Here is a 127,421-nt window from a genome sequence, read left to right as displayed (position 1 = left end):
TGAAAAACTTTTAAGAGTTAGTTGTTTCCTCTCTTTCCTTAGAGAAGATGAGCTCTTTTAGTTCCCAAATGACTCCTTAATTTAAGATGAATTATTCCACTAGAATAAAATATTCTATTCTTGCAAAAAGCAGCTACTGCTTTCAGAAGCTAACTGTCTTTTTTCTCTTCAATGGTCTGTGATTAATCCTGATGTGTCACTCCTGCCAGTTTCCTCTCTCTGAAACCTCAGCAGCAGCATAACTAGTGATTCCTCCTTCCGGAAATGAATGCTGTGGTTGCTGTTAGACTCAGAGGACTACTGAATGCCCAGCCACAGCCTGCACTTCTGGCCGTGAGTGATAGATAAGAACAGGAACTGGGAGAGATGGTATCACACTGTGATTAAGAGCTGAAAGCTTAGGGCAGTGCCTGGCACTAAAAAAGGCATCAGTAGGTGTTTGCCGCTGCTGTTGGTATGTATCGGGCTCTACCACTGCTGGGCACTGTGTTAATCACCTTACATGCGTGGCCTAATTTAATTTTCTCATATTCCCATGAAGTAGGTGATGTTTTTGTTTTTATCCCCATTTCTGATGTAGAAATTAAAGCTTGGAGAGGTTAAGCAATTTGCCAATACATCTAGAAGAGGTTAAAGATATGGCACAAACCCAGTTTTTTTTTTTTTTTACTTTTGTTTTTTTACTTAGTAAAGTGCAGAAATCGTAAGTGTATAGAATCTTCCAGAAATATTTTCATGCTTCCTCCCAGTCATTATTCCTCAACCAAGGTAAAACCACCATTCTGTTTCTGTCAGCATAGATAAGTTTTGACTGTTTTTAAGCTTCATAAAAATGGAATCATATTCATACAGTATATATTCTTTTGTCTTTTTTTTCATTCTACATTATGTCTGTGAAATTCATGCATGGATTTATATAGCAAATAATTTGTTCTTTCTCATTGCTAAATATATCTCTACATTTCTTGTTGTGTATTTTATTATATAAATGTACCTCAGTAATTGATTTACCTGTTTTATTGTTGATGGACGTTTGGGTTTGTAGTTGCTGGCCGTTATTAATAGTGTTACCTTCTTGTACAAGCACTGCATGTAGATCTTAGTGTATATATCTAGGATCAAAATTGCTGAGTCTTAATATGTGTCGAGCTATAGTTGATAATGTAAAACAGTTTTCCAAAGTGGTTTTACCAGATACACTCCCACCTAGTAGTGTGTGAGTCCCAGTGTCTCCAGGGTCAACACGTGGTGGTATTTGTCATCAGCAATAAAGCCATTCTGGAAAATGTGTAGTAGAATTGCATTGTATCAAACTTGGTTTTGACTCCATAACCTATACGAGGGTACTTCAGAAAGTTCATGGAAAGATTTGTATTATCTTTCAGTTCTATTTTTCCACAAACTTTCTGAAATACCCTCATACGCTCAACCCTGATGAAATCCACTTAAACCACTATAGTGCACTTGCTATGTAGGAGGCACTGTGCCAGATATATAAGAATGAATACAGCTTGATTTCTGCCTCCAAGGAGTTTACAATCCAGTGGGGAAGAAGGACCCAGAAATCACATAGTTTTAGTCTAATGTAGGATCCATGCATAGGGCACTGTTGGATGAACAGGAGGGATTTCTACTTCAGTCTGTGGGTTCAGGGGAGGGTTACATAAAGTCTTATAGGAAGTCAGGCTTCTGGGACATGGACCTAAACCCTGGTTACACTAACCCTTATTCTTCTTGGCCAGAGATGGGCATAATCTTCCAGAAACACAAGGAAGAAGCTGAGAAAATATGGCTGGAACTCTTCTCTGCAACAGGGCCAATGTCCCCATTGTCCTTTGCCTAGAGAGGAGGGAGGAAAGTAAGAGTCCACACAGCTAGGAATGGGAGAGGAGCCTGTGCTCTTTTTCCTACAATATTATTTCTTCATCCGGATTTACATTTCTTGCATTCAGGTATGTCGTTTGAACACATCTTCACTGGAATAGCAAGAAAATGAGAGAATGCATTTCTGGCTGTGACCTACTTAATAAACTTTTCTTAAAATTTCAAGTATTACTGCTATGCTATAAATTAATAATTTATTTCAGCTATGACTTAAAAGTATTTATGTTTATATGTGCATTCTTTTGAGAGAATATTTTATCATGATATTTTTCAGTCAGGAAGTGTGGAAATGTTAGAGCTGGGATGGGCTTTCAAGATCAACTAGTCCAATCCCCTGTTTTATGGGTGAGGAAGCAGGCACCAGACATGCTGAGAAACAGGTGACAAGGTCAGGTGGCTCATGCCTGGAGAAGCTGAGTGTAGAACCCTGAGCTGTTCACCGACTCATACTTTTTTAAAAGAAAATGATTGTGGCTTGGTATGAGCAATGCCCAGAGCAAAGAGAAGAGAAGGGGGATTTGGGGAGAGGATTTGGGGACCGATGAGAAGATGAAAGGTCAGCATTGTGATCGTGTCTCCTCAGAGTCTGTGGGAGGGGCACCAAGGGGTTGAGAAGAGGTAGTGCAAGAGAAGGGAGCCTTTTTAGGGAAGGTCTCTCTGGGAAGGTGACATTTAACCTGAGACTAAAGGGAGGAAAAGATAGGCATGTGACGAGGAACTGACACAAAGCCAGGGTAGCTGCAGCGAGGTGGGCGAGTGGGTGATGGTGGGCTGAGGTCACAGAGCCTTGGAGTCCATGGCATTTGTAACCCATCGGTGGCTCTGAAGCAGAGAGCCGATGCTGCTGTAAACCAGTCAAGCTGTTTCTCCTCCGCTATCAACCTCTGACACATAGGGGACCCCTACGCCTGTGGCAGCTCCCCCTATTAAGCAAGGTGGCTGTGTTGGAGAAAATGGTACTACTAACTCGTGAACCAGGAGGCTTCTGAGCACAACTCCCTCAGTATCTTTTCTTACATCTTATTAAGAAAGGGTCCTTAAGATGTCTTATTTATTTTTTGATGTAAATTTTACAAATTCATTTTTGTAATACTTTATAAGCTGATTTCTAAATTAGGAATATAATAGAACCACTTTACAGAAAGAAAATGAAGGACAAAACCCAATGATCATTTTATTCTTTAATTTTTTCCCACACAGTTTTAATCTTGGGGTGTAGATTATTTAGGCTTATCTCTGTGTTACTTAACGTATCATAGGCCTTTTTTACTTGCTACATAGTCTCCATAACATTTTTATTATTTGTAGAATATAAAGCAGAATACTTTTTACCATTTAAATTTTGATCTGTTTTCGTTTTTAATTGTTTGTAATGGTAAAAAAACAACAATAGATGCTTCTTGTTAAACATTTGGAAAATATAGAACAGTATCAGATAAAAATTAAAAAAACTGTTTTTAGTTCTACCATCAAGATAAGCAGCTGTTAATATTTGGATATATTTCCTCTTTTTTCCCCTCTGCATTTATGTGTGTATCTGTATGCTTTTCCTTCCTTTTTCATTTTTAAAATACAAAATTGGGGTGGTTTTCTGCAAACAAGATACTGTTAAAACGTATTTTGGGGGCTCATATAGTGAAATAGGAAAGCAATGAATGGAATGCCCCAGAATAAAGACTTGGTAATATTACAGGTTCACAGCACATCACCATTTTCCTGCTCTATTTGGAGGAAGAGGAAAAGGGGAAAAGGAAGCCAGCACCTATTGTGTGCCTGTCGTGCACCTGCCACCATGGTGCTGTGCGCTCATGCTCCCAGGGTAGATCAGAGTGCATGGGAAAGTGTGACCTGTGGCAGCTGTGTAACATGCAGTGTGTCTGAAAAATCAGTCTTGTTTCAGACCTACCAACTGACCATGCTGGGGGAGCTGCATCACAGTGTAAATTGAGTTTACTCAAACTGGCAGGTTGTTTGCCCAGTGGCGAAGGTACACACCCCTCTATTGTTTGAAACTGCTTGAACATTAACATGTAGGGAACAGCACTTTGAATGGAGAATACTTTATTATTTGGTGCACTGGCCTCAAATTTTTAACAGTTGCCCATGTTTTCTTCAAATGGATTAGATCCAAGCTTTCATTGTTCAACGCTGAATTTAATCTCAAAATCTTAATTCTAGTCTACATCTGAATAGTTTGCATTATTGGTCAAAATTTCGTTTGTGATTTTTTTTTTTTTGGCAGCTGGCCAGTATGGGGATCTGAACCCTTGACCTTGGTGTTATACCACCGCGCTCTATCCAAATGAGCTAACCAGCTAGCTCCTGGTTGGTTATTTTCTGAAAAGTGGAATCATGTTTTTTGAAGCCATGCTTTATCTCCTGAAGACCCAGGATTTATTGTTGTTGCCAATAAAAATCCTGTGTGTGGTGGTGGGGGTGGGGGGGAATAAAAAAATATACAAGAAATAGACAATGTACAATCCTAACTGCTCTACCTCTTCATGAAAATCAGTGGAGATCTCTTGATTTTGTCTCAAGAGCAGAGAGTGTGGAATCTTTCTACTGAGGATTGTTGATGTAGGGCAAAGTTCTGTCAGGTAAATAAAAGTTAATTTGGGGTGTGTGAAGGAATTTCTTTTGAGAGTTGCAAATATTTAATCCAATGGCTTTAAAAACTCAAAACCAGAATTTATAAAACCTCATTCAAGGGCTGGCTGGGCAGTTCAGCTGGTTAGAGTGTGGTGTTATAACACCAAGGTCAAGGGTTCAGATCCCCACACTGGTCAGCTGCAAAAAAATCCAACCAACCAACCAAACAAAACCTCATCTGTTAAATACAACCTAAAAAAAGGAAAAAAAAAAAAGCTTAATTATAGAGCATGTTGGGCAATTAGGTGTTTCCTGTTAGTTCATTTTCCTGATTTCTGAAGCTTATTTCTTCAAGTAGTAAGATTAAACCTTTAGCTTTTTAATTGAAATTTTAATAGGGACATATTTTCTTGAATTACTAAAATGTAGACACTAAATAAAACTTACCATTTTCATTCTTATTCATCTTATTTATCACTTCGAGATATCCTTAGAGGCTTTAGGTGTGTGAGTCTCCTTGTCCCTATACCAAGTAGTTGTGGAAATTTCCATTCTTCTAATTCTTATGACTGCTTTTTGTGGTTCTTCTGGTATCTTCTGTCACTGATACTGTGTCTGCTCCTACAGTGGCTCACCCTTTTACGCTATTGTTTCTACTTGGTTTGGGACTGGGGATTGTGATGTCCACCCGTGTAGAGCTGTGCATTAGAAGAAAAGGAAGGAGGAAGCGGACGTGCAGTTGTGTTAGGTGCTGGGCGCTAGGCTCCGAGGCAGCCTGTTGGGAGGAGATGAAAACCGGGGCCTTCATAGCACCCAAAGTTTTGAATGTTCAAAGGCCATTTTGGCTTCCATTAATTTTTTTCTTTCTTATAAAAATAATACGTGTTTGTAACCCAAATTGAAGCATGACAGAAATGTGTGATGTCAACTGAAAGTACCCTGTTTTATTACCTCTAGTTGTAACTACGCTTTAAGAATTTGGTAAGTTTCCTTTTGAGATTTTTTCTGTAACACTATATATATATATAATATATATATATTTATGTGTATATATATATATATATATTTATGTATATATGTTATTTTCCATAATTGGGGTTACTCTATAACTATATCCATTATTCCGGTACTCAGTTTTTAAAAAAAATAATATATTTTGATACATTCAATGCGTGTGTTTATAAATTTTTGTTTTTATTTTTGAAATTAGCTTCCAGGTATTCCGTGGTGTGGATAATCATAATTTAGCCAAACCCCTATTAATGGGTATTTGGACTGTTATAAATACCTCATATGTAAGTATTTGCACCCTTGGAAGCGTGTTTGTATCATTCTTCTGATTAGGGTTAATTACCAGAAGTCGAATTAGGGTTGAATGGTGTACACATTTAAAATTTAATATTGTCTGTCATAAATGTACCAAACTGCACTTTTGTTTCCCCTGTCCTTATCTAAGGCCATTTCTGCATGTTTCCTGGTGCTTTTGAACCACAAATTGAGAGTCAAAAGTGTCAGATGAGGCATTTTTGATTTTCAGTTTTTAGTCAAAAGAGAGACCTTTATTTCTTAGGTGTAAGAGGCAAGAAAGAGGATTCATTTCTGTCAAGAAGAGAGGCAGACAGGGTCAGAAGTCACCAAGGGAAATGCTAGTCTTCCACCAGAAGCAAAGTTTTTCATGTGCCCTCTGGTCTCAGCATGAGGTAAATTCTAGCCTGGCCCAAGGGTCTTCCTTCAATCCTTTTCTCCCTTCTCACCTGGTGATCTGCAGTGGATCACCCCTGGAAAGCTGGAGCCCTCCCTATTTCTATGAGCACATCAAACATGGCCCTTAATTTTTAGTAATGGAAACTAACCCTGGTAGATATAGGCAGAGAGAAAATGCTGTGAGGATGTTGTAAGCCTCAGAATTGCTGGGAAGGTTGGGATCAGGCTCTGGAAATGGGTAGGGACAAAGGGAAGCTGGTAGGTACGACCACAGCCTGGTCCCACTACTGGCATTCTCTGATGAGGACACGTTGCCAGGGGCCATGCTGCGTTCACGCAGGGTACAGGCTCACACCCTGGCTGCAGGGGGCAGAGATGAGAATTTGGCCTTTTTGTTCCTTCCAGCTATGTCACCCTGCCTCACTTCGATTCCTCACCCTATGCATGGAGTGGGGGATTCCTTGACACAGGAAGGGATTTCATTCGGATGCTTACTAAAATGTGGGTCATCTCTAGCCTCTTTCATTTATCCCCAGATAATCCCTCTTGCCTCCCTCCCCAGGGTCTTTGCAATCTCAGAAAAGGGGTACGTAGATATAGATGGATCTCATGTCTATTTCTAAGCCACCACTAAGTCCACTGCAGATGGCGTTGTAGCACCGAGACACACTTTTTTAAAGGTGTTGGGTCTAACTGCAGGGGTTGGGATTCTAGCAGACAGTTGATTGTACCAAATTTACTGGTGGCTAGGGAAGTATGTTAGTTGGAGACTGGATCTAGCCTGGAAACTAAGACCCTTCAGCTAGAGGACCTGGGTGGGGTGATTGGATGGCCTGACTCACTGTGTTTGGCAGCCTGGAGGCCCAAATTCAAATTTCTCAGAGAGGTGATTTCAGAGAAAAGAGGACTAGGTTGTGAGTGAAGAGATTATATTGCAGTACTGGTTCTAGCAACTAATAGGGACCCTAGACAAGTCACATGATTTTAAAATTGTCTCTTCATGTTTGAAGTGATGAGAGGTTGGGTGAAGTCACTGTTTTTAAGCCAGATCATCTATCAGAAGAATTACCTGGATTGCTTTTTTTTTTCTCCTAATGCAGAATTTTTGGTCTCAACCCCAAACCATCTATCACAATTTCCAAGGGTGGGTCTCAGGAATTTGTATTTTTAAAAAGCTTCCAAGTGATTCTCATGGATCCCCACATCTAGAACACCTAAGAGATTTTTTTTTTTTTTTACCACCTTAATGTTTCATGAAAAATGTTCAATTCAAAAGTGGATTGTTCTAGAAAACTGATTTTGTTACTTGTTCAAACACGTTCACAACTTAATAAAGTTTCTAGCTGTCCCTGAAGAATAATGTCACTTGAGCCTTTATCCATTAATATCTATTTCTTTTCCTACCACCAACCCGTCTGAACTTAGTAGAGCTCCAAATTGGCTTACACTCAAATTCTTTTATGCATTCTGCAGCAAAGACTGCTAATTTTATATTTAGTATCTACTCTACCCTTCTCAGTAACCAAAAGACTGATTGTTTGAGGGTGTACAACATGCCAAGCTAAAAGACCATCTTTCCAGCCTCCCTTCACCTGCATATGGACTAGTGGCTTAAGCTCTAGTAAGCAAAAGGTGAAGTATTACGTGAAGGGCTGATGGGAGGATTCTGGGACTGCCCTGATGCATGGTGCGTGCATTTTGTTTTTCTCTGTACTGCTACTTACTGCTTGGAACATGGACGTGATGGCTGAAGTCCAGCAGCTACCTTGGATCATGAGATAACTGTGAAGGCAGAAGCCATGCTTAAGCAAGTGGAACAAAAAGGAAGGAGGAGCCTGGATCTCTCATGTACACTGAGCCATGATACCTGGCGTGGACTACTTACCCCACACTCTTTCTTATTGGTTAAGCCACAGTTATTTTGGGTTTTCCATTATGTGCATCTGAATCTAACCTAACTGATAGTCCTGCTGTGTGTTGAATTCATAGTGTGTCTTCCACAACATCTTGAAGATGCAGTGAGTTGCACATAGTAGGTGCTTGTTAAGTGTTTAACAAGTGAAATGCCCAATGGCTTTGAGGTAAAGAAGTCAAAGGCTTCAGCTGCTTGGACATCTGTAGTTCCCAGTCCTCCTTGCAGGGCTTTAGGGCTACAGGCTCAAATATTTTTACCAGGTAGTGGGCAGTAAGCATTTGAGATTTCTACTGCATGCACACATTATTTCAAATGAAAATCTAAGAGGTGGTTCTTTTCTGAATCCCCTTAAAAAATTGGAGGTAATGGTACAAATGATGTCATAAAATGCCATCATTGAATCCCTTGCTATCATTTGGAGGCTGTACTTTCCACAGTGACTGCCAGGAAGCTGATGTCAGGGGAGTCTTTTGAAAGTGACTCTCAAGGAGCCTTGATTGCCAGCTATTGACAAAAAGGGTCTGCCTTCCCAGTGGCAACCTCCGAGGTGGTCTTGGCCAGACCAGCCTGCCCCTGACTCATGCTGAGCTTTGTCGGCCAGGCTAGAATGCCCCTCTTTGGGGCCCAGGACAACATGCTGGTTTCCTGGAATCATCAGGGCCAAGACTCTGCTGCTAAGAAAATGATATTGTTTTTGTGAATATGGGAGTGTGTTTAAAACTTTCTCCCTCAACAGTAATGCTTCTTTTAAAGAAATACGTGCTTAAGAAAAAAACCCAAACCCAAACAGCAGAAAGTAAAACCTGAGGTGAATTAGCTCTTTGCTGATGCCAAGGAGTTTATTTTGAAACAATTTTCATTGACTGCAGGGATTTGGACAGCCACCACATTGTGTGCCCACTGGGAGCAACGGGCAGAGGCCGACCCGCAGCTCTGTGTGGGAAAAAGTGAATTCCACAGCAAACCTCAGTGGTCCAAGAGTGTTTGCTTTTCCTGCAAGTAATTAGAGGCATACGCAGTCCTTGAAAGGCAACATTTGACTGGCTGGAGGCAGGCTGGCGAATACTCAATCCAAGTAGAGGGAGGTGCCATTGTGCAGAAGGAAAGAAACATCCTGAGACACTCGCCAGTGAGTTTTAGCACCCACATCCAGAGAGGCACCTCTGTCCTGTCCTGGGGTTGGCTTCTTTTCTGGAGCTGGGGGTCCAGTCTTTCTAGAAGACAGATGCACAACCCCAGAGCCCATTGCCCTCACCCCCTCCAAGGCTTCCATGGAGAAAAGGGGGCCTCTTGCAGCACCAGCTGGTGCCTACAGCCCAGATGTGTTTGCTGCCCAGGGAGTGCCCTGGCCCAATACTCTGCGGTCAGCTTTGAGTTCCCACCTACTTCCAAGGCAATTAGAGGTGTTGATTTAGGCTGTTAGAAATGCTTCTTCTCCCTGAGCCCTTTCTCAAGGCTGCCTGTGTGCTTGTTCCTACTAACTGTGATCAAAAGCCCAGAGACCTGGAAGCTTACAGCGTTTCCAGGAATGTGGCTAATTGCTCACACCCACTTCTCCCTTCTGACTGTCGAAGGATCCAGCTTTGGACCTCTTGAAACACAAGAACAAATCACTTTCTCCCCCTCTTCAATTTTGCATCTACCCACTGGTGACAAAAGCAGAACAAGCGTCTTCATGAATATTGAAGTTTTTTTCTTTTTTATAGCGTGTAAGATATTTTCAAGTGAAGAATGCAGTTCTAATAAATCCAATGAACCTGTCATGGATTTTCTGAAACCAAGTTTCTATGAAAAGTTATGGTAATGACATTTTGAAGGGGCTTATTGAAAAATGTGGGCCCATACAGTGAACATTTTTGCAAAGGGTGCATTTTCACATAAAACTGCTTTCAGTAGCAGTTTTGTTTAGTTATTCTGTAGCCACTTGGCTGTGGTTTTACAGAGCCCTGAGACAACTTATGTTAAAGGCCTGGATTTGACTTCTCTTTAGTCACTCCAGTTTACAAGCACCCTAGGAAGGCTTAGACAGAGAACACCAAATTTCTTCCAAGTAAAGAGCTTGTAGAATAAGTAAATCCCTGGAGGAACCCAGGAGAGGCAGCTTGCTTTCGCAGTCATTAGCATAACATGGATAAAGTCCTGTTAATCACATTGAAAGGGGACTCAGGAATCAAGTTCATTTGGAATTAAGTGGTGCACTTGGAGCCATCAACCCAGTCAAGTTCCAACTGTGCTACTTGCTTGCTGTGTGATCTTGAACAAGACATCACTTGACCTTTCTGAGCCTTAGTTTCCTTACATGTAAAATGGAGACGTGAATCATTGTACTGCTTACCTCAGTGTCTTTTTATGTGAATCAATAAAGTCACATTTGTATTGGTGCTTTTTAAACAGTAAAGTGCAGTGAACACTTTAGGCATCAAGATGATGGCTCCTTTTTTCTCTTCACCCACCCCATGTTCCCCATTGTCAAAAGTGACATCGACATCACTGCTCACCCTCTCTGGGCTGAGCCTGCTTTCTCTCTCACGCTCTGGCTGGTGTGTCTGATCTCTCCCATGTCACTAACTTTGACTCTGGGCTGCTCCTGATTTCCTCAGAAGCTGTGACCTTTGCTTTTCGTGTCCTGAGGTAAGATTTTCTCTTCCAATTCTTGCTCTGACTCGTGTAGGTTCCCTGATTTCTGTAGCATTCTTTGCTTTGTCATTTGCAATCTTCAGCTCTTTCCTGCCTCTCAAGGGTGTGGGTGAGCTCAGGGAGAGGGAAGCAGGGTGGGCTGGGGACTCCTGTCTGTGCTCCCTGGATTCCAAACCCCCACCCCCCGCCCCTGCCGCATCGCCTTTCCCAGGGCTCAAAGAAGACAAGAGAGTTCTTAGAAGGTCCTGACCTTTTTTTTAACCCTTTAGGGCTACCACTTACATTTAATACAAATGTGTTTTATTCATTCAATCATTTAATGAAGATATGATATTTACCAGGAGCCCACTGTGTGCCATGCTCTACTTTAACCGGAAGGATATGGCAGTAGCAAAGCAAAAGTCCCACTCATGCAGCTTATATTCTAGTGGTGGAGACCTAGCAGACGAGACGCCAGTAAACACAAACAAGTAAAGGCATATCTGTGGCTGGTGGATGATAGGAGCTAAGAAGAACAGTATGGCCAGATAAGGTGGATTGTGAGCTTGGTGGGGGGTGGGTTGGGAGCGGGGTGGAGGAGAATCCTACCTTATCAGAATGGCCTTTTCTGTGAGATGGTCAGGGAGAGTATCTCTGATGAGCAACAAGAGGTTGAGACCTGAAGGTCTGGAGCATGTCTAGCTGGGGGGAAGGGCATTGGGACCAGGGGACAGGACACTAAGGGCCCTAAGGCATTAGGGATAAGGGCAGGAGGGTGCTTGGTGTGTGCTGGGAACAGCAGGGAGGCCAGAGTAGCCAGAAGGAGGAAATGAGGGGGAATGTTCTAAGAGGAGGTGATGGCGATGGGGGTGGGCAGAGCATGCTGGGCTTTGCAGGTCATATTCTGATGGAAACTAGAAGTCAGTTAAGGGTCTGAGAAGGGTGGAGGCAAGCAGCCCAGCTGGGAGCCCAGTGAAGTAGCCTGGACGTTCTGTGGAGTTTGTTCTGCAGTCATTGCAAGGTGGTCGTGGCATGGTAATGTGGGAGAGAGCAGGGTTGGAGGTAGAGGCCGGGCCCTGGAGGTGGGAATTGAAAGCTTGGAGTGAGTGTCTCAGGAAACCAGATGCCTGCCTTGTCCAGACTGTCCTCACTTCAAAACCATGTTTAAAAACATCAAACATGTGAGAACATGGTAATTGAACTCACATGAAAATGCTGTGCAAATCCAATAAATTATTAGTGTGTATAATGCATTAACGGCCAGAGTGATCGATAGTGCTGGGCTCTGAATGCATTCTGAAACAAATACCTTTTTCTCACATTCATTTATCAAAATACTGAGTGCTTACTAGTAGTAACCTAGTGCTCACTGGACTAGTGGACACTAACAAATTTAGGATTATCGTCTTATTCTTCGTCTGTTCACAGCCCACTTGGAAGGTTGGGCCATCTGTCACTTAGACGTGAGTTTTCTTTCCATCTTATCTGATGGGGGTAGAATTGGTAACTGTTGGACCATCTGGTTAGTGCCACTTGCCCCTGCTCTTGGGAGATGGCTTCCTGCGTGGCTTTCCGTGTACATGAGGCGTTTCAAGACATTCTGTTAAGGTGGTGAGAACCAAGCTTTAGCATTTACAGGAAGTCTTGTCTCGCTCTCTATAAATTACAGCAATATGATGTTTGGGTCTTCAAAAAATTCATTTGTTTTTAGCAAATAATGATAAGAAAAAAGACTCCTTATCTGCTTTGTTTACTGAATTGCTTTTCTTCCTACTGCCCAAAGAATGTTTAAAGAAATAATTGTGAAAAATAGGCCTAGACTGAATGTGATTTTTTTCTTTTTTTTCTGTTTAGCTGTATTTTATTTATTTTTTATGTTTTTAAATTTCAGTTTATCAATATACAATGTAGTTGATTTTCGTGTCCCTTCTGAATGTGATTTCTAATCAGAAAGCTCATCAGAATAACATTTAGCTTTCATTGCTGCCCAAAACAAAAAAATGATCCCTCTTGATGATATTTAAAATTTTTAAATTTATAAAAGGGGTTCTGACACTCTGTTCATGTCTGAAAGTATTAAAAACAATTATTCTGTTTGGTATCTTCAAAGGATGTGGAAATGAGGGGTGGGGTGGAAATTAAGGGATTAAGTGACCTGACTAAATATATCCGTGTCCTGCTGAAATCTTACAGCAAGTGAGATGCTCAGGAAGAAAATAGTCTATCCCGAGAAGTTGTTTCTTATAAGCAACTGAGGGCAGAACATACACCCTGCTATGTTAATTTTGGTAAAGAGGGAATGGAGTTCAGTTTCCCTGGGGCCCTGAACATCAGGGACGATGAACACACATTCATATTACCGAAATCTGTTTCCTTTGATAGAGACCCTTGCCCCAAATGCCTCGCTCAAAGTGGTCTCTTTTCTCAAATGCACGCTGCCCAGTTGTTCCTTTTGGAATCACAGAATCGTTTATTCAAGAATGTGACTTCCACGTCCTGAAGCAAGGTTTGGGCAGTCTTCCCAGAGCTAAGCTTCTGGGTCTTAGTGCACGTTCCTCTGATCAGCACAGGAATTGCCAGAGGCCTTCTTAGACTCCCTCTTTATGAGGGGGCGTGCTCTGAAAATTGCCTTTTGACTTCCTGGGTCTTGTGTGCATTCACTGAGGACCATTAGGAACCAAACTTAGTGGAGATCAGGGCAAGGGCTCTGCCTCCTGGGGTTTGCAATCTGTAATGGGGAGGGAGATAAGCAGAAGGACAATCTCTGTGTGGCTGGGCTGAGGCGAGCAGTAGGGGTGTGTAGGGGGTGGAGGGTAACAGAAGGTACAAAATGTGGTTGAGGGGACTGAGGAGAGTGGGGGCTGGCCAGGTAAGCTCAGAGGAGCAAAGGAGCATGGTGCTCTTGGAGACCGGCAAGTGGGTGCAGAGCCTGTGTGGGGGAGTCCCGGGTGGAGATCGTCAGGGTAGGGTGCTGGCATGGGGATGAAGAAATTTGAGGCAGCAGAGTCAGCAAGAAGCAATCACTACCTGGTGGGGCACGTAAGGGAGAGGAAAAACCTAGGATGCTTCCAGGTTGCTCAGGGGGGTGGCACTATGTGCCATGGTAAGTCAGGAGTTTTTAGAAAGACTCAAGTAGGCCCTGGACTGTTAGGGCTTTTAGACAATTGGAAGCTGCTAAAACAAGAGTCAATCTGGTTCTTAGCTGAGTCTAACCAGGGAGTTGGGTTTTGTTTTTGTTTTTGTTTTGAGAAAAATTTAGAGGAATAAGTCTGGTAAAAACCCTGTTTGGCTTGAAGAACTGAACTAGTAAGGGAATTATGAACAGAAAGTTTCCCACAGGGCATCTTTACTGTATGATGCCTTGCATTAGGACCTTGCCCTTTCTGAGACTGACAGATGGCAGTGATTACTTCCTTTCTGGAAAATTAAATGCACAAGCCATCAGCCCAGAAGGTATTTTAGCCAAGATAGTTCCGAGTGCTGACTACTTGAGAACTCACCACTTCAATCAAGTAGGTGGAATCATGTCTTAGCTGGGAATCCTCTGTTTGCAGTGAGGACCATGTTTAGGAGGTGGCCTGGACTAGGTAACATGGGCAATGAGGACAGTGGGTGGGACAGACTCCATCAGGATCCCAGCTCTGTCATCTGTTAGTTTTCTAACCTTGTCCAGATTACTTAGACTCCTGTCCTTCAGTTTCCTCATTTTATTGAGTTGTCAGGAAGATTAAATGTGAACCTGGCAAAGTGCACAAAACAGCACCTCACCCATGGTAGTTACCCAGTAAATTGTAGTTCCTTTCCTTTAGTTGATGTGGAGGATGGTTTATATCACCATTAGATGGGAATCTTGGCTTTATTCCCTATCCCTGGCTTTCGGTTTATGACTTAAATGAGGCTGAGTCCTTGGGCAGATTGTCATGTTTCCTCATTTCTACTCCATGCACTGGCGAGGTCGGTAGATGGACGAGGGCCCCAGAGCCTTCCCATCACTTCCTCTCTTCTGAGGCAGGCATTTCTGATGTGCGTGTGTGTGTGAGTGTGTGTATGTTGTGTGCCTGTGTGTGTGTTTGTGGGGGGAGTAAGTATAAAGAGGCTCAATGACAACAACTGAAAGAGAGAAAAAATAAATCCAACCTACAAATACCTGAGGCTATATTATTTGCTAAAAACCTGTAAGAAGTATTATGTTAAATACCAGTGAAGCTGTAAATAGAACATAGCAAACTGCTTTTTCACAGTGCTAAACCTCTGCCCCTAATTTTTTCACAGGTTATGAGGGTGCTCTTCAAAACTTATAGTGTATTAAACATGATGTACTTGTTTTAGTTGCTTTAGCTTTTTTCCTCTTTCGCCGAGAAGATAAAATGCAGTACTTTTCTTAATAAGAAATTGAAGTCTATCAGGTTTGTGTTTTGTCAGATTCAGTGGAGAAAATCAGATTTACTTGAAAATGACAAGATCATAAATATGTGGTATTTTAATACAGGGGTCTGAAAATAAACAGTAACAGCTTAGAGAACACAATTATTACTGTGCCACAAAGACCGAGTTTTTTAAAAACCCAAATTTTGAAGATCTTACTAAAATTGATCAAATTGGTAGCATGTTGGATGGTGATATTGGCAGTGTTTTCTCAGTATCAAAATATTACCAAAGAGTGTCACAGGAGAAACTCCATCTGTAGATACAGAGACTCTTCTGACGTTAGCCAGTTTCTGAGTCTTGTGTGTTTGTAGAATACGAGCTTATCATCTCCAGAACTAAGAGCCCCGATCATCAAAGCTCGTCAAAGCCGTCTGACGCTGTCTGTCCTGCGTTTCTGACGCTGTCTGTCCTGCGTTTCTGACGCTGTCTGTCCTGCGTTTCTGACGCTGTCTGTCCTGCGTTTCTGACGCTGTCTATCCTGCGTTTCGCAGGCTCCCTGCTGGCTCGGTGTTCATTCAGTCACACCTTCTCTCCTTTCACCAGCAGTGCTCTCTGGGGAGCCAAAGCCAGATAGAGCTGGTTGTCCTTGTCCTCTGGGAACTTACTGTTTAGCCCTTCTGTCATTTCTGCCATGTGCTCTTTGGGTCCCACTAGTTTTCTTCATTCTCTTTTTTGATGTGGATGATTTCCTTGGCCTTGGGCCCTGCTTCCATGTGGAGTTTCTTCCTATCTTGCAACACCTGACTGAGGGCCTTCGTGCTGTTTTCCTCTCCTTTCCTAGCACTGAAAGGTTAGATCTTTTAAACCGAGCACGTCAAATTCTTCTTGGAAAATTCCATCAAGGCTCAGTCTTGCGTGTTCTCTGTCAATCACCCGACTCATGTTTAAAGCCCCACTAGTGTTCACAGCCTTTTATGTGACATTACCAGGTTCGCTTTGGGACAGGCTTGGGTTGACTGCCAAGAGGGCAACCAGTGGTCGGTGCTTTTGAGTTTGTGCTGGGATAAGACAGATGTCGGTGATGTACCCGAAGTGTTCTTTTGATTCTCCTTTAGTTCTGGTCCAGCCTGGAGTTCCTGGAGTTCATGGATGTTAGTGGGTGGGGAAAACCACCCTCATCCTGGCAGCAGGCAGGAGTGGCTTTACTCAGTCAAGGGACTTTTGTTCTCAAGTCAGTGTTCTGTAAAGAGAAAACACTCAGGATAAGGTCTGGAGAAAACCTTTTCTTCTTTGGTTGTTCTGTATCCTCTTTCCTCCTAAATACTGTTTCTCACTGTGCTCACCTCTGTGCTTCTTATCTTTGCTGTGATAATCTTGATGCTCTCTGTACATGTAAGTGGATGTTTGTTACTAAGTAAGAGATGGAATTTGGATTTGGAAAGAACCTGTGGTCCCTGAGGGGCTGATGCTAGGTCCCCTTCTCAGACCTGCCTGTGGGTGGGTGTCCAAGCCCTGTGTGCATTCCTCCACTGATGGGAGCTCCTTGTCTCCTGGAATAGCCTGTTTCATCTTTAGCCATCTTTCTTAGAAAGCTTTTTCCCCTTAGGTTGAACTGGAATTTGTGTCACTGGCAATTCTGGCCATTGTGCTCTGTTCTAATAGTTGGGGACACACAGAGCTGGTTTAATCTCCTTTTCACGTGACAGTCCTTCTGGCATTTATATTGGGTGAAGTTTGTCCTATTTTTAGCCCTATTCCCCTCCTCCTGTACCCAGTGCCTTCTCTTAGGGCCTCAGTCCTGAAACCGTCCTGGCCACTCCTTCCTTAAACCAGGTTCTTGCTGAGCAGCCTCAAGCAGAGGGACTCCCTAAGTCAGCTGGGAGGGGGGTCCAACAGCACCCATCAGCAGGGTTCATGTGGCCAGTGGAACTGCTGGGCTGGTGGCCTCTTTGTCGTTAGGACTCCCTGCATGTTCCTGTGAGGCTCTGTGATGGGGTGAAAAGGCACTTCTGAAGTAGTTGGGGGAGTTGTTCCTGATTCAGGGGGAGTCTGCAGTTCAGTTAACTGTCCTGCCTTGTTGAGTCTGGTTGTATCACTTCCAGAGATCACAGTGGTCTTTGACAATTGTCTCACAGTGAACTTGTCAACTATGATTCCCCGTGCCTTTTTAAAACCAAAAAAAACCAAAAAAGCAAGGTTTGCTTCCATGCCCCATTCATCCTGCAGTCAAATACAGCAGTTGGTGTCTTAGGCTCAGGTTCAGGGCCTTAGATTCTCCCTATTACACTTGCTTTTGTTAGACTTGACCCATCATTTCAGCCTGTTGGTCTGTTTGGGTCCTAAACACGCACATAATGCCTTGTCTGTGTTTCCTGGGTTCCCTGGGTTAAGGCTACAGGCTTTGGGGTGAGGTAGACATGGGTGTAAATCCCAGGTGTAAGTTGCCTTGGGTGTAAGTTCCATCACTTACTGGTTGTGTATTTTTGGGCAAAGGCACCGTGAAGACTCTTCTGGCCGAGTTAATGGAGTGGATGAATGGTGTCTCGCTGAGCCCACGGGCAGGAGGCAGCAGCCTCAGGAAGTCAGACCTGGGAAAGCTGGACACACAACAGTCTCCTCATCTTATCCCTGCTTCTCTTTGAACATTTAAATCCTCGTTTGTTTGTCTTCCTGGAGGCTGACTGTCCGTGTTCACCTATGTGGTGGGCAGAATAATGGCTCAGGAAAGATGTCCACATCCTAATCCTGGAGCCTGTGACTATGTCACTTTGCATGGCAGAAGGGATGTGAGTAAATCTCCTTGAGCTGGGAAGAACGTCCTGGATTATCCAGGTGCATCCAGTGTAATTACAAGAGTCTTTCTAAGGGAAAGGGGGAGGCGGGAGAGTTGGAGACAGAGAAATCAGTGTGATGAGGGCAGCAAAGTCAGAGAAGAAGTTACCCTGCTGGCTTTGAAGACGGAGAAAGGCACCAATCTCTAAGAAATGCGGGTGGCCTCTAGAAGCTGGAAAAGGCAGGGAACTGCTTTCCCCCAAACCTCCATAAGGAATGCAGCCCTGTTGCCCCCTTGATTATTAGTGTCACTTTAAGCCATGAAGTTGCAAGTGCCTCCTTCCCTTGATGTCTTCCCCAGTTCAGCCCTCCACCTTGTATAATGACTTCCCACCTGTCTCTGTGCCCTGCCTGGAGGCAGTTTGTTTCTGCCTTCCCCCCCTCTCCTCCTCCGTGGAGTGGGTTCTTGGTAACTGTCCATGGAGCCAAAGATCCCAAGAGAAACCAGGTGATGCCTGTCAGAGAACCCACTGTGCGATTATCAGTCTTTGGCCTCCCCATGTAGTCGCCCTGACAGAAAAGGAAACGAAGCCAGCCCCTGGTGGTTTTCTCCCAGCGATCTTGAGTGGCATCAGAGATGGCTGCTGCTCTCCTGAGTGTTTTTCACTGGCTTGGAGTCCCTCTCTAGAGCCTCTGTGCTGTGAATCCAGCTGCTCTCCGAGACTGGACTGTGGCTGTGTTTTCATACTCTTTACTTACTTAAGAGATGTTGGATTAAAAACCCCACAGAAATACAATTTAGATACATTCTATTTATTTAATGCACTACAGTTGGGAAAGTGCTTCCGCATTCATGGTCTGATTCAATCCCCATGGTGGCCCATGAAGTGGCCATCTGCGTCTCAGTTTGCTTAGCTTTTGCTGATGAGGCTGGGAGTGATGACTTCCAAGCTCTTTACTCATTGGGCTGGAAACCCACCATTCCGATTGTATGGGTCAGATTTGCTTGGTGGTAACTTGCCCAAAGTTTCACTGCTCATGTAGGCAGAAGATGTTTCTGCTCCCAGTGCTGTTGGAACCACAGCTCACTACCTCTTCAAAGTTATCCAGAACATTCTCATTTTTCCCATGGAATTCTGGCTAGCCCTTTGCATCCTGCTCTTCCTTCTAATTAAGCTAGCATCCTCTGTGACCCCTGTGTCCCTGCTGTTAAGATGGCCTCCTTACCGCCTGGGTCTGCAGCTGCCTGTCAGCCATGTTCATTCTGTTCTGAATTTGAGATACTCTGGGAAGGTCTGCAGATCAGCACACTGCTCTCAGAGGGCACCAGGTATCAGCATGTTCTGGGAACTCATCTCGTCTATACTGCTGGGGTGCACATACATGTGCTCAGTTGATGCTGGGTGGCTGGTTTCCTGGCAGCCATATCCTCAGCCTCCTTTCTCTTCCTAATCCCTGCAGATGGTCCCAAGCCTACAAACCAGATGAGCTCCAAAAGCTTATTTTGCAAGTAGTTGATTGTTTGGAGTTAAAATGCATCTTTCTGGAGATGCAGTGTCATAAATGGTGGTTAGTTTCCAGGCCCCAACCAACATCTGTTGGACTTACTGTGCAGCTGAACTCGGGAGTCATGAAGAGAATGGACTTTGGAGTTGGACAGGCCTGATGACTTCTGGTTCTGCCACAGCTGACCTTGGGCAAGTGATTTAATCCCTCCAAACCTCAGTTGCCTCATCTGCAAAATGGTGATGAGTAATATCTACCTGGCACGGTAACTAATAATGTATATAAAGTGTGCAGCAAGCACTTGGCACTTGGTAAATTCCCAATGAATGGTTGATTTTATTTATTACTGCACTATTAATTATGTATCTAGTTTGTTTAATAGCATCAGACACCTAATCACTATTTATACTGCCATTTCTATGGGTAAACTGATTCTGAGGTCAAACTCTATACCAGTCACTCAGAATTGAAATGTCCTTTTTTCCTTCTGGGGGTCTCAGATTGCTAGGAGGAAGGAGTCTCTCATTCATTCATTCAATTCATAAATAATTGCCTTATGCCAGACATTCTGTGGGGTACTGGGAACCAGATGATGAGTAAAAACCATGGATCTTACAGTCTGATGGGGAAGAAAGACATTAATTAAAACAAAAAAATCATAGAAATGTGAAAACACAGCTGCTGTGAAGGAGTGGTGATGCGGGAGGACCCACGGAGGTGCTGCCTGGAATGTGGTGGGCCTCCGGGTTGGGTCTGTGTCACTGGGTGGCAGACTCTATCTTCAGCTCATGGCCTGGGGCTCTGACAGCACTGGGTTCACATCCATCCAAATGGGGGGAGGTGGCCTGAGCCTTTGGGGGTTGGTGGTGGTAGCTTGCTTTCCAGCAGGTGACAGTCCAAGCTGCCCGAGACATCAGGGATGTCATCAGAGACACCTAGGTGACTGGGTGAGGAGGAAGTGTTTACAGGAGATGGTAGCTGGGAAGGGCACTGCTGGGGAAGAAAGGGGGCTTGCTGCATTCAGGTCAGGGACGCCGAGTACTCAGTGCTTATTAAGGAGTGTTTTAACTTGGCCACTCCTGTATTCAGCCAAAATAACACCCCACTCTGCATTTCCTGTCATGGTGGCTTCCTCCAGCTTCCTCCAGCAATTATAATTAATATCTGTGTCCATATGATTGCCTCCATCTCATCTCTCATTTTCTGCTACTCCCTTCTTGCTCTCGATCTCTTTCTGTTTCTATTTTTTCCCTCCCATTTGGTTTCTCCTGTTCTGCCCTGTGACTGAGTCAGCTCTTCTGTTTTTCATCCAATCATCATGTCTCTCTTGGAGAAGCATGTTCTTTGACTCCAAGATGGAGACACGGTCTTGTAGAAGCAACATTGATGTATGGGTTTTGTTTAATGCTCCCAGTTAAACTGTGCTCTGGTTTTATGTTCTCTGGGGAAGACATAACTTCTGTGTTTGCCCAGCTCCCTACTTGCTCCTTCTCCCAGCCACAAGATGCAGTTTGCAGGTTTTTCAGTCATTTAGTTCTACTCCTGGCTTGTGGGAAACTGTCCACAGCTCATAAATTATCACCATGTAGATCATATTCACACCCCACCTTGTGCAGTTCTCTGAGCCAGGGAACTTGCTGGATTTCTCTTTAGGTACCTGTGATGTTTTCTTAGTTTTAAACTATCTTTTTTCTGTTCCAGGATCCCATCCAGGATACCACATTACATTTGGTTGTCATGTCTCCTCAGGCTCCTCTTGGCTGTGAGATTTTTTGAGATGTTCCTTGTTTTTGATGACCTTGACAGTTTTGAGGAGTACTGGTTAGACATTTTATAGAATGCTCCTCTGTTGGAATTTGTCGTATAATTTTCTCTCAATTATAATGGGGCTAGGAGTTTTGGGGGGAAGACGACAGAAGTGAAGTCCCATTTGCATCACAGCACACAGTGTCGGCATGACTTATCACTGTCAGTGCTGACCTTGATGCACCTGGCTGAGGTTGTGTTTGTCTGGTTTCTCCACTGCGTGGACATTTGTTTTTCCCTCTTTCCAGACTGTTCTCTGGAAGGAAGTCACTATGTGTGGTCCACACTTAAGGCGTGAGGAGTTATTCTCCCTCTCCTTTAGGGCAGAGTATCTAAATGAATTATTTAGTATTCTGCATGGGAGATTTGTCTACTCTTCCCCATTTATGTATTAATTCAGTCATTTGTTTATGAAAGTATGGACTCACTGGTATTTATTTTATACTTTTGGTTCTAATCCAATGCTACTTTATTTTGTTCCAGCTTTGGGTATTGGGAGCTCTTGCAGTTAGCTCCTGTGTCCCTTTGACATACTGCCATCATCATGGGTATCTTTTGTTTGTTTTTTGAGCACTTTAATTTCTGACACTAAGATGCTCCAAGCTCATCTTGTGTATTTCCTGCCCCAGTCTTAGAATCAGTCATTTCTTCAAGGACCCCTAGTTCCTTTTACTAGAGAACTTAATGGTATTAGAAATCATGATCTGAGCCCCAGGTTGCTCATTGCTACTGGTGTATTGCTGCTTTTCGGATCTTTTAGCTGAAAGAGCAAGGAAATACATGTGTGTATACTACCCTGTGTGTTCAGACGTATTTATAAATATTTCTATATAACCATCTGCATATTGGGTGAAACATGAGTTCATACTGATATCTCCAGCTCTAATCCATTACCACATGGATCGTTCTAGTCTCCCCCCTATATATCTATAACTTCCCACTCCAACAATGAGAAACAAGGCTACCCTCATCCGACATCCATTTACTCAATTGTTCAAGTCCAGTATAAATGTATAGTGGCTTCAGAATTGTTAATGCGTCCCTCTATGGGATCAACTTTATCAATTGCAGTAAAATACTTATGTACATTTCCTTTGTCTTTGGTCTTACAGATTCTACTCATTTCCAGAGTTAGTTAGGTCAGCATCCTTTTCCCTCACCCCCTTCTGTGAGCTTGTTTCATATATTTATAATTCAGTTAGATTCTTTTGGTCTGATGTCTCTTGGAAAGAGAGAAATAAATGGGAAGATGAAGACTTGGCCATTGGAGAACTAAGACAGAAATCTATCTTCCAGATGTTTGGTGGCTCCATGCCACTGGATGACATGATTCTTGTAATGTTTCCTCCTCTGCTTGTTTTTGTTCCCACCCATTTTCTATAGACTGAGTGTTTATGTTCCCCCCAAAATTCATATTGGGGGTTAAAAGTCCTAACCTGTGATGGTATTTAGAGATGGGGTCTTTGGGAGGTGATTAGTGCTAGATTAGGTCATGAATGTGGGGCCTTTATGAAGGGAGTATGAGCTTTATAAGAGGAGGGGGAGAAAGATTCTGTGAGAGAGAGAGAGAGAGAGAGAGAGAGAGAGAGAGACAGAATATGCCTCTGTGTGCTCTTACTGAGGAAAGGCCATGTAAGATGGCCACAGCAAGCAGGTAGCCATCTGCAAGCCAGGAAGAGAGCCCTCACCAGGAACCAAACTGGCTGGCACCTTGTTCTTGGCCTTTTAGCTTCCAGAATGGTGAGAAATAAATTTCTATTGTTTAAGCCACCCAGTCTATGGTATTTTGTTATGGTAGCCTGAGCAGATTAAGACACCATTATATAAAGAAAAAGGACAGGCACCCCCAGGCTGTTGAGGGGCCCTTTCTTAAACCAAATTCCATAATTCTCTTTATACGTTTAAATAACAAAGGGACCCATCTTGCTTTCAATGCACTGGAAATAGGAGATAGGTCCAGGTAACGTCCCTGGTGGTGTGTTTAGATGTGAGAGCCTCAGGTTAAGGCCTCTTGGTTGGAATTATCTGAGGATATCTGTCAGGACATTTTGGCTAAAGTAAGCATTAAGATCAGGGAAATGCTTCTCAATGGAAAGATTACAATTACCTACTTGGAGGAAAAAACAACCCCTTTCCCAAGTATCCTGAGCCTCCTCTAGAGCAAGAGTTGGTTTTACAGCAGGAAGCCTGCTGAGAAGAGCAGTAATGAGCTGTGACATAGATGGCCTCGGGCCTGGGCGGGGTCTTGGCTCTTCAGTGTGCATGGCCCCCATGGTGTCGTGTGCCCCTGTGAGCACTGGGGACAGCAGTAGGGCCCTGCGAGATCACAGATGTGGATGGGAGAGACTGTTCAAAGGTCTAAGGTAAAGTCTTCCATGAGGCAGGTTTTCTTTTTTTTTCTGAGATGCTGATTGTGGGTTTTTAACATTTCTCCTTTTATTGTTTGGTGTTTTTATCTTCTTTAGGCTTACTATGCTGTCTTCTGCCTATAACTGTCTGCTCATATTTACAAGTAGAGAAGTCACAGGAGCTGCATAGGTAACACAAGGAAACCCATAGCTCCAGGGAAATGTGGGACTGTTGGCTGTACAGATGCATGATTTATTTTTTTAAAAAAGCCTTTAAGTGCCAGGCAGGGACTTCCTTTCTTTGTCTCATTTTTGTGTTTCTTCCTTTTCCTCTGCAGTTTTTTTCTTCTTTCTTTGTAGTGATTTTTTTTGTGTCCAGGATTTTTTTAAAAAACGTTTATTGCCTGTTTTATTTCACAATTTGGCACCTGTTTTGATAGGAATGTCTGCTTCCTGCTGCCCTCAGGATAGTTCGAGAACAGGGTAAATTTGTCTAGGCCTTTGCACCATGATTTCCGCTGTTATGACTCAGAAAATGCTCCCATCGGAGAGATCGACCCAGGAAAAAAAGGGACACTTTGGTTTTTAATACAAAAACCTTGATAAATTGAGCCCCTAGGAGAAAACTAAGGCATTTAAACACTTTCTCTGCTTTTGCAATTTTCTAAGGGGTCATCAGTTAACTACTCAAGCTGAAGTGTATGTTAATGTTCAACGTTGGGCTAATGTCCAGAGGATTGTTTTGGACGGTATAGCTCAGAGTAGGTTAATGTTCAACGTGAAAGTACTTAGGTGAGTACTTGGTGCATAGTAAGTGTGTTTAAGAGTTAATTACACTACTAATATTTTTTCAAACTAAAGAATTGCTCCCATGTGGCATGTTGTGGGATGGTAAGGCTCAGATGAAGGACCTAGTGTCAGTACTGGGTTTAGGTAGAGGAAGATAAACGGGGATTGCTATTGTTGTGTTACTGGTACAAGAGAAGGGATGGAAATGGATCCCAGAGCAATGGTTTGGGTCTAAAAACTTGAAACTGGGGAACCTGAAAGTGGCTCCTCTAAGGGAAGTCAGGGGTGTGGTAGATGATCTCTGAAAGCCTTTCTACATTTCAAATGTGATTCTCTGTGGGTTCCCCTCCACCTGGAGTAGGATGGGGTTGGGGGTGGGACTGACGGGTTCTGTAGAGGAGAGGGAAAAGGATGGACTGGTTTGTATTCTCTTATCAATGTCTTTTCTGGCATTCCCAGGGTGAAAAGGTATTTCCACATGCTTCTCCAATTGGTCTTCATTACGCACAGAGCATACCTCTTCAGCTGATCATGTCATGCCCTTAGAGATTCAGCTGCAACTCAGGACAACAGGCAGCTGCCAGAGGGAGTAACATTCCATAAAATTAGGTAGCGATCCTAGTCAGAACTCTTTGAGCATGAACAAGCTACGCCTTTTTATTTGCACCCCTCGGGCTGCAAACACATTCCTGGAGAGAAGAAACAAATACAGCAGAGATTTCATACTGGGGTGGAGGGGAGAGTGGGGGGTGGGCAGGGGATGCATCCAAGTTTTCCGTGACAGCCTGTTATTTTTGTGGTTTAATTCCTGTGATAATTAACATTCCTTGAAAGAGTTGCCTTCATTCCATTCTTTTGTTGGCCCACGCTGGTCAAGCTTCCATGCCTTCCACTCCAGGGTCAAAGTTCTTGTCGGGGTCACCTTCGATCTCCCTCCTGCCTCCTGCAATCACCGCTCCCTCGTCTTCCTCCATTTATCAGCAGCATGTGGCTTGTCTGACCCCTCCTTCCTTCTTAAAACACCAGCTGCTCTTGGCCTCTGGGGCCGCACTCTGCTGGTTCCCCCCATCCCAGTGGCTGCTCTTTCTCAGTTGTATTTGCCTGCTGCTCCTCTTTTCTTGACTTCTCAGCGTTGGAGTGTTAGATCATAGAACCTCATTCGGATTGTATTACATGCAGGTGATGATTCAGTGGTCTGGGGTGGGGCCTGGGATTCTGCATTTCTAACCTGCCCCCAGGCTGCTGTTGCTGCTGGTCTGAGGAACACACTCTGTGGCAAGATGCTGGAGCTCTGTCCTCAGTTTCTCCATCCATGTTACTTCCTGACTGATCTCATCCCGCCCCTGGCTTTACGCGACACCTCAACTCTTACTGGTGACTGCTCGCGCAGGCCCAGAGTCTTCCTGAGGCCACCCCTCTGGCCTTGGCTGTGCCTCCCTGTCTGCTGCTGTGCGGCCCAGTTGGCTTCCTTGCTGACCCCCTGACTTGCCCAGCACGTTCCTCCCTAAGGAGCTCTAAACTCACTGTCCCGTCTACCTGGTGCTCGCATGGTTTGCAAAGTTCTCACCATCTCTGTCAGATCAAATGTTCCCTTCTCAGAGAGGCCTTCCTTAACCACTGTGTCGCAAGTGGACCTTCGCTGCCACCACCACCACCTCCTCGCTACCTCCTTGCCCCGCTTCAACTTCCTCATGGCCCTTATCACTCCACGTGAGTTCCTTGTTCATTCTCTCTCTCCCTACTAGAGTGAAGTTCTAGGGGGCAAGGGCTTTGTCCATTTAACCGCTGTAGATGAGTGCCTGGCACAGTAATGGGCTCTCAGTCAGCACTTGTTAGTAACTAGGATCAGCATATCCTGAATGAGCTGCCGACTGCTGACAGATACTGCCACTCAATTCCAATGTCCATGTTTATGGTCACTTGGGTGTCAGGTTATGTTATAATATTTTAATTATCCTGAACTATTGGGAAGAACTGAGGTGGACTGAACACATAAATGAAGACTTCACACCACATGAAGATCCTATGTTATTATGGCAGACTGTGCAAATGAAGGTTTTGTTGTCATTTGAATAAAAAAAGGCTGCAGAACATTGAGGCGTCCCATTACAAGGTGACATGTCTGTGGTGAAATCAGGAGGACCTGTGCTATAGTGCTTCCTATTCACACCACATATGGTGATGCAGTTACAGCAAAATTATCATTGCCCTGCATATTACATTAATGCTGGGAATTTGGATTATATTGGTTTTGTAATTGTATTTAATGTGCACATATGTTTTGGTTTTATGGTAACATAAAAACTATAATAGTTTTATCTTTGTACATACTATGAGAAACATTAAGTAAACGCTAAAGGTCTTGGAGAATTTTTTTTTTTAAAGGCAACAATACATTATACGAGCTTGTGAAAGACTGAAATAGGAATTAAACAATATTGAAGGTGTGGCTGAGAACAGGGACACCCAGGGAAAGGTCTGAAGTTCTAAAAGCACTTATGAAAAGCTATTTTTAACAAAATTAGATAATATAGGCTCGGAGCAAGCTGTTAAGTTTTAGCATGCTTTCACAAGAGTGAAATTTAAAAATATCCATCTTCGTATGAATATAAAAAAATATACTGATAAACCCTAAAAGGCTAAAATATATAATACTTTTTTTTGTTTGTTTTTTTTACATAATTGAAACTTAAATTTTGTATCACTGATTTAATTTCCAATGATTGAAAACATCGCTAAGTGAGAAACTTCCTTGCTGCAGACATCTATATAAAATAAAGATATTTAGATATAAAATAAAGATAGTGGGATAGGCAGCCTCTACTCGGCAATCTCAGGGTCTGGGTTAGGAAGGCATGCAGTCTAGAACTCCCTGTCCTAATGTGTTCAGGCCTTTCTGCTTTCCCCTGGCTCCTGGAGTCCAGAGAGCAAGGGCTTCTGCTCTCGGGACATGGGGCCCGAAAGGGAGATGCATTCTTGCTTTGGGAGCAGACTTGAATGGTCCTTCTTCCTCACACATTTCATTTGAAGATATGAGGGGACTTCAAAAAGTTTGTGGAAAAATAGAATTAAAAGATAATACAAATCTTTCCATGAACTTTTTGAAGACCTCTTGAATGTGTTTATGCCCTGTTCACTTCCATACATAATTTGATGCTAACAGGCCCAGCTGTGTAGAACTGGGATCCCAGGGAGCTGGGGGCAATAGATAAGAGCAGAATGTGAAGGCTGGCATGGGGCGGGGTGCTTTAGGAAGGAGGAAGGGAACTAAGGACACAGAAATGCTTGGAATAGCTCAGAGAATGGCCAGTTCTCCAATTACTTGAGTAACTGGTGAGAGCAACATGCAGTGTGTGTGGGGTGACTTTGGGGTCTGGGTTTGGGTATTCCCCCTTCCCCTGCCACCCAACCGAGAGAATTCTGGGGAGGAAGATCTTACTGGGGAACGAGGTCCCTGGTGTCATCAACTTTGAGGGTAATAACTGACTTGAACAATAAGGACCTATTTTTCATATGTAGGAATCTGTGATGTTTCTACTTTAGAAGGTTTATTTTAATTTTATTTTTTAATATTTTGGGTGACTACATAGTGTTATCTTCTATTTGTTTTAACAGTCACACTATGATATTCAGTAGGTTTCTGTGGACAAATCCAGGTGCCTATCATTTATAGCCTAGTCTCTCTGGGACCTGTGCAAACGACTGACCCGGGATGACCCATGCATTTATGAGACTTGGTTGGTTTGTGGATTGATGACCGCAGGAGATGGGAAGGCTACATGACATGGCTGCTTTCCAGGTGGCTGTGGAGTTTGCAGTAATTTGGCCAAGTTTGCCCACAATGCAAATTCCCTCACTGTTCCCCACCCCCCGCCAAAGGGGACAAGACAGACAGGTTTCCCTGGTTCAATCTCTTGCTTTGAGTGACCAAGTAGAGAGGTGCTTTGCAGAAAGAATTACACATTGAGGTGAAGATATTCAGCTGTGGAATTCACTTTGCTGAAAACTTTGAGGATGTTTCAGTTGTCATTGTTGGAATTCCAGCACATACCTTCTCCTCCCTTAACAGATGCTTGATAACCTCAGGGCCTATTTTCTACTTTTGGAACATATACACCTTGTGACGTGGAGGCTGGAGGTGGGAGGAAAAGCCACAGTGAGGCTGTGGATCTGGTTCTAGTGTTTAAAACAATTATAGGTATTCCTTAGGAGGAATATAAATACTCAACAGTGATCAGTATTCCTTCAGGACGAGCCTGAAGGATGGACATTTGTTGTGGAAAACCTTGGCTTTTTTTTTTACTTACATTGTTCAAATTTTAAAAGGGAATTCAGAAAGCTGTGTCCATTGAACACGGTTTATTAGTTCATTTATTTATTTATTCATTCCGTGGCTGCTATGTGTGGGACACCATTCTGGGTGCTGGAAGTGAGGCAAGGAGGAAGGCCTTGCTGAAGAGTGACACTTCCACTGAGATCTGACAGGCAAGAGGCTGCCCCACCGGCACACCAGTGCAGCGGGCATAGTGACATGTGTTGGTCCACAACTCTCCAGTGACCAAGTCAGAATAATTGTGCCAGATACTGTGGGAGGCATAAAAATGAAAATGAGGTCCCTGCTCAAGAAAGAGCTCAGATCTTAGATACAGGTCTGGGTCTAAATACTGGTGCTGCAGCCGACCCAGGTGTGAAACCTTGGAGGAAATTACTGACCCATCAGAGCTGACGCACCTCCAATGCAGAGAAAATAATATCTCTCATTGCGTTAGGGGCGCTGCAAGGATCCAATCAGATCAGACAAGAAGAAATAAAAAAGCACCCAGCACTGTGACTGGCACTGTGAAGGGATGACATGTATGTCTGACTCAGAATCGGTTGAAAAGACTTAAAGTGTAATTGTTGGGACAAAGCTCATTCACACAGGCTGGTGTGCCTGTGCTGAGCTGTGTAGAGCTGACTCCACGCTGGAATGCCAGAGAAGGGCCAGAAACGGCTTTTCTTTTTTCTTTTGCATCATCCTTTTTGTACAAGGTGGATTTAGGGGGGGAGCTACAGCACTCAATATTAAACGTTTAATTTGTTCCCTCAAATAGAAAAGTTATGATTGTCAGTCTTGTTTAAAGAGATTCAAACCGTTCTAAACTATGTAAAGTAGATAGCAACTCTGCCTTCGTTTTCAAACCTCAAGTTTATTTTTGAAATTGTGTTCCCATGGCATTCTGAAGGCTCAACTGAGTGCAGAGACATTTCCTTTGAAATCTTAAAAGTTTGTTTAGTTTCCTACATTTGTGTCGGTATGTAGGTAGGTAGGTAGAAAGAACGTAAAGCTTAGCTCAGGCAAGGCTGCCTCTTTCTGTCATGTTTGGGAATATATTGAAACCAGTGTGCATTTTGCTAATTTTAGGTTTTCCACACCGTGATCATTCACTTTTATCTAGTTGAGATGCTCATATGGATATTCCCATGAAAATCATGTCTTCCCACCAGCCCTGTAGACAAGTCCTTTAGGAGGAAACATTTTGTCCACTGTTTAGAAGTTCTAACTGTGTTTATCATCTGTCTGGCAGTGGCGTCCCTCTGAATGGGACAGCCACAGGATCCCACTCAGGGGAAATTACTTTTTGATTTGTGGCTCACTTCTTAATTCTTGTTATTAAGCTTGAGACTGCACTGAGGCTCATTAGCTCCCCACCCCCGATTCAGATGCTCTTTTAAATTACTCGCATGATAAATTAGAATTATTCATTCAAAGCAAACATACCCAGGGTCTTTTCCCCAGGCCAGGGACTATGCTCGGTGCTTGGGCCAGCCTGACCTGGCTGGTGGGGACTCTCATCCCCGGGAAGGAAGGGCAAACCATGGGTAAAGGTGAAGACTGCCTGGCTGAATTTCCTCAGTAGCCCTGAGGGCCTTTGGAATGGCTGGTGAATATGCATTCAGGTTTTGGAGGTGCTGCTGGGAACTATGTGTGGACCAGCATTACGTGACTAATCTCCATGCTCAGTTGATAACATGTGATGGCCCAGAGAGGGGAAATGTTTCTATCTGGCATATGTTCATGGTTCTTCCAAGAGCTAAGCTCTTTGTTCTAACAATCATACTCATTGATCTCGCTAACTAAAGCAATTATCTTCATTTAGCAGTCTTTTCATAAGGCATTATTTCCACTCCAAAACACCACTTTTATTTGCCAAGTGCCACAATGTTGCATCCTGGCAATTGATCAACATTTACTGCCAAATTATGTAAGCCCTTGGTTGGGTTTAGTCCCCGCCAGAGCTAGTGTAACTGTGGTGTGCATTCGGATCATAAATGTGGCCCAGTGCCTGAAAGCAGAGAACAGCTGTCCTTAAACTCATTAATTAATTCAGTGTATACACTTTGATTGGGAAGGAAATCCACATTTGCTTAAGATGCCAGTGCCCAGCTGAGAAATGTTGTTTCATGAAAATATTAGATTGGCGTTTGTTGTCAAGGAAATGTAAATTGTGGACATTTCATGAAATTCAAATATGCGGATTAATTTACCAAGAAGGAGCTAAGATTGTAATAAACCAAGGTGGCCTTATTCAAAGATTGAAATGTAATTAGTGTTGACTGTAATAGCAGCAGCTATTGAAAAGGATTATAAAACTCTAGACAGGAATTTTATTAATAAATATTAGAAGAAATATTTTCATTGAAAAGTCAGTGTCAGCATAAGAAGAGATTGTGGGTGAGTAAAATAACCCCATTTAGTAAATATCACACACACAAAAAGCATCCTAGTGAGTAAATTTGTACAGAACTCCTTCTGTTAAAAAAATTGTAGAAGATTTTAATAAATATGAGCACTTCTAGGGATCCAGAATAAAACATGCCCATACTGCTTGGAAGAAAGGGGTCAAGATACACCTGGTCGTTTTGGTCCTAGCCATTGTGTGTTGCTTCACCAGCCTAAGCCATGCTTGCTGTCCTTGTCCTTGGTATTGAGCTGTTTTACAATACTATTGGCCCGTCAAGCTAGATAAATTTAAAAGTTCTTCTCCTTTTCAAAATCCCACTTAAATGATAGTAAAGGAATAAAAAATGTTTAAACCTACAAAAGGCATAGAGTGGCAGGGGAGGCCAGCTCTGAAGCAGATGTAGGAGGGATCACTGAATTGGCAGAGAGCTAAAGTTCCTGCAGTATAAAATGAGGTGATTTGCCTGCGTATCCACTGAAGGGCTCAGAGATGGAACGCAGCGGTTGCTGTTAGAAGGCAGGGGAGGCGGGCCCAAATCTAGGGATCTTTTTAAAGAGCTCTGAGAACTGGGGTAGTTAGACGTCCAGATTCTTCTCTACACCCTGTAGTTAGACGTCCAGATTCTTCTCTACACCCTGGATATGGGGCATCTACCTGTCCCTGTCCTTCTACCCCCCACCCCAGCCGCAGCCTGGAAGCCTGTTTTCTGGAGAAATAGAGCTAGAATAATGTTGGAGGTGGGTGCGGGTGACTGAAAAGAGGCAGATTAATAAGAGCTGGGACTTCCAGTCATTTTTCTCCTCTCCTGTCCTATAATGCCAGCAGCCAGGCACGTGCAGCCCCAGCAATGGGCTGGAGGAGTCTTCTCTTGTGAAATTGAACAGCTCCAGAAAAAAGAGCCTCCAGATACTGAAATTTGTGGGTTTCAGTGGAAAGCTTTTTTCCCACATTAGTTGAAGCTCACTAGCCAATATGTCCTCTCTACGCATGCAGAGAGCTCCAATCTGCTTTAGAACTTCACTCCTACACAGGACCGGGCAGCTAGAGAGCACCAGTCGTATTAAAAAAAGCCATCAGTATGAAAGGTAGGGCTCAAAACAAAGAGGAAAAGAGAAATCTTGCAGAAGATGGAGGTGTTGGCAGAAAGCAGAGAAAAAAATTTTCTTGAGAAAAATTATGGTTATCCTCAGAGAGAGAGAGGCTATTTCATATCTAAAATAGGAATAGCATTTATGAAAGAGAAACAATTACAGAACAAGAAAGAGCTATTGGAAATTACAAAATAAATACTTAAATTTAAAAAAAGTTGAGGATGTGCCTCTCAAAAAAGAGAACAAAAAAGATGGAGTTAAAAAGTAGAAGAGAAAATAAATAAGAAAACTTGAAATCTGATCTAGAAGATTCAGCATTACTCTTACAGTAGATGTGAAACCAAGAACAAAATAAAACGGTTTTCTGAACATTATCAGAAGGAGTACAAGAACATTTCATAGAACTAAAGATATGGATTTCTGAATTCAAAGAATATATTAAGCGCCCATGTTTTATGAAAGTGCCCCATTTTGTAAGACTCACACCTGGGTATGTCATTGTGACATACACCAGGGGTAAAGAAAAGGTCCTAAAAGCTTCCACAGGAAAATAAACAGGCCACATGCACAAAGGAAAGGATATCACAATGGCATCAGAATTCACAGTAGCATCCCTAGAAGCTAGAAAATAATGGAGCAAAACTTAAAAAAGCCTGATAGAATTGATTTCTAGCCTAGATTCTAAATTCAGCTAGTCTGTCAATCAGAAGCATAGAATAAAGACATTTTTTCAAAATACAAGGACTGAAAAAATTGACTCCCTTGCACCTTTACTCAGAAAGCTACTGGGAGTGTGTTTCATCAGACCAATTGGGTAAACCGTGAAAGAGGAAGACGTGGATCTCAGGAAACAACATAGCACAAAAGGAAGAGAGCAGTGAGACTCTGTACAGGGCAGGAGGGTGGAGGGCCCAGGAGGAGGTCCCCAGGGGGACAGATGATCGAGTTATCAGGAGGCTGGCCGACTGAGAAATCCGAGTGTATGGTGTGTCATCTATCATACGTAAAACTGATTTGTTGAGAAATTGCAGCTAGGAGTATTACACAGCAGCAGGGAGGAAAGAACTAGAAGAAACAGCTAAGATTTGCAGTTGGTTTCACCTGCGGAATGTGTTCAGGATTGAGGAAGGGAAGCTGGAGAGTACAGGTTTTCATTATATTTTGTTTTACTTTGATTAACAATTAGATTATTTAAAAAATTAGTATAAATCTGATGAAAATGAAAGTAAACATAGTGAAGTAATTGGAATTGGTTAGATGATGATAAATAGTGCAGATAAACATAACTTTCTGCGTTGTTTCTATCTATAAAATGGGAGGTGATGAAGTCTAATATGTTTTATATTTAAAGTGATAATTGTCAAGCCAAACTGACAGCATCATGCTAGTGGTAGAAGACTGCATGTATCCAAAAAACCCCAAGACAAATTGAGAGGCAAAATAAGTGAATATGTGCTATAGCTGAACTACATAATTATTAAGGTTGTACTAATGGATGGATTTTGAATATCTTAAAATGGAGACTACACCTAGCACCCACGAAGCTTTGACAAAAAATTATCCATCTATTTGCCCACAAAGGAAACCTCAGTAAATTTAAAAAGGAAGAAGTAGTAGAGGCTTTATTTTCTGACAACAATACAAGTAGAAATTAACAACTTAGAAATAAAGACCCTCCAAGCCAAAACAACACAACAAAATACTGGATATGAAAAAAACTTTCTCAAAAACAACTCCTGGGTCAAAGAAGAAATCAGAACCATAAATGGAAACTATCTAGAAAGTAGTAATAGAAACGTTCCTGTGCTGGCTGTCTTCCCCGTGTCCATTCTCTTCTCCTTTTTACTAACACAACATTGATTTGGGAGTGTCAACAACAAGCTAAAAAACTCTGTTTCTCATTCTCCTTTGCAGCTAGGGGTGGCCATACAATTAAGTTCTCACCAGTAAGATGTAAGGAATTATTGGTGGGTAGGGCTTCCAGGAAAGTTTCATAAAATTAAGTTGACTTATTTGGCCTAAGCCTTTGGCATATGTGATGCTAGATCAGCCATCTTGTAATCATAAGGTGTCTAAAGCATGTTAAAGATAAATGAGTAGAAGGATAAAAGAGGTGCTCTTTGTAAATATCCTGGGGTCCATTTTGGCCCTGGATGACCCCTGGGAGGAAAAAAATCCTAACTTAAGTCTTAAACTGCTATTTTGGGTCTCTGTTAGTAGGAGCCAACATGATTCCTAAGTGACACAGTTTCATATCACAATTTATGCAATTAAACTAAAAAAAAAAATAAATAAACGAAGCATTCAAGTCAAGAAGTTAGAAACAAAACAACAAAATAAAATGAAGGAAAGCAGAAGGAAATAATAAAAATCAAACTAGAACTCAGTAAATTAGAAAATTTTAAAGAAATGATCAATAAATCTAAGAGCTACTTCTTTAGGGAAACAACAATTAAAAAATATATATCACATATTCTACTGGTATAATCAAGAAATAGAAGAAGAAAGCACAAATAAAATTAGATAGTGAGAACTAGATATAGAGGAAATGGAATTATTCAGATTTTGCAAAACTCTGTGCAAATAAATTTGAAAATGTGGATCAAATAGGTGATTTTCTTGGAAAATATGCTACTAGACTGACTCCAGAATAGGAAGAAAACTCAAAAAGGCCCCTAAAACTGAGAGACTTGAGACAGCTGTGATCTGTGACCTGTCGGTACTACCCTTCTGGGTCTTCTTTGCCATTGCAGTTTTTCCAAGTTATAGAAATGGAAAGCATTTCTGGTGGGGGCATCTGAGAGTGTGGGCCAGGGTGGGCATCCTGTCCTGCCAGGTCAGCTGTCTGCAGTCATCTGACAAGGGTGGTCAGGAAGGTGAAGGCAGTGGTTCTCAGCATCAGGACCTATCACAAAAATAAAGAGCCTGAGTCTTCTTTTTTGTCATACCATTTTTCAGATCAATATGCTACTTGAACTTCTTTGGTAAGAAAAAAGGATTGAAAATTAGTTTTAATGATTTATTCTCACTGTTTGTCTCACAAACAACTGATTCCTTAGAGCAAGAATGTTTTAAACATTATATCCAAATAAATAATATTAAAGATTTATAGTAGGGTTGTGCATAAAAAAGGCTGAAAGTATTTTGAGAGGAAAATTAACAGTAGAGGAAAAAAGAAAAATCGTGAGCTCCAGAGCTCCTTAGCTCCTCATTATTTTCATGGAAAAGTACCTTGTTCTCAGGTGGTGGTAACTGGAACATTCTATTGGTTAAAAATAAATAGCATAAAGTGTGAGAAAAACAACCAAGGAAAGAAAAGCAACCAGAACAGCCCCTAAGCCAGAAACAGAAAAATGAAGTTATGCCAAAGGTGTCAGGTCATTACCATAATTGTCTACCTCGGGCCAGGGTTCAAACCCAGTGTTGACAAACACAGTGGTCACATGAGCTCAAAGGCATCCGAGCAGGGCTGTTTGGGTGGGTCGGGGAGGGCTGCCAGGGGCGAGGTGCTGTTCAGCGTTTGCTCTTTGCTGTTTAAAGTATCTTGTTTTCTTTGAACTTTGAAGATTCTCGCTCATAATTATTCCAGTCTTCATTCAAGCAGATGTAATTCTAACCTAGTGTCCTCTTTTTACCCCATGTCTCCCTGGAACAGTGAACCATGGAGTTGTATTTTGGAGAATATCAACATGTTCAGCAGGAATATGGCGTTCATCTGAGACTCGCAAGTGATGAGACCAAAAAACCAAGGAATTCCCAGCACTCTAAGACAGGCTCCTATGGGGTTAGTATTAGGGTCCAGGGAATCGATGGCCATCCCTACATAGTCCTGAATAATACAGAGCGCTGTCTAGCCGGCACATCTTTTTCTGAAAATGGGCCATCGTTTCCATCTCCAGTGATAAATAAAATGCCTGTACATTCCAGCAATGGGTCTGTGCTAGAGGAGAACAGTGCAGAAGAATTACAGCTCCCAGAAAACCCATATGCTCAGCCCAGCCCAGTAAGAAAACTGAAACAGCCTTCTCTCAGTGAGTGCAGGAATGGAATTCTAGATCGCAAAGATGGGCCAGTGAAGCCTTCCCATGTGCTGAACTTTCAGAGGCATCCAGAGCTTTTGCAGCCCTATGACCCTGAAAAGAATGAGTTGAACTTACAAAATCATCAACCTTCTGAGGGTAATTGGTTAAAAACTTTAACAGAGAAAGGTACCAACAATAAGAAGCCTTGGACTTGCTTTCCCAGACCTAGCAATCCCCAGACTCCCAGCCCTCCCTTGGAAGACCAGGCCCAATCCAATGTGACAGCCATTCGCTTATGCAGCTCTGTGGTCATAGATGACCCCCCAAAGCAGACCTCAGTGTGTGTAAATGTTCAGAGCTGCACCAAGGAGGCGGTGGTGGAGGAAGCCCTTTCCCCCAGCAGGAGGCCCCTAACTGCCCATAGCCTGCATGCTCACGCCGAAACCAAGAAAACCAGGCCAGATGTTCTTCCCTTCCGGCGACAAGACTCAGCGGGACCTGTCCTGGACGGAGCTCGGTCACGGAGGTCCTCCTCGTCATCAACAACTCCCACTTCAGCCAACTCTTTGTACAGATTTTTACTTGATGATCAGGAATGTGCCATCCATGCTGACAATGTCAATCGTCATGAAAATAGAAGGTATATCCCGTTCTTGCCAGGAACCGGGCGGGATATTGATACAGGATCCATTCCTGGTGTGGATCAGTTAATTGAAAAATTTGATCAAAAATCTGGGCTTCAGAGAAGAGGAAGGTCTGGGAAGCGAAACAGAATCAATCCAGATGACAGGAAAAGATCCAGAAGCGTGGATAGTGCCTTTCCTTTTGGTCTCCAAGGGAACTCGGAATACCTAACAGAATTTAGCAGGAACTTGGGCAAGTCGAGCGAACACCTCCTCCGCCCATCCCAGGTGTGCCCGCAGAGGCCGCCGGTGCAGGAGCACCGTGGGAAACAAAGTGTGGCCCGCACCTTTGCAAAGCTGCAGGGGACAGCTCATGGTGTTCAGTGTGTGCCCCCCAGGGCTCCCCAGCAGAACATAGATGGCAGAGTTCCGGAAAGCAAAGATGGTCAGGAAAGTGTGATGATTTGTGCATCCTCTCTCCCAGCACAGAGTAAAAAGGAGGAGGAAATAAAAACTGCCACTGCTACGTTGATGTTACAGAATCGAGCTGTAGCAACTTTGCCTGATTCTGGTGCCAAGAAAATTTCTGTGAAGACATTTCCTTCCACCTCTAATACTCAGGTAACACTAGTGTGATTCCTGTTTTATTTGTTGTTGTTTGTTTTGTTTTCTTTCTAAGTGATCCGAATGATACACTCATGTTGCTGGAGGCTGTAGGAATACATGTCCTCAATCTTAAATCAGTAATTGCAGATCTGACTTTTTAAGGATCAGATTATATCCTATAGATTATGTCCTATTGCCAACTATATAGTTTTCTAGGTTATTTCAAATACAACTAGATTCCCATGTGGTCTTTCTGTAAAGTAACTGGTCAAACACTACAGAGAGGCTCAATTTTTCTGTTTGTATATGTGTGAAACCTGAAAGTATGCAGAATTTGTTTCCACATAGAGGTTCAATGGTTAGATTTATGTAGATGTGTGTTAATTGCCCTCGTGAACTTGAGTGACTGGGTTAATTTCTAGCCTGAGAAATTAGGTTAGTCCTAATTTGGGTTTACTGTAGAGTGATGGAATCTAAGTGGTACATTTAATGTTTTGGTAGTAACAATTAAAAATAATGATATTTATAAAAATGATAATAAGGTTGGTAAATGTGAGGCACTATTTGTTGTATATTATAGGATCGCGCCAAACCTATGAAGATAGGTACTATTAATCTCAATTTATAGGTGAAAAAATTGAGGTTACAGAGCTCGTAAGCTCTGTTGTTGGAACTGGCTGTAATGAGGATGATTACTGGAGGAATTGTTTTTGGAAAGTAGGAATGTGTTTGGAAGCTGCTGCTTCAGGGTCTTGCCTACTTCCTGGGAACGTCCTCCTTGCAACCTAATAACAGACATTATGTTCCAGGCCACACCAGATCTCTTAAAGGGCCAGCAGGAGCTCACCCAACAAACCAATGAGGAGACGGCCAAGCAGATACTTTATAATTACCTCAAAGAAGGGTGAGTGATTTTGTTAAAGAGCGAAGTATTCATTTCTGGTGGGACTCTTAATTTTCTTTTCTAGGCCTTGTGTTTTACCTTCCCTTCCTGCCCTGTGTGAGCTATTTGAGGGTTAAGACCCCATGGCTGGAGTTTTCATAATAGCGTTGAGGTCCTGGGTGGTAGGGGGTGGGAATTGGGGAGGGGAGTGCAGGGAAGGACATCATACTTTAGAAATTAAAAATGAATATATTTTTTAAATGGCCCTTCACTATTTCAAAAACAAATGTAAAGATAGAAGAATGTCTACTATTCAGTTTTGAATTGAGTCTGTCATCACCTTGAATTCTTTCATGCACACAGTAGTCCTCAATGGTCCCTTATGAGAAGTTACAAATAAAAGTGCCCCCTTGTCCCTTACCCAGAGTTGACACTGGCCAGGAGCCCCCACTTCCATTATTTGTCAAGCACGTATGAATCATTTAAAAGCAGCACTTTCCATACATACATATCTTAGAGGTTGAGTTCGAGTAATCTGGTTTTCCTTCCTTACTTTGATACTGTGCTGGAATTCCAGGCAAGGAATTTGGTTTCTGTTTCAGTTCTCTCAGCAGATATGATTAAGAAGAAGAAAAAAAAGCTTTACAGTCTGACATGACTGAAAGCCAGCCGCTTGGCAAATACTCACTGGTATCAAAACACTTCATGTTTTTGTATTGTGCTGTACAATTATTTGTCAGTATTATAGGGCTGGCAGAATAGTCAGTTTCAAAATATAAGATAAGGACTCTTTTGGAAAAAAAAAAATGTAACCAGAGAGATTCTTTTAGCTAAGAACCAGTTGTTAGTATCTCCCCGTGAAGGGATTTACCATGTTAAGATTAAGGTAGAAGAACTTTTGATTTTTACAGTTCTTTAAATTTTGTTTTTGTTTTTGGCTCATGATTTATTGAGAGACTGGTGAGACAGACTTTTTAGTGGGAGGTGCCTATTTTTAATTTATTTTAAATCTTTTTCTTGTAATTGCCAGGTGTGTAGTAGAAGGTGTGGTAGAAGTTAATAAAATTTTATCTGATCATTATCTGTGAAAGTCTAGACAGGGGACAATCTTGGCTTGTGTGCTTTATTTTTTTAAATGTAGGCTAAATGAGTTACAGTCATTGTAGATTGTTCTTGGTGTAAGATTTACACACACACACAGACACACACACAGCACAAAGAAAAGAATTCCTTTTAGAGTGAATATGAGTCATTTGATTCAAACAACAAATTACTCAGTTTTCACTGGATGTTTTCTCAAAGCTTATTTAGAATATGGTTATGTCTCGGTCTCATGTATGAAAATGGAACCCCCTGTCCCAGATTGAGTGGTAACATGTAACAATTTACTTGAAGAAAAATACACCATGCATCCTGCTTTTCTCACACTGGTTTTGTTTGCAGCCTTGATTTGTGCTTTTTGCAATTTATCTTTTTAAAGGGCTTGTCGTATGTGTGTTGTGACACATAAAATGTTCTGAGACCAATGGCTGTGCCCTCATTGTTTGCTCCGCTGTGTCTTTTTCAGAAGTACTGATAATGATGATGCCACTAAAAGGAAAGTCAACTTGGTCTTTGAGAAAATCCAGACTTTAAAGTCTCGAGCTGCAGGGAATGCACAAGGAAATAATCAAGTAAATTGAAGTTTTGTATTTTGAGGAGTGCATTTAACCAGGAATGTGGTAAACAACTTGCTGTTTCTTCAGTCTATGCGTTTGTTTACAGAAGTAAGTGGGAAGTTTCCTAAGTAGGAAGCAGTACCTGAGGTGGAGGTCCATGTTTTAGATATTATTAATTTGTACCCTGCTTTTTTTCAGAAAGGTAAGATATTTTATCAAAAAATGCATTAACTATAACAGGATGACATAAATAGGTGAAATTTAGAAGGGGAAAGTCAGAGCAGGAAGAATGGAATGACATAACAGATGGAGAGCTCTAGCACTGTCGTAGGAAGGTTTGGAGGGTAAGTGTGGGCAGGCTTGGACCCGTGGACCTTCAGGTGTGAGGTAGAACAAGGACTAGTGACAGGTGAGGCCATCTGACATGGTATAGAGGGAGGGAAGGAGTGGAGTGCTGCCAGATTCTTTTCTGAAAAAAACTGCCTGTTTAATTGATTGTGCTGAATTTGGGTTGAGACCCAGAGATTTTTTAGTTTAAGGAAGGAGTCATCTCATATTTGATAAACATCTGCTCTATGCCAGATGCAATGTGTGCCCTGAAAGGAAGAAGCCCTTAAGGGAGGACAGATAAAAGCTTGGGCCTCAGTCCTACACCACCTCATGTCAGGACTCATTTCTCTTGCCTGTGCATCTTCCCTTCCCCCCCAGGGGAATTCTGCATGGGAAGGGAAGAGAAGGTACCCAGAGGTGGGTAACACAGAGTCTATAACTTCTTTTTAACTTTGGACACGTGTGTAGAGGATAGTTTTAGGCATTAACTACCCTCTTTTCTGTCCTACTCAGTCTTTCCCTAGCACTCAGCTAACCCATAACTGCTGCTCTGCCCTCAAACAGAGCTGTGCCATATATGTGTAGACACACACACACACACACACACACACACACACACACACACACACACACACACACACACACACTCACACGGAGTCTTTAAATCATACCTCTTGCTCATGGGCAGCCTCCAGGAGCTCTACATAGTTCTTAAAATTAGTTCAATATTTTTTGCTAAAACTTTCAATTCCAAATTACCGTTGTGGTTCTTCCTTTTTGTTTACCTGCATATTCTTAGGGAGAACACAGTCTTTGACCTTGATGTTAAGGTTGTCACTGTGAGTCACAGACCAGGGGTACCCCACTTGAACTGGGGGGGTCAGAGCAGCCCTTCTGGAGACAATGACACTAATGGTGTCTCAGATGATCATAGAGTTCTCTTTGCGAAGGAGGAAAGGCAGGGTGTTCTAGGTCGAGGGAATAGCATGAACAAATATAGAGAGGCATGGGATTGCCATGTTTAAGGAACTGGAGGTAATTTAGCGTAGCTGGAACACAGAGCCAGGATGTGGGGAGGAAGAGCTGGATAGGAAGGACCTCGGAAATCACACATGAAGTTTCCATTTCAGGCTGCAGGGGATGGGCTACCGTTGATGGATTTTAAACAGGCATGAGTATCGTCATATTTGTAAGTGTTCATTCCTTCTGTCGCTTTTGGAGAGAGGTAAGATTAGAGGAAGGCAGGTCAGTTAAGAAGCTGCTGTCAAACCAAGCAAGAGATGATGAGGCCATGAACGAGGCTCTTACATTCCGGCTCCGACCGCAGTGCTGTGACTCTTCAGTTGCCCACATTTTTCTACTCCCTTTTTCTCTCTCCTGTTTTCTGAATCTGATTATTTTCTGGCAAACATTTTGGAGTTTTACATTTTCGGTGTCAGTTAAATGATGACCTAGGAGAGAATGTAAGAACCCTCTCCCTTGTGGATTGAGACCAGAAAACAGCAAAGCGGGGAGAGTTCTTGTTCGGGAAAGAACAGTGTACATTTCCCTCACTGGGATGGATTTAGATTTCCAAAATGGATTGTTCTCATTTTGCCTGAGGAAATTGGAAGTCCTGTGTTTTTGTTGACTCAGGTTCTCTCCCCTTCACAGGAGGTGGGGAAGTGGCTCATTTCAAGTTTATCACATGAAACTCACACCTGGATGCAGGGACATGAGAGCCAAGATGCTGCCTTCTCTAGCTTTCATTCCTACTTTTATCCCTTCCCCTCACCTGTTTGTAGTTTTCTAGCCACTTTGCTGTAGGATGTTAGCCAAATCCTTTTGAGAGCATCTTCCTGTTATTATTTCCGTGGAAGAAAAAAGAATGAGACCCATTAGTATTCATACTCAGATCAGAGGTGATGTTTTAGAATAGACTCTCTTTTATCTGGTGCCTCTCCATTATGTCTCTCTCCGCTATGGAAATGTAACATCTAAAAGAAGAAAGCCAATTTAGTCAACATACATTTATTTAATTGCACGCAGGCATATGCAGAGAGTGAGGGATAAAAATCTCATGGCCAGTTACGGAGCTGTAATCCTTGGTGTATGTACAAAGGACCCTGGGGATAGACGAATCTTCAACAAATATTTATTTCTTATATTGTTTTATTGGAGTATATGTTACATACAGGAAGTTGCCCAAATCTTAACTATTCATTGAATTTTTAATAGGCTTGCATCCATGCAAATACCACTCAGATCAAGATATGGAACACTCCCATCACCCAGAATCTAGAATTTATTGTGGAAAAGCTTTTAATGTTTTGCTTATCCTAAATTCAATACACTAATATTTCATAAAATTCTACAGAATAGGTACTTCCAACAAATACACCACCTATGCAAAATTTAGTCATATTGGACTAGTGAGATATCTGATGAAATGATTCCTGTGACTGTGGTAAATGCTGTAAAATCAAGTTCACTGGAGTCCCGAGGGGTCCAGCTCTGGCTGTGATTAACTCTGCCTGTGAAGTCAGGGAAGGTTCTGCCTAGGGGTTGTCATTCGAATTGGGTCTTAAGATGTTTAGTGTGTACTTCATCTGTTAGTGCCCTGGTTATATTTTGGCGGGAAGAGAATTAAAATAAAGCATCCTGAACGTTTAAATTAGGATATCTTTGCAATTAATTATAGGCTTCTAATTCCTCATCTGAGGTCAAAGATCTATTGGAACAGAAAAACAAGTTGACCGTAGAAGTGGCTGAACTTCAGAGACAACTTCAACTGGAAATCAAGGTATCTGGTTTTCCTTCTGTGTTATTTTTTTCCATTTCTGTCTTGCTTGATAAAGAATATTTTAAATGCATTAGGATGCCCAGGTGAAGTGAAAGCCATTTTTTTTTCCTCCAAATAAACATTCCTCTCATCACTGAGGAAATTCCTGTGTATTTGGCTGCTGTTATCCAAAGAAAAATTTTTTTAACTAAGCAAAGTATGTAGAGGCTGTTTGCTTTGACAGAGTGAAAGAAACTGTTAGATTCAGGCAGGCCAACAGGAAACTAAATGTATATAAAACATTTGAACTAAGAAATAGTAATAGCAGAATGAGGTTTAGCTGTGTTTGTGTTTTTTCTTTTGAGAGTATTACAATTCATTAAATATAAATATTTAATATTCTTTCTAGTTATGAGCTCCTTTCCTTAATTATGTAGTTTAATCAAGTTGTTTAACAACGTAGGTTCATAATTTTGTGTCAATGCTGGTAATTGAAGCCATTTTAATATATTTGGTTATCCTCACTTTGTATGTCTTTCCAAAAACGTTGTGTACAAACCATGCTTTCAATGTTGGCCTCCAAGTTTTTTAATAAGAAACTTTCTTTTTGTAAAAAAAGATTAAATAGAAGTAATAATGTAAGTGCAAAGACATGGAGTTCATCAGAACTTAGATGTAGGCTTTGGTGGGATTCGTGTACAGTGGAGGTACTTTAAAATACCACCGATTCGTATTAGAATCAACAGAACATCAAAGGAGAGAGAGAGAAAATGAGAGCAAACTTGGGAGAGCTCCGAAGCCAACTCGACAGTCAGGTGGAGGAGAACTCCGCATTGCAACGACGACTGGAAAAAAGCGAAGGGGAGCTCCGGAAAAACCTGGAGGAGTAAGTTCGGGACCAAGAGCCTGTCACCCTTCCTGGGTTCTTGCATCGTCTGTAGCCAGCCTTCCAAATATTTGCAGAGGCTGCTGACCCTTCCTTTCCTCCCTCTTATCCTTGTAAAACTGTGAGGCTGGTGACATGGGTAGCCTGGCAAACAGGAAGGTTAATAATTATTAAAATTCTCTGTGCATCTTGAAGTACTCTGATGTCTCATAAAGTTTCAGCCCTTAACATGGATCTCATAGCAGGCAAGTGGGAAGCAGGGAACACCGAGTGATGATATCTAAAGACTGAGATTTCAAGGAGCCTGGACCTCGCCTCCAAAAGGCAGGTGTAGTGGGGCCTCCACAATCTCCCTGCTTGTGGGTTTTATCCTGGATGGTGCTGGTCTCTGTGACCAGTGCATCTACCCCTTGTGAGTCTGCAGGTAAGAAAAAGTACGTCCAAGGCAGCCCTGCCATTGTGTTTTATTAAAATCTGTGGCCAAAGGACTTAAAATGAAGGTATGAAAATGCACAGTGCTAGGAAACCCTGTGGACACAACAGAAGCCTTAAGTGAAAGGTTAAGCAGGAGTGAAACCTAGAGGGGAATTTAAGAAAAACAGGACATTACGTGATAAAAGCATTTGGTTTGATGGTGGAGTTCTTCCTTTTAAAACATTTGTTGAGGTTAATTTCAGAAAAGAAGTTAGTAAGAAAAAAAATCAGAACATTTAGGGTACAGTTAAGACTTTACAAAAATAAAAAGATACCAGAGTTGTGAGTTTGGTTTACAGCAGAGGTTGGCAAATGATTTCTGTCAGATAGTGATTATTTTAGGGTTTGGAGGCAATATAGTCTTTGTTGCAACCGCTTAACTCTGCCATTATATTGTGGAAATGGCCACAGGCAATATGTAAATGAACGAGCATGACTGTGTTCTAGTAAAACTACTTACAAAAACAGGCAGTGGGCCAGATTTGCCCATAGGCCATAATTTGCTGGCTCCCTGGTCTAGAGTACTCGGGTGACAGAGGTTAGGGGGGTGGCAGAGTGTGTGGTGGCTTTAGTGAAAAAACATCAACAAATTTGGTTTTTGTCATTTCCCCATCTTCTGAGTCCACATTTTATTATCCTAAAGTGTCTCTGCATAAACTTCCCCATTTCATTGGCTTGAGTTCTCATTTGCTGTCTTGTTGGGCAAATTAGACTGCAGCCATGAGTTCTTACCAGGTGCCTTTTCAGGTTGGTGATTCCTGAGCAGTGCAAAACGGGAATGGGAGGCTCCTTGGGCTTTAGAGGACTCTGTGTGACCATCTGAAGGTCTGAATCAGACTGTACGGACACTGGCAGAGCCCAGGAGGGTCTCTCTGATGGGCTTCCTTCCCTACTAGGCTGTTCCAGGTGAAGATGGAACGGGAACAGCACCAGACTGAGATCAGGGATCTCCAGGACCAGCTCTCAGAAATGCATGATGAACTGGACAGTGCTAAACAATCCGAGGACAGGGAGAAGGGGGCTCTGATTGAGGTAAGGGGGCCTGTGGGGTCAGGTGACAGGGGAGGCACCCCCTGTCTGGAGACCATGGGATGGGTTGGGGACTGGGTGCTATGAGCCATTTTCTGTGTTCATCTGCTCCACTTGGGCCTGTGGTTAGATTCTGCGAGAGCATCGTATGTAATGGTTTTTAAACATTGCCTTAGGAAAATTTTCAACCATACCGACAAGTAAAAAATAATATAGTACATTAACACCCATAGACTCCCAGCCCAGATCCAACAGTTGTCAATATTTTGCCATATTTACTTCATTTATTCATCCGTCCCTCCATTTATCCTTCTGTTTTTTTGTTTGTTTGCTGCACCATTTCAAAGTAAATTACGGATAACTCCATGCATGCCTCCCCCCCAGATTCTTCAGCATGCATCTTTGAAAAATTTGGGAATTTTTTTAACATAACTATAATACCATTATCATACCTAAAAAGTTAATATTTCCTATAATATGTGATATAAAAATAATTCTAATACCCAGTCCTTATTCAAAATTTCCCAGTTATCCCCCAAGTATATTTTATAGTTGTTTTTCCCCCCAAGCCAGCATTCAATCAGGAATCGCACATTGCTTTCATTGTTATGTCTCCAATTTTATTTACCTTTGAATAGCTCCCCGGTCCCCTATCCTGTACTGTCTGCTCGCTCTCTCTCATCCCACTGACCTTCTGAAGAGACGAGGGCAGTGCCCCACATTTTGGATTTGTCTCATTGTTTCCTTATGGTGTTCATTAACTTGTTCTGCTGTCCTCTGCATTTCTAGCAAATTGGAAATTAGATCTAAACACTAATATATTCAGATTAAAATTCGGATGAAAATACTTTGTAAGTGTGCTGTTTATGGAAAAACATTTCAAAGACATTAAGATTATATTAATGCTCATACAGCACTTATCACGGATTAAGTTTTTATTTGTTTAAGGCCCCCACGAAACTGTAACCTCCCTCAGGGCAGGGTTGGCTCAGCACTGTATTGGCAGCAGCTATCACAGTGCCTAGGATAAATGGCAGTTGGTAAATATTTAGTAGGTGATTGGGTGGATCCGTGATGAGTGAATGAATGAATGAATAAATCTATTTGCTGTGTGCTCAGGCTGTCCATCTGGCTTCTGTCCATAAGAATTATTGAATATTTTGCTCTGATTAATAATCTATGAGTCAGTGGATAAATTGGACTCTTTCCTCTCTGCTTAGTATTTGTTAATTATTATGGGCTTTGCAAAGACCATTATTACCTCCTCCTTGAATTAGATGACCACTTTGAGATGTTAGATACACATGTAGGAAATGATTAGAAAACAAGAATGTTTGTTGGTTTTGAACATCTACATTTTTCGCTGAGAATAAGTATAGCTGATGCTCAGAAAAAGAACTTTTTCCTCTGTACCTGTTTAGATGTTTGATATTTGCTGTAGCATTATCATTGCCTGTATTTTTTGCATATTTTGAAATTTATTTCTTTATAAGCTTTGGTTTGTAGGAACAGCCCAACAAATGATACACAATTTAGAACAAAGCCAAAAAAACAGGATCAAAAAATAAAGGTACTTTCTTAGTATTTAATTTTCTATTACTTTTCCCTGGAAGGCTTAGAAGTTTTCTTTGTCTGTTTTTTGGGGTTAGAAGCTTCTGGCTGTTAAGTTCCTGGAGCTCCCTTTAAGCCTCAGTTGTCAGCTGTTTTGTCACCTTCTTCCTTGTTTAGTTTTGAAATAATTCCCCAGGAGGGATTTTAGTTCCTGATTTTTAGGACTTAGACTTTCTCTCTGCCATGACTTGGCAGGAGCTGAGAGGAGTATGGTTGTGGCCACGCCGCACAGTCCTCATGAATTTGTTATGCACCTGGGCAGAGGAGAATAATTTTCTCTTCTTCCCATGTGACAGTCTCTCTGCCCCTATTTAGACCTTTCCTCCTGGACAGGACTCATGCTTATTCCTTACAACCTGATATGTCTCTTTTTATCAAATGATTCCTTAAAACCCGCACATTTGTGGTATTATACTGTTTCTCATGACTCCGCCTTCTTTTTAGGGCTCAGAGTTACAAACCAAGCACCTTAGAATGGAGCTTTGAAAATATGTGCACTGATCACTGAAGTATTATTAAAACAACATAAAATGAAATTTTAAAATGGGGGACACACACATTTTTTTAGTACCTAAATAACTGTTTTTATTTCTGCATTTTCTGTTTGCCTCCCTATCCATTGATAGGTTTCATCCACCTATCTGTATAATATAGGGACAATCATAGTGTCCTGACAGTTTTGATATCTGCTTTGAAAAGTTAGTACATCAGAAATCTTTTCTGTTATTATACTTTACAGTCTTCATATTTCATTTTTAAGGAGATAAACCACAATATATTCAACCACTATTCTATATGTAAGTTTTTTCTCTTTTTGAACAATTGTGAACAAGTGTGTTGAACATATTTTTATATGTATTCTCTTACTACTTTACAAAAATTTCCTAAGGATGAATTCCCAGAAATGATGTCAAAGAACAGTTTATGGCTTTCTCTAAAATAGCTATAAACCTCTTTTGTAGTGATATTACTGAATATTCTACAGATTTTAATGAAAAAGCACTAAAAATATCAGGGGTCTCACCAGCAGGGTTATGTTTTCTAGGGAAAAAAATTACATAACTCTCTGTCAGGCATATTTTTGATATAACACCTTTTACTTACTCTTTCCATGAGCGTGGGCCAGAGATAGGGACCGTATAAAATTTCTGGGAAGTATTTATGCAGAAAGGGTTCTAGATCAGTGTTTTCCTCATTTTGTCATGGAATACTGTAGATAGGTGGTATGTGAAATAAAGCTTTCTGTGGGCAAGTAAGTTGCTCCCTGGACATTCGGGTGCCCCCTCTCAGTGCACCTGCTGTCCGGACAGCCACTTGCTGCTGCTGCTGCTGCTGCTGCTAATAGCTGGTTGTAGAATGAACTTTCTTTTTCTCTCAAAGTCATCCTATAGTGAACAACAACAACAAAAAAGGCGAACTTTCTTTTTTTTTCTCAAAGTCATCAATTATACAGCTTATCCTAAGAAAAGAAAGCATTTTCTACTATTACTTTCTTCCTTTTTTAAAAAAACCATTTTATTCTTCCTTAATGTTCCTTACTGATTCCATATCTTTCCTTCTTTCTTGTCTTTTCAGGTTCTGGTCATATCTTTTCTTTAGTTTAAAAAGGTGGACCTCCTGAAAGGTACTCCCAGCCAAACACAACACTCTGTTTTGTTTGCATCTATCAGATCACAGTGTAATTGTCTATTCTTCAGCCTTCTTGACTGTGTGGTTTTGTGGTCAGGTCTGTAGTGGCCATATGGTGAAGAGAAAGGGCATTAGACCTGATCTGGGTCCCAGTCTTGGCTCTACTGCTTATAAGCTGTGCATCTAAGTCATGTTAATGTCTCAGATCTCCAGTTTTTTTCATTTGTGAATAAGAATAGTAATATTCATCTTGAATATTTATCTCTTTGGATTTTTGCAAATGCTTAGCACAGTTCTTATTACACAGTAAGTACCAAACATAGTCAACTTTTCTAGCTTCCCGCTACACACACACACACACACACACACACACACACACACACACACACACACACACACACACACAGAGTTTTTATTTCCTGGCTGCTTGTCACATATGGAACTACTCTAAATGCATAAAGATTTTGAAAACACTGATTCTGAATAGCCCAAGTTTTCCCTTGTTTTCTTTGATTGAAGTTTCCAGGGAGGCATGTACATCTCTAATGGATGTTTACTTATATTTTGAAGTTTATATGTTTTTCTCTCCCTTCTTTGACTTGATATAATTAAGGCCTGAGGTTTAATTTTTGAAGTTTGTTTTTGATGGAGTGATGTTTTTGAAACCTCATGTGCCTTTTGGTCTGTACTCTGGAAAACTTCAAGTGCTACTAAGTGATATGGCAAGGTGTAATCTGATTGGATTTGTGCAGCACAGTCCACTTAAGCAATAGCCCCAGCCACAGATAACAGCATGTTGGTGTGGAATGGACTATAAAAACCTCAGTTCTTGACATGCATTGGCGGCAGTACACAAATGGCAACATAAAACACAGATATAAGCTGGAAAAGTTAAGTGTGGGAAGAGGAACTGCATTATTGTTCAAACAATCGAGAAATGTGTGAGAGTAACAGCAGGAAACGGGTCAGAATCACCAGGGCTGCTGTGAAGACGCTGGCAGGAGGCTCCATGAAGCCTTAATGGAGTAGCCAACAGCAACAGCGATTGCGGGGAGGCTTTGATCCTCCTGAAGGAGGGGCTGGGCAGCAACAGCAGGCATCACCTTTGATAAATATCAGGACAGAGTATTTATAAGATTTCTATTTGCTGCTTTGGAAGAGCCAGAGCTGCCCTCATTACCTGGATGGGTCTCTTGATGTTTCATCTCAGCTTCTCAATTCCTGATAGTTAGATTCTTGAAGGGTAAAGTCTTCATCTATGCAGTGCAGCTTCACCATGGGCTGCAGAGTTTCCCTGGTTCAATGGATATGCATGCCTAAGAGAGAAGGAGAAAGATTTCATCGTTGGTTACACTTAAGTCAATACAAATCTTTTTATCCTCTTACCAGTGAGACACTTCTTGAATGGAAAGAAGTTTATTATCTTTGAGGCCTCAGGTGCCCAGGTGGTCCGTTTCTGTGATTCTCCAGGAGCTCCAAGAGAATGGCTTGTGTTCTTTGTCAGAAGCCACAAATGAAAGAATAGCCTAGTTTAGAATTCTGATGTCTCCAGATTCCCGCTGTGCTGCACATGTTAATTTATTGATATCCAGAACAGATAGGCACTCCCATTATCATTGATCCATGCTTCAAAACTATAATTAATCAGATCTATATCCTTTCAAGAAGTTGACAGTCTAGAAGGGGAGGTAAGAAAAATGATCAAAGTACATAGAATGCAAGGTAAAAGTATTAAGTGCTTTGAGAAGACTAGCTAACGTGAGATGGGTGTGCAGGAGGGGTATTCAAGGAAGACTTCTTGGAGGAGGTCATATTGTATCTGAGTGTTCAAAGATTTTCTCAAAGGCAAGAAGAGGCAGGACTGAGAGGGAAGAAGGGCAATTCAGGCAGAGGAGTCTGCATGGATGATGTCCTGGAAGCTGCAGATGAGGGACTGGATGTGGAGAGTAGTTGGGTGGCTACTGCAAACCACCTGGGCAGGAGGTGATGAGAGCCTAACCCAGGAAGGTGAGGGAAAGGATCTAAGATGTTACAGAACTCTCTTTTTGGCTGTGCAGGACAAGGACGAGAGAGAAGTCAAAGTTGCTGCCAAGCTCCTGAGCTTAGGTGCTTAGGAAACAGGTGGTGCTGTTCTCAAGAATAATGAACAAAAAAAGAAGAAAGGAAGGAACATGATGAATTCACTTAAAACTGTAATCCTACTGAATCTGAGGTGCCCATGGGACATCCAGATGGATGCATCTAGAAGGTCATTGGATGTATTAGTGTACCTCTGGGTTGGAGGTAAAGGTTTGGGAGTCATTTACATAGAAGTGATAGTTGGAAACAAAATAGATGAGCTTGCCGAAAGAGAATAAAGAATGCAAAGTGCATTCTTGGAGATCATCTTAGCTTTTGGGAGGAGGGAGAGAAAAGCCAGAGAAGATTATCACAGAAAAAGTGGCCAGAGGAAAGAAAACAGGAGGGTGTGTTGTCTTTGCACTACAAGGAAGAAGAGACTCTTAAGGAGACAGGCAGGGAGGATCGAAGGGGTCAAGAAAGTTGAGAAAAGGCCATTGGATGTGGTGATTAAGAGGTCATGGTGACCTTGGAGAGGGCTGCCGTAGTAGATCGGGGTCAAAAGCTATATAGCAAGAGGTTAAGGAGGGAGTGGGTGGTCATGAAGTAGAGGCAGCAAACAGAAATTATGCTTTCAGATGGTGGTAAATCTCGCGGGGTGGCCGAGATTCACGGAAATGGAAAAGAACAAAATGGTAGAAAGAAAAGATAACCAGTGGAGCAAAGACTTGGAGCGGGATGGCTGGGAACAGTTCATTCTCTGTGAAGTGGCTTTGGGTGGAGAAGAACTGAGGTGGAGTGAGGGCATGGCAGGCGGGGGCAGGTCCTGAGCTGGAGGGGAACCCACAAGGTCTAGGACAGAGATGACGAAGTAAAAGGAGTACTGAGCCTTTGGCAGGACATGCTTGGGTTTAGGTAACGTGATTTGTAGTGGAACTTGTTGCCCCAGTTTTGTGGCTCTCCTTGTGAACTCTTGGCAGTTAAGGAGGAGAAAATATGAAAACTGTGCTCTGCTCAGATGGGCAGATGAGATGGAAGGAAAGTGGGAAAAGTCATCTTGACTGCTAGGAATGTGGATGAAGGATCTGACCACACACAGGGTTCTGGGGTATGAGGCAAGCGAGGCTGGCAAGTCAGCACGTCCCCCATGAAGCAGCAGCATACACAGGCCAGTAGCAAGGACAACAGACCGTTGCACAGAAATGAGATGAGATGGAAGAAACAGACATGTTCCTCAAGGCAGTGAAAATTAAATGTTTCCCTTTTCTCCTTCAAATGAAATCAAATCTCAAAGAAGCTGAGACAGATGAATCTTAGGGAATGATAGCCTCTGAGAAGTGCAGGGGGAGAGGAGGAGGGGGTTCAAACAGGTTGTGGCATGAGGAAGGAGAGTGGGAAGGACAGGTGAGGTGGCCATACATCTGGTGGCCAGATGGTGGGGAGATGCAGGGCCGCTCAGAGTGATGGCCAATCTTGACCTCCCCTTGTCCCGTTTCCCCCCACAGGAGCTCTTACAGGCAAAACAGGATCTTAAAGATCTGCTGATAGCCAAAGAGGAGCTAGAAGACCTCTTGAGAAAGCGGGAGCGTGAACTCACGGCCCTGAAGGGGGCCCTGAAAGAAGAGGTTTCCAGCCACGATCAGGAGATGGACAAGCTGAAGGAGCAGTACGATGCGGAGCTGCAGGCCCTGCGGGAGAGTGTGGAGGAAGCAACCAAGGTGAGTCCAGTGAACCAGCTGTCGGACCCTACGGATGTCAGGACGGGGTAAGAGAATCTGGCTCAGGAGCAGGTGAAAGGGTAAGACCACTTCTCCCACACCCATGCAGATTGTTTTTCTTCCTTTTAGTTACAGAGTGAAACTCAGTTTCATCAGATCATGGAAATAAGATTTTTAAAGAATAAGCTCAGTCATTCTGCTGTTGACCCTTCAATACTGCTAAGGACATTGGTTAAAAGCTATTTGCAGGAGGTGAGACTTAGAGGCCCTGAGTGAACTCTTGAAGTTCTGCAGCCCTTTGCAGAGTGTGAGTCTCTTGGTGGTCCTACGGGTCAGAGGCGTAGGTCATTGCGTGACTTTACTAATGCGGCAGAATTTCAGACAGTACCCAGATTTCTGGAATCCCTCACCCCTGCCACAGCCCGTTCCTTTGATTTTGTGCAGGCTTTTGTTAGACAATTCAGGTTCTTTTCCCAGGAAAGTTACAAGAGGGTTAATTGGCTGAATTGCCCAAACCCTTACAAGATAATTATTCTCTTAATTGAATTCTTGGCTCCTACAAATAGATTCTAAATTATGTTGAAGTCTTTTGGTGCAGGCCTCATGTTGGCTGTTGAAGAAGAGAAACAGTTTTGAACAGGAAAATGGTTTGAAATATCATGCCATCTTTAGGGAAAGAGAGGAATTACAGAGTATAAAAATTTCAGATTGTCTGCAATAGAGAGGTTAAAACAGTGAAGAAAGAACTCTTGATATTGTTTGTTTATTCTGTGATGATTACAGTGACAGCTCAGCGCTAGTAGGCCCTCTCTTCCCTGAGCCCCATGGTGATTCACCGATTTTCAATTATGGCATGGTAATTGCAAATGACAAGAAGTGTAAGATGGGTTTGTTTGTTATAACAATAAAAAGTCTGGGAAATAGTCTGCTTGGGGTTATTATAACTTTGAGACAGTTTTTAAAAGCCTCTTGTTGATTCACCAATCTTAGCTTTTTTTGAGAGTTGATTTAATTTGAGGGAGGAAAGTGAAACTGATTTAATTTTCTTTGCTTTTAGGGGACATGTCTGTTTTTTGCCTCTCATTTTATTTCCGTGCAGCAGCCCGGTGTCCTTGTAATTGACCTTTATGTGCTGTTGCTTCATGGAGGACGTGCCAATAGGCTACCGAGCAAAGTGACTTTCCATTGACCCATCATTTCTTTGTCACCTTTAGACCTTGTATCAAAGCTTAAGTTAACCTGGTATATTCTGGGTAGCTCATTTAAGTTGAAGATGGTGTTTGGGCATATGTTTGTGGTGATTTGACTATAAGCAAAATCAAACTTGTGCCACCTATGGGCTGGAATGTGTTTATTGGAAGCTTCGAGATCCTCTCCTGTCACAGATATGTAAGTGGGGAGAGGAAATGTGATAGGTGAAAGAGGATATCCTTGTGGAATTGAGATCATCAGTAGAAACTTAGGCTACTGCCTTTTGACATTTTCAAAAGTCTGCATTGTGTGTTAGCTCACGGTATTTTCGTCATACCAATTCAAGAAAGGTAGCTGCATAGACTCACATCAGTCTCTGAAAGAAATAAGGAGATATCATTGGCAGAGAACACAAGGTTTCCAAGCACTAGGAAGCTAACACAGGGGTTTGCCTTAGTACCTAATGGGGAGTGTGCCAGCGAGGGCTCTTTGCTCCAGGTCATATTCTACACTGCTGCCAGCATCTTTTCTAAAAAATTCAAATCTGATCATGTCAGCCTCTGCTGCTTGGCTCCCCATCACCTCTGCCTTAAGTTCAAAATTGTCAGCATGGTAGGCAATACCCATTCTCTGCCCAACCCCATCTCCAGAAAATTCCGTATTCTTTTAACCATCTTGCCTCTTTACCTATGTAGAATGACTTGCACCTACTTCTCCACCTGACCAACCTCTTCTCTTCCTTCAAGACCCTCCCAAAATGTCCTCTCCCCTGTGAACCTGCCCTATGTACTGCTACTCCCTTTGGTGGAGTTGCGCCTTCCTTAGGGTTTCTGTTGAACCCCGGCCATTCCTCTCCTGTAGTTTGTATCATACCCTGTTGTAATTCATCATTGTGTCAGCCTCCTCCATTAGACTCTGAGCTTCTTAACCACAGGGGCATTTTTATCTCTTTTCTTTTCCTAGAGTGGAAATGACAAACTCAAGCACCTCTGGGGCCAGACAGAGAGTGTGAATGAGTGAAGCTCTGAATGTGTTGTTGAGGTGACAGTCGGGTATGGTGGGGACTGTAGCAAGCTGGAGAGTGTGTCCTTTGCTATAGGGGTCAGAGGCTTTTCTGCTCCAGCTGAATGTTGCCAATGAAGGAATGCCAAGTCCATGTTGCTAGATCTTTCCATTTTTCAAGAGAGGCCAGATATCTGGATGTGGATGTGTGATCTCTTGACTTTTAAGCATTGCTTCAAATTAAAAATAAAATCACATAGACCAAACATAACCCAACTGCAGGCCAGCAGTCTGTGATCTTAGCCCTTGAGCTTAGAAGAGTGCCTGGCTCAGAGTCCCATTTGTGCAGTGTCTGATGAGTGAAAGTTAGTTGAGGACAAATCCCCTTCCTAACTGGGTTTTGAGTCCCTATCATGAGGTTCCTGTTGGATTTTTCTCCAGTGGTTATGTGGGAAGTCTTTTAGGGAATTCTGCTATTACTCTGAATTTCTGTGCCTTGCTTTCGAATTTCCCTGCAGTTTCTTAAAGATCATGATTGTGTTTTTACGTCTTGTTAGCTTTTGCTTCTGAAGGTGGCTGCTGAACAAATGTGATAGAATCATATTTTATGAAAAAAGTGTCAATTTAGTAGACAGATGTTGTCTTTTTGTTACATTATTTACCTGTTGGTATTATAAAATAAAATTTTAAGACCAGTATATTAAGTATTTGGAGGAGAGAAAATTATATGTAATTTTTAAATCTGATAAGAAGAGTGTTTCTGAAATTTGTGCACTAGCATTTAGGTTTTCGCTGCCCCAGAGAAAGGGATCTACCCACCAGTGTGACTAAAAGCTGATATTTCTTTAAGGAATTGCATTCAGAAGTTCATTTCCTCAGTAGGTCTCAGGAGTTTGCTCAACCTTCTCTCATCAGTTTTTCTAACTTTTGCCACTGCTCCAGGGCCCAAAACTCCTAAAGTGCGATTTTATCACTGTCAGATAACACGTGCTTCATCCTGGCCTGAGCTTGAGCACTAAAAGTTTTAAGTGACTAGAATATTTGGTGAAAACTATCAAATTGTATTAAGAACATTTTACAGGTGTTCCAAATAGGTACTCTGTAATAGTGTTTTGTAGAACCAAACAGCCACCCCTTTTAATGAACAGGTTGCTCAATGGACAGGAATTCATGAATGCCTCGGTGGTGGGTGGGGGAGTCCTCCTGCTGCAGAATGAATTGTACCTCATTGGCAGAGCAGTGGTGCTTTGGGTTATTTTGTGAACTATTTAAGTTTGGTTCTTATAGAGATATGGAATTTCTTAGTCTGCTAGGAAGGGGATTCTATCTATCAAACATTCTTTTAAAGGATTGTTAAGTATATTGGCCCCTTATTTCATAACATACTTTTTTCTCTCTTATGTGTCCTTTTACACTTTTTTGAGTTTTGAGAAGGAAGTGTCCTCTTTCTCCTTGGGTTTTGGCAGTGGCTGGAACCCATGTGAGGAAATGGATAATCAATGGAGATGTTGGTGATTGCCATCTGGGAATGAAATAAAGACTGTCCCCAGCTGATAGCATCTCTTTTTCATCCCTCACCCTTCCTATCTCCAACTCGTGTGCAAAAGAGAAGTATGGATGGTATAGTTTCTTAAGATTTCCCAGAGAGTGGGCTCAGCTCAAGTGCCTGCTCCTCCAAGAACTTGCCTGGTTGCTTCTTGGACCTTACAGCTTCTAGAGACCTGGTGTGGCTGGACATTTTGTTCTGGATTTTGTCTTCCCTGCCATAGTGGGGACTGTCATCATTTTCCACTTGGCATCTCCACTGTGCTTGGCACTTAATAGATGTTTAGTAAATATTTGTGGTTCAAGGAATGAGTAGACAAAAGGAGAGATGCCCTTAGAGTTCCCAACTGTTTTGTCTTCTCATTCATGAATTAAAATGATCTCTCATGAAAATTGAGCAAATCTTGTCTGTTAGGAGCAATACCGTAATGTTGATCTTGGAAGGACCAATTTTACAACTAAAAACTGCAGGTATTTTGAAGATGATACAAGAACCACTTTTATTTCTGTGCCAGGTAATATGATTTTTGGGCTACCAGGTACTTTCGAGTGGCTGGGATAAGCAGTTTCGCAACAAATGTCTCCTAAGTGAGGGAGAAGAGGGGGAAAGCTGAGGGCATGGGAGCTGCTCTTGCTTGCCCTCCTTCGTCCTTTACTTCTCTGTTTGTATTATTTTTAAAAACAGCCTTTGTGCACTGATTTACTGAGGAGCTGCCAAGGGCAGTGTATTGTGCTAAGTTCTGTGATGGCTATGAAGACAAATCAGAATCTACCCTTCCGGGAGACTAAAGGGAGATAAGTAACTCCCGAGCTGATTGTAGGAAATAGTAGATGTCCTGAGCATGGTGGAGGTAAAGAGCTAGAGGGGACCCTGTAGGAGACCCTGCGGCTAGTGCTCAAGAGGATGGCTCGTGGCAGTCAGGAAAGATTTCATGGGGGACAGTGTTCGAGTTGGACTTTGAGTAGTTTTGGGGCATGGGGGACAGGGGCTGAGGACAGTTTGGGTACTGAGTACAGCATAAGCAACGCCTTGTAGGTGGGAAAGTGAGACGTCTGTCTGGGCTGAGCCTGGTGGGGAAAGCGAAGTTAAAAGCGACTAAAGAGTCAGGGATCCAGATCTAGTGCATGGACTGTGTTTGGATCCCGATTCAAACAAACCAACTGAAAAAACAAAAAATATCTGACATCATTGGGAACATTTAAACACCGTCTCTGTAGTCATGATATTAAAAAATTATTTAAACAATTTTTTTAGGGGTGATAATAGTGTTATTGTTTTTAAGAGTCTTTGTCTTTTAAAGAAACTTACTGGAATTTGCTTTAAAATAATCCATTTTGGGGGAGAATGTGAGTGGGGGAAAGTGAGTGGGAATGAGATGAGCCATGTGTTGGTAAGTGTTGAAGCTGGGTGATGGATATGTGAGGGTTAACTACACTAGTCTCTCTACTTTTGCAAATGTCTAAAGTTTTATGTAGTAAAAAGTTGTGCGTGTGTTTTTAAAGAACAACCCAAAAAGAGTTAAGACAGAAAAGGTGGGGTGGGGCGAGATTGTGGAGACTCTTTGGTTGTTAGGAAGGAGCGAGCAATAGATGCTTTCTCATTAGGGACCTAGTAGGGACATTACTTTATAGTGGTGCGGCTGGAGGTAGGACAGGCTGGAAGCTGGAGAGTGGTTGGAGGTCAGGAGTAAGGAGGAAGCAGTGCAGGTGGGTGCTGAGGAGAGGCTGGGCCAGCTGGAGAAGACCTCTGGGGAGCGTTGGTTGGGGCGACAGAGAAAGAAGAGACAGCTAAGGCGAGGAGGGGTCACCTCTGGGTGCCAGGAAGGACGCCCTGCTGGGACCGGGACAGGTCTCAGTGGGGCCTCTACCGAACACAGTTAGTGGGAGGCCGGGCTGCCCGTCCACCCGGGAGTCGCTGGGGCAGTCGTGAGCGAGACCTCAAGGGTGAGGGACTCTCTGGGGGAGGGGCCGGGACAGACAGAACAGAAAAGCGGCTAAGGACAGGAGGAGGAAGGGAGGACATGGACACAGAAACCTAAAGAGAGGCAGCCAAGTCCAGGGACAAGAAAGCAAGGGGAGAGCACTTAGTGTGGCTTAATTAATGATAGATTTGAGAACTTTCCAAAAGTAGCCCATTTTCACATTATGTATTTATATACCGAGTCTCTGTACTTTTATTGTGTCTGCTCCTTTTATTATAAATTCTTTCTAACATTATGCCCATGTCTTATATTCTACAACGCTTATAGGAACTTTATTTAAATTCAACGATGTTGAAACTTTTTGCCCTTCAACACTGCCCTCCAATCTTGGCTGTGTGTGTGTTTTTCTTTGGAAATATCACTCAATTGTATAGAAATGAATGTGTGTATGTGCTCTGGTGCCCCTTTCCCACACTTCTAGATTTTTCCTTCCCTCTTTCCTACCAATCTCTGCACAGGGTTTTTCAAGGCGAAAGGTCAGCAGAGGGTGAGATGGTAAAACCAGTGCTAATCTCAGGATCAGTGGAACTGATCCTTCAGGAGGCAACTCCCTGAAGACATGGCTAATTCAGTGTAAAATCTCATTTCTGTTTTCTCCAAGGGTTAGCTGGGAGCTAAAAATCCCTCCTTTCCTCTGCATTTTCACTTCGAGAAATCAATTTACCCTGACTGAAGGCTAATGGGAGCTACAGGAGCAGTGGGGCTGTAGCCAGGTGCCCAGGAAAAGGAACATGTCTCTTTTCTACAGACTCAAGTGTGCCTAGTGACATAGAACTTTCCCTTGGCAAAAGTAAAATAGGTCAGATCCAAGGTTAAAAAAGATCTCCCTCCTTTTATTTTCTTTTGTCTCTTCTTTCCCCCCAGAAGTGACTCTTTTAATAACTGCACCACTCCTCTGCATTCTGTATTGATTAAAAGTACACAGAGAAGAGGACTGGTGTGTTGTCCAGGATACTTGCTGCGAACTTTCCGTCACAGCCCTTGCACCGTTCTGTGGCTCTGATGCCAGGCTCCTCATGCGTCCTGAGTGATAATGCCTGTCATGAGAAAATTCTAAAGGGCTGGGTCACTGAGATGTTTCTCAGGGGCCTCTGTGAACAGAAAACAGAGCATCCCTGTGAGTCCCTTCTGGTGTTTTAGCCGAGCTGCCTGGAGTCACCTGCTGTGAGTTGTAGAAGACAGAGTGGGAGAGCCCCGGATGTGCAGGTTCATCTTTTGATAAGCTGATTCATTTGCCACCAAAAGTTCGAGTGTGTTTTATGTGCCAGCACAGTGCTAGTTGCTGAGAATAGGAAGGCAGGCAAGCCATGCTGAGGCTCTGTTATGGTGGTGTGGGCAGAAAGATGTGCACATAAAATGACAGCAAATTTATAGGTGCTATGGTCAGTCTGTGCACAGTAGGGGATCGGGACAGGCTATAGTGTTAGAAGGCAAGATTCAGGAGAGAAATAGCCCATCATTTCTGTAATCTGATACCCGAAGTGCCTTTTCCATACCAAATACTGAAGAATTAGAAATGGAAAAAAGAGCCTTCCTTTTCCAAGAATCTCTCCAAGAGTTTCTGGACTTTAGCACACCTTGGACCTGCTGACTTTGTACCCAACTCCTTTTAATAAACCTCAGCATTAAAATTAAGATTGCTAGAAAGTTTAAATTGTCTAAATGCAAGACAAAGAAAGAATATTGACTGGAGGAATGAGTTAAAATATATTTCATTTATTTAAAAAATCTATTAGATTCCAGTTACAGTTAAGATTTCCATAGAGTAGGACCTCGTAAAATAAAATATTTATGAGGAGGGCCTCTGCTTTCCCTGGCTAGGTGACAGAATAAAGGACCACTCTTTCCAGGTCTACTGTTATGACTTTTGATGAGTAAATTTAAGTGCTGGTGCTTTGTGCAGAGAATCCTGGCTTTAGCATCACAGTGCAGGAAGAATTGATAAAGAATTACATTAGAAAGATTCCTCACACAGGGAGAGGTGCGACATTTGATAATTTTTAATGACCATGCCTTGAAACGTCATGAACGTGTTTAAGCAGGCTGGCCTTTTCCAGCAGTTCCAATGGGGTGAGGGGAGGGGCAGCTAAAGGCAGGGCTTTCAGGACATCCAGAGCACTCAGATGACCCAGAAAATCACAGCAATTCACATGCAGCGTGAAGACAACATGTCCGTATCTAATTGGGTGGGAAAAAAGGTAAAAAAGCTTGTCCTGGCCTCAGGAAGAGCGGCAGAATAGGGTGGTCTTGGAGTCGCGCTGTCTAAGCTTCACCTGACACGGGCCTTACCTCGCTGGGTGGAAGGAGGAGAGCTCTTACCTGTTTCCCACCTGTGGGGAAGAATGACCAGGGGAATAGGCTTGAACAGCTCAGGTGGTTCGATGTTAAAGGGTCAGCATCCATTTCTAACCACTGGGAATGGTTTGTTGATTCAGATTTTGGAATCTCCATTCAGTCAACAGTTCATTCACAGTCATCCATTCATTCAGCAAATATCTGTGGAGCATTTCATTTATGTCAGGCCCTGTGCTGGGTGGTGGGGATAAAATGAAGGTGGTGAGGCAGCTATTACTCAGATGATCACATGTATAACATGTAGTTCAGTTGTGATAAGCGTTTTGAGGTGGAGAGAGGAAGGGAGAGAAAGCTGCCTTGAGGAAAATGAAGATGGAGATCTGAAGGATAAATAGGAATTAACTAAATAAAAGAATCCAGAATGGTCTAAGCAGAGGAAATAGCATGTGCAAAGGGCTTGTGGTAGGAGGGAGAGTGGTCTGTTTGAGACGTGGAATGAAAGCCCGTGAGGCTGGGCTGGGAAGGATGATGGAAGGTCATGTGAGATGAAGTAGGACAGGTGCCAGCTCATGCAGGCCTGTGTGGTGCAAATGAAGGGATTCTTTCATTCTTTTCCTAAGAACAGTGGAAATCGTCAAAGAGTTTTAAACTGTGTGTGTGTGAGTGTGAGCGACACGGGAAAATTCCTTCTGTGAAAAAGAGTCTGCTCTGGTCTTTACAAGCAGAATGGAATGCTCTGGGATGGCTTGTTCCTGCTTCCACCTACGATGGAGGCATGGGCTCCCTGAGGTCTCCAGCAATCCAGTTCTATATTTAATGGGATTATTCCCTGTCCCTCTCGCTTCTGATTTCTGTGGAGAAAGGGAAGGGAATGGGATCGTGTAGGGCCCCATTTTGTTTGTGAGATTTTGTTCTTTGCTAAGTGCCAGTCATCTGAATTTGTAACATTTGTAAGCAAGTGAACAAAAGTTGATAAAGGTTGAGAATGAAGGGAAAGGTTTGGTATGTTGATGATGAAAGTTTGTAGGAAGATAGTTTTCATTTGTTCCTTGCCTGGTAAGTCCATTATAATGGGCCACTACTGGAAATACCTTTAAACATTAATAGAAACAGAGAGAATAAACTAGTGAGGTGCTTGCCTATCTCCCCAAATGGGATGGATATTCTGAGATCTCTGAATCATCCATGGACACCTCCCGGAGTCCAGGGGTGTAGTTGCACTTACTGAAGGCCTGAAACCAGATGCATTTCCAGATGTGGATATGGTCAAACCACAAAAATGGGGCAGTGCAATGAGAGGGACTCTTTTTAAATAGACAAGGACTATCTTAGCCACTGTAATGTTGCAAATGATTGAATCCTTAACATCTGAAAGGAAGAAAGCTTTAATTTTATTATCAGAAATTCTTCTCAATCTGTGTTATACTCTCTCTGACCCTTTAAACTCTGCCTGATGGATATTTTTCTAAAGACTTGCCAAGATCATTAAGTAGATTTCTACTTGGTGGAAAAATTTGGCATTATTTATTTGATCACTTTAGGCAAAAAATGGAACAAGTCATAAGCTCTAAATCCATTAGATAAGAAGCAGTTTGGAAACAGGAAAATTTGCAATAGCATAGTAAAAGTTGGCCCCCATGATCCACACTTCATGGTACTCTTGCTCTGTTGTAGTTGAATAAGGCTGTTCTGTCTAACCAATAGGATATTATGGAAATGGTGGAGTGTGACTTCTGTTACTAGGTTGTAAAAGACATTGTGGCTTCCTCCTTCTTTCTTTCGGATCTCTTGCTCTGGGGAAAGCCAGTTGCCATGTTGTGAGCACACTCAAGCTGCCTGTGAAAAGACCCATATGTCAAGGGACTGAGGCCACCTGTCAACAGTCACGTGAATGCAGCATCTTGGAAGCAGATCCTCCAGCTCCAGTCAAGCCTTCAGATGACTTCAGCCTTGGCCAACATCTTCATTGTAATCTTATCAGAAACCCTGAGCCAGAATCACCCACCTGAGTCACTTGTAGACGCCTTACTCTCAGAAACACTGTGAGATAATAAATGGTTGTTATTTTAGGCTGCTAAATTTGGGGGGCAATTTGTTATGCAGCAACAGATAACAAACACAGCATTTTGATGAAACCATCTTTTTTTGTGTAGCATTTTCTGATAGCCACTGACTGCAGCAGAACGCATAGCCTTCTGCTATGTCCCTGGTCCTTGTTATGCTGGTCTATACCTATTGGGTGATATGTCATTCTCCCCATCTTGAAGGAGGGCCTATCTTGTCGCTTGCATACCTAGCACTTTGCAGACTGCTCAGGAGGCCAGGGATGCTGCTAAACATCCTACAACAAAGGACAGTCTCTACAACAAAGAATTATCTGACCCAATCAATAGTGTTGCTGTTGTGAAACTGGGATCTATATATATATACACATATATATGTATATTTTTCCTTTTTAAAAAAAAAACAGATGTCTGCTGTGGGACCTTAAGCATAATTGGTGAGCAACAGACTGAGTGACTAGATACTTTTGGCAAACCACAACTCTGATCCCCAGAATCCTTTTCTCTTAATAGGAAAATAATACTAACAGCACCTGTCTCCCGGGGCTGCGTGTACTCTATCCTCAGTCTGACTTTTCCGCCTTGCTCTCTTGTGTTCTCCTACTGAGTTCTCTCCATGTCCCCGTGGTGGTCCCTCTGCTTTCTTTCCTCTGTCTCTCTGCTCATATTAGCCTATCTCTCTCTATGTGTCTTGGTCTCTACCACTTAAAACCCTGTCATCCTTCAGGGCAGGGCTCAGATGCCATCTTCTTCTTGTGGCCTGCCCACCAGTTGCTGTTGTTTCTCTTCAGAATCCCAAGAGCCTTTTGCTCCTCACTTGGCACTTATTGTGTTTTGTTTTGTGTGTCACTGTGTGTTTATTTGCTCAGCACATTGAGCACCATGCAAGGTCCGGGGTGCAGAGATGGCTGAGGTGGTCTCTGCTGTCAGTTCTCTCCCAGCTTACTGCTGGGGACAGACGAGAAAGTGAACAGTGCCAGTTTGGCATACCAAATGAGAAGCTGTTAGACAGAGTGGAAAGCAGAGGTACAAAAAAGATGACTTTGCTCATTGTAGACAGGCCAGGGACACAGGGACAGTTCATAAGAGGGGGTGAGGCTTGGATTGAGTCTAGGGGGCAGTGGGAATTAACAAGGTAACTTACAGGTTGGATAGGACATTCTAGACAGAGAGAACTTCATGAGCATGGGATATTTTATATTATTCTCTTCTGAGACTTGAATGCCTTTTTAGGAGTAGCCATTTTTCTTATTCATTTTTTTCTCCTAATCATTCATAGACTTTCCCTAGGCCGTTAATAATTTTGTGTTCATGTATTTATTCATTCAATAAATATTTTTGGGTGCTTGTCTATATGAGGCACTGGACCGATGTAAGTGGATTTAGGCTTATTGTTGGTGGTGGACGGATTGTGATAGAAACCATTAGAGTGGTAGGTGGCCTCCAAAGTGATTAGATGTGCTTTAGTGAGTTTTGAACTACAGAGTAAGTTAGGTGTTCATAGTGGCTACACATTAGGATTCTGAGAATGTGTGTAAGAACAGGTCAGAGGCAATGGAAAAATCCTTCTGCCCCAGTCATTTCCCCCCACTAGGGAACAGATCTTGTTTGAGCCAGCATTACTAGGTTAGTTTCATGAAAGACAAAATAAAGGGCAAGGTGTTTGTTCCATGGTGTGATTGCAGCAGCTTTCCCAGGAATGAATAAAGTAAGCCTGTTTCATCAGCAGTGAGTAGGTGTCGGGGATGGGGAGAGGTTTGTTCCTCTCCTCAGGAAATTCCAGAGTCGTGGATGGGCCTTATCCTTGGGGACCTTACAGATGAAGGGGAAAATATGGCCAACTGCACATATTTCTCTTTTTAACACTTCCCGTCATTTTCTTTCTTTTTGTTTTATTTATTAAATTTCTGCACATGTTTCTCAAGTGTGTGGTCCAGAGAGAAGAAATACTGGCTGTGTCTGGATTTAGGGAAACTTTGAGTCGACTTACAATTAGGAAAAAAATAAAAAATAAAAAAATAAAGACTGGATGTGCTTCAAAGACTTTTTGGAGCAAGGCCAGGGATAAAGCCGTCAAGCAAATAAATGACAGAGCCCAGAAAAGCTGACCTTAGAGATAGGTCTGAAAGCATTTGGACAGATGTAGCATAGGAGGATGTAAAAATCCTTGTCTTTTCCATCCCTGAATTTTCCAAGAGCCTGAAGACATCTGCTCTGCACCAGGGAAAGTGTTGGCTAGATGACAGTGCAGGGAAAACTTAGATGTTGGCAAATTTAGTTGAAAAACACTGTGTTCTTCATGTCTTTGGAGTAAGAACCAAGGCATTAATAAACTCTGGAAAATAGGCAGCGGGTTGTCCGGTAAAGTCCATATGGCTGGGCTTCTGAATATGACCTTGAGCTTGAATCCAGCGTGTGCCAAGTCCAAAGGAACAGTATGCTGTTTGAACCCCACATGCTCTCTGATCTGCAAGGACCTCTCTGCCCTTTCATGGCATTTTTCTTCTAGTCTCCAAACCTGTGACCTTGCATGAGAGGAAGATTCCCATGGCTGTTTCGATACTTCCTACCCTGCCTGTTGTGTTTCCTTCTACCGATCCTATTGTGAACAGTTTCCCTTGCAGGTCCAACTCAATGCCGTTTCCTGTATTTGTCTTAGTGACCCTTCAAGCCACAAGTGGGTGCCTGGGCTGTGTACCATGTACTTCCTGCTGCTGAACTGGAAAGAAACGTGGCTGGCAGGTGGTGAACTCTGTGGCTGATTCAGGCCCAGTAGAAAAGCAGGATTAATAATTTACTGTGCCCCTGTACAGCCACTGGTGTTGACCTTGACAAAACTCTGGTAGAAGTCAGTCAGAGTCTGGCCTGGCATTTAACTAACAGGATAATGTGGCCCAGAAATAACTTTTTGTTTCAAGGTTAATCCTGTCTTTAAGTTTATGACTGACATTCATATACATCAGTCCTGTTTGCCTCCACCAGCCAGAACTGTTTGCTTACAATGTTCACAGTGTTCAGGAGAAAGATGTCACACAAGGTCAGGGAACCTGGCTTCACATGAAACTGCTCATGGTGGTGGGAGAACAAAGGCCGCAGTGATCAAGATGCCCTGTAGGAAAGGCAGCAGAACAACATTCAGGTTGGAGGGCGTGGCAGGCAAAGAGGCTTCCCTGTCCCCACATGCTCCTTTTGTTTTAAATCACAGCCTTTTTCCTTGAGCAGTTCTGAATCTTTTACATCTGGTGCTGTGAGAAGGTTAAACTGATTAAACTTCCTAGTGTTAAAGTCAACAGCTCTGCCACTTCTAGAAGGCACTTTAATTGGAGGGGGGCCACTCACTGTAGACCTTGCTCCTTCCCTTCCCTGAAATGAACCCAGCTCTTCGGCAATGATTGCCTGCTGGTATGTTGTGGAAAGCTAGCTTAAAAGTTCTAGCTGGCTGCTGGATGGGCCTAGATTGCTAAAAAATACGTGGTGATGCAAAGGTAGACTCTTATTAGGGAGTTGTCTGAATTAATCTGTGTTAGGTGGGCTGTAGGGTTATGCTTTTTGATATCTGAAGTAGGAATGCAATTAGTTATCAGCCCTCCAGAAGGTACAATGACTTGCTTAGAGGTGGTTCTAATAGCCAGCTTTTAGGTTCCTGGTCTGTTGCTTTTTCTAGCATACTGGCCAGCACCTTTATCCAGCCAACAAGTACAAGCTCCATAAATGCACAAGGCAGCTGACCCAAGATGAGAGTGTGCAGAGTGAAAAACAGGGCAAGCCAGGAAAAGGAAGGTCAGGAGTGAGAAAGGAGAGGGCTGGGCACTGACCAGTGCTCAGCTACAGAAACAATCAGCATGAGGAACAGGCAAAGGGCAATAGCAGTTTGAAGTGTGGTGGGAATGATGGGGTCCCATGGAGGCGGGAGGGAGAAAACACGTGCAAGGGGAGAACGAGAGGGTGGCAGGTGGGTGGGGAGAAAGCAGGGAAGCTGGTAGGGTCAAGAGGTGGAAGACAGGAGGAGTCAGCAGTTTGAGCTGAAGATCTAGGGGAGAAAGAAAACGAAGGGTCTGGAAGGTCCAAGAGGGAGACAGCAAAGGATGGAGGACAAGCTGTGAGCTATGCATTGTGCCAGGCAGGATTTCTGTTCCAGGAATATTGCCTCACTGTTATCCAAGAGAGCTGTGGCAGCCAGTGTTTGTTTTATTGTGATATTAGAAACATATGGTTATTAAATAAGTCGCTTTTTAAATAAAGTGTGAAGTGTGAGTAACTAGAAGAGGGTAAATTAATCTCTTGTCACCTGAGATGGGTAATCGTTATGCCTCTTATTTCTAGGGTCTCTCAACCCATACTATTGAGCATGGGTATTAGGAAAATATGCACTGAATTTAATGCTTGAAGGAGTTACAAATATCATGTATTTATTTGTCTGTGGGAAAAAAAGACCATAGTCCAATAAATTGTTGCTGTGTCTTCTGATCTTTGAGCAGGAGTATGAAGAGATGCCATTGGAAAGACCTCAAAGGAAGAATTCACATGACCCAGATTCCATCCCTGGGAATGAAACTAATATTCATTAAAAAAAATAGTATACTTCAGCTGAGAATTTATATAGCTTTCTGAAGAGGAGAGGGGTACACTCTTGGGCATCACTTGGCGGGTCTGGGACCTTGTTGCTCCTACCAGCTGGCCATCTTCCTTCCTCTTGAAACCAACTTTCTTTCATATGTCAGTGTATATTTTCTATTATTCCCTCCAAATCATTCCTGGGTGAACAGTATACTTTATCAGCACCGCACTCTACCGAGTGAGCCACGGGCCGGCCTTGAACAGTATACTTTAAAAGACTTCTGTTTGTATCAGCTCAACCAATAGCAAGTTTGTTAGTTGAGCCAGTGATCAGGAAAGATTTGCTTTTTTTTTTTTTTTCTAAGTGAAAGGCAAAGTTTAAGAAGTAATTTTTTAATTAAATATTTTATTTTGAGATAATTGTAAATTCACACTCAGTTGTAAGACATAACACAAAGAGATCCAAAATACCCTTTACTCCATTTCCCCCAAATGTAACATACTCGTGTTGCAAACTATAGTGCAGTAGCACAACCAGGGTATTGACATTGATGCCATCAGGATAGAGAATGCGCCCTTCACCCCAAGGATCACTCCTGCTGTCCTTTCGTAGCCACGCCCACTTCCTTCCTGTCCCTCCCCTCCCCCTTAACCCCATTACTAATCTGTTCTCTGGTTCTTAAATTTTATGATTTCAAGGATTATATATGGATAGAATCATTGATTTCTACTCTTATCTTTATTCTTTCCTTCTTTCTGCTTGCTTATATTAGGTTTATATTCCTCTTTACTTTTCTGGGTTCTTGAGGTGAAGCTTAAAATTATTGAATTCAGACTTTTCCTCTTTTCTAATACAAACATTTAGTGCTATGAATTTTATTTTCATTTTCATTCAAGGCGTCGTATTTTATAAAAAATTTTCCTTGAGGCACTTCCTTTTTGACCCATGGATTATTTGGAAATGTGTTGTTTAATTTCTAAGTGTTTGGGTATTTTCCTGTTATCTTTCTTTTGTTGATTTCTAGTTTGATTCCATTTTGGTCAGAGAGTATAGTCTGTATGAGTTCAATTATTTTACATTTGTTGAGTTTTGTTTTCTGGCTCAGGATATGGTTTATCTTGGTATATATTCCCTGGGTTCTTGAAAAGAATGTATATTTTGTTAGGAAGGGATTTTAAAAATAGTAAATATAGATCAAATTCAGAGATAAAAATAAATGATTTTTTTTCTTTTGGCAATAGAAAGAAATATCATTACTAGTTAGACAAGTCATCTCTAACCACTCCCCGTGTTAGCTATATCATATAAAAAATGGGAATACATTCTTTTTGGTGGTTTACAAATCCAATTTTATTTTTGTGTTAAAAGTAAGTATTTGAGGATATTATTTGCCACTGAGAGTTTTTTTCCCCATTCAAATTATAATTTTGTAGAATTTTCCTCTTTTGTAGTTGGTTTAGTAAAAAGAAATAATAGAAAAAGCTTGTTTTAAATTAGATTGGACAATGCATAAGAATGTAAAGTAGAGCAAATATATATTTTGAATCACATTTTTGACCACATGTATTTCTTCCCTCTCACAATGTTATTTGGAAGATCTTTCCAGGTTAACATATACGGAATGTCCCCATACTCTTTAATGGCAGCAGTGCAGTCCACTGGACGATGATTTAAGAGGAGCATAGTCATCTGCCATCTCTTCTGGTGCCCTGGTCTCACTAAGCTCTCCTGAGGGTCTAGTATTCGCCTTCTAGAGAAATCAGAGAGGCTGCCAAGATAAGTCAGCAACCAAGCCAGAGCCAGGAGGGCCAGGAATTTAGGAATTCACGAGCAGCTGAGTCAGGGGATTGGAATTAGAAGTGAAGTGAGTCAGGACCAGGGCTCAGGCTGACTCAGGCGGGCGGAGGTGGTGACCTTGTAGAATCCTTCCTGAAGCTCCAGGGCAAGGTTAGGCCTAGCTGTGTGGAAGCCTGAAACTTCATCCCTCACAGGGCTCAGCTAATGGCTGTGGCCAAGGAGTTTGGCCAAGGTCAAGGTTCCCCATCTCTCCTGTGTTAGGTTACCTGTCTGATAAATGTAAACCAAACTTTAGGGTCCCCTGAACTTTGTTTCTCTCTGAGGAAATTGAAATAATATCACTGCAAAGGGTCAGGAAGAGGTACTGAGGGAAGGGAAGAGGGAGGTGAATAAATAACAGCAAAAAAGAGAAACAGGGTTGCAAAGCAAGACAGCCATTGGGCTCTTCTGCGAAACTGGAAACTGTTCTTATCACCACATCTGGTTGATTCTGTCTCTCAAGCAAGTCCATCTACTCTTCCTCTGTCTCATTCCCGCCATACCCTTTTAGCTGGAGTCTCTGCTCACAGTCCTGGTTTGATTGGAGGGAATGAGTGAGAACAGATTGCCAAGGGTGACCTTCAGCTTTTACACTGCATGACAGGGTAAATATTCCTGGAGGTGTTGAGAAATCCAGAGGCAGTTTACGTGATGAGTGGTGAGTAGGAAGAGGAATTCCTCTTTGTCCATATTGAGCCTGACTGTTTTGAGTTGGAGGGGCCTGTGGGATGTGCCAAGAGGAGTGTCAGATGCAAGAGAGAGGCTGGGCTGGGGCTACTGATTTTGGTGGGCACTTGCAATAGTTGAATGATCCTAAGGAAGAGGCTGTTTGAATTCTGTTGCAGTTTTATATTTAATTGGGAAATGTGTTTTAGAACTTCTTATAGATGTCACATAGGTCCTCAATTTAGGATGGTTTGACTTACAATTTTTTTACTTTACAACTGTGCAAAAGTGATACACATTCAATAGAAACCATACTCTGAATTTTGAATTTTGATCTTCTCCTGGGCTAGCAATAATGCAACATGATACTCTCTTATGATGCTGGGCTGTGACAGTGAGCTGCAGCTCCCAGTCGGCCACATGGTTATGAGGGTAAATAATCAGCATTCTACGGTGTACTGTGTTGCCAGGTGACTTTGCCCAACTGTAGGCTAATGTAAGTGTTCTGAGAATGTTTTAAGTAGGCTAGGCTAAGCTATGATGTTTGGTAGGTTAGGGGTATTAAATGCATTCTCAACTTATGATATCAGGATGTATCCCTATTGTAAGTCAAGGAGCATTTGTAATCGTAGACCTGGCCCTACCAGTATGCTTGAGGTACTGTGGAGATAATCCACTTCTTTGTTGCTGCTTTTCCCACCTCATTTCAACTGTTTCCTGATGCAAGCCAAGCTTTTAGTACAGGAAAGCTTTTTAGTAGATAGAATTAAAATGACATTCTACCAGCAAAATCATAATAAACTCTAATTGTAAAGCAGGTAGAAAGACTAAGATCAGATGCTCTACTGTATATGTGTACTGGGTGAGTGGGGTGAGCATTTGAAAATTCATATTTATTATGAAGAACAGGAATGCTTCTCCTTGGGAGATGAGTTTGTCCAAGATGGTGAGTGGTTCCAAAGAACAACTTATCCTTTCTCTTCTTGAGATTATTTAACCTTCTTAGCTTATTTTGCTTTGAGCCAGCATTACTTATTTTCAGGAACGCAGAGCCAAAATAGAGTCATTAAAGAGGAGGGTTGGTTTACTTTTGTTTTACTGAGCAAAAATGATACTTAGTGGGAACATCTGGCCAGGACTGGCATACTGGGTCAGAATACATTTTTTTTTTCTCAAAAGTGGTTTTAGGAATACTTAGGGGTTGACGTTCTCTGATATTGGTAATAATATGTCATTAGTTGTTACCAAATGAATCTACATACTCAGATTTTCTTTTTGTTCAGGTTTATATTTTTAAAAGTACCATGTTGAGGCGGATATTTATATGGGACTTGGTGGTGAGAATCGTGATTAGTTGCTAGCTTTGTAGATAGTGCTGCTATTGAGAATCTTGTCTTTACTGATTTTTTCCGTCTTGTAATGTGCAGGTCCATGAAACAGAGTTGCTGTTCAAGTTCAAATGCTGCCAGGAGTGCTTAGGTGGGAGGAAAAAAGCTTTCAGTAGCTTTTTAAAAAAAAGAATCTCCAATATTTGTCTCTGGATTTAATTTCAGAGTATACAGAGTGTATAAGGTGCAGGGATAGATGTTTTCATTTCTTTGGGGTATAAGCCTAGGAGTCGAATCACTGGGTCACATGGTTTACCTGTTTGAGGAACTGCCAAGCTGTTTTCCAGAGTGACAGCACCATTTTACATCCCACCAGTAATGTGTGCGGGCTCTGATTTCTTCACATCCTCCTCAACACTTATGGTTGTCTGTCTTCTTTTATTACAGCCAGTGGATGTGAAATGATATTTCACTGTGGTTTTGATTTGCGTTTCCCTGATGGTAATGATATGGACTATATTTTCATGTGCATATTGGCCATTTGTATATCTTCTTTGAAGAGCTGTCTATCCAGTTACTCTGCCCATTTTTAAATTGGGTTTTCTTTTTATTATTGAGTTGTAATAGTTCTTTATATATTCTAGATACTAGTCTCTTATCTCACATTTAATTTTCAAAATTTTTCTCCCATTCTTTGGATTGTCTTTTCACTTTCTTGATGCTGCCATTTGAAGCACAAAGATTTTTAATTTTCATAATGTCTAGTTTATCTATTTTTTCTTATCCATTTTATCTATTTTTTCTTATTTTGTCATATCCAAGAAACAATTGCCTCAGTCAAGGTCATGAAGATTTACTCTTCTTCTAAGAGTTTAATATTTTTAGCTCTTACATTTAATTGTAGTATCCATTTTGAGTTAATTTTTGAATATGGTGTGAGGTAGGAGTCCATTTTATTCTTTTGGGACAACGTAGATATCAGTTGTCCCATCACTTTTCGTTGAAGAGACTATTATTGCCTCATTTAGTTGTCTTGTCACCATTCTGTTCCCCTCAAGGTATGTTTTCTAGGCCTCCTATCATCTAAATTGTTCCCCAGACTATAGATTTGGAGCTGAGGCCTGGACAAGAGGGAATTATAGTATGTACCCAAATGAGTCTGTTTAAACCAGAAGTGACTGAGATATTGCTAACTGCTAAGTTCAGTTTAGGGTTACTGCCATCCTAGGAGGTGGGAGATTGTAAGGAAAATTAGACTGTTAATAGGAAATAAAGAGTTTTTTCCCTGGATGTCTAAAGGTAGTATAAGCATATTTTCAATGCTGCTTTACATGCAACCTTACTGATAACTTGCTCACCTGGAGAGATTTAGTGATGGACACAGTTTCTCTACTGTAGACTGGACTTTCACACATGGGCAACAATAGATACTTGGAATAGTGAAAAAAAGGAAGTGAACTTAAAGAATAAAAACAGAGGCTCCTCATAATAACTCTGCGGTTCTGTTATTAAAAAGCTTGTGACCTCAGGCACACTGCTTCAGCCTTGCTCTCAGTTTTCTCCTACGTCAGACGAGGATGTTGGATTTAAGGCCTCTAGGGTCCTCTCTGACATTAAAGTTCTATGACGTTGGTGTATTTGAAGACGTCGTCAACATGGTCAGGCTTTGATGTTTAGAAACCACGTTATAAAAGCCTATCTGGTAGTGCCACAAAATAAGGAAGTGCTCCAAAGAAACACACACACATACCCACATTGATGGAGGTGTGGCAGAGGGACACAAACTGTGAAGGTCACCAAAACTAGGGAAAGTCTCGGGAAGTGTCACCGCCAAGAGGAACCTGAGGAGATAAAGCAATTAAATGCGATGTGGTATCCTGCATGGGATCAGGAACATGAAAAAGACATTAGGTAAAAACTAAGGAAAGCTTAATAAAGTATGGGCTTTAGTTAATAATAACATATCAGTATTGATTCACAAATTATGACAAATGTACCATATTCATGTAAGATGTAGTAATAGGGGACACTGAGTGTGGGGTATATGGGAACTTTGTACTGTCTGAGCAGTTTTTCTATAATCAAAAACTGTTCTAAAAAGTAAATTTTAGTTACCAAAAAAAAAACTACCTCATGAAATATTCTAACATCCAATTTGGTACCTCTTCTGCAGTCACCCCTGAGCAACCTCCTTCCGGTGGTGCTGCTGTTCTCTCCATGGCACCACTTTTACCTCTGTTGTATCGCTGCACTGCAGTTAACTTACTCTCTTGTCCCCCAGGACTGTGAGCTGCTCATTCATCTTTATGCACAGATTCTGGCATATGGGAGGTATTCTCAGGTCTGTTAACTGATACAGTGAAGGAATGAGCACAAGAACATGTGTGTCATGAATCTACTACATACAGCACCTTTTGCTGTCATGGTCTCTGTACTCAAAGATTCTCACATTGTAGCTCAGAGGCAGCAGAGTAATGGGAGAAAGATGTCATGATGCAGTAAGAGAAGGAAATGCCTATTCTGTGTACTTTAGAAAGCAGCATAGAGGTCACAATGAGATGATGTCAGTAAAATGCTCTAAAAATGATGTGTTTGTCCCAAGCGGGATTTGAATGGTACTGGTGGAACCAACTCCTCCCCGCCCCCCGCCCCCCCCTTCACTCCCAAGTATTTCTAGTTAGAGACTTTATTTCTTCATTTAAGGCTTTTACTCTTTGAAATCCTCAGTTATGATGACTAACCTGGAGGAATGCATTTGATTTATCATCTAGGGCCTTAGGTTTCTCAGACTGATGAAAGCAGGCCCTGGAGACCTAGCAGTAAGGCTGGCACCTCTTTTTTTTTTTTTTTTTTGTCGTTTTTGTGACCGGTAAGGGGATTGCAACCCTTGGCTTGGTGTAGCCTGCACTGCACTCAGCCAGTGAGCGCACTGGCCATCCCTATATAGGATCCGAACCCATGGCGGGAGCGCCGCTGTGCTCCCAGCGCCGCACTCTCCCGAGTGAGCCACGGGGTTGGCCCAAGGCTGGCACTTCCTAATGGAGAAGGTCAGAGGACCTGATCCATTCAATGGCCCCAGAAATCTAGGTTCAAAAGATGAGGTGGGCCTAACTTGATCTCCTTCCTCTGAGGCATCACACATATTTCAGAATTACACTCCAAACCTACCTTATAGCACAGTACAAAGATTAAGGGTGCCAGGTGCTCATTTGGAGAGACTTTCTGTGAGCAGTAGGTCTGCAACTTTTTTTCTACTGTGACATTTTTCACAGGTTAAATCTGAGGCTACCCGCAAAAGCACAAATAATAACATAAAAAATATATATATTTATAAAAGATCATGGAAAATATAAATTTAAATAGAGTCAATTTGGGGAATAGTGGGGACAAAATAGAGTCCAGCCATGTGGTCCAAAGAAGGTGAGTTAGAAATGTGGCCCTGAGACCTATGGCAGCTGAAGTGAAAAAGGAAACATGATCAGCTGCATGATTTTTGTTATTCATAAGAAAAAGGAACAAAACATTTCCTTAGGGGAAGTAAAGCTTCTCTTGACATATGATTTTGGAAGTTATACCCAAGTTTGTTTTCTAGCCTGGGCGATGGGGATCCCTGGAGCAGAGAGAGGAGGCAGATGCTAAGATCCAGATGTGTCCACTGTCTTCTGTGCATGCTTAGGCTCATGTTCCACTGAAGGAGAAACAAATCATTGTCCCAGAGACTTGCACAGCCCCTTGGGTATGGGCATTTTATTTCAAAATTTTACTTCCTTATTGAGAAGTATGAGATCACAATCATCCTTCTGCACATGGAATAAGGGAACTAGTCAAACAGCCATATATGAATATATGAGTATTTATGATTCTGAGGTCTGGTTTAACATCAGGAATTAACATGGCAAGGAAAGTAAATATATTAGACCAGAATTAAAGCTTTTAATAATGAGTTCATGATTTCAAATTTGCAGTGAAGTTAATGGTGATAAAGTTCAGTCATATCAATCCTGTTCTTCTTCTTTTGACAATATTAAAAGTTCAAGTAAAAGCTGCAGAAAGAGGTGATCCCTAGAAGTCAGCAAAAACTCATTCAGAATCCCTCAAATCAGACTCTCTTCCTTTTGAAGAGAGGTTGTCAGGAAAAGGAACCTACTAGGCAAGGAAATTGGGGTCACAGATTTGGAAGGAGTTTCCTACTGTTAGATAAGACTCTTGGTTCTGTCCTCCTAACTTGCTTTTCATAACATAGAAACACAGAAAGGATACTTACCAAGTCTGTAGGTGACCCAAGGCAGGCAGAGAGAGCCCAGTACGAAATGGCAGAGCCAAGATTCAAAATGATCTCAACGGGAAGACACAATGGGTTAAAGATACACTTGATTAAACTGAAAAGAGATAAATGACATCTCCTATTTCTTTTTCTTTCATTTTTAAGGATGGTGTATAGAATAGAGGATTCATGGTTTAGTAGGATTTTTGGATTACCATAAACTCCACTCCCAGGCAGGAGCACAGATATACTCATGTGCATAAGTAAACATGCTATCAAATTTTAGGAACCTTTGAAGCACCATCTAGTGTATTCGGTGAGATTGCATATTCTAAATTCTATACTATTCTTTCCATATGCTGTGGTTATAATAGGTACTTGGTAACTTTCCACATGCAGGGGTATTCAGCAAATAGCAAATATTTATTGAGCCCCAACTGTATATATAACATTGGAATATATATGCCACGGTAGCGTGGTAGCTAAGAAGATAAATGAGGCAAGGTCTAGATTCCTAAGAGACGCAGGCTTCTCTCTGAAATGTGTGTGGGTAAGGGATGGAGCCGTATGCCACTGTTGTAACCCACAGTACTTAAAAGAATGAGACAGGAATCACTCCGAGAGATATGTGAAAACACTGATTGGGGATATAAACCTAAAAATCACTTAGAAAACAATCTCCAAGGCAAACAATGTAGGCTCCAGAGACCATCATTTTTATGTGCTTGTGTTCTTGCTGTTTAAACATTTTACATTTATAGGCTCATCTAGTAACTCATTGTTTTCAAGGCCTAGCCATCAAATGAGTATTTGTAACTGGATAGAGTGTGAACGAGAAGGAGGGATTGAGAAGGATCTGTATTCTGAACTAGAGGCCAAAACTCATTATTTATGAAAGAAATGTAGAGGTGGGATGCTCTTTCTTCTCTGCTTATCTCTAGGTCCCTGCCATGGTTCTGTCGAAATCCAGGGTGTAAAAGAGTGCACCTGCCAGCACCTTTTTCTTTGTCCTTTGTTCCCCTCTGCACCTCGATATAGCATTTAACACTTTTTACTTGTGAGTGGCTTATAATAAACTAATATATGAGTAGGCCATTAAGAATAGAAACAGAAAATGTAAAAGCATGAAGAGGGATAGGTTTTATTTTGGGAAAAGGCCCAATCCCGTGAACTTTCTGTTCTTTCTGTTTGGGGCTAAATGGTCCCAGTTCTTCATTTTAGACTAATTATAAACTGGTGTGTTTTACATTTTCCATCTCAGAACAACTGGATTATGGCTTTCTGTTCATTCCTGAACTCTAGCCACTTGTGATGGCGCACAGTGTTCAGCTGGCATCCCGTCCACCAGATTTTGGCCAAGGGTGTTCCCTGGAAAGTCGAGTGTCTAGGCATGAGCTCAGACACTGGCGCATTTGCCATCTCTCTAAATACCTCCATGTGCTTTGTGTGGAATACTACATGTAAAGCCAGAAGATAGCGCCTTTTCTCCTCTGCATGTGGTAGCTTTCTCTCTGCTCTCTCTTGGGGATTTATCACCCATTCTCTGTATGACAGGAACTGTGAAGTTGGTTGTCATCACCACTACTAAAAAGTGCCTTAAAGGCAGGTCTTTCTTTTTTACATCCTTTTGGGGGCTTCATAGGGTAGAGGATCTGTTCATGTAACTTGGCCATACCCTGTGGGTCCTTAAACCACGGATATTTCCTGTCATTTCTACAGGGGGTTTTTCCTGTGAAGTCACTGAAATAGCTTACATGTGTAACCTAGAAACAATCTGTCAGCAACTCATTTGCATCAAACCATCAATATCCTTCTTGCTTTCTCAGTCAGCTCATTTACCGCCAGGCCTTCCAGTTGGTGTTGGTCTCATTACCAGCTTCCTGGATAGTAAGATGCAGCAACTCTGAAACCTCTGCCAGTGCTCAGAAATCGAGGATGCTTTGATCTGTGTTGTGGGAAGACCTCCCTCCTATGTCAAGAACTCCTCATACTTATTACCTGCTGCTTTCTTCAAAATCAAACTTCTTGTAAAACCTGAGTTTCTGATTTTATAGCAGTGATGACTCTCAAAAACAGCCTTACTTTGCCCTTTTGACCTAGGAACACCAGCAAGAAGGGAAGGAAAGGAAGTTGGTGAATATCAGCCCTAGGGATTCCCGGTCTGTCTGGGAAAGACATAGTGACCTACTATTGTCAGGTTCTGCATATTAAAGCATTGGTGAACAGTTTTGGGGAGGTGCTTATAAATACCAAGAAAGAGCATTAAACTATTAAACTAATCCACATTGTCTTGGGAGGTGTTTAACATGACTTGGATTATGACCAGCATTATTTTCCCTGATACAGATCGACTTTAATAAAGTATTAGTGTCCCAGTTCCATTGTACCTTTAGTTAATGCTGTGAGAAGGGTGAGGGAATTGGGAAGGCATCTATTTTCCCATGAAAGCATAGCGTTGGAAGCACATAAAGAAACAAATTGACAAGAAAAATGAAATCATATTTCCAGAAGGCCGAGAATGTCTTACAAACCAGATAAATGTTTCTTGTAAAAGCAAAACTGATAACCAGGAATGACTGTGGAATGGAGCCTCATGAACTCCGGGGAGTAGGGAGTGGAGATAAGATAAGTGAGTGAAAAACAGGGGAGAGAAGTGTGTGTTTTCAGGGAAAACATTCACAGGCTTGTGCTGAAGCACAATTGGATGGGCCACAAAGACAACAGATATGTCAGACAATAAAAACAAAACCCAAACAGTCTTATTTCCTTCTTTGTACAGTCTTAAGACCAAAATGTGACTATTTCCAAGAAAATCATTATAATTATCCACAGAATTATCTACTGAACAGATTGAGAGTTGCGCTTGCCCTGGTATCGGGGTCGAGTACAGCCTTCTACTCCGCACCCAGTGTGGTTTATAAAAGAATTATCAAGGTCCTTGAGAAAGGGGTTGGTGGCCTTTTAGATGACAGTTGTCTTGTTAGGTGGTCGAGGATAAAAGCCTGTGCTCTGGAGTCAGACTCAGTTCGAATCCTGGCTGTATGATTTTGGGCACGTCATCTAACTGGTTCGAGCCCCAGTTTCCTCATCAGTAAAACAAGGATAACAGCAGAGCCCACCCCACAGAGCTTCGGGGAGGGTGAAACGAGATGATGCATTCAAGATTGTTGGTAGCATGGCATCTGGCGTACTGTAGCTACCAACAGATGGATGCTGTTAGGGGCACAGAGGAGGGAAGCATGAGGGGCCAGGCACAGCCACTGCTCTGTGGCCACCGAGCTTGGCAGCTCTGAGAGAGGAGGGAGTTGGGTGTACTTTCTGTGAAGCAGCAATCAGTGATCAGAGCCGAGCAGCAGACCCCACGAACAGGAGGCCTCGTGACCTCTAATACCCCCAGGGTCCCATATCCTCCCGTGGTTGGTGGCTTGTGTGTGTGTGTATGTGTTTGGGGGGTGGTGGAAGTAGAAGGCCAGAGAGTGAGACTCTCAGCTGGTGCAGGCCCAGGGATCTTCTGGCAGGTCTCTGAGGGTGCCTGGTGCATCTGGTGACTTCACACAAAGGGCACTGGTGACAGTCCAACAGGGAAGAAAGCCTCTGGCAAGGGGCCTCTTTGTTTGCTTCTGTGTGTGTGTGTGTGTGTGTGTGTGTGTGTGTGTGTGTGTGTGTGTGTGTGTGTGTGTACCTTGTCAGGCAGAACTAGCTGTTTGTTTTGTGGAAGAAAGAACAGGCCTGGTTAGATTGAAGGGGGTGGGGGTAGGGGAGGGGCCAGACGATTCCTGATGGGACGCCTCTGGGTTAAAACACACTCCAGGAGATGCAGTCTGGCATGCGTCTCTCTGTTTCAGATGAGGAAGAACAAAAGACACACTCACGTGCTTAAACTTTGATCCAGCAAAGTAAAAGCCTGCAGACAAGGGTCATGAGTGGTCCGACCCTCTAAACTCAAGGCTACTTATTTGGCATAAACAGGAAAATTATTGGGGACAGCTGCTATCCGTAGAGTGGGGTTAAAGGGAGGTCTGCAGTTCCAGAAATGGGGCAATTCCTCAGGAATGGAGACTGTGGGTGGGCCAGGCATGGTTGCGGGGCCTGCAGAGCCTGCAAAGGGTAGCTTTAACCTCAAGGCATGTATGCCGTGCAGCAAAGGTGTGCGGTAGTGCCCACACATATGGGGGAATGGCGCCTTTAGGATCCCTGTTGGGAACAAGCACAGCCAGTGTGTAGGGAGGCGTTTCTTCCTCACGTTAGCGAGTTCCTGCTGCCCTCCCTTTCATGCTAGAGAGAAGAACGTAAAAGACATTCTCCTCACCCTTGAGAATTGTAGATGGGGATGGCACAGATGAGAAACAGAGTCAACCAGAAAGCAGCCAGACCTTGCAAGCCTCCATGCCTTGACACGTGCCTTCTATCTGCTATGCCTTCCCTTCCCTTCTGTGTTGACACCAAGCACTTTGTAGCTTCACCCGTCTCACCCAGGAAGAGTTCAGGCTCCCTCACCTCCTCTCTCACAGCACATGGTTCCTGTCTCCATTATGGAATATATTACACTATGTCGTATCTTTTTTCACATCAGTTGCTCATACTTTAGATCTATTGGAACAGTCTTTTTTTTTTTTTTTTTGAGTATTTACTTGGGGCCAGATACTATATTTAGCTAGTGAACAAAAATCTATCCATACTACCTGTCCTTTAAAAGCTTGTAGTCGGGCTGGCCGGTTAGCTCAATTGGTTAGAGTGCAGTGCTGATAATACCAAGGCACCAAGATCAAGTGTTTGGATCCCTATACTGACCAGCTGCCAAAACAAAAACAAACAAAAAAAGCTTCTAGTCTAGTGGGAGAGAATATAAGAAAAAAAATCATATAAGTAAATAACAATTACCGCTATGACAAGGCTCATGGAAAAGAAGGGGTAGGACTCGACCCACTCTGGGCAGTCAAGGACCATTTCCTTGAGGAGGTAATGATTGGTAGAGAGGCAGAGGCAAAGCCTTCCAGGCAGATGTGCAAAGGTCCTGTGGTGGGAGGGAGCATGGTACAGGAGGGAACTTTAAATGAAAAGTCCAGTGGAAGGATGGCGTGAGTGGGGAGGGGCAGTGTGATGTGAGATGGGGCTGGAAAGGGAGGTAGATACAGAGGCCCTGTGGATCCAGTTAAGGAGGAGGATTTTTTGTTTTTGCTTTTATTCTTAAGAGCACAGGAAAGTGACATAATCTGATTTGGGATTCAAAATAATCTCTCCTACCCTGGTGTGTGGGGAATGGATTGGAGAAGACAGAAGAGGGGAAGTGGGTAGACAGGCCAGGATGCTCTTGCTGTTGTCCAGGAAGGAAACATTGGCAGCTTGGCCAGGCATGGGAGCAGTGGAGGTCGAGAAAGGAGGTCGATCTGAGATAAACTTGGGCATTCCTGCGATAAAGTTAAATAACTTTTCTTGTTAGAGGACTACTCAGGCCTTTAATACGTGGGCTAAGTGTGGGTTGTGATTCTCCAAGAAAGGATTCAACCATAAGAAATTTTCAGAATTATATGATCAGAACACAGACCTTTTTTTTTTTTTAAAAGAGAATCTTCCACAATACTTTTGTTCTATGGAATGGTTTTGGGGAAATACTTGTACTGTGTTACATAATTTCTTTTTTTGGATACCTTCCACAGAGGGTTCTGGATACTATACAAAAGTTTTTACTTGGGAATGAGCCTGATGCAGTGTACAGAGAGGAATCTGCTTGACATAGGGTTTGAATTGAAGACTTAGCTAAGATCGGATTGAATAGAAAGACTGGAGTCAATTTAAGAAGGTTTTGGAGGCCAGGCTAGGAGGAGTTTGGATTCAATCTGTTGTATGTTGGGAGTCATTCTGGGCTCTGAGCTGAGATGTGTCGTGGGGAAGTGTCATTTTGGCAAGACCGTTCTGGAAGACATCTCGTAAGTGGGTTGGGTGGTGAGGTGTGCGTTAGATTTGGGTGGCGTGGCTTTCTAGACGTGAGTAGATGAGAACCTAGGCGCAGGGGAGTGGGAACAGGGAATGCATCTTTCAGGTTGAGAAGGAAGTTTAAGATGTTTTTCTTCACAGCCTTTCCTTTTGGCGGGTGGCCACTGTCAGCAGCAGAAAGCAAAAAGAGAGACTCTCCTGTGTTTTTCTGAGGCTAGATAAGCCCTCAGGTTCCCAGGCAGTTCTGGAAGAGAAGACGTGTGTTCTGAGTGGCATTGTCATCCGTTGTCAGGGAGCAGGAGAGGCATTGCGTAGGTTAATAGATAATGCCAGTGAGAGAGTTAAATCAGAGTTAAGGGCATCGAGTTCCCGCCATGGAGGAAATTCCACTGTGTGGCTTTCTGGAGGCCCCAGTTTGCTTATCTGGAAAATGAGAGGCTACAACAAATGTCAGGCCCCTCCAAAGCTGGAAGTTCCAGCCATCTCAGGGAACTGCCCATTCATTAATTAGAGCAGTCATTTGTCAGGGTAAGCAAGGCCCTGTGCCTCCCAGAGAACTCTCAATTTTTTGAAAAAATTGGATGGAGAATGGAGCCTTTGTAAAAACTGTATGGAGTGTCCAAATCACACACATTCCTCTGAAGTTCACGCATATTTTGTGAGGTGAAGATGCAGCAAAGTGAGGCAGACTTCAGTCAGGACAGACTTTTCAGTAATGCGAAGGTAAACGGCATCCTAATGAAGGAATCTGCTAATTGCGTACTCAATTTAGGAACAGACAGTGCTAAAATTTTATTTTTATTTAGGGTGTTTGAAAGTTGAAAGAATTTTTTCATAGAGACATTGTTATAAATTGGGGTTAGGTTCTCAAGTCAGCTAATAGATGTCAATGACATTTAACCCATGACACAGCTAAAATAGTGTGTGTTGACCATAAAAATATAATATATGGTAAATGTGTGGTAGGGGAACATGTGTGTGCCTGGTGAATATTATTGGATACTTTGAAATATATATACCCAGATACTTAAAAACCTGTGTCAAGCCGATTTTTCATTCAGTACACTTGGATTGTGAGTGCGCTGTGCGCTAGGCACTGGGCTGGGCTGGGCACAGAGTGAGATGCAGGCCCCACCTGGAAAGCTCCTCGCCTAGTTTTCAGCCTGTCGGTTCTCAAGTCAGGTTGCCTGGGGTGGTATCCTGGCTCTGCTGCTTACTAGCTATGAGCAAGTGGCTTCACTGCTTAGTGCCTCCATTTCCTCACTAACAAGCAAAGGACAATAATAGTTAATAAAATTGCTCCCTCAGAAGGGAAACCTAAAAATTCAGTGAGATGACCCATGAGAAGCACTTAGCACAGTGCCTGGCATGTGACAGATGCTGTTGTGTCTGCCTGGCTCAGCGCCTGGTGGTGCAACCAGCAGCTCACCAGGGGCCGTGTCGGGAGTTAGGCCCCTGTCCAGTTCCCCAGGCATAGCCCTTGCATGGCATGGGGTGGGGGTGTTGGCCATAAAGGGAGAGAAGCAGCGTGGGAGGGGAAAGGGCCTCGTTTTATTCTTCCCCAGAAGTCAAGGTGTAACTTGCCAGCAAAGGGAATGGGGTTGGGGCAAGAGGTGACCTCCAGGAATGACCTGAGAAATGCAGGGAAGTCAGAGGGGCATTGGAGGTAGCCAGCTGGAGAGGGGGGAGGAAAGCTACTGGCAGCCAAAGAAGGGCTGGGAGCAGGAGGAGGAAGCTAGCAGCCGTGCTGTCACATGGTTCCTGCAGTGTCTGTCGCTCACAAAGGGAGAGTCCTTGGAAGGTTCTATGGGTGTCTTTCTGTCCAGAGGTGGCCGAAGCTTTCTCTGATTGGTGGACTTTAGTTCAAGCCCCAAGTTTCAGCTTTGGTCTCTATGAAGACACGTATCTATGAGGTATCTTACTATTTCATCTACTGGAAGACTTTGTCTTGGGAGTAGTTCTGTCAGTCAGGATGGTGACAGCCCAGATTCCTCCAACGAGTATAGTTTAGCTTTTGGCTACCACACGTTGAGAGGATACTTGGTACTACATCCCAGTGAGTGAGGAAGACCTGGGAGAGTTTAACCTAAAGAAGAAAAGACAAGATAGAGTGGTACGAAGGAGGCATGAGGGTGGCATTCAGACATTTGAAAGGCTGTCACTGGGAAGAAGGGCTACACCCTCCATGGTTGGTCCCAGTGACGGTGTAGGAATGCAAATGTCAGCTCAGCATGAAGGAGAAGTGTCCATGGCTGAGAGCCTGTTTGAGAGCGAGTGTGTTTCCAGCCCCTGAGAGTAGACACTGCTTATCTGTCAGAGATATGGTGAGGAGGTGGAAGGAGATATTGGAAATTCAAATTAGAGTTTGCACCTGAGAAATTTGGTGTCCCAGATAACACTGACATTCTACAGCTTTATGAGTGAGTGAAATATGAGTGAATGAATGAATATCCAGGTCTGTTTTAACTTACCTGGAGAAACGGAAACTTTTGTAGGTCAGAGAGAGGAAATAATCTTTATCTGCCATGCAGTTGCCATATTCTTAATCACAGGGATGGTCATGGCCTTAGAGACCCTCAGACCTCTGGGCTCAGGATCCTCTTTTTAGGCAGTGATTTCATGTCATGTGTGAACACGTTTAACTGTCTTGTGGGACTTCAAACTCTTTAAGAATGGCACTGCATCTTGTTCGACTTGTGCATTCATTGCATGTAGGCAATCAATGGTGGGCACTTAAATTCTTAATTGGATTCCCTTCTCCCCTGACATTTTACAATGCTGGAAATGAGGCCTGAAGAGGTTGTGTCTTGCCTGAGCTCAAAGAGTCCCAGGGGCCATCCCCTGCTCCCACTTAGCCTCCAGTGTTCCCTCCCTTTGGGACACTTTCAAAGGTTTGAGAGCAATGGGGATGTTTCAGTACCACTGACAGCATTTCATTAAGCTACCGCCTAAGGACACACAGTTGGGGTGCTTTTAGTATTTGACCAGGGGTTTTGTAGCAAATGGCAGATTTTCCGAGATGTGAGGTCGATCACTCCTTGGAGCCTCACTGTGACACTGTGATTGTCAAAGCCAGGGGCTGGGAGAGGCTGCCGGGCTCTCTGGATCCTCAACAGCAGGTCAGTAAGAGCCCTGGTAAGGCACCTCCCCCAGCTCCTGCAGAGCTGGCCCCCTGGATAGGCCGCGTCTCTGTGAATAATATCAAAGAGGGCTTCTTAAACGTGCGAGTCACTTGGGTTGTTGTGGGTATCTTAGGAGTCAGGTTGGTGTGCAGGGTCCCAAGGTCATAGTACCTTGGCAGATACAGTGCTTGTGGCCCAGTAAATGGTAACCAGTGACTTGGCGTGGGGTGGGGGAAATAGGACTCCTAAGATGGGGGCTGGAGGGCAATCTGGAGCCCAGGGCAGAATGACTGAGCCTTCCACGTTCACAGGGTGGGTGCTGCCGCTTCCTTCCCTTGGGTGTTCTAGAGCTTGCTTGGGGGCAGGCTGGATAAAGGGCTTAGAGTAGAAGGAGTAGCATGGGGTATTTGTGTTTACTGAGCAGCTGCCTTCACTGTGCAGTGTTGTGCTGGGTGCTTCCAGGACACTCCCGCACTGAGCCCTGGTAGCCACCATGAGAGTGGGCACAGCATTACTTCCTCATTTTACAGAGGCTCTAGTTTCACAGCTGGTAAGTGACAAAAGCAGGGTGATGATAAGACGAGGATCACTATAATCACTACTGTCTGTTGAGCGCACAATGCATGTGCAGCCCTGTGCTACAGAGTTGACATGCATTCCGTTTCATCCTCACCACGACCCTGTAGGGTAGGTGATGACACTGCCATTTCAAAGTTGAGGAGATGGCAGCTCAGAAAAGGGTAACTGACTGGCTCAGAGTCACGTGGCTGGGAGGTAGCAGAGTCAGGGTTTGAACCCAAGTCGGTCTGACTCTGGAAGCCCATGCTCTTTCCTTGTTACAGCCCCACTGGCTCTTGGGGATGAAGCTTGTGATATACTCGAGGTTTCGTTCTCTGTGGACCTGAGGTGGGTGGGCTGACTGCAGTCTTTACATCATGTGATAGGCTGGGTTATGCTGCAATCATAAACAGTCCCCAAAGCTCGGTAGCTTCAATTAGAAAAGCTTATTTCTTGCTTATACTGCATTTTCAGCATGGGTCATGATGGCAGGGTGGGGGTGGGTTGCTTTGCTCATCAGAGTCCCTGGGTGACCCGCGTGCTTGTGATCTCTGCAGCAATGGGAGGGGGCTTGTACCTGGATATGACACATGCCACATTCTCACATCTCATTGACCAAAGCTAGCACATGGCCACACCTGACTTCAGGGGGCCGGGAAGCACCATGTACATGAGCCTGGAAGGGAGAAGATGGTACTATGTGGTGAGCAGCACTGAGGACCACCACAGTGACTTGTGGGGGACTCTCTGGTTGTCACCCAAATGGCTCCTTTTAAAAACTGGTGGGAAGTGGCTCTGAGCAGTCCTGGGGTAGGTCTTTGATTAATCTTGGTTACTCCATCCTGTCTCTCCCGGCTGTTCTGAGGGGAAAGGTGACATTTTGTTCTCCATTCAGAAAGGTAAGGACTATGTGACAGTCATGCCAGCAGCATGCTGGGAACCAATTGGTCCAAGGAGATGGAGGTCAAAAATTTGCCTCCTACATGGCCTCAGTGTAGAAGGAAATCTGCAATGTATGCTCTGTAACTTCTGGATGATGCATAGTAATTCCTTCCTGAACACCATTTGCTGTTTGGATAGTGACTAGTGCTTTGAACATTTGCCACCATTATTATTTTTTTTTCTTGATCCATCCATGCAGTGAATGGATCCCTAATGCCATTCCTGTTTTTAAGAAAACCAAACTGTGATTCAGAGAAATCGTTACTTGGACAAAACTTCAGAATAGGCAGGTGACCCTACTTGGATCAGGACATTTCTATTTCTGGCCCTTTCCCTTTGCTGGTCAGTCTGAACTAGCTGCCAAGCCCAGCAAGCTGGCCTGAAAGAGGGTCAGAGAACCCTGGGCTTTGCAGGAGCCTGGTCTGCTGAACTCTGTCCCAGGGAACAGTCAACCACCTTGAAGGAGGAAAGAAATAAAGGTCACCCTTGTTGTGTGTCCTCACCCTGGGGTTGTGGGAGTCAGCCTCTTGCCTCCCAAGACAATGCCAGTCCTCCTTTTTCTCCAGTCCTGTTAGCGTTGTTCCTGTAGCCATGGAGGAAGGGCGGCAAAGGGAAAAGTCCACAATTTTCTGTGTGGAAATTTGGTCTCGTTTGGGAGTGCAAAGACGTCTTAGTGAGAATGGTCATTGGATTGAGTGTTCTTGTTCTTTGTTATCAAGTTGTTAAAAGGTCATGATTTCTACAATTTAGGGTTGACCCTCTCAGCATTTATGAGCTTATGGTGGCAGCAAAATGGGAAAGTTGAAGGATCAACTTTGATGAATAACCCGATTTCTGGGAAGTGGCTCAGTGTAGAACTGTGACCTCAATTAGGACCTGTCAACTTCTGGGCTGAGCCTTTGCTTTATCTTGGAGAGGTCCCCACACCTCCCCAGGAGGCAGTGCTCTGGAGAATCTGCTTGCTTATATCGTTTTTTAAAAAAAATCCTGTTCAACCTGTTGGACATGTGTGTGCTGACAGCAAGCCGACTTGGAACCATTTGTAAAGCCATGTTATCTGACTGTGACAAAGAAAATCTGACTTGGAGTCTAACCCCTGCTTTTTTTCTGCTCCCACCCCCCCAGTATTTTTCTGGTGATGCACAGCTCTGGAAGTGTGGTGTGGTCTGGGTGTAGTTCCTTCCACCAGCCAGCAGCTCCTTGAAGGCTGATGGCATAACAGGGGGGATGTTGGGTTCTATAGACAGAACTTTTATGTGTTGGGCACAAGATTAGCTCAGACTGTGGCCCACATGGTAAGGGAAATGGTATCTTATAAATATGATATGAGGCTCTTTTTATCTCCTGGAAACTGAGAGGACCCAGGGAAGCTGGGAAACATTTTTGTAAGAATGTTTTTATTTAAGGAGTGGTGTTAAAAAAAAAAAAAGCAAAGGCATAATTGAAAGTCTGCAACCCAGGGTTATGTTCAAGAGAAGCTCCTGAAATGCAATCTGGTGAGTGTGTGGACGTATTTAAAACCCCCAGTTGGCTGGTGTGGGTTTTTCTTTTCTAGGCTGACTGTAGGGAATTTTCCAGAAGGTGCTTCCCCACTTGTAAGAATCTAGTAGTAACTAGCAGAGATCACAGACAGAAAGTCAGAGAGCTGGGTTCAAGTCCTAGTTGTGTGACTTTTATATATTTTAATATGTAGCTGTCATCGACTGAGTTCTTCCTATGTTCCTGAAACATTGCTAAGTGTACTGCGTAATGTCTCAATTCACTTTAGAACAAGGGGGAAACTGAGGCTTTGAGAAGAACAAACAGGGACAATTGAGGTCTGCTGACTCCAAGGCCCGAACTCTTTGTTTGCTTTTGGTTTTTTTTGAGATAACATCCACATAACACAAAATTCATATTTTAACCATTTTAAAGTGTACAATTCAGTAGTTTTTATATATTCACAATTTAGACAACCGTTGCTGCTGTCTAATCCCAGAACATTTCCATTGTTGCCACGTGAAGCCCCTTTCATCTGACTCCACCTTTTGCCCCATCCTGGTCAACCACCAGTCTGCTTTCTGTCTCAATGGATTTGCTTATTCTTGACATTTTAGACCAACGGAATCATACCATATGTCATGGTCTGACCTACTGAGCATGTTGCCTTTTGGGAAAATCATTTGACCACTCTATAGCTATTCAGGTGAAGAGCATTTTTATCATAGGTAGTTTTATCCCTATATTGGGGATCTCTGTAGGTTTATTGTGTGGCTGTGTCAAATACATTCTGTGAGCAAGTATGAGGGTTTTTATTGTCCTAACTTTTGTCTTGGACCTATGTCTGAATTATGGGCAAATCTTGCTGGTTTCTTAACCGTTTAAAGGGAAGCATGTTGACTTATTTCATGTGGACATTGTGAAGAAAACCAATGATATTTTTGACCTTCATAATCACCGAGTTAGTACTGGAAAAACTAGGCAATTGAATATGATTAAAAGAGAGTATCTTTTAGGTGGTTCTGTAAGCAAGAAACCGCTAGGGCAACGAAAACACAGGATATAAACTAACTCTTCATTAAGCATGATGTGTTTAAACTCCTTAAGTTATGGCAAGTTAGTGGCTGTAGGGAGAGAATGAGCTGGTAACATTGTTCTGCTTTAGTGGCAGGAAGTTGCCTGTCTTTAGATATGGTCCTCAGTTCTAGATGCTGTGGCAGGGACACTGATACAAATGACATGGTTAGGTGACAGCATTTGAAAATAAAATGTAAACATGATGTGGTAGGAGTAAAATCTCTAGACATCTTAGTTTATTTAATTCCATGAGTACCTAATACTCATGCTGCCCAATTTCTTCTAGTTTATTCTGTCATCCCAGCCTGGTAGAGATGGTAGGAACATTGAAATTAGCTAGACTGAGAGGAAGAAATGGAAGGCAGGTGGAAGTAAAATGACTTGCATAAAGTCACCATAGAGTAAATTATTAGTGGAGACTAGTCTAGAGTCCACATCTTCGAACGAAAGGATATTAAATATTGACCTCCACTATTCTTGGCTTTGGAGTACAAGTCTTCCTTGCAAATATTTGGGGTTTTGGTAATGAGCATCCTCTACTTCTTTGCCACATCTATTTCCATCTCTCACATGCACTGCTTCCTTGCCAAGAACAAACAAAAAAGAGCTTATTACTGCATAACCAATTGAGTTCTGAACTGCAAATACTCATATGTTGGGAAGGAATGGTGTTGGCATTTGATAAGTACAGTGAGAGAAATTTAGGAAACTATGATGTAGTTCTTGGAGCATGAGATTTAAAAATGATGTTTTTCAGTGGCTCAACCCTGTCTCGACCAAAAACTGGTGAGTAGGCAGAGTCAAAAAGGAGGAAGGAACCCATCACTTTACATTAGTGTGGGGATTTTCAGTCCCGTTTAGGGTGCATATGGCCTATTACACATTCTTCAAGGATGTGAATTGAACTCAGAGGGGTCAAGAGCTTGTGTATGGTCACAGTGTGAGCTAGCTACAAAGCCTGCAGTAGCACCCAAGCCACCTGACACCTAGTCCCCAGGCACTTAGAGTCATACCAAGAAGCATAAAGGAAGTGACCAGTGGGAGCTGAGCTCAGACCTCCACAGGAGGGCCCTGAGGTCTGAGCACGGTCTCATCAGCCTAGACCTCACACTTCAACGTGGGACCCACAGACCATCGGCATTACCTGGGGGCTTGTTATAAATGCAGAGTTCTGGGTCCCACTCTATACTTTCGGAGTGAGAATGAGCATTTTATTGATAATCCCCAGGTGATTCTATGCTGATTAAAATTTGAGAAGCCCCAGATTAGAGACCTTATGCCAGTGAAATTCACAGAAAATTAGGGAAAGGATGAAGTGAGCTATTTAGGACTAAAATATATGCTCTTTCTGTACTCAGATAATTTGCTGTTGTTCAGGTAAGGGGAAGCTGAAGATGCAGTACAGGGACTTTGTTTTCTCCACACCCAGAGTGAGGCAGGGACTCATTACTTGTGACGCAGGCCCTCACTGTGCAAGTGAAAGTGGACGTCCACAGCCGTGATGGTGAAAAGACAGTCACCTCCCAGCAGATGGGCTGACCTCGGGGACACTTTGAGCCTCTCAGCTGGGATCCTGCAGCCTCAGCACACTGGAGTGTGGGGTGGCCAGTGAGATGGAACTGACAAACCAACATTCCATTCCCCGGCCTCCCTGGCCTCCACGCCCCAGCTGTTTTCACTCCTTCAGCAAAAAAGGGAGACAGAAAAGAAACAGCCGCTGTGGCTGGGGCCTTGTTAATTAGTAAAACCTGATGTGTCCATGTGTCAGGTCTGCACTGGGATAAGCCTGGAGGCCCTGGCCCTGGGCAGTGACTTGTCCATCAGGAGAGAGCCTACCCAAGGTCTGTGTTCCTATAAGGAAAGCTCCTCAGCCCCTTGACCAGGCAAAATGCTCAGACTCGGCCAATTATGGTACCATTTGGGGGTTTTGTGTTTGTCATGAGTAAAAGTTTCCTGTGGCTCCAGGGGATAGTGTGAACATTTCTAAATGCGGGCATTAACTCATGAAAATGTGCCAGCTTATAAGCAAGCCAGTGTTTGCAATGAATGGTGATCTCTGGCAGAGGCTGGGATTTTGCTCTTTTTTGTGTGTGTGATACAATTGCATGGTCCTATTCCCCCTCCTTTTAAATCAGTAATTGGAGCATATGGTTAAAAGTCAACTATTTTAAAAGTAGTGGAAATTTAGTGAGTCAGCATGTTGAAACATGCTGTTTGCCTGTTTTGGAAGAATTTTTTTCTTAGTTGCCATCAGTATACCAGACCACCCTTGACTGGGAAATGGGGCTAAATTTTTAATGAATTAGCCAACCAAGAAACCTGACTTGCCCTTGAAATAAGATGGGGGTCATCTTATTTGTGCAGCGCGGTTACCCTGCAAAGACTGTTAGAAGATCTCACTTCTCTCTTTTGAGAAGTCTAGGCTTGATTTTTAGCTGGTAAAAATCTGCAGATTGTGGTCTGAAGCCAAGTGTGACGATTTGGAACGACAGTGGGTAACCCGTGCAAAGTCTTTCCCTTTTGGGAAACAGAAATGGGTTTAGTTGGCCTAATAGTAATAACAATGGCTACTGCAAGAGCTATAGTCTCATTTAACTAGAAGTTTACAGGAACATATGAGGTAGGTAACTTCATCCCCCATTTACGGATGAGGAGACTGAGGCTCTGTGAGTCCAGGCTGAGTGGAAGGCCCAGCAAGAGGCACAGCCTGGATTTGGATCTGACCTGGCTGACTGCAGAGCGCCCCCGCTTTTCCCTCTACACCGTTTGACGTGCATATTTAGAAATAAAAATGAGAATTCCATTCTTGAGGTGATTTATGTCTGTGTTACTCAGGATGGGATACATGTTTGTGTGCTGGGTGGGTGGGGAGGGCCGTGTTGTCAAAGCCACAGGATAAAAGTGACACCTCTTCCTGGAATACCATGTATCCTTACCATAAAAAGAGACGTAGTAGGGTGAAAAATGTTATGGTGTCAAATGCAAAACTCAAACGCATTTTTAATGGAAAAACCAAGCCTTGAAAGCAGTTTTTCACTGTCCTTGGCTTTCTCTCATCCCCCTACACTGGACTTCTCTGCCTTAGGGTTGCTTGAGTGGAGAAGTTAGAGAGGCAGTTATGTAATTGCAAGTGCTGGGCCATGTGGGCCTTTTCCACTCTCCCAGCTATATGTGGTGAAAAGGAATTGCTTAACTCTCCCAGCGTGGGAGAGTTGGCCTGATTCTCTGTTTGTACAGCTGCTCCCTCAGCTCCGCTATCTTTCAGGGCCCAGAAGTATCCGCCAATAGGCAGGGGAAAGGCTTCTAGAAGCCGGAGGAGGTGAGGACGTGGCCAGGGAGGTGGGTTGTCCTCCAAGTGCTTGTGGCCATTGATGGTTGGTCTTCTCAAAGAAAATGTGTATTTATTTTTTAGATTTTTATCCATGTTGAATTTCCATGGTTCGAAATTCAAAAATTACAAGAAGGTTTACAATTGAAAACTTCCCTCCACTTTTTTCTATAGCCCCAATTCCCTTCCTCAGAGCTAGTGTGGCCTCAGTTTCTTGTGGAGCCACATCACAAATACACCTTCATCCCTCTGTATCTTCTTTTTATACACACAGAAGTGTGCTCTGTGTATTATTCTATCCCTTGCTTTCTCCTCACTTTCTATTCCTTTTTATTTTTAATTGACACAAAATCATTGTACATATTTATATTTTGATACATGTATACAATATGTAATAATAGTATTAGGGTAATTAGCATATCCATCACCTCAGACATTTACCATCTCTTTGTGGTGAATGTTCAAAATCCTCTCTTCTAGCTATTTCGAAATATACAATATATTATTGTTAACTACGGTCACCTGTTTTTTTTCTTTTTCTCCTAGCTGCACAGGATACCACTGAACCAATGGAATTTATTTACCTAGTGCCCAATTAATTGCATTTAGTTCTCTGCAATCTTGCTATTGCAGTACTGCAATTAATAATCTCACTTCTATGTCATTTTGCACACATGTAGGATAAAGTGCTAGAGGAGAAGTTGCTGGGTCAAAGGGAACGTACATTATAATTTTGATAGATACGACCAAATTGAACGCCCCCAGGAGCTCATACCGATTTCTAGCCCTACCAGCAAGGGATGAGAATACCTGTTTCCTCACACTGCCCACACACTGTGTCATCAAAACTTTTGACCTTGGCTGCCTGATAGGTGAAAAAAATGATCTCATTGCAGTTTTTAGGGTTGGTCCAATCTTGAAAAACAATAGAAAATAGCACATTTACTACCTTTGCTTTGTGGTGATGATCGAGTGTGGTGTTTCCAACTTTTTGGAGAGGTAGAGGAATTGGGGTTGATTTTTGTTAACTATTTATGACTGCCTGTATGAGAAAATAATGGTTAAAGTATTAAAAAAGTGAATCCATATAAGCCCTTAAAAAATAGACATTACATAGGTGGCATGATATGGCTAAATGAATCATTAAAACCTGTTTGCACTTTGGTTTTATATATAATGGAGCATCCTCTGTCATCTTGTTTAAACAGGACTCAAGATCAAAGAATCGCAGAAACCACAAAAACAACTTGAGTGAGGGTGGCAGTGTTTGTCCCCAGTGACCCCCATCTGAGTAGATCTTTACCAGCTCTGGTCTTGGTGCGATTCTACTGCCTTAGCCACATTCATGAGATACAGACTTAAGCATTTGGAATAGATGACATGTATATCAGAACACTTCAGAGCTGGGAGGCCTTGGGCAGTCCCTAGACCAATTTTCTTTTCTTCATAGGGAAGTCATGGAGAAGAGCTTGCATGTAGTACTTGCCTTGAACAAAGGGATATTATTTTCATTTTTTTTTACACTCCAGGACTGCTGCAAGCAAATAGATATGGTTTCAGGAAAGGGAAGTTTGTTCTATGGGCTTTATATAAAGTAGTGAACTGGGTGTGTGTGTTGCTGGGGGAGCGGGGACAGGAGAGGACTTCTGGAAAGGTTTGCCAACAGAGGCTTGTGTTAAATTATTTGTGAACACAATGTGGTCTACCACACTGTAAAGACAGAGAGAAAAACATATTATCACTTTACAGATAATCAAAACAGGACTAAGTATCTCAGTACACACGAGCTCCTCTAGAGTCATACGCAGCCTGTGCTGCTGTGAAAGGCAGGAGTGGAGTGAGCCCAGCCAGCCACATGGAACTCGCACGCCGAGTTCAAACCATCAAACTACAAGCTAGGGGGTCAGTTGGGCCCAAATCCAGGGTAACTGTGTCTGGTTTTCGGTATCCTTGTTCTTCCTGTGATAGCTGGGTGAAGGAAACAGCACTGATCACACATGTAAGTGTTCCTTACTTTACCAAAGGGTTTGGGCAGGTGTCTCGAGTCTCCTCTTCCCCTCACTAAGGCCTCAGCAACCTGCCAGGCCACTGGGGTGAACGCATCATCTCCCCAACCATCCATACTCTGGCCTCCAGGTCTCCCTTGTCTTTTTCCTTTTCCTGTTTTTAAATAGCTGTATTAAGATATAATTTACATAGCATACAATTCAGCTACTTAAAGGGTGCAATTCAGTGGTTTTTAGTATGTTCACAGAGTTGTACAACCATCACCACAATCAGTGTTAGAACATTTTCGTCACCCCCAAAAAGAAATCCCAAGGTCACAAATATTTACTCCTATGTTTTCTTTTAAGATTTTTATAGTTTTAGCTCTTACATTTAGGTCTGTAATCCATTTTGAGCTAATTTTTTTGTGTATGGTGTAAGGAAGGGGTCCAACTTAATTCTTTTGCATGTGGATATTTGGTTCTCCATTTGTTGAAGGCTATTCTTTCCCCATCAAAAGGTGTTGGCACCCTTGCTGAAAGTCGATTGACAGTACATGAAAGGGTTTATTTCTGGACTCCCAATTCTTCTCCATCGACCTGCATGTCTATACTTATGCTAGTGCCAACCTGCCTTGATAACTGTAGCTTTGTCTTATCTTTTAATGGGAGAGTTAGGGCGGGAATGGGCAAACTAGACTTTTTCTTTCCCTGGTCTGACCAGTTGTTGGATTCTTTAGGTTCCTCCTCAGGCTTCCAGTCACACTTCATTTCTCCTCAGTTCGTCCTTTGATGTTTCCTCTTGCTGGTTTCGTTAGCAGATGATCTCCAAGCAGTCCTGAGAAATCCCAGCTGCCTGGCACCTTAGTTGTCACCTAGCAATGCCCGCCAATCTCATACTAACACAGTTCTTTCGCTCTGATGGGCTTTCTCAGATGTACGCAATTAAACATTTGGGCTGTGAAAAGATGCTCTGGTTTCTGAAACTCTCTAACTACGCAAGCAAGCAAGCAATTCTAACAGATAGCTCTCCCAAGTGGGCCATGACATAGGCTGTCAAAGCCGAATCTTGCCCTTCCTTGGCCTTTCTTTTCTTGCAGGCATGTGCAGTGTTGTTTTGTGAGCATGAAGTTTGCTGATACTGACATCTTTGTAGTAGTTGAGAAATGGAGGACAGGCAAGAGATCTGCCCAAAGAGGTGGAACTCTGGATGAGAACGCTTATCACGCCAGGTTGCTTAACCAAATACAAAGCCCATGTGACATCTGGAATTAACAATAATCATCCTGCAGTTGTTGCCATTCCCTTCTGTTGTGAATTGCGTGCAGCACGAGCACATTTTCAGATGATATCACCTACAGTTTGCACCAGGCACTGTACCATAACTTCAGCAAATTTTAATTTCTGTTTTACATTGGACGTTAAAAAATCTTTCTACAGAATTGCCCTTCATCAAGCATTTGTATTAAGGGCCCTGACCACAAAGAGGGGACAGAGAAGTGAACATGTTAGAAGGCAGGGGTTAGGAGGACAGGTTCTGGATTCAGTCTGCCTGAACCTGAATGCAGTTCTTCCTGAGCGATCTGGGACTCGTTACTTAGTCTACCTAAGTCTTCATTCCCTCTTCTTTAAGATGGAGATAAGAATAGCGTCTACCTCCTAAAATTGTTAAAAGGTTGAAATCCCATATGAAGGACTTCACGGGCAAGGGTTGCCAAACTTTTTGTATAAAGAGCAGATAGTAAATCTTTTGGGCTTTGTGACACCATAGGCCTTGCTGTCTCTGCCACAACCACTGAGCTCTGTCGTTGTCACTTGAAAGCAGCCGTAGACAACCTGCAAACGGATGGGCGTGGCTGTGTTCCAGTAACACTTCATTTTTAAAACAGGTGGCAGCCTGGATTTGGCTCAAAGCCTGTTTGCTGGCCCCTGACTTAGCACAGGGCCTAGCACATGCTGGGTTTTTCATAAATGTCAGCCATTCTCCCAGCTTGGGGACTGCCCCTTGACACTGAATCCCTTGTTTGCTCTTTGTTTTTAACAGAATGTCGAGATCCTGGCCAGCCGGAGCAACGCTTCAGAGCAAAATCAGGTGGGGGCTGAAATGTGCATGAAGGTTCTGAAAGAGGAGAAGGAGAAGATGCAGGGAAGAATTAGAGAGCTGGAGCAGACAGTCGCTCAGCTGCAGAGGCAGATTGATGACATGAAAGCCGATGAAGCCAAAGCGAAGGAAACCCTCAAGAAGCACGAGGTAAGGCTTGCTGGGCCCAAGTCCAGGTTTGGCAGCTGCAGATTCTTCTTCCCCGTGCGAGTGGTTTCAGGAGTGAGGAAGAGATTTATTCTCTTAATTTAACAGGAAACGTCAAGACAGCAGTGAATATATCTTCTCTGCAAGCCATTTCCTTTGTTCCTCTAGGAGTGGTATGAATGGGAGGCCTGGAACAGGGATCATGAAGTCAGGGGGGGAAACACTGGAATCCCAGCTCAGCCAGGTTTCAGAAGCACTCGATTTTCTGAGGCTTCACAGAGGCCTCCAAATACCTGAAAAGGCTGTCTTAACACCACCATTAGGCCGATTCACCCTCAAGACTGTTTAATCTTTTTTAACACATAGTTGATGTTTTTGAAGTTACATAGGTTATAACACGCCAATTCTCTGGTTTGCTAGAATTCTAGAAGTGGGTGGCTGTTAGTGAGTGATGCTCACACTGATGGCAGTAAGAAACGGCAGCTGACAGTGAAAGAGGAGATAAACATGGTCACCCATCACAAATACCTGGACACCTCCTACAAAACTGTATGTGCCCAGGTCCATTCAGTAACTGCTGCTTCTGAATCTCCAGGGGTAAGGCTAGATATTCATATAGTTAAAGAAATCACCCAATATAATTTGGATATCCACACCTGGCTAAGAATTAGAACTGCTGACAGGCATGCACAAGCAGGAACATGGCTGTGGTGTGCCATCTTGGGCCCATGATGGGCATGTCATGACCGTAGCCACTGCTGCGTCCATGGGTGTCTTCTGCATTTGTTTCTTTCTACCGAGTCAGTCAGTTTCATGGGTAGAGCATGCATCTAAGCACACACTAATGCAGTATTTCATTGTAGGGAGAAACACGGCAATTGGAGGAGGCCCTTGTGCATGCCAGAAAGAAAGAGAAAGAAGCCTTGTCAGCCAGAAGGACCCTTGAGAATGAACTAGAGGATGCTCAGGTAAAAATTAGGACTGCTGTCTTTACTCCCTCATAAAGGGAGTCCTGAGAAGCAAAATTGGAGAGACATGTAGAGATTGTCGTTGGTCCTCTCCAGGTAGCTCCTTTTCACCCATAAAAACCAACCTGGGCTTCAAACTATCCACCTAGACCAGTGATTCTCAAATGGGGGACGTTTGGTAATAACTGAAGACATTTTTGGTTGTCACAGCAGGGGAGATGCTACTGGCATCTAGGGGGTGGGGGCCAGGGATGCTGCTAAACATCCTACAAAGAGAGTGCAGGACAGTCCCCACAATACAGAATTATCTGACCCCAAATGTCGATAGTGCCAAGGTTGAGAAAACTTGATTTAGATATTAGAGAGCTTGACATCTTTCAATAGACAAAATGTGAATTGTGTGAGACAGAAAGCAGGATGTGGTGTGGAGTCACTTTCTGGCAGAAGCCAATTTCCCTTCTCCTCTGGGCAAATGCACGACACAGAGTTCAGTCCTTCAGGATGACTGGTAAAAGGAGCAGGAGTAAGTCGCAGCTATCTCTGTTCAGAATCAGTAGCTTCTTACAAAATTAGATTTCCCCGTTTGGAGGTTAGAAAGATTATTTGAAGTGCATTCTTAGAAAAAGCCTACATTGAAGTTCTAAACTGACTTTGCACCGTGAGCTCAGTGTGATCCAGGTATGCCCTTCTTTGTCTGGGCTCTCGAATTTTATAGAAACAGCACCCAAGTGTCCCGCAGGCGGGTTTCTGAGGAGGTAGAAGCCAGTGTTCTGGAGGGTTGTCTTAGAGGAAGCTTGTTAAAGTTCTCCATTAGGGACCCACTTGTCCATAGGGATAGGTGGGCGAGGGGCCCATTAAAAGTGTTCAGTGCTGAGTCAGGATTCAGGTTTGTAAATGCCTCATTGTAGCTTTCCTTTGAGGTGTACAGCTCCATCTCCTCAGGGTGCAGAGGAGAGAAAGGATCCACCCAGACCAGCCGTAACCCAAGCACTCTCCCCCCCAAATCAGAAGCCTATACCTTCTCCCTGGCTTTGGACAGAGAACTTCTTTTTGCATATAGTAAAGCCCTGTGTTCCCTGAGCCGTGTGTCTGACTGCCCTTGCTTTGGGTTTCTTCCTTTTTTATCTAGATCTTTGTTATAAACTCTTGTTGGGATGATTTTGTGTGGATGGCATTTTCACTGCTTGAGATGAATACTGTTACCCAACCTGGCTGCCAAAGTGTGGGGTTTGAATTTGTGAGCTAGTTGGGGGCAGAAAGAGAGGAAAAAACATTTGTATTCTATTGGAACAAGAATCTGCACTTTTATGTCACGTCCAGACCAAGTGCTGGGTGCAGCTATTAGAGTCTCTCAGAACATCTCCTTTGGTCAAACAAGAACGTTTCACACATAGGGAAGTCGTTCACTGGCTGTGAATCTGCAGCTAATGGTTAATTCAGCGTATAAAGCAGATGATGCCTCAAGGCCTGCAGATCTTAATGTAATCCCCACCCACCCCCACCTCCGATCTCTAGCCTTGCCTTGGAAATTATCCCTGACATGTTAGTTCTGTTGAGGCCTGTTTTCCCAGCGGTGTGGAGATGGTGAGAGTGCTTCTTCCACGTGTGGCCGTGTTAACCACTGGCGGTACAAGCTGGCAAGAACTTAAAACAGGCCTGATGGTTCCACCATCTTACCTAAATTATCTGGTCCCAAAAGTAATGCCATGAAGAGTGCACCACCATCACTCTAAGATACTTTGTTTTCCCTAAAATTGGGAACCGGATAGTCAGCTCCTTTGGTATCATAACTCTTTCTGCATGCCTCTTGGCCTTGCAGCCAGCAACCAAAAGGGAGTTTAGTCCTTGAAGAGGAAAAAGTAACTGGCATTTTTTTCACACAGCTTTTACATTTCAGAATCTTTGGCCTTTAGCAATGTTTTGCATTTTCATATTTGGTAAATGTATATTTCTTTACATGGTAGCTGAAGACCATGGTGAACTTATGTCTGGTTTACTATGACTCGGTCAAAAAATGGCAGAGAGTCGTGAAAATGCTGTCTGTGGTTGCGTGACACCTACTAGTTGGTTCAGGACTACTTGAGCTGCATTTAAGGCAGAGACATCTGTGATTCTGTTTATAAGTGCTTTCTACAGATGAGGAGGTGAAGATACATTTCCTGGAGAAGCCACAGTAGAGGGAGGGATCAGGCCATATCTTCCCTAAGTCTTCATGTCCCGCCCTCTTGGATTTTTGGGTACTGAGACAACAGAGGGAAAAAGCCCTAGAGCTTCCACTGTGGCAGTCTCTGAGCAGACAGCTTTCTTCTGATCAAGCCCTGAGGCTTACTTGCAACCTTGTTATTCTTAATATGGGCTAATCAGGGCCTTACTCAGTCAAATAGTAAAAGGCTCTATGTCCACTGATAGATAATGGTCCCCAAGCTCATGGGCACTTACTATGCATCTGCCAACTTTGTGTCTTGGATTCTCCAACCTGATACATTTTCCCCAAATTTTTGTCCCATTATTAGTCAATGGGCTTGTATTGCTGGGCTTGGAAATATAGTCAACTGTAGCTACAGAGCATTTCATTCTTAACGTTGCCCACATGAAGGGTTAAAAAAAAATGCAGAGTTGCCAAGTTTGCATCTTTTCATGTGAATTTGGGACATGTTTTCTCAGTAGTGATTTATTGGAACGTATTTCTTGAATAACTGAAGAGGCAGTCGTAAACAGTGTTTCTAAACCTTAGGATATGTTAGAATTATCTGTTGTAAACAGTTTTTCTAAACCTTAGGATATGTTAGAATTATCTGGGGAACTTTCAAATGTAAATTTGTGGACACCATTCTAAGAGAAATTGTAATTTTATCAGAAAGGCTAAAATCTATCTTTTCAGTAAGTTGTACCTCACCCTTGCTTGGTGATTCTGATGTAAGAAGTCTTTAGAACACTTTTGGAGATAGGTGTTTTCAACCATTGAGTTTTTAATCATACACCTAACAATGAACCTGGGCTATGAGACATACCCAGATAGAAAATCTGTTCCTTGCCTTTACAGATCTTACCACCTTGTAACATAGGCAAGCATATAAGAAATATTTAAAAAATATTTTAGCAAAACTATTCTTCTAGCAATGTGTGTGTTGGGGTGGGGGTGTTGCTGGGCCCCAGGCCCAGAGTGGATGAGTCTCTGGTGTCAGTGGCACAGGAGGAGCAGAGTGAAGCAGAACGGCACGAACCACAAGGCAGCTGAATGGAGCTGAGGCCGGCTTGTCTGCTGGCCTGCAGCCCTGGGGAAGGAGAGGCTGGGGGATCTGTAGGGGCAGGGGTTGAGTTGGATCCTGAAGGTTCTACAGGAAGCCATTGATGGCCCTCTGTATTTGTTGTCTTCAAGAATTCACGTTTTTGAGATACATGTTCCTGAGAGTTTCTCCCACACAACGGAACCATACCTCCTCGCTGGTCCCATAGTTCCTTCTCGCTACCCTTCGCCCCTGCACCACTAAATGGATGAACAGAAGCCCCAGGGTTTGAGCCTGCCTCGGGTGTGTGCCCAGCTGCAGCTGTGGTGGGGCCCACTCCTGCTAATTGTCCCCACCTGGAACTTCCCATTACCTTTCTTTTACCGCTTTCCTTTCCCCAGCGGCTTTTGTTGACTGTGGTTCTCTGCAGCAGTGAACTTCAGCAGCCCAGCGGCGTTGGCTGCTTCCCAAAGTGCACTCAGCCCATCAGAGCCCAGGGGCTGGGAGGCCTCCATGGGTGGTTTTTAGCCCATGTCACATGGCCAGCTGAGCTGTTCCTATGCTCTGCAAACCAGGAGAGCCCGAAGTGATCTAGGAGTGTTCTCAAGATGCCTGAGTTACTGCATGTGACAGCAGCTTGTGAGCTGTTAAACACTATACAAATATAAACCATTGTTCTTTTGTAGCCTCTGCTAGGACACAAGATGGGGTAGCCCCTAAGCAGTTCCCGTACAACCCACATTCAGCCCTCAGCACCATAACATTTTCCAGATGATACAGTCTGTTTGGGTCATGTTGCCCTGTTCTGAGCTGTGCCCCTTCTTGATATCCTCATGTCCATGGCCCTAACACTTAGTCATTTAAAGAAGCCACCATAACCTTCCTAAGATATCATAGGATTTGGTTTTGGAATTACACGTTGGTCACATAAAGGGTGTCTGTGTGACTTTGTGAGATGAGAACTTTAGGGGATCCAGGGAAAATATTGTACCCAAGATGGTTGCATTTTATAGTAAGTACTAGCATTTGGTGCTGATTCACCAAATAACCATCCATATGCACTCTCTCTGACTAGTGTCCCTTCCATTTAACAACTTCTGTTCATCAAGTTCATCAACCTATGGATTTCCAAATTCCCTTTTCATCTGTGTCTGAGTTCAGCTCATGGATTCTGTCGATTACGACTCCCTCTATCCACGTGGACTTTTGGCCTATGGGGTAGTGTTCTCTTTCCTTACAGATTTATGTTTAGCTATGCTATCTGTAAGAACTGTCTGCGTAGCAAAGTAAATTCTAGAATATTAGGTGCAATGCTATATATCACAGGACATAAATTGCCAAGTAGGTTTAGCTTGGTCTAATGTACAACTTTACCTCAAATTCCAAGCATGAACATTCAGGTTTTTGGGCACTATCCTGAATTCTCACCACCAGCAGCCTTGGCCATTTGCTGTATTTCTGTAAGTCATCCTTCGTCTGCCCCTTCATTCCTGTGCATATTTTGGTAAAATCATCTTTCCTTTTTGGTCCCTGAGTTTCAGAACCAACAATGTCCTCATGTCTCTGTGATGACTTTATTTGATCTTTTTTTCCTTGTCACTGATGAAACAGGTCTGATTGTTTTGTGGGGTGGCTGTGAAATTCCCTCTGCCACCTGTTCCTGTGGCTGACCTTGTAGGTAGGTGACAGCACTGCCCTTTCCCTGCCATCTGCAGAGAAATCTGAGTCGGACCACTCAGGAGCAGCAGCAGTTGTGTGAGAAGCTCAAGGATGAGACTGAGCAGAAGGAGCAGTTAAGAAGGCTGAAGAACGAGATGGAGAGTGAGCGCTGGCACCTCGACAAGACCATCGAGAAGTTGCAGAAGGAGGTGAGGAAGCAGACGCCGGGAGCAGGTGTAGGCAGCCACCTTTGTTGGGACGTGGCCCCTCTCAGGTTCTGGCAAAAGCTGGCGAAACCTGCAGTTATGTCTAAGCACAACTGTGTCAGGGACCTGCACATCCCCAGAAGCAGCTCTTTGGACTTGTTGAGAATTGCAGACTCAGAGAAGCTAGTCTAGAAAAAGTAAATGCCAATACCTTTTGGATTCTGGGCACCGAATCACCTCCTCACAATGAGCAGAAAAACCTTGGTGTGTAGGTGCAGACATAATCCAGGTTTGTGAGTTGTAATCTACGCCTCTGTGCAGAGTCCGTGCTTTCGCGTCTCTTACTTGTTCAGGAATGTGAAAGGCAGTTCCAGTGCCCAGCAGTTGCTGCTCCGCTGCTCATCTCTGCCCCAGAATACCCAGAAGGGGAAGGGCACAAAGCTGACAGGCTCTCTGCCTTCTGGGAGCTGACATGAGTGGCTGCCATTTTCTGACACCTGAGTCAGTCACTTTACTAGTTATTCTGTGTCTAACTAGAAATCTGTCTATGTCTGTGTATTGTTTTAATTCTGACAACAACCCTGTAAGGCAGATATAATTTCAGTATTTCTAATGAGGACACCACCAAGGCACACAGAAGTTAAGGACATGCCCCAGTCATATACTAGTAAGTGGCAGAGTGAGGATATGACCCCAGGACTGTGTGTCTAGCTCCAAGGGATGTGCTTGTTCACTGCTCCCTGCTGTTCTCAAGTCAGAGGAGACCAAACTGGACAGCGCAGGACCAGGTGCTTTGCATCTTTGAGGAAGCTGCAGAAGAAAGGGAGTAGAGGAGCTGATTCTGGGTTGAAATGGGATCCAAACCCTCTCCCTGGTCTCAGATGGAGCATCACAGGGTGGGCTCACACCCATGTCACTTCTTCCAGATGGCCGACATTGTTGAGGCATCCCGCACATCAACGCTGGAGCTCCAGAATCAGCTGGATGAGTACAAGGAGAAAAATCGCAGGGAGCTTGCAGAAGTGCAGAGGCAGTTGAAGGAGAAAACTCTAGAGGCAGAAAAGCACCGATTGATGGCCACGAAAATGCAGGATGAGGTAATGACAGGATGAGGCACCGCCAGATCAGTGCCTCCTTTATCTCTTATTCAAAGCGTCCTTGAAGCCTGCTTTGAAACTCTTCCATGAGGGATTCAGGGGTAGATTCTTAAGACAGCTTCTGTGCTTGAGTTGTTATTCTTAAGTCTCTGGATGGTTACGTGGACAAAATGGCATTCAAAAACCCAAAGGACTCACTGCCTCTGGGGTGAAATGGACACGACTTTAACTTGATCATTTTCTTGATGAATCTAAAGTTTTTGTCTGAAAAGTTTAGCTGCCAGTTATGGTGCCCAACTGTGTCCACGTGATTTATATGCATTATATATATGCATCACATTTTAATTTAATCCTAGGACAGGGATTGTAGTAACTAACTGGTTGGGTTTTTTTTTTTGCCATTACTTTTTTAAAATACAGATTTTTACTGGGGTGGGGGAGGTGGACAAGAGTTTCAGAACAAAAATAATAGAGACTAAAAGGAATCCTCAGATCGTTACACCATATATGCATCTATTGAAACAACAAGCTATACCACATGAACATGTATAATGAAAAAAAAAAAAAAGAAATCCTCAGGAATTTCTGAGTTCTGAAATTACTGAAACATATTCTTGGTTTCATATTTAAGAACAGAGCTAAGAAAACCAAATGTTAGCCCGCTTCAGTTTGGACCTCTAAAGAACTGTAAAGGGAATGTTTTTGATTGTTTTAATGGAATGCTGGAGGCTCTAAAATGCGAGTACATTGTATGCTGATTTCTAGCTATGCCTTGTGTCAGCTGGATGATTCTTGAGCAAGTTACCCCAGTTTTCTGAGCATCTGTTTCTACCTCTTTAAAAATACACAAAATATTAGTGATTAATAATTAAACAAGGTAAAACATGAGACTTTATAGCAGAGGGTCTGTACATCCTGGACCCTTAATAAATGTTAGTTTCCCTTTCTTTAATTTTAAGCCTTATTGTTTTTCATACAGTTCCAAGAGCACTAAGATTCTACAGGAAAACAAGTTTTTCTTTAAAAAACAAACTTTTAATTTCTTTGATGATCAAAGAAAAGTCACCCATGAGTCAGTCCTGAAACTGTGTAAAAGAACAATGGATATTTATTGCAGACTTCTAGAACACTTCTGAAAAGACCCTGATAACAGATCCCCTCTGGCTCAGGGTTATATGATACAGGACTCTAAGTAACAACTGAAATTAGCACACTGATATCACAGTTCTTTGGCATTAAATTTTTTTTTTTTTCATTTCTACCACAAAGGGGGAGGGATTTGTATATTTGCCAGAACACCAACAAATACCTGGTCTGTTTTGATTTCCAAAGATTATAGTGTCACAGAGACCCCTGCAGAGTACTTCCCATTGCTTTTTGCATAATGGTTTTTATGTTAGAATCTTTGGTTTGGAAGGACATTTAAAGATCCTTGAGACAGATAATGAAACTGAGGTCCAGAGAGATTAGTTAAGGCTAAATGGAGACTAGTGTTGTTTATACAGGAGCAGTAATTAAAAAAAAAAAAAATTCCCTGTAATGCAAACAAAGATGGCCCTTCCTAGATTTTCTCACTGGTGTAGCCCTGTGAGACATTGTTTCCATTGAAAGACAGACATGGACACCTCATTATTTGGAAGGGAAACCGCAGTCAGATACCACTCTTGATTAAGATGCTGAAATCATGACATTGTTTAAAATAAAAGTGAATTAACAAGCCAAGGTCACTCTGGGCCCTTGAAAAACTCAAGCTCAGCTCTGTTTACTACCCCTCACCACGTGTTTTGGTTGAGCTGTTAAAGCTCTTAGTTTATAGAAAGCTACAGGGGTCCATTCAAAGTACTGTAATACTTGCTGCCTCTGCTTTGAGAGAAATAGGCATTTTACCTGTTCTGCCTTTGGTGTGGAGCTAGAGACATTCTGATAAAGTCAGTCTTTAGAGAAGAGACTTAGAGTTCACTACCTTTCAGTTTATTTTCTAAGTCCTGCTTAGCAAAGGGTGGATTTAACTACTTAAAGGTAGCACTAGTAGGTTTCAAAGGCGTTTGCTCACTTTTGATTCAGGGTATGTTGTTCTCAGACACCATGCTGGTTATTCTGCATGTCCTGATTAAGTACTCTTGGTATGACAGAGCCTTGCTAGGTGTCAGGAGGGACCTGCTGGGCAGTGGGAGCAACATGTAAGGTGCTGGGAAAGATGCCAAGAAGGAAATGCAGGCTGCATACTTGCCTGTCAGTCTTGCTGACGCTCAAACCCACATTCTTTTTGGGTATCATCTCATTTGACTCTCCTAATAGCTCTAGAAGGTAGGTTTTATGATTATACCAATATTGCAAATGAGGAAACTGAGTCATGGAGAGATTTACTGTTCTAAAGTATAGCGCACCCTCTGTATCCAGAGAACATCCCATCAGTCTTTTTCCATGTGACAATTGTCCCTCTGTGCTTTCACTCATGGTTTCCCTGATGGCTATCAATGAAACCAGACCAGGGTCTTTATCTGTAGATGTCGCCTTCAAGGCCAGGCTGTTCCCACAGAAATTTCAGCCTGTGTTCCTGTCAGCCTCCAAGAGAAGGACACATTTCCTTAAGTTTCCCTCTGGTCTTCCTAAAGTAGCCTACCCTATTGCAGCCACAAAGACCATCTTTGGGGCTTCTCCAACTTTCCTGTGACAGAAGCCCCCAAAGGGTGGAATTCTATAATGGAGTTTGCCACTCCCTTTCATATGCTCCCTGAAGGAAATGAACCCCGGGTGTATTCTCTTCCTGAGACTGTGCTTTCACCTAGTCCCTTGTGCTGTCTCCAGCAGAGTAGGACATTGGAGACAAAAAAGACAGCCTTGGGCTTCACTGAATCAGTCCACACAGATATTGAAAGAGTACCTACTGTGTGCTGAGATGCCTAGTCCCCCCCAGGGAGATTCCAGGGAAGTTGAAAACATGGACTGATCCTTGTGAATCAAGCTGTTCCGTCTGTTGCACTTTCTTCAAAGCTATTAGTTCAGTGCCACCTTGTGGATGGAAAAAATCTGTAAATTATGACAGCTGATAAATCATTTTCCTCTACAAAGCAGTGGTTCTCACCTGATGTGCATGTTTATATTGTTAGATTTTGTGCCTGCAGTTTACTTTGGGGTCATTAATTTAGTTTTTTTTTTTTTTTTTTTTTTTTGTCGTTTTTTCGTGACCGGCACTCAGCCAGTGAGTGCACCGGTCATTCCTATATAGGATCCGAACCCGCGGCGGGAGCGTCGCCGCGCTCCCAGCGCAGCACTCTACCTAGTGCGCCACGGGCTCGGCCCTAGTTTTTTTTTTTTTTAACCCTAAGTTTAAACCTCTTCTGAGGTGATGCTTGACACAGGTTGGCAATAAATTACCATCTGTGAAGCACTTATCTAGTTTAGTGACTTACAAGTGTTTTTGACCTGACCTATGGTCAAAATGCAATGTGAGAACTACGTCTCGCATTGCAGTCCAGTAATACACACATCCATACGAATATATGAATGTCTAGTACAAAGACTCACCAAACAGTATATGCTTGTATTCTAGTCTGATGTTTTTTGTGTTCTATTTAATTAAAAAATGCTGGTCAACATCTACTAAATTGAATTTATAACCTAATGGGTTGTTACCTGTATCTGGAAAATCCCCTCCTTTCACAGAAGAGGAAACTGAGGCCCAGAGGGAGTTGGGACTCAGTCTTCTGATCTCCAGTGATAGTGGGAGTCCACCAGATCTTCTCTGCCTTAGGATCAGCCTGTGTGCTGTCTGATGAGATCTCCGTACTCCTGATGTACCCCAGAAAACCACCCCAACTCCCTCTTGTCCTAGATGCGCTTGATGGAGGAAGAGTTACGGGATTACCAGAGAGCTCAGGATGAGGCGGTCACGAAAAGGCAGCTCCTGGAGCAGATGCTGAAGGACCTGGAGTATGAGCTGGAGGCCAAGAGTCACCTCAAAGACGACCGCAGCAGACTTGTCAAGCAGATGGAGGTCTGTGGACCAGGGCCTCTGGAGAGCGAGTCTGGGCCAGGGGGAAACAGCCTCTGCTCACACCTCAGCCTTTGGGAAATCTTGAGTTTTTATTCTCTCCAACAGGTTTTTGATTTGAGGAAGAAGCTAGTAGTTCATAGACTCATAGGACATGAGAGCTGGAAGGAACAATGGATGTAATTTAGTCTAATGTCTTCATTGTCTTAAAGAGAAAACAGAGCAGATTCCCAAGGAGGTTAGGTGATTTTGCATAAGGGCACAGGTAGTTCATTTTCTGTTTATTCTTTGGGCAGTCCTTCTGTCTATAAAGCGACAAGACTGCTGCATGTACAGAGAGGGCTACCTCCTCTGATCACCACTGCTCATTTGCCACACCTCTTGTTTCCTGCTTCTGGCCCATTTTCCCTTACAGATTATCTAGTTTTGCCAGAGCTAGCAACAAACTGTGGCTCAATTCATTGTTAGTGCACATAGGATATATGTAATCCAAGGCAGTGTATAGGAAAGTGCTCAGTGCAGGCACCAGTGGGAGTGATCTATTCACATTCGAAAAATGAAAATTGAACACATTCGAAAAATGTAAATGAAGTAATAGAATCTAAACTGGAGAATGTCAGGAAGAACCTTAAAATCGGTTCACCTAAACTTCTAAAAAGGAATATCCCTCAAGAATAAAACTAACCCCAAACCAGACACACACACACACACACACACACGCACGCACGCACGCACGCACGCACGCACGCATGCATACATGAACACACACACCCACCAGTGGAATTTAGAGAGAGATAAAGAGACTAAAAAATAAGCCTCAGACTTTTGGGAGAAGTTAAAATTGTCAAAGTTTGATAAAAGCCAGACAGTGCTTGAGGCGAGGGAGAGATGGCTTGAATTCAAAATCAATGGAATTTCGGATTCAACTTTGCAAATAAACAGAAATAACTTTTTAAAACTGCCGGGGGACTTAGTAGCAATTTATATCTAGGGAGGGCTGTTTCCATAATTGAAGGTTTTATTAGATGGGCCTCTTTTAGAGACTAGAATAACCTGATTACAGTTTTATTACTCTTTTGTAGGATTGCTGTACATTTTGCTAGTGTCCTGGTTCTAATCTCTTTAGGGGAGGCCATTTAAGGCAAGGTTAGGTCTGCCCATTCAACTAGAAACTGATTATTCTAGGGCCCAAACAACCCGGATAAAAGCAAGGTAAAGCCTTTTCAGGCAGTGGACCAAGAACCTCTGATGTCATGAGCCCTGGCCTAGACCCCTGAACCCTCCTGCTGGCTTCTGGATAGTACAGATTTCAGGCAAGAAGAAAGCCCCATGAAGACCTCTTTCAGCTTTTAGCTGAAGATTGGGTTACCAGGTTATCTCTCTCTAGAATGTTCTGGCTAAAAAGATGATTTCCTTTGGCTGACTTATGGTCTAGAAGCAGTGGTCTAGCTAAGCTTCACCTGCCTTTCTGCAGTATTTTGGACATATCTCCATTAATGACAAAAAGAAGAGCCCTCGAGGCCCCGCCACCATCAAGTGTGCTTGAGGGGTGTTTCTTCCCCTAAGAGGTGGCTGACAGGACTGTCTTGCTGTGACTGATGTCTTGCCCATTCCTTCACGAGCACTTAAATGGATTCTCAGGACTCAAGAGCTCTTCCAAGGGTGGACATTTTCTGTAAACTCAGAAACTCAGGTGGCTGTTTATGTAGATGCAGCTCTTGTGGATCTTTGGTGACATCTGACCATAGTGAAACTGGCATTGGAGGAATCGGGAACCAATGAGCTAATAGGAGGCTTCAGTGTAGGACCCAGCTCTATTCCAGGTTGGTCTCCAGGGCTCTCGGCTCCTGGGAGAGAGCTTTCTAACTTCCGTGTAGTTTTTGGTCACTCCCAGGGAAGGCCATTCACAGACATTTGGTGATTCCCATGGTTCTGTGCATTTTATTTCTGGTGGAAATAGAAGCATACATCATTTGTTAATCAACTTTGGCAATTGCAGAGACAGTATACACAAATGCTGCAGGCTCCTGTGTGAAATCTCAGAATGCCAGTAGCTTTTTAGTGTTTGTGGCCCTGAGCTCACCCTGACATTTGACAGATTTGCTGGTGACAGGTGAAACACATGCACAAAACCCCCAGCCCACCAGTTCTAAAAGGGGTGGTTTGTGTCAGAAGCCTCTTTTTTCATGTACAAAGCTTTGGAATATTTTTCTCTTAACACTTAGTGATGTTAAATTAGGAGCCAGCTAGGAAGATACAGATTATTATTCTGTGTGATAATGAGTTTAACAGAACTGGCCAGCACTGTCTCTGTGTTATTCCAATGCAGGTGTGGGATGCAAAGTGTGTGGGGTTCCCTGGAAGAGAGAGGCAGGTGCAGAAGGCTGCTGTAAACTTTACCCCTGCAAGGGTCTTGGAAACCCTGAGTAGGAGGGAGACAAAACATCATCTTGAACATGAACTATTCAGAGAAATGTGCCTCGGACGGTATCTCAGCCCCCACATTGTTTTTTAACAGGCAATTGGCTTAGGCAGATCAGTTTAAAGTTATTGAATTACAGGGAGAAAAAAGCCTAGAAGGAAACGTGCTAAAACATCCTTAGTGTTTTTCTTTTTTAATATATTTTTCTTTTTCTTCTTTTTATGTGTTTTCTACATGTAAGATTCCATTTTACATTATAAAAGTAATAGAACACATAGTTTTAAAAATGTCTGCTTTTGGGCAGTGTAAGAAATAGACGTATCATTTTTCCAAACCCTAATGATACACAGCTCTCATTTGCCCTTGAAGTTTTCTTCCACTAGTTAGTCCTTGCTCCTAATCCCAGTCATTGCAAGTTAACTAGGCTGTGTTTGTGACTTTTTTCTTAGGACAAAGTGTCTCAACTGGAGATGGAACTGGAAGAGGAAAGAAACAACTCGGATTTGCTGTCTGAGAGGATCACTAGGAGCAGGGAACAGGTACTGTACTATAGCTGAATGATGGAAGATTGACCTGCCTGATAAAGAAGACACGAGAGTTCAAACCCAAGGATTCCATTAGAGCAGGGAGAGGAAGTTCATGCCACATGGAATATGATGGAAGGTTGTGTAGTCTTTAAAGCATAAAGTGGAAGTTTCCAGAGTGATTGCGGATAGCATCCTATTAGTCAAAATAGGCAAAGTGCTTTTAGAGCTGAGGGTCTAAGAATCACGAGTTCAACAAGCAAATGAGTGAAATTTGGTAGTTAGCACTATGTTAGGTACAACAAAAAGTGAATTCTGTAATGCAGCCTTTTCCTTTAAGAAATTTACGAGCTAATTAGTATTACAAAAGACCCCCAAAACAAAACAAAAAAAGCATTCCATACACCTATGAAGCATGCACAGTACAGTGACGGTGACTGCCAAGTGAATGCTTTTTGCAGTTTTGAAAGGAGCCCAACTTACATTTGATCCCTACAACAACCCTGCGAGGCAGAGTCAGGGACAGTTCCCATTCTCATACTGTAGACAATGGAGCTAATTTCCCAAATTACATGCAGCATCATCCCAAGGTGTTTGGATTTTGTTTATTTTTTAATTAAGTGAGAGTTCAGAGTGGCTATGTGATGCACTGGGAGTGGTGGGGTAGAGGACAGTGGTCTTATCACTAAAAAGTAGTGGCACCGTAAACTAGTTTTTTTTTTTTTTTGTCTTTTTCGTGACCGGCACTTAGCCAGTGAGTGCACCGGCCATTCCTATATAGGATCCGAACCCGTGGCGGGAGCGTCGCTGCGCTCCCAGCGCCGCACTCTCCCGAGTGCGCCACGGGCTCGGCCCCCGTGAACTAGTTTTTATGTCTTCAGTGCATGCCTGAACCATGTGACAGATGAAATATGGAAACATTTTAGGAGAGGGATTCAGAATACTCATTGGCAGTTTTGAAGAGAAATAATTTGCATGCACTAACCTTAGCCCTTCATTTACATGATACCTGTGGATACGTGTAGAAACTTCTGACAGGACGGGCTTTCAATGCCGACTTACTCAGTGGTGTCCTAGAGCCTGAAAATGCCGCTGGAGGAACTGTACCTAGATGTTTAGAAAGCCTTTCACCTCTTTTTTGACTATGATTAGCACTTTCTTAAGTAAAAAAATGAAAGCAAAACATAAAAACCTTGGAATGATGCTAAGTATAAATTTGGAAATTATGTGATAAAGGATAAAAATTAAAAGTCTGAAAAACAAGTAATTTGGGTAAAATCTTTCCTATCCAAAAGGGCACTTTCCTCTGGTCTCCCTTCTGCTTATTCACATGCACCACCTATCCCTGAGCTCAGGGTTACTAAGAACTGGAGGTTCCAGTGCTTAGGGATAGCACCACATGAGCTGGCAGCCCCTGCTCAAAGTTGAAGGTGAATTACTGGCTTCTTTTCCAGATCCTTTCTTTCCATGCTGCAAACAAGTGTGATATGCATGTTGCTTTGCTCTAAGAGTGAAGGAAATTTCAGCCCCAGGCTGCACCCTCCTCCCTGCTGAGCATGGATCCTGTCTATATGTTGCAGGGCTGTGCAGCAGCCCATCAGGCCTGAGCTGCAGAGTTCTTACTGAAGTCTGTTTTTTTCAAGTTCTCTCAATGGAATAAAGGCTGTTTTGTTATAGGTTTTTGCCAGCTTGGCTAAGTAGCCGCATTACCAAAGGACATTTCAGGATCTGCTAAGCATTCATAATGACAGAAGAGGTGACCATGAATTTGTTTTGACAACACTTCCTGTGACTTATGCAAGGAATGGTGGGAAAGTATGTAATTCCATCAGTAACCAGGCAGTTAAAACAGACTTTCAGTCCCATGTTTTACACCAAAAACAAAACACAGACATGATGAACCAGAACGTGTTTGCCTGCCTTGGCTCAGCCAGTGGCGCAACACTAAGGGAACTGATTGCTTAGATATCTGCTCCCAGATTTGCAACTGCCTCTTCTTCTCTCAATGAGCACTTGGATCGTGGAGAATAGCACTGCTCTCTGTGATGTGGTCAAAGGTGAAAATGTTTCCACTGAGCCAAGAACTTGAATTAAGTCCAGGCAGGAAGTTGAGGGAACTAACTTGGTCTGCTGGAGAAAGCACTGGGCTGGGGTCCTGCACCAGCCTGGTGTAGCTCCAGAAAGGTCCCAGCCTCTCTGAGCTCCGTCTCTAAATCTATAAAAATGAAGCTATCGACCCAAGGGATTTCTGAGGACTTTTCTAAATTCTAACAGTGAAATGCCGTGAGAAGGTTTTATACAACCGGAGGTGTCTGAATTCACCCTTTAATTTCCCCCATTCTCTCCCTGTATCTGAGTTATATGCCTAAAAAGATGAGTTCCACATATATCTCTAGCCTCTTTCCCTTACTAGCTCTCCTTCCTTTCTTCTCACTGCATTCTCCGAGGTAGGGAGGGTAAAAGCCTGGTGTCTGTTAGAAATGGAGAAACTGAGCATCGTGTTTAAATTGATGTAGGAGCTGGTAAAACAACAAAATAGAAATTCTGAGATAAAGTGATGTCTCCTACTGTGTTCTCAGAGCTTCTCTTCTGGCCTCTCCTGCCTCCTGACTTGTGAGAGAGGAGAGAAGTGGGTTGACCAAATACCTACCTAACTGGAAGCCTTTAACTCTCAGTCAAAGTTGAGGTTGATCTGAGGCTTCTTTCCTGCCTCTGAGAGTGGAGAGGGCCTTGGGTGTAGACAGATGGGTCCTGATTCTCAGGCCATTTCAGTCTGCTTAGGTTCACTTCTAGCCTAAACTCTGTGCCTGCTGCTCTCCTGCTAGAATCAGAGCGAGTAAAAGAAACATTCAAACCTAAGACCCTTTCTCCTCTCCTCTCTCAAATGCTGACCTGATGACACCTACTCAATAAGGGGTGTCATCTAAAGAACAGGAAAGGGAGCCTGATATCCTGAACCTGATTTATAGCACTGGCCCTGGATGCCCTGCAGACTGTTACTAGGCACTGAAGATGGAAGGCATGTGAAATTTTATTTTTTGAATCTTGCTCTCTTTAAATTAAAAAGTTAAAGCTTACAGTTTTCTACTTAAACTCACAATTTTCATAAGCTCCTTTTATGAATCTCTGTTTCTTGCAAACATCTCCCATTCTTTTTCCTAGGCTTAGTGATAAGGCTGAGGTGAGTAAACTGTAAAAAAGGTTTTCCAGCAATATTAGTGAACGGCCAGCCCCTCTCACAGAATCTTAGATCTGGCAAGGGCCTCAGAGTTCATCTCTCCAGACTTCTCGTGTAGTGGATGAGAAATTTCAGGCCCAGAACTACCTAGTGATCTGGCCAAAGTCATGCAGACAGTTAGCTACAAAGCTGGCTTTAGGTCTCTTGATTCCCAAGATAGTGTTCTACCAACCAAAGCTTGCCAAGTATGATGAATACCTACTGTGTGCATGGCACTGCGGTAAAGCTACACAGTTATCAAAAATGGTCCCAATCCTTGAGGTGCTATTATTTGTTTAAGGAGATGGGCCAGACCTAAAAAGTGGATAATTAACAATAAGAAAAATAGCAGATACTAAATGCTGAGTGAAAGATTCAACCGTCTAATGAGGGAAAGACCATCATAGCAAGGGTGGCCATGGAAGAGTTTTAGAGGAAAGTTGACCTGGAGTCACCTTTAAAAAAGGGTAAGATTTAGATTAACTAAGAGGAGTAGGTATGGAATCCTAGATGGAACGAATGATGTGAACAAATCTCGGGAGGGAGGCAGGAATATATACAGCATTTTGAGGAGCAATGGATGGACAAGTATGGCTCAATGAGGTTTCCAGTTTCCACAAGGGAGTGAAAGGAGGTAAGTTTGGAGAGGCATGTTGAGGGTTTTGGATGGCCCTATCCTGAAGGCAGTGGGGAGCACTGAAGGTTGTTGAGCAGAACAGCGAAGCATACACAGTGCTCTGGAAGATTAATGTGGCAGAGTGGGGGTAAGGACTGGGGAAAGAGAGACGGGGAGGAGGCCTCAACCGGGCTGTTCCCAGGGACGGAGGACAGGGAAGGCGGCTGTGACATCAAGCATCCCGTACTTTCCATGCCTCTGGTTTTTCTTTCTCTTTTTTTGTGCATACATTTGACACTCAGTGATTTGTAAGTTCCCAGTCTTCCTAAGGCCTTTCGTTTCCGTATGTGCTCAGGATAGTATTATTCAGACTGATGGATTCAGGGAATCTTAATTGAGAGAAAAGTTTTTCAAACCTTTTGGATATTTAGACCTTGTCTTCAGATCTGGCTAATATAAAGGAGAAGGGGGAATTTGGATTTGATAAAATGGTATCTTATTTTATAAAACAGAGGTGAGGAATATTTGTTTTCTCACCCAAATATAGTTTCACCATATGCAAAAAGGATTCTGATTGACTTACAAATTAAAGGAAAATTCAATTAAATAGTGGGTATTTTATTGGCTTTTGATCTGTTTAAATCCAGAGAAATCCTTTTTCCTCTTTTCTCTCCAAAAACCAGGTTTCCATTTATGATAATTGCCATTCTTGCCAAGGATTTACCAAATGCCAGGCACTCTGCCATGTGTCTTGCATGCTTTCTCATGGTTTTCAGGGCTTGTGGGGGCAAGTGACTACCTAGGGTCACACAGCTTGTAAAAGGTAGAACCACAATTTGGCTCTAAAGCCTACTGCCTCCTGCCTTTCCCATCATCTCTGCATCAGACTATGTAAAAGTCTTAAAGACCTGCATGCCCCCCCCCCCAAATGCATTTGAGCCTTTATTAAAATTAATGTCATGGTGTATCTTAAGATGGGTGAGGATTTAAGTTCACCAGATCCTCTTTTGACTCTCTTTATGAATATAGGATTCAAATAGACAAAGAGAGGTCCAGCGTGGTGTGGTTTAAATGTGCCCAGCAGGCTGATGTCCTGGCTCAGTGGGCATTGTTGTACTTGCTGGTAGCTGAGCGCAGTTAATGGTAGAACTGAGCCTAAATGGGGAGGCCAAGATGACCTAGCCCAGTGGAAAAATGATTCATCCAGTCCAGGCAGCTGGCAGGCAAGAGGAAAAATACCAACTGGAGTTCTGGGTGGCTTCATGGTCTTTTCAGGGGCTGAGCAAGGCTGCCTGGTTGCCTTGACAACTGCTGGATAAATCCCAGTGGATAAAGTTGCAGGCTCCTCCAGTCACTTTTGGGAACTGTTCCTCAGTGGCTGGTGCACACCTGCTACTCAGCTGGTATCAGGGGCTGCGACTACCAGTAAATGAGCCTGTGAAAATAAGTCTTCTTTGCAGTCAGCCAGCAAAAGATCAGAGTGGGCTTTCTTCTTTCTTTTTCTTTTTCATTAAAACAATCTTAGTCTCAGAACTATCTCCTATTGTATAGGCTTGCTCAAAAACCCAACGTGTACAGTTGATTTATAACAATTTTCCTTTTTTGTGATTGTGTATAATTTTTCATTCCAGCTAGCAGTGTCGGCTTGTCAACCTCTTTACAGCCCAGTGATAAACACAGGTGATGGGGTGAAATGTTGTATTAGCAATCATAAGTATCTCTGGCTTTACAGAGGCAAAAGGCAGCTGTTTCTAATCCTGAGAGCTGGCTCAGATCATGGGTATCTCTGGCATAAAACCTGCTGCAATCTGATACTGTTATTTCCAATCCACATGCTCAGGGTTTAGCATCCTTTTAATCCAGCTGTGATAAACTGTTGCTTTCAGCTCCTGTTCTGTTTTTAATTCCACTGGAAAGTTTTTGTTCAGTCTATTTAATATAGTTGAAGGATAAAAAGCATGTAAAGCACTAAGCTTATATAAAGAAATATTTTCCCAGCCTTGAGTTTACTTCCCTGGTCCAAAGTTGGAGCTAGACAAGCCAGGCCAAAGGCTTTTTTTTTTTTTTTTTTTTTGCCAGTGTGAGCTCAGGGTAAGAAGAATCTGATTTGGGATATTTGGAAAATTCCTGTCAATGAGCCCAGTCCTAGGCATCACTGTACGGAAGAATACAGCTAAAAGCAGCTGCATATAGAAACTTTGGGTTTATGAGGAAGCCTATCCTTTTTGGGACACTGTCCATAACACCATGAGTATTCTTTGTATAAGACTCCACATGGCAGATTTATTTTAGAACTTAGTGTGAGGCTGTCCTTTTTGAAGAACTGAAGGAAGCCTAACATGTTTGCCAAAAGCCTTGGTTTCCAAAAGACTCAAGAAAAATTGACTGCATAGTCACAATAGCTGTTCAGTTTACGGTTACGTATTTATTTCTTCCTGTTCTTCACTCTGATTGTTTCACACTTCCATTTATTAATAGCCATCTTTTGAGGGGAGGTAGTGAGGTATAAATAATTAGTTTTGTTTTCTTTTATCCTATGGACATCCACCATTTGCCTGGGGCTCTCCAGGGAGGTCTCGAACCTTTGGAGACCTTTGGGGCCACTGCCATCCTAAGTGCTCCTCTGCACAGGCAGCTCCGTCTCCTGGAGGAATCCAGATTTTCCAGCCAACTGCACAGAGGGAGCAAGACTTTGGCCAGTGGCTGCATCTTTAAGAGACAGTGGGGAGGGTGAAAATAGCCTATGGTTTTTGGTCAGAAAACCTGGGTTAGAATCCCAAAGCTGCTTCCAACTAACTTGACCCAGGCACGTTTCTGAACCTCCCACTTGGAAAATCAGGGCCACAACATCTGGCTCAGACAGTTCCCAGGAGGACTGCTGGGCTCAGATACTGGCACTCAGGGGCTCAGGGCCTGCCTCAGGGGGTTCTTGATTCTTGGTATTTCCCATCTCGTTCCGCAGGCCCGGAGCACAGCTGCAACGTGGCCCACGCCTCTTCTCTGCCTGCCTTTTATTGGTGTTTTTTGGCCTCATACCCCATGGCAACATTTCTAAATGTCTTTCTCTCAGTATAAGCCTCCAGTCTTTCTTCTTTTCACTTTGGGAAAACAGTCTCCCTTGTCTCCCTTCCTTGCCTCCCACAGGCCTGCTGAGCTGCAGGAGTCTGCCCACCCCGAGCCCTGGCCTGTTCTCTCTCTCTCCCCACTCTCGTGCTGACCCTCGCGCTGCAGCCAGGATCCCATCCCGTCCCTCCCCTCACCGGCAACTGCCTCCTGTCACCCTCACTTCTCACTGTCCCCACCTGTAATTCTTCCCTCCTCTGTGGTTTCTCTCCCTCACCTGCTATAGTTGTAGGGCATGTCTCTTGCAAACCCGTTCTGTCCCTCTCCAGCCCTCTGGGCATGGCTGTTGTCTCGTTCACTGCTGGAGTTCCAAGGCAGAGGCATTTGCCTCCTGTCCCCCTGTCTTCCCCTCCAGCGCGGCCCTGAGCTCTGCAGTTGGTCCCCCCTCTCTGCCGAGCCTTCCAGAGCAGACTTGTTCTTTTCCAGCCCAGGTGACTTTTCCTCAGTCCTACTTCTGCTTGACCATCCTCAGTCTTTGCCCTACTTGGCTTTTGGGATAGATCTATGTCCTGGTTTTCTCCCTGCCTCTACTACCAAGCGGGTACGGGTTCCCCAGGGAAGATGGATCCTCTTCATGCTTCATACGTTTTTCCAGGGTGAGCCTGTCTGTCCTGTGGCTTCAACTGGCATCCTTCAATCGCCCATCCTGTCTCTGCAGCATCTCTTGGACTCCAGGCATGGGTGGGATATTAATAGTACCTATCTCATCAGGTGCTGATGAGGATTTAGTGAGATAATACTATTCAAATGCTCAAGACTTACTTTAGTAAGTGCAGTAGAAGTGTCAGCTACTGTCACAATAGTATTATGGGCCCTGTGTGACTACTCCCTGTCTCCCTCTCCACCCAATCTTGTCACCTGTCCTCTTACCTCTGCTGCATGTCCAGTTAGTCCTTCCAGCACCCCACCCCTGCTTCTTTCTTACTTCCTGCTCTTTCTTATTGGTGGCCCCCTGGTTTGGAAAGCTGCATTTCCTACCCTTCCTCTTTCTCTACCCTGATCTCTCATTTAGGGCTCAGCTTAGTTTCCCTGTTTCTGGAAGCTGTCACTGGTCCACCTCACCCAGCACACTCTCCTTCGCTGTGGTAGTAACACCGACCACATGTACAGGGTTTGTTTGTCCTCCACTAGGTTATAATGAGGGCGGCACCTCGTGAGTCTTTTTGTCACAATGTCTGGCATAGGACTGATAATATAGTTAGGACAATAAATGAACCCATGCCACTACCCCTCCCACAGCATGCAAGTGCGTGCATTCACAAACACACACTCACTCTCACCTTGACAACAGGGTTGTTTCCTGGAGGTAACTCCTAAAGGTTGGAGCATGGATGGCCACTCTGCCTTGGAGTGTCCACAGCACCCTGAAGGGTAGACAAGGCACCACAATGTGCTTTTGTTATATCATAGGCCAGCCCATTCAAGTTCCTTGTTTAGGGACAAGGACAAGGAGCCTGCACCCCAGAGGTGAGATGATCAAGGTCACATGCAAATGAATGGCAGAGCCAAGAAGAGAAGCCGGCCACTGCTGCTTGTCTGTATAATTGCTTCCCATTACAGTGAAAGTTTAACTGTGTCCTTGGTGACATGCCAGCCTCTGCCCTGGGGGCATGCGCAGACCTGTTTCCCCTGTGAGGCACGTCTGCAGTCCCATAGCCCAGCTGTTCTGATGACCTCTGTGTGTGGGGCGTCGGAGGTGGCTGGTGCCGTGAGCCCGCATTTGTTACCCTTGGTCTCTGTGCTCATATAACGGTCACAGGAGTCATTCCGGTGCCCTCTGTGCAACATGTGACAGGCGAGGGCTTGGGGGCCAGGCAGTGTGGGAGCGGGTGCGGGTGGAGCCTGAAGTGCGCAGCCTGCTGGCCCTTTATATTGCTGGCATTTCCCCCTGCTCTCTGCATCATGCCCTAAGGAAACTGGACGGCCTTGCTTTTTATGCCACAGCTGTATTTGAACTCTAGGTCTCTTTGACGACTTTTTACTTTGTTGGTCCAGAGACACAGAGCAGGTGAAGTGGTGGGTGGGCTCAGCCTGGGTTCTAGTCCTGCTACCCTCAGTTACTCATATAACTGCCCTAGGCCTCAGTTTCCTCTGCTATCAAATTACGAGCCCGCATGACTGAGATGCCTGCCAGTCAGAAATGCAAAAGTGCGAGCATATTTTGGACCACACAGGTACCTCTCACTGAAGGGCAGAGGCCCAGCTTCTTCCTGTGGGCCACCCCTGTGGTCCCCTCTCCCAGGCCAGCCACACCATGCTCCTGGTTGTTCTGAGCACACACTGCAGGCAGGAAGCAGTGGAAGCAGGAAGCATGTGCAAGCCTGGCCCCATGCTGCAGTGTCTCCTCTTATCATTCCTGGGACCCCAGTTCTTTCTCTCTGGGGGTGGGAGGAAGGGTGGGAAAGGGGTGAGCTTATCTTTCTTTGCTCACTAGGGTGCTTGTATAGGTGGTAAAACTTTGACTTGAGGCCAAGCCAGGTGAGCCTGTGTCAAATGCTCACCAGGCAGGCCCTGGTGTCCAGAGGCACGTGTGTGCATTTCTTAGCCACGTGGGACCCTGGCATTGCTTCTCATCCTTAGGAAGGAAGGGACAGTTTTACTTTTCTGGCTCACCTTAATTCTCCTGCCTTTGTCAGGCCACCCTCTGCTGGACAGCTCTGGGAACAGGGTCTAGGGCCTCTGCCCCTGCTACTCCCTTCACTCCTGCAGAAGCCCACTGGGAATGGGAAGAGCTGCTGACAGTCAGGTGACAGGATTTCTTCCCTGATGCTACGCAGCTAGGCTCCTTTCCTATTAACACAGAAGAAACCCTGAGTAACAATAGGCTTTGCCAGGTCACCTGGAGCTGCCCAGGGCTCTTACTGACTTCTGTTTCCGGCATTAGAAGGGAAAAATCTTGCAGTGTCTGTGGTATGCTCATGGGCAAGCCCTCTCTGAAATTTGAACTTATAATGCAGTAGTCAGGAGCTCAGGTGGCTACTAGCTCACCCTTTCTGGTTGTGTAGGTCTTGGGCAAGTTGGGTGACTAACTTGTCCTGGTTCATCTGGGACTTTCCCAGTTTTAGCACTGAAAGCCCCATCCCGAGAACATCTTCAGTCCCAGGCAAACTGGGACAGTTGGTCACCTTACAAGTTGATAACTTGTCCAAGCCTGATGTTCTCAGCAGAGGTAATGTTACTGAGTCCTTAGGCTTGTTTGGGGGTGTCATGGGAAAGTGCGTGTGGAGTCTGAGCAGGTAGATCAGTTTCTTAGGGCTGCTGTAACAAGTACCACAATGTGGCTGGCTTAGGACAACAGATTCATTGTCTGGTGGTTCTGGAGGCCAGAAGTCTGAAATCAAAGTGTTGGCAGGGCCACACTGCCTCTGTGACCTGTACGGGTCCTTCTTTGCCTCCTCCTGGCTTCTGGTGGTTTGTGGTAATCTTTGGCATTCCTTGGCTTGTAGATACATCACTCGAATTCCCCATCTCAGGGGTGTTCTCCCTACGTCTCTGTCTTCACATGGGGGTCTTCCCTTGCCTGTGTTTGTTTCTGCATTTAAATTTCCCCTTTTTATAAGGACACCAGTCATAATGGATGAGGGTCCACCCTCATGAACTCATTTTAACTTGATGACCCCTGTAAAGACCCCACATCCAAATAAGGTCACGTCAGAAGTACTGTGGGTTAGGATGCCAGCATATCTTTTTGGGGGGACATAATTCAACCTGTAACAGTAGGGTTAGCTATGATGATTACTGTTCTTTGTATGTATCATTATCTTCACAATCATCAAGAAACCAAGAATATCTAAGAAACTGATCCTGTACCCAAATGCAGACAGCACAAGGGTCCCTGTGGGTGGGCCCCTTCATGCAGAGGGTTTGACTTGGTTGCTAGAATTCAATACCTGGGAACCATCTCAGTACAAAGATACAGGGACAATCCCCTTAACCTCCGGGCTTTGCTCTCCTTGTTACAGATGGAGCAGGTGAGGAGTGAGCTTCTGCAGGAGAGGGCTGCGAGGCAAGACTTGGAGTGCGACAAGATTTCCCTGGAGAGACAGGTAAGGGCAGTGGCTCCTGAGCTCCTCCCCTCCTCACGGCTTTGGGCTAAATTCCCACACAAAAGGAAAGAAGAATCCATGTTATCAAACTCAGGCATGGCTAAGAAAGCTTCATTGGGCCATTATTTCTTTTACATACTGTTCATGTCAGTTCTTCACTGACCATAACTGGTGAGGGAGCCTATTTCTCCTGTCCCCCGCCCCAAGAGGTTTAGAAAAGGACAAACCCAAGTCTATTTGATGTCCGGGAGTCTTAGGACATGCCAAGATTTCATTCGGACTTATAAGGGAATGTGATAGGACCTCTTCTTTTGGCCTGCCAGGACCTGGGTTCAAGGGCTTTCCCTGGGAACACCTGTGGGCTCCTCAGGTCCCCCTGCCGCACGCCTGGAGTGGAAAGCAGTCTTATCACAGGCACCCACCAAACACCTGGTTCTACCCTGTATTCCTCTCTGCTCCGCACAGAGAGCGCAGCAGACACATAGTCCCCCACAGTCTCTCTGTCTGATTCCAGAACAAGGACCTAAAGAGCCGGATTATCCACCTGGAAGGCTCCTACAGGTCCAGCAAAGAGGGGCTGGTGGTGCAGATGGAGGCCAGGATTGCAGAGCTGGAGGACCGTCTGGAGAATGAGGAGAGGTGAGCCGGGCCGCCCGTGGTGCCGAGGCCTGGAGGGCAGTGGTGATCTACTACAGTGCCCTCCCCTCAGCTTGGTATCTCTTCCGACCCTTGTCAGCCTGTGAGGAAGGCAGAGCAAGTACAACCTTGTGGTTATTGCTGCCATTTTAAAGATGAGAAAACTAAGACCCATCAAAGTAAGTGACTTGAGTGAGGTAGCCTGGCTGAATGTTGGTGTAGCTGGATTAACACTTACGATTCTTACTCCTAGCCCATAGCTTTTCCACTGTCCTTGCTGCCCCTTTCCCCATCCCCTAAACAGGACAGGCTGCCTTATAAGCTACAAAGTTCAAGGCAGACTAGAGGCCAGGGAGGCTGACTCTGCCCTGGGCCCAGATGTTGTCAAGCGGTGGCCGATAAGCCACCTGTCAGAGGTGGGACACTCCTTTCCAATACCACGATTCTCTGCAGCTGACTCTCAGATCTCAGCCTGAGGGCCAGCACCAGGTTGAACTTGACCGGCCCTAGTTCTTACTCATGGTCCCTCACCTTCCTAGAAGGGGTGTGGTGCGTGTGCATAGAACACTTTACGGTACCTGTTTTCAGTAGGGCTTTTTAGGGGGGTTGGCTGGAGCAGACCTAAAACTTTTGCAATCTAGCAGCCTGCAACTCCGCTTTACGAAGTAAAGCTCAGGGCTGGAAGAACTCAGGGCTGTTGTGGTCCCAGCTGAGCCCCTCGGTGGCTCTGGAGCAGCCCTTTTCTCCTGTACAGTCACGTGTTTCTCTGACCCTAAGCCTCGAGTTGGCCAGGCACCCCGGCTGGAGTTCCGCCTCCTCCGCAGCCTGGGCTGGGAATAAAAGGGTCCTCTGTTCTGCCTCCCCTGCCCCTCCAGGGACCGGGCCAGCCTCCAGCTCAGCAACCGGCGGCTGGAGCGGAAAGTAAAGGAACTGGTAATGCAGGTGGACGATGAGCACCTGTCACTGACTGACCAGAAGGACCAGGTGAGGGAACAAAATTTTAGGTTCAGGCCAGGAAGCAAGAGGGAGTCAAGCCTCGCCGGGCAGGCTGTGGAGCTAGGGCGGGCTCAATCCTGTTTCCACTTACCCAGTTACATCTTAGAATAGAGGCTTTCTAGCCTGCTTGAGTGGGCGAGTTGGGCAAACTTCAAATCCTGAACTTGGCTTTGAAAAAGTTGACTTGTCTTGGAGTCTGCTGCCCTTGAGACCCGTATCTTGGTTGTCTGGGGGGAAGGTGGCTGGACCACGGCATCTCCGTGCTTGGGCTGTTCTCCATCCTGGCTGGGCCATCAGCCAGCACCCAACCTGCCCTCTCTCCCGATGCAGCTGAGCCTGCGCCTGAAAGCAATGAAGCGGCAGGTGGAGGAGGCCGAGGAGGAAATCGACAGGCTCGAAAGTTCTAAGAAGAAGCTACAGAGGGAGCTGGAGGAGCAGATGGACGTGAATGAGCAGCTGCAGGGGCAGCTCAACTCCATGAAGAAGGACCTCAGGTGAGCATGTGTGGTGCCACCATGGGGCTGGTAATCCCCCATCCCCCTGACGTTTGAGAAGAGCTTGATGCTTTCAGAGCATGCTCACTCTGGTTGTCTCAAGCCAATTCCTCACTGTTGCTTTTGGGGGATCCCATCCTACAGATGAAGAGGCTGTGTCCACTGTAGTCACCCCACGTGTTCAGTAGAGTCTCATGTGTGTCATCCTGATATCAGTGCCCCAGTTTCAGGTTAGCAGGTGTATTAGTCTGTTTTTGTTGCTTATAATAGAAATACCCAAAATTGGGTAATTTATAAGAAAACAAAATTTACTGCTTACAGTTTCAGAGGCTGAGAAGTCCACAATCCAGGGAACATGTCTGGTGAGGTGACTCTACAGCAATGCAGGGAGTCACATGGCAAGAATGGCAGAGTGGAGAGAGACTCTCACATGCTCTCTTTTTAAAGCCAACAGAATCATGCCCATGACCACCATTAAACCATTAATGGATCAATCCATTTACCAGGTCATGGTACTCACAATCTAATCACTTCTTCAAGGGCTCACCTTTCAATTATCACAATAGAATTTCCCACCTTCTTAACACTGTCATAGTGGGGACCAAGCATCGGTGAGTTTGGTGGGGGCATCCAATCCATAGCAGCAGGTGTTATCCCTATTGATCATAGGGGAAACTGAGGCTCAGAGCAAGTAAGACTAGCTTGTACCACCATGGAGGGGCAGTTTCTGGACAGCCTGCTTTTATCTGACTTAGTGAGAAATAAGGTAAAGTTTCGATTTGTGTCCTCATGAGGACTAGGATATCCCAAGCCTGAATTCAGAGAGTGTTGCTCGCTATAGCTCCTTTGCTGTGGTCTTAAGGATGGAAGGTGGGGTGGGGTGGGGGAAGGGGGCGTCTGCTTTCCCTGTCCCAGGGCCACTGCCTGGGGCATTGAGGGGTGAGATTAGGCTCAAGCTCATCCCTAGAGCCCAGCCTTTCTTGGAGCCTGGCTTCCCATGCTGAAAGGTGGGCAGCTTGCTCCCTGGTGCTGAAGGAACCATCTGGTGCAGACTAGTTAAGTTCATGGACTTATGTGTCATTCAGTGAGGTGGAGGCAGAAACCCAAGACTCTTCTCTCATCTCTAAATCAGAGAAGAGCGTCAGTGCAGGGCTGGAACACATGCCCCTCATTGTCTCAGCAGACTTAAGAAGCTGCCGAGCAAAGTGCTGGATGACGTGGACGATGATGACGACGACGTCAGCACAGATGGGGGGAGCCTCTATGAGGCGCCGCTGAACTACGCCTTCCCCAAGGACAGCATCGCCGCCAGCCAGGTCTGAGGCCACGTCCAGGGCTGTTGAAGTGGCCTGTTGCTTCCAACAGGAACTCTGCAGCTGCCAGAGCAAGGGGCAGGAAAGGAGTGTCTGTCTGGGTGGAGAGCCAGTGCCACTCTTCGCACAGTGTGACAGCTCCACGATGCTGCGCTCCTCCCCTGAGTCCTGAGAGGGCGAGTGGCTCTTGCATCTTAGGGAGATGCAGCAGTTTAAAATGTTGAGATGCCTGAGGAGCAGGAGCCACCAGCCTTTGGGGTGTTTTGGAAAACAGAATTTGATAGGATGCAGCCCCTGTTCTGCACAGCTGTCTGCCTGCACCATTGACATTGCTGCTCCTGCCAAGGAAAAGCGTCCAAAGTGCTAGTGATTAACAGCCATCGTGCAGGGGAGGGAATGATGTGTAGGTTGTACATATTTTAAACCAGACCCTTCCACGGACCGCTGCTGTTCCGCTTCAGAATGTTGAGAGGCTTCGCGGGGTGGCTTGTTTGTAATGTTCACGCATCTACAGCGAGTATTCTTTTTGTAAAATACGAAGCTATTAGGTTTAAGTATTAAGGACCAGAGGCGGGAGAGAGAGAAGGTAGAATTAAAAGACCACTTTGGAAATCAGCACTGGAAGAAAGGAATCGTCCTCATGATGATGGACAACTGGTGCTGAGAGCAGACATTCAGGTGGTCTGGGGAGACAACTCGCTGACAGAGGGAGAGAAGTCAGGTCACTTGTATCTATGGAGCGTATCTATCACCTTAGTTGCTTATTTTATCTAGAATGTTATTATAATTTCTGAACCATACTGAGACCAATTCCCAGTCACCAATAGCAATTTCTTTGACATGGGTGGAGTGGGAGACTTGTAAGAAAGGTTTTAACAAATGATGTGGTTTCTGGAAGGATGGGGCCCTACATCATGTCTTATTGGTCTTTCCTCCCTCCTCTCACAGCAGGTCCAAGCTGTGCTCTCTGGGCCCCTGGATGAGGTGGTTGCAGGACCGGGGGGAATAGGAGGCTACAGGTGGGGGGACAGGGTTCACGGACTTAGGTGTGAGGATGAGGCAGGAGGCATCCAGTAAGGTCCTGGGGAGGGGAGAGGAGAGAGAAGATAAGTAGGTGAGCGTGGGTGTGGGGCGGGTGTGAGAAGGGAGATGGGGAAGTTCTCGAAAGCTGGGGGGTGGTATGTAGGCAGGAGGTGGATTGAGCAGGATCTCAGATTTATGTCAGGGAAGGAAGGAAAGGAGTGGAATCAGGCAGAGTGTGTGCAGGCTGACGGGCTGCTCCCAACATCCTGAGACAAAGGGACATTGCCAGCACCAGGCACGAGGTGACGTGGAATGAGTGAAGTCTGGGGACAAGGCCATGTGGCTGGGGCAGAATTACAGGGAGCATGGCATTAGGAGGATGCTGAGTAGTTCCTCCTGGCCTTCCTGTGTCACCTCGTGCTGTGACAGTCCCTAGGCATACTACAGGCCAGGGCGTGGGGCAGGCAGCTCAGTAGGAAAGTAGCCAGGGAGAGGACCTTGTGAGTTGGTTACACATATGGGGCAGAGATGGGCAGTGTTCAGCTGCTCCAGCAGTGTCCCCAAGCATCCTAAGAGATGGAAAGCCTGTAGACCAGAGAACTCCATGACAGTTGCCATGGGGTCCCACCTACACCAGGTCACAGAACCCACCCAATAGGATTCAGAGAGATCAGCCCTGTTTAAGAGTGGGTGACTAGAGCCAGAGCACCAAGCCCTCTTCCACCTCTGACAGGGTCACTTTCACCCTCCGCATAGCTGGGAGTGATTCTTTCCTCTGCCTGCTTATTTGAGATGCTGTTCATTCATTTAGCAAAAATTTATTGGGCACCTGTGATGTGCCAGGCACAGCCCTTGGCACTGGGAATACAGCAGTGAATAAAACAGGTGAAAATTCCTGCCCTCCTGGAGCTCAATCAGGGAAAGGGCGATAGACAAATTGACCCGGAGGTCACGCACTTCTGTACCCAGCCCTGGAGGCCCTCTGTCCTCCTGGGGTTGCAACAAGCCTGTGGTTGTTTGGCCACTAGAACTCGCAGGAATCCTTGACCCTCAATATATTCTTTATTTCCTTGCTGCTTCCACCGTCATTAGATATTTGCCAACGAGCCTGCCCAAAAAAGCCTTAGCCCGCCCACAACGAGAGACATGTGATGAGAAAGGTCAGCAGGCCCAAGAACTTCAGGAGGGAGAGTCTGTTTGGGTTTGTGAGACAGTAGCTGCCCCTTATTCTGCCAGTTTCTGCTAGTGTGAGGCTGACTCCACCAAGCAAAAGTGCCCATGAAAAGAGAACACAGGTCGCCGCTCAAAACGCTTGCCTTGTTACCCTAAAAACAGGACATTATACATTTCAACAATTGTGCTGTCATGTGATGGAGGTGGCAGCAAGCTGGATGCAGGCAGCATAGCAGCAACACTGGATGGAACTGAGAGGCGTGTCCATGTCTTGGCTCAGCTCCTTACCCCCGTGACCTTGACAGGGACCTCGCTCTCAGTGCCGGGGGTTGCCTGGGACAAAATGAGGATTAGAGGCCAAGGTCTTTCCAGATCTAACATTTTATCATTCTTTGATTTTATTTTTTATATATATATATATATATATATATGTATGTATTTTTTTTTCTTTTTATTGCTTTAAGAACTAACCCTGCTGCTCAAGAGTATTTTCTTTAGATAGCTTAAAAAGAAAAAAAATATTGTATGTAAAAACAAATATGTGTCCAAATGCAATGCTGAGGAGACAATCATCATATATCTTTTATAATTTTCTTTCTGCTCCTAAGTGTCATTCTGTGCTGCTGATTGGCATATTCTGTTGGGTTTCTGCTTTCAGGTATGGTTTGTTTGCTTTGGGTTGTCATGGGTAAGGGACAATGTTATTGCAGCTACCTCCATGTAAGAGAATTCCTGGATAAAGCAAGATTTCCTTTCAATAAACGGTATTACCCAACGGGAATCTCGACTCTTGCATTATTGTGACTTCCTCGTTTTCTCCAGAGCTTGGCTCTGTGTCCTCCAAGAAACTGCCAAGGTGAATGGCTGGGAGCTACTGGAGGAA

General features: G+C 43.6%; 1 protein-coding gene across 1 annotated transcript; it reads left to right on the top strand.

Annotated features, from left to right (window-relative positions):
• Nucleotides 1–35,774: 35,774 nt before the first annotated feature.
• CGNL1 (cingulin like 1) lies at nt 35,775–124,766 on the top strand. Its single transcript, XM_063091404.1, has 18 exons — nt 35,775–37,379; nt 38,174–38,268; nt 39,815–39,920; nt 42,916–43,017; nt 43,734–43,882; nt 45,253–45,388; nt 52,189–52,401; nt 95,601–95,807; nt 96,668–96,772; nt 101,715–101,867; nt 102,791–102,961; nt 106,797–106,958; nt 109,827–109,916; nt 120,820–120,903; nt 121,418–121,542; nt 122,415–122,523; nt 122,866–123,029; nt 124,213–124,766. The coding sequence occupies exons 1-18, from the start codon at nt 35,775–35,777 to the stop codon at nt 124,349–124,351; spliced, it is 3,915 nt and encodes a 1,304-aa protein (XP_062947474.1). The 3' UTR covers nt 124,352–124,766.
• Nucleotides 124,767–127,421: the final 2,655 nt, after the last annotated feature.

Source organism: Cynocephalus volans, chromosome 3 (assembly GCF_027409185.1).
Source record: "Cynocephalus volans isolate mCynVol1 chromosome 3, mCynVol1.pri, whole genome shotgun sequence".
Taxonomy (NCBI): domain Eukaryota; kingdom Metazoa; phylum Chordata; class Mammalia; order Dermoptera; family Cynocephalidae; genus Cynocephalus; species Cynocephalus volans.
Note: the sequence above shows the minus strand (reverse complement) of the source record. Positions and strands in the feature narration are given on the sequence as shown.

What these genes read in the sequence shown, in the direction of transcription:
- CGNL1 (XM_063091404.1), top strand. Translation starts at nt 35,775, where the DNA reads ATGGAGTTGTATTTTGGAGAATATCAACATGTTCAGCAGGAATATGGC. An exon ending in GTGTGGAGGAAGCAACCAAG is followed by an intron (nt 52,402 to 95,600) that starts GTGAGTCCAGTG and finishes TGTTTTTAACAG; the next exon opens with AATGTCGAGATCCTGGCCAG. An exon ending in TCCATGAAGAAGGACCTCAG is followed by an intron (nt 123,030 to 124,212) that starts GTGAGCATGTGT and finishes TTGTCTCAGCAG; the next exon opens with ACTTAAGAAGCTGCCGAGCA.